Here is a 109,869-nt window from a genome sequence, read left to right as displayed (position 1 = left end):
CTCTGCAGGAAACCCTGTATAAGCTGCGTGGTTGTCTATGAATACTCTCAATATGCAAAATGTTATTTAAATGCCCTGCCCTAAGGGCTACCGAAGCCAGAAATGGAACCTGTGGGCATGTAAAAAATGTTTGGCGCATCGTTGCATGCTTTTGTAGGCAGTTTTTGGGCAGGCACCACTTTGCGTGCAAGTTTAGCTCGGCATCTACTATGTTTCACTTCTATAGGCCTTTTTGTTGCCTTTTGGTCATCGTTGAGCTATCACTCACAAGCTTTGTGGATGTGCTCTTAAAAGCTGGCCCTGACCTGTGTGCGTTTCACAAGTGTAGGCACCGGAGATATAGAGAGCAATATCATTTATTAGTCCCAAAGGAACTGAGGCACCAGTCCAGGCCCCATGGTAGGCACATGGGAAAAGAAATGTTCTTGCCGAAAGCTTTTGTTACAGCTGACACATCAAAGTTCCCTTGAAGAGTTCAAGGGGTAACTACTCTTAGTCTTTCCGCACAATATAAACACTGCATGAGTGCAGCTGTATTTGTATTTGGAGAATAAGTTCTCTTACAAGAGGCCTCCGCTTTGCAAAACAATATTTGTTGCAGCTCTATTTCTGTCTAGAAATTTACTGAGGAATTGAGCGCTGAAATGACGGGGCACAAAGAAGTCAAATGTACCCAAACTTCGCTTGTCGTCGTCACTGTACTCTATTTTTAAGTAATAAACTACCGTTACCTTTAACCATATATGGTATTCACATGAAAGATAAGCGCATTACGTGCGATTGTAGTCGCACAGTTAATTGCACTATCATTCATTATTCCTCGCAGAGAGCCACCAGCCACAGCACTTGCTTTTGTTTATTATAACCATAACAATTTTGATGCGAAAAGCATAAACAAAGTCAGATATGGTCTGTAAAATGGGCACAATGTCCATGTGAGTCAAAGGGCAGGAGATGGGATTTGCAATCCCTGGCGAAACGTACGACCAAAGTTTATTCCTTCATTACGCGGCAAACGACAATGTCCTTGTCCAAGCTTCACAAACTGGACAAACTCCGCAATAGTGAATTAGCTCGTATACTCAATTTGCGGACCTACCGTCTTTCAGCTAAACTCAAGCACTGCCTTGTCTGTGTTCCAGTCTCGGCGGCTGCCGATGCAAGTTTGTTTTATTGAGCTACATGTCAAAGAGCTGACTTTCTTCCGGCTACTTAGATGTATTTCTAAAATTATTGACTCGCATTCTCAATGACTTCGACTAGCCATGCGTGTTCCCAAGTGCGAAATCCTTTAAAATTGATCGAAAATTGTTGTTTAATGTGACCCTGGTGGACCTTTACGGAACGTGCCATGCGTTATCAAGCGGTTGCTGAAACAGAGTACCTATACCGCAACATTTGCTTGTAATTTCAGTGGAGCGTTGGCCTATGCACTATATGAACACTTGACCAAGAAATTGTTCTAAGGACCTGAGGTCGTCTCAAAATACATGGTCGCAACAGTTGTTCTTAAAACAAAAATCCGGCCAATCGGCCACGATTCATGCTTTGGTGAACAAGTTCCGTCTTCGGCAAGCCGGTGCATACTTTTTAAAGTGAGCCAAGCTATGCACAATGACGAGGTAGGTTTTTGTCTGCCGTCATACGTTTCCGAATGAAAGTGCAGCGTTGATCCGCCATAAGCTATAGCCAACGTCCCCTTTTCCCTCCTTAGTTCATACAATGTGGTTCTTGGCATTCACAATACATAGTATAAAATGACAAACATGACAAATCACCGAGGGAACACGTAAGGCTGCGTTCATGAAGCATTCCAAGTTCATTTATTTCATTGGCAGCAGTTCTTGTCGAGTGACATACAAACTTGTCTTGAGAGTGCCTCGGTATTCAAACAACTGTTCCCGAAGGAGACAGAAATATAGTTCTTTGATGAAAATATCAGGACAGTAGGCTCCATCTGCGCAGCAAACACAAGAAAAGTAAAACATAACCGTTTTCAGTCCTTCCACGCTACGCAAGGAAACCATGGATGGCATAATATTTGTATATGAAATATAATACCTTATACCAAGGGCATCAGGAATACTAAACAGGCACTGCTACTACTGTGTCGTTTTCCTTAGAATAATATTGAAGAAAAGAGAGCTGAACTCGGCCGCACAAGAAGGAAAACGGACACAAAGTTAGTGGGTCGCCGTCACACCTCTCTGTTATACAAGAATTATCTGCCAGACAGCCAACCTATCCACCAGTGTGCGTGTCATGTTGCCGTTCTCTAGTATATAATGTAAGATGAAATGTTTCCTTGATTACGACGAAGACGCTTAATAGCATTAAGGCGCAGTAGCGAACAAAATGGCACATAGGATGAAGAACGGCGCATTACCTTCTATAACCAGAGCCGGCATATGCGGCGATGTATGCAGGGTTATATAGGGTATGTGTCCAAGTCATTTTTACTGGTAAAGTTGGGTTCACTCGACGCCTGTTACGACTACCTTCTGTTAGCGAACGCTCAACTTTTAAGTAGCGTTATTTTTAAGCTAGCACACACTGTCAGTAGCTATTTATTTGGCACATACAAAAATAAGACCAACCTAGCTTTTCTGGGAGTAACCAACGTATCCGACGGTGTCCAGCCTCCGTCCATAGCTGAATCCGTACTGAGTTGCACCATAGGTGTAAGAGTAGCGACTAGGTTGGGGCTCGACACGGCGGCTATAGCGGGGCAAGTAAGTATAACCGGCCACGTGGACACCACCAGTCACCGCGACGGGAACTGTGGTGTGGACGCCGTGGACGGCCGCGGATGTGTAGCTAGACACACTTGCCACACTATGTGGAACTCCCGGTCGAGAAGTCTCGAAGCTGGTCACACGCGAGGCTTCGGAAACAGCCGGGGCCTGATGCACGGCGGTAGACACCACGGGTGCCACGTAAGGAGTATCAGCCACGGCGCCATCGTAGCGGTGGCTGTAGCGTGGCAAGTAGGTGTAACCAGGTACATGTACGGCACCAGTCACGGCAGTAGGAACCGAGGCGTGGACAGTCTGGAGGGAAGCGCGAGTGTAGCTGGAGACTGCGGCCACAGTGTGCGGGACCCCCGGCCGAGCAGTCTCAAAGCTGCTCACACGCGAGGCTTCGGACGCGGTAGGCGCCTGGTGCACTGCGGTAGATACCACAGGTCCCACGTAAGGAGTGGCTGCCACGGCGCCATCGTAGCGGTGGCTGTAGCGTGGCAAGTAGGTGTAGCCAGGTACATGTACGGCACCAGTCACGGCGGTAGGAACCGAGGCGTGGACAGTCTGGATGGCAGCAGGAGGGTAGCTGGAGACTGCGGCCACAGTGTGCGGGACCCCCGGCCGAGCACTCTCAAAGCTGGTCACACGCGAGGCTTCGGACATGGTAGGCGCCTGGTGCACGGCAGTAGATACCACAGGTCCCACGCAAGGAGTGGCTGCCACGGCGTCATCGTAGCGATGGCTGTAGCGTGGCAAGTAGGTGTAGCCAGGTACATGTACGGCACCAGTCACGGCGGTAGGAACCGAGGCGTGGACAGTCTGGATGGCAGCGGGTGTGTAGCTAGATACTCTCGCCACGGTGTGGGGTACTCCGGGTCGAGCAGCCTCGAAGCTGGTCAAACGCGAGGCTTCTGACAAGGTCGGGGCGTGGTGTACGGCAGTAGACACAATGGGTGCTACGTAAGGAGCGGCTGCCAGGCCGGTTACTGGCACGCCAATGGTGGTGACGCTGTGGCCAAAGGCCGCACTGGCCAGGGCAATGATGAAGAAGTACTGCAAAAATGAATGAGAAGTTTGGTTACCTGCAGAGAAAACATCATGAGGGGAGTGAAGCACTCATGTTGGACCTGAGTGGCGTCAGAACTACTCGGGCCCTATGGCATAGTGCTCCTTATTTGAAGTGCTTTCAGGGGGTGGCAGGACTTGCACCAACGGCTCGCTCAGAAATGGCAACTTTGTCACAACTCTTTCCGGCATTGTGAAACGAGCCATGGTAAACATTTATTGCCAGTAGCGCAATGGAAATTATGGGCCTTCAAGATGGCACAATCTCGCATGCTGTGGGAATTGTTCTGGCGAAAACCCACAATCTCATGACACCTCCTGGAGTCAACTAATATAAACAAACTCCTCTCCGGTACTCATCGCAGGTAATTTTTACTCACTGCTGCTGTTCGTCGAGAAACACGGTAGGGGCTTGATAGAAAGCATTCGTAGGCTTCGATCATAACAATTTAAAAATATATTTCATGGCCAATATATGTTCATAGCGGTATCAGTCGCAAATAATTCACTGGTTTTCTTTACTAAACATACCGATGCTAGATAAAAAGAAGTAACAAATATCAACGAACCTTACGGCTTTCATGGTCTAAGATGCTTTACTTGTAGACGCTCCTCCCACGTTGATCTGGTAGTGGGACCACCACAAATCTCCTTTTATAGAACTCAGCGAAACGTACTAACAAAAAAAATTAAAGGAAACTTTTGTACGTAGACGCTGAGCTCCTGAGGGTAAGGATGAGACAGGTATTTCGAAGTTAAAGGGTGTAGGTTGACCTGATCATCATGAGCGAAACACGTGGCAGTGTAAGTGCGAAAGAGGTCAATGGGATTGGGAATATTCAGTGCGACTTATATTTTGCGAATAAACTCTAAACGTTGTTGTTCATAGAATGAATAAAAGCAAAAGTTTTCAACTACGTTTACCTCTTTACTTCGTTTCAAACAGATTCCGCTTCGCCGTAGTTATGCATGAGACTTAATGTCAAGGACGCATTCACATTAGAGTTGATCCTATAACATTTAACGACAGACATACCGGAGCAGGCGTGAGGAAATGGAAGGTGCTCGAAGATAACATCTACAGTTTAGCCTTTCTAGCTTTAAATTTCGTTGCGCAGATAGCGCTGGTCTCGCATTCGGGTGATGCAGCAGATGTGTCCCAGATGTCACTGATAGCCTGCGGGGATTTTTCGTACGAAGTCGGCGTCTAATTGGACCTAAGTTTAGCGGCTGTCGGCAATATTTTCTCCTCTGTTTTACGCCTTTTCTTACGCGCATGCCTGGAAAGCAAGATGTATCGCGTCAACGGTTGTGGTAGACTTGGTGAAATGCGTAGCACCATTTGCTCTATGGGTTCGGAAGCATCTTTTGGGAAGATGCCTGATACTAGGCATGGTCTGATTCAACGACACTGCAGCTCCGAATGATTTCAGGACGGGGATGAAAACGCTGTAAAAATGAGAAAGTTTCACGAAAGCCCTTTGCACAGGCTATGCACTGTCACTCAAATGCAAATACCAAGCTCAACTGTACGGGTAGCCGGTACAAAAGTGTGTATGAATTCCACCCGCACGTGACCTTTGCTTGTGCCAACGACGAGTGAGACAGTTTTATCAATCATAATTTGTTTGTAGCAAATAGCATCAGTAGACTTGAGCCCACATTTAAAGTAGATCTATGCCGCGGGTATTTCTTGTCAACACAAACTACGAAGCTTTCTCCTTTCTCCGTGTGGCATGGTAAGGCTGCTTTTTAGGTGGATGAATAATGTGAAAGATGTCTTTTGTGAGTTATCAAGCTTTCAAAGTATTCCAAGAATGTCTTTCGCAGTGGTTGGATTTCTGTTCTGTACTTTGGCTGCATCATTGGTTAGGTTAGGTTATGATTTATACATGTCCCTTCTACCCATACGATGTCCAAATTAAGTATAGCTAACCACAGACCTCCCTGACTTTTACTGCGAAGCTGTCTATAGCTAGGATCCAGGATTTTATGAGGTCCGCGCTGGAATAACTCTCCCCGAAAATGGAAGTGAAAGAGCCAACAACAAAAGCAAACACATATCGCCGCTCGCGTTGAAGCTCGGTTCAACGGCCACCTTTGTCTTAAACGGCGCTCCGTCGCAGCTGTGTCTCTGTGAATGTATGACGTAGTGCGTGACGTAGTGTGCGTCTGATAAGGCGACAAAGAGAAATTTTACAGCGAAAGTGTATACGGCTCATGTCCGAGGTATAGTGGCGTATGCAAGCAGAAATTATCATTGTCAGTAATGTCTCGAGAGTCGTCAGCTTCTTGGTTGGCGACCCTTGGTGCAACCTCACGAACACGTGCCACTGGTCGTGCGTTGGTCATCGTCATATTCTTCCACAGCTAGCTGCGTTGTGCAAAAAACTATCATTATCACCAATGGCTCTTTCGAGTCATTGTCACAGCTCTATAGGTGAACGACGTAAATGATCTCAGTTTCCTTCCTCGGGTACAATTTTATGGCTTCATTGTGCAAAAAACTGCCATCATCAGCAATGCTTCGAGCGTCGTCGTCATCGTCTTCCACAGCTGGCTCCGTTGCCACTTCCCGTCGATCCTTGCGTGGGAGACGGCCACTGTGCGCTGACTAGCGTCCTGCAGGACCTTTATCAAAGTTTGTCCAATACAATAATTCCATTGTATAAGCTCACTTCTCTTTTGTCATCGTAATAGGGAGGCCGGGTTTACGGTGGTATGAGCTTATCGTATGAGTATGGTATGTTCAAGTGGGTATGAGCCAGAGCCATTCATTGTTTTACGTGAATTTCATAACAGAGGTGATACGCGAATGTGTCTTGCGTCACGATGACCCCAGATTAGGACAATAAGTTTGCAGCTTTGTTCGAAATTTTGTGCCTCCTCTGTGTTGTGCGCTAAACAGCTTTGTTGGTAATCCACCTTCACAGAGTGCAATGGCTCATGGACTTTATTATATCTGAAACAAGGTCCATATGAAACAGTTACCACGGTTCACACAAATTGTGATGATATTCAACAAGCTTCGATTAGACAATAATAAGCCACAGCCTTGTGAGCTAGTGATGCAAGGTCCAGTCATTGATGCCGTAATCTATCGATCCTATGATAATTCTCATGTGCACCATTTCCATGCCAATTTTTACTCACGTAACCACAGCGACCAGTTCCTAAACGCTGAGTTATTGACCAGCCGCTGTAGCCTCGTAACCTCAAAATGCTTCCAAGTAATCTGTTCCCGAACGTGAACGAACGCAAGTGACACTTAAAGAGACAAGTGGGACCGAATTCACGAAGCTTTTCATTCGCAAGTAGTGTGGCTGGCTGTCTTCTCTAAGACAATGGCCTGAATCAGGATTCCCTGAAATATGATCTAACGCAGAAATATAGCGTCAGAAGCTTTTGTGAATACAAGCACCGCTTATTTTCACCCTAATTTGTTTCTTTATTACTCTATCGCTTGTGCTTCCCCAGTCTTTCAAATTTAGCTATTTCCTACAAGCCGGCACATGTACGAACATTAAGATATGATTTTATTTATCAGCTGAAAGTTTACATGAAGTAATTAGGTCGGGTGACGTGAGCAGGAAACATGCCGAGTCACCGGTTCTAGCCACGGATGCGCAAGACCAAAGAGCCGAGAAGCTGAGAGGTCTCTTCTTGTAGACAGTGGAAGAGGCACAGGATTTAAGATCCCGTTGATCCATGGTACAAATCTAGACCGAACACACAGCAAAAAACATTGCCTCAGCAAAACTCTCTCTTTGTTCTCAAGTGTTTACTACAAGTTTCTTGTTTTTTATGTTCCTCTAACATTCTGATTCAGCATCACTTGTAGCCGTAATACTAGCAATTTGTCGCACATTTCATGTGCGACAATATGCAAATATTACGGCACAAAGAAGGAGCAGTAAACAGGCAGTGCAGACGAATGCGTGTACGGGCCGATCCCGTAAACAATCCGCGTTCGCATGCACAGTGCATATTAAATTCAAATGGTCTGAGGACAGCCAAATGAGTGTAACGCAATAATAATAGAAAAAAAGAAGTTATGGGGCTCTTTTTTTTATGTCAGACGAGATACAACGGCACCAGCCGAAAGGTGAACCCACGCTTCATCTGAAAAAGGCTTTGAGAGAAGCACCGCATGGCTAGTTCTTCCCATTTACAAGGTATTACTGCAATATCACGACGCTCATTCCTTGGCATTGCGTGTAACAAGTATATCAAGATTATGGTTCATCACATGAGGAATCCATAGTCGGTGACAACCTCTAAATTATAAACAAGGTCCTCCTGAAAAAACGAAGAATACCTATCCTTCATCTTTGAGAGCACGGAGCCAGCCACACTTATATACCACACTTATATACAATCCATACGTCCATCCACACTTATATACAATCAACAAGGTTCGTTTTTTTTTTCTCTAACACAAGGTGTATTACGTGTTTAAAACAGCATTTTTATTCGATACACATCTGTGTTTTTGTCACCGCTTATAGGGTGAAACATTAATGTCTAAAGCAAAGCATATGGTGGATCTTAACCTCTACCTAAGATAATGTTTTTGCTTGAAATAACGAGCTTTTATTTTCCACTTAGCAGAGCGCGTACATCCCAGCGACAAAATTTTGCGGGGCACGAGATTTCAGAAAAAGCTGAATATCTACGCAAACTCACAGCACAGTTCGGTATTTGCATTTCCCGCGTCGACTAGAATATGCTAACAATATTGTCGTATACAGTTTTACTGGTATCGCTACGGGTGGCTCGGGAATTGAACGTTTTCAGCGATCCCGCAGTCCGTGAACTTTTGTCTCCGGGTGTACATTAGCAGAGCAAAGTCATTCAACTGTGAGCAGGTTTCAGCTGCCTTGGCTCTCTTTCAGCGGTAAACAGCAGGTGCACTACATTTTTAGTGTTTCTGGCTTGTTTGTCACCGACTATAGCCACACAAACTGTCAGCATTTGTCAACTGTCAAAATCAGCATTTTTCTGCGTCGTACATAGCGTTCCCGCGCTTGAAGAAACCTGCTTCAATCATCCGCGATTGTATGCGCAAAGTAGCGTTTCTCAATGATTCTGCCTTTTACCGCTAGCTCATAACGTTCCGCGTCTGCTTCCCAGAGAGCCAAGTGGGAAGTAGGCTCCCGTAATTACTTCGCAACAACTGAACTACTGTAGTGTTCACGTTTGAGCAGGCTTAAACACTGCAATGGTGGACCGCCACAGAGATTCATAATTTTCCTCACTTCTACAAATTTCTCGCGGTGGTTACAGGTTTTGTGGCCTTTAGCAAACGAAGCGTTAATACAAGGAGAGAAAAGAAAGAAATTAGCTCAGTTATCTTTTTTTTCATGTTACTTGTTGATGCTGTACCAGCTTTAATGTTTCACATGTACACAAGTAGGGTACCGCATTGAATTAGTTTTTTTTTTTATCTTGCATGTGGTTTTGTTTTTGTTGGTAGTTTGAGGTTACTGGTTTTTGGGCGTTCACGGTGTTTGTGGGCAAATGGCTATAGTCAGTTTGTGGGTGTTTCATGCGAGGCCCATTGCCTGTGAAAAATGTTATGTTGCTCTGTGCACATATCTACAATGCTCATCCCATTTACTGTGTGTGCGTGTCTGTGTGTGTGTTTTTTTTTCAGTCGTTCTTCCGCTGCCTCCTCCCAAACTAGCAATGAGCCAGCATTACTAAATCAATGTTGGGCCTTCCAGAATCTGAGAAATCACATATCAAAGCAAAGCCTTCAAGGTTTCTCTGGCACCCACGTGAAGAAAGCCGATCGCTAAGGTTCGTCTAGGAATTTAAAAAATTTTATGGAAGAACTCGATCGAGCTCATGCGCTTTTGAGGGTCAGTATACGCCGTTCTTCCGGCGTGTGCAATTGCTTCTGGCAGGAGCGGTGCGGAAAGCATACGCTTTGTGGTTGGTTTCCGCTACTCTGAAAGAGCCCTCACCTGGGGAGCGTTCTGGACAGCATTTGCGATTGATTCAGTCGTCTCTGAGCGAGACTAGACAGTTTTAGTTTAGCGTTTGTAACCGAGCGTATTACGTACGCTAAGAAACAGCGTCGTCCTCACTGCTCATGCACGCAACGTTATTGGGTTTCTGCGGTTTACGTGCGCTATGATAACATACCTAATTTGGTGAGTTTAACGTTCGTAATGTTTACAGACGCTAAGAAATAGCGTTATCGAACATGGCGGCACTCATGGCTCCCGCTTCAGCAAGAATTCTACTTATGGCTTGCACTCTCACTCGCGTTGATAGCCAGTAACTATTCTAATGAGCTTTCATTTTATCTAAATTCACCTGAAAGGTTAGTTATTAGAATATAGCGCGTCCATTTTCTGACGTCGTTCAGCGATTCTGGCGCCATAGACCTCACGTGACGCGTCCACATAGCAACAGCAAGATGGTTGCTAATGGATCGTCTTGGCTTGGATACGTTTGGCACGAGGCGTCAGACGGTGCCATGTTTTATAACGTCTTTACGTTTGCGTTTCCGTACGGTAAACAAAAAGACTTGAAAGAACTCGAACCGTAACGCCTCGCAAAGGTGCTTACGCTTAACGTACGTAAGGCGACAAACGCTATTCTAAAGCTGTCTATTTCCGCCGAGGCAACCCCACTAGAGAGGGTGGGATTGTCAATGCGTTCCATGACTGCGTCTATTAACGTTTTACGTTTCTAAAGTTTGTATGCGCCAATGAAGATTTCAATTGATTCAAAGTGCAATATGTCATGAGCGAAGGGGTACATGGGCTGGCATTCAGCACTGGCCAATCCAGAGACCTATCCATACACCACTTCTGTGGCCAAAAAATTCTGTAGAACGAAGGCATTCAAGTGAAGTACGTTTGAGGTTGCTGAGGTGTAATGTAGGAAGCGTACGAGTCGACAGTATTTAGTAATCATTCTAGGGTACAATAGGAGAGAATTTGTCGCTACTTGTTGCTGGGCTAGTGGTTTCGTGCTTATTATGGTGCAGTTAGGCACGAAATAAGCTTAACTAAAGCCAGCGCCATCCAAGTAATATCGGCATGCTTGGCAGAATCACAGATGCATTGGTACGTTAGTTCTTGGAGACATGTCACATTAAAAATAAACACAACATTCGTATCAGTTATGCGTGTACGGCTCTGCGCTTATTGTATTGTGTGTTACAATAGGCAATTTCTGAATTTCCCTTTCGCAATTCGATCTCCGTGATCTGATTGCGATGTGCAAATGTACTTGCGCACGCTCGCACCTTTTCTACAGATATGAACCTTTTTATTACGACTGAACTTAGCTAAAAGTGACGCTCTTCTTTCCCTTGGTCTTACGTTACCTTGTTTCGCATCCTATAACACCGTAGTATTCTGGTGGGGTTCCTGTCTGGAGTGTCGGGCCGAAGCCAACAAGCACCCACCCACGCCATCCTAACAGACCCTAATCTAAGCGACATCTAACATGCTTCCTGACACTTGCATGCTTCGATCCTTAAAATTAAAAAATAAATATTATTGCATTACATCTTATCAAGTTGTCCAGGGGTCTTAGTCACAAAATTATCCTTACGCTAGAACTGACAGTCCTAATGCCGTACTTATTATTATTGAAGGCGGCCGGCCAATGGCAAATGGCACTTACGAAGGAAAAAAAAAAGCTTTGTAAATTGGTCCCCAGGCTCGCATGATCCGCATTCACGCAAAAGTGTTCACACTTGATTTGCTGACCACTTCAAATTTAAGAAAATGGAGATGACGGCCATACCGTTGGCGAAGACAACCAGCCAATGAAAAACAACACTTACAAACGAAAACTTTTCTTTATAGGTCCTAGGGGTCATATTCAGAAAAAAAGTTCTTATGACGAAACTTTTTCTAAAAGCCTGTTGCAGCCAATCGCGATGTTGGGCATGTTATTACTGAAGAATATTAACCTGTTGGGCTAGTTGGTTCGACATATCTTGCAAAGGAGAGCGCAGAAGGGGTTCGGGAAAACGAGACATGACAGGAAAGATGCTCACTTCCAACTGAGTTTATTTAGAGAAAATAAAAAAATTAAATTGTGGGGTTTTACGTGCCAAAACCAATTTCTGATTATGAGGCATGCTGTAGTGGAGGACTCCGGAAATTTTGACCACCTGGGGTTCTTTAACGTGCACCTAAATCTAAGTACACGGGTGTTTTCGCATCTCGCCCCCATCGAAATGCGGCCGCCGTGGCCGGGATTCGATCCCGTGACCTCGTGCTCAGCAGCCCAACACCATAGCCACTGAGCTACCACAGCGGGTATTTAGAGAAAATAGACGACCAGTACCGTTTTTTGCGCATGCACTGATATTCAGTTATATTGAACAAAATTAAAAATTTCACAGTGATCTTTGTTTACATTTTATTATGCGATCTTTCCAAAATTTTAAATTTTGTACAAACCAATTTGACGCCACCGCATGCGCACAGACACTTCTGGTGCCCTATTTTCACTGAGTAAACTGAGTTGGAATTAAGTAATACCCCTGTTACACGGGCGCTTGCAACGGCCGTTAACGCAAACGGCAGTTGAACGCCGTAACGGCAGTGGGAACGGAACGGTGGTGGCAGCGCTCACACGGCACTTTCCATGCTCAGTCGGTTCACTTCCGTTTCGACGATTGATCACGTGACTCTTGAACTTTTTACCTCAGCAACTCTAAAAAAATTTTGTTTCTCCAATTATTTTCTGCGCTACATGCTGTACAATGTGTTTGTTTAACTATTTGCAAAAGTTGTTTGCAAAAGTAGCGAAGAAGCTCAATTAGCCGATCCAATCCGATCCATGGCGTTGCAAAATGACTGCGTTTGTTGTGGTTTCAACGTGGTGAAGCATCCCATTTCACGTTTCATCGCTTGTACTAACTGCAGCTTCACTGCGCATATCCTTTTTTCTTTCGTACCGCGAGTGACCGTCTGCGTGATTCAGCAGGTGCAGTGTTGAACGTGGTACGACTTTGCGACGCGCACCCCAGAACAGCCGCGGAATGGCGGTTAGCCGGCCACCTTATGATTGCGACCGTGATTGTCCACCCGATTTGCTTCTCCTGATTGCGCACTACGAGGCCTTGTCGTCTGCAAAAAGGGCTGAACTGCAAGCTGTGCGCATTCAGAAAGCGTCAATCAAGAAGAAGCGGAAGGCGGCCGAGAGGCGATGTCGCAGCCTCGCTGCACTCGCTGTGGTGATGTCTGCTAGGCAAAGGAGTGTGTGGACGCTTTCCAGACCACCGTCTTGGTACGACACCACCGTGCCGACGTTGTCGGATCAAGATTTCAAGGCCAACTTTCGCGTGAGCCGTTCCACATTTGCGTACATCGTGAGCTCGTGTCCTTCACTAACACGGGAGGATACAAACATGCGAGCTTGCATACCCCTACACCAGCGCGTCGCCCTCTCGCTGTACAGACTCGCCACATCGGCAGAGGAAAGGACTGTGGCTCATCTCTTCGGTGTGAGTCGGCCATCCGTGAACCTGATCTTCCGAGAGTTTTGTGACGTTGTCGTAGATGTTCTCGAGCCCCAAGTTGTGCGGTTTCCGTCACTGAACAATGTTAGAGACCACGTGCGACAGTTCGAAGCCTGCACAGGCTTTCCGCAGGGCTTTGGCGCGCTGGACGGTTGCCATATAAAAGTCTCGCCACCCAAAGAAAATGCGCAGGACTATTACAACTATAAGGGCTGGTATAGCATAATTTTTCTTGCTGTTGTAGACCACAAATACAAGTTCATGTTTATTAATGTAGGGTCTCCAGGGCGCAATAATGATGCAGCAGTGTACAGAGGCTCGATATTACCGGACGTAGTAGGAACTGATCTGTTCACTTTACCAGGCCAGATTATTGACGGGATACCAATAGGAGCGGTCCTCCTCTGTGACCAGGCCTTTCCTTTGCAGCGTCACTTGATGAAGCCTTTCCCTCACATGAGTGCGAGCAACCCAACAGTGCAAATGTTCAATTACACACTCTCAAAAGCGAGGCGTGTCGTTGAGGATGCCTTTGGGAGATTGAAGGCTAGGTTCAGGATCTTGAAGGCAATTGAGTGCCAAATCGAAAATGTCAACAGCATTGTGCGAGCTTGTTGCATCCTTCGCAATGTATGCGAGCACATGCGTGATCAGTGCGACACACAGTGGAGTGCTGAAGCAGCAGCTGGGGAGCTTCCGCATCCTGTTTGTGTGAGCAACGCAGTGAGCTCGTCAGGTGAAAGTGTCCGACGTGCTTTGGCCAAGCACATCTTTTCATTGAAGCCATGACTACTTCGAAAAGCTTTGTTTTAGGCATGCAATCGTGAACAATGAACAGAACGTGAAAGACTGGGCAATTTTTGGTGCATGTGTGTACACAGGTCTTTATTCGGGGCTGTCTGGGCAGTCAGGTTGACGCTCCTGCCGGTTTTCGAAGTATTGGCGGATTATGGTGACCATTTCACGGTGTAGGTCATTGGCCTCTTCCTGGAGTCTCACCGTCTTTTTGGATAGCTTGTACTCCTTTTTTGCCATCTTTTCGGCATGGTTTTCCTGCCTTTCTAGAAGCAGCACAACTTTATCTATAGATGTCGGCTGTCCCCTTTTGCGTGTGTGACTTTTCTCGGATGATGCAGCAGGTGTTGAAGCCTGGCTTGTCGATGCTTCACTGGTCGAGGCAAGACTGGTCGACGCCTCGACATTTACGGTGTCTGGACTGCTCGGCGCTTCTGATGCCGGTCTTGAGGCAACAATCTCTGCACCCTCTGGCAGCCGCTCCACCATGTCCAGCTTAAGAAAAGAATAAGAACAGAAGATTACTGAATGTTGCTTCTAAGTGATTATTACAGCGTTGCATGATGAGTGGAAGTGGTACACATAACGTGCAGAAACACTTCAATATACTAGAATTTTATGCAATAGTTGCTGTTTTCTCTAAAAGAGTTTTGGTACACCCTAAAGCACATGGCCTACGCTGGTACCCTTTTTGTAACATAACCAGCCTTACCTATCTCACCCTATTTTCACAACTCCAAGAAAAGTAAGAAGTATTGTGTCTTCCGGATGTCGGAAATGTTAACCAATAATTTTGAAGCTACACAAACTGACGCTTATTGAAATTATCTGTGCATTTTAGTACTCTGGGACACAACAATGCCTCGTGTTCATGTCATGCGCTTTAGCAACATGAAATTCTCTTAACTTTACTGCCAACTGTCTCCAGCGACAAACCTGACCGGCAAAAAAAAATTCAGTGTGTCAGTCCATTTCTAGGGTTTGCATACAACCAAAATAAACAAATGTTGCACCTGAAAGCTCTCTTGAACCAGGCTTCTGTCATTCATGGGCAGGTTTCCCAAGAAGGTGTGAATCCGTTTGTAGAATGGGCACTCAGTTGCAGCAGACCCAGTGCCAGCAGTGCTTGCCTTTCTGAAATAAAAAGTACAGCTAAGAGTCACTTCTTTATGTCGTAAGGGATGAACACGATTTTTTTTCTGCACAAGTGCAAACTGCCAAGATCAATGAAACTCCTTGTGCTGAAAGTTAAAACTGCAGGCAAGGCGGTAAACAACAAGGAGGAAGCTGTTGAATTATCATGCGAGTTCAATAGGCTTCGATCAAAATCAGCTGATATCAAGATACAAGTTATTAGCCTGTAGACAATGTCAAGCCATAAGTTTGGGTGAGATTCTTGATTAGGATATGCATTCAGCGCTTTCTGCTCTATTCAAAACGTAAATTTCAATCACTTGGGCTGATGCCATATGCACGACATAGTGTGCTTTTTCCTGCATTTCTATATGCACGACTTCGTCAGATAACAACATTTCAAGTCTTTTAGCACACTGTGTTGACAGCTATCTAAAAGTAAGACCACACCCCAGCCTCTGAAAATAGTGTGTAACTATAATAAATTGAGTGGTTGCGTTGAAAAGGCAGGTTCTTGATTAGTACAGTGGTGTTTTGTGTCGAAAACGACCTAGAACGTGCCACTCCACTCCAACTAAAAAAGTAATGCATACAATTAATTTTATTAGTATAGTATTATTGTTTTGTGGCTAATGGAATTTGCAAATAAAACAAGAAAGCAGTACTGTTTGCATTTAGTGCGAACACTACTGCTTTCATAGTGTGACTTTAGCTATTGTTAGCTGCACTGCATCGCAAGCTCCAGGAAAGCTACTGCACATGTCAAGATCTTATTTCGAGTAGCTGATCGAACAGACTTCTCGGTGCAAATACATTCTGTCAGGCTACGCCGGCCATGCCTAGATTACGGCAAACGGCTACATATCAAAACGAATTGTACTACGCTAAGATGCTGCATGAGAGTTACAATGAGTCCATAAAGTCGAGAAAATCACGTTCGAGCCCACTTCAAGCAAAATTTGACGTTGCCTATGGCGTCGAAACACACGTCGGGCAGTGCGGGGCGCCAGATTTTATTGAACATGCCTGACAAGGCGTATACATGTCGGCTTAAAAATCACTAATAAATGCGTGGCAACTTACTTGTGGGCCTGGGCCAAGTTTTCCATCTTGTGTTTAATCTGCTTGACTGTGATGCACACAGCGTGCCCACATTCCTCGCTTGCGAGCTGGTTAAACAGCGCCGTCATCCTCGCGTACACGGGCGCATTGTGCTTTTGCGCTCGCAGTTCGGCCAGGTGATCTTGCCACAAGTTAATAAGCAAATGCGTGAGTGACACTGTCCAAGCAAAGCGCTTTTGCGCCGGCGCGCTCACCTGCAGCGTGGACACGTTGCTGCTAGGGGCTGCCATCTCGTCTATTGCACGACGAAACGGACGGAAGCGGCGGCGCAACGGAGACCGGCGAGCTCCGTTGATTTCAATCGCCGTTGGATTTCCAACGGCGCTCGCGCGGCCTAACGGCCGTTAAGGCCAACTGCCGTTTTCCTTAACGGCCGTTAAAGTGCCCGTGTAACAGGGGTATGAAACGTTTGAAGGGCCCTGTAATGGCTTTTACAAACAGCGCATTCAAGTTAGCGTTCCAGTCTCATACGATAGCCCACAGCGTTTGTCATACAACCTGCCAGCGCATTTCCTTCGTCCACGAAAAAAGATGAATAATGGTGATAAGGATGAATAAGCCACCCGTTTCGGCGCGCATGGCGCGCAGAGAGAGAGAGCGAAAAAAAAAATGTAGGAGGAAAAGGCGCTCACACTCCGAGCGCGCGCGCCCTCGCGCGCGGAGCTCCTGCGCACGCTCGGAGATCTTGCGCATGCGCGGCGGTGCGCCATCTCAACGAGTGCGCCGAGCACGTAAACGGTTGTGCCGGTGTGCGGTGTCCGCCTGAACGTTGGTGTCTGTGTATGCGTGTCATCTTTGTGGCATCACACGTCAACTACACTGAACGGTAAGCTTTAGCAAAGATGTTTTGCGTCAATAGCTCATGATTATGTGAGCGTATTTCGTAGCGCGAAGCGGCTGCATGTAGCGCAGGCGACTCGGGTATAGTGTCGGTTTGTCGTTGACAAGATTTCATAACGCGCTCTTGTTCTCGCTTCTACTATACGGAATGTTTTACGGCGAGCGATCGCTCGGGCTTGTTGATTTTCGCATAATAGTTTAGGTGCGTAAAGAAGGAAGCTACACCATGTTTTAACTTGGTATTGAGCTACCACTAAGCGGATTGTGTATGTTGGGCAGCCAGTGTGGTAGATCTCATTTCGTGGCGCTTGATCCGGCCGCGATGAATGCTGCGCCGCATGTGTAGTGAAATTCTCGTGACACGCTTTACGTATACATCTCGAAATTGTGTTAGCATCAAGAATGTTCTGACAGACACGTATAGTTAAATAACTGCTAACGTACTCGGATGAAAGGCCGTGTTTGCGGGGCATGCATCAGCAGTGTGTGCACTGCCGTTATCGCATTGTTTAAAAGTAGCAGTATTTTTAAGGTTTCTGGCAACCAATCTAAATAATTTTGGGAAGTTACCGCAAGCAAAACACGAGACTTGAAGAAATGTCAAGCGAAAATCTCTAGATTCACCCAATCTATTTATATGCAACCACAAACGCTTTTGGAGCATGAAACCTGCGATAAGCTCAGTCACTCGCAGCTTCGCAACTTAGCCGAAAAAATTGGAGCACAATAATTTAGTCGCTCCGGGAAGCACCTTTACACGTTTCAGACTGAAGGCATTGCGTTTGACGGTAGTTGGAAGATTTGTTTTTTGTCTCTTTTTTAAACAGTTTAGCAGCAGAAGTTATCTTTCGTGCTATATGAAAAGCGTTAAGCGCCTTTCGATGCTTCGGCGTTATGCAGTTTACGTGCTCTTAATCTCTAAGCAGCTGCTGGCGCAGATTCGCATTGCGCCAGTCGTGCACGGTATGAAGCCCTTGTCGTGCGCAATAAGTGTTCCGGTTTTCATTACTGTTGCATGTAGTGCCGTCGTCTTGGACAGACTGCATACTATATGCGCTGTACAAAAGAAAAAAGAGCAAGATTATCAATTTGGTGGCTTTTCTTAGTAGATAACGCACAGATTATTCAAATAATTCAGTGGACATTGCATTTGTTCTACCCTTATTAACACACCTAAGAGATCGTAACATGTTTTAGTTGATAAGTAACCTGATCAGTACGCCCCCATTCATGTGCATTCTACTGAAAGTGTGGCAAATGTATTCATCTCGAAGTATGAGAAAAGAGACAATGCAGACTGTTCTAAGCGGAAATAAATTGCAAATGTTAACGTGATTGTTCAAAACTGCAGTCAGTATGCTGAGCATGTTCGATCGGCACGGGCACATTGCATTAACACCTGAAAAATGTGCACAGTCCAGCAGGGTATCTTTGTTTCAACAATTATTATTATAGGAATCGTTTGGGATTCTCAGATTTCTTTTATTTTTGTAAGTACACTGTGTGTCACATGAACCTGTCTTGAAACGAAACGTGCCGTTGCTAACACCGGCGACCATTATGGTTGTCTAACTGCTTATCATACTGTAATATAACGAAACATCATAATGGTACTGATTAATATTGCCATGTAGTCTTTAGTCATAGGTAAACAAAGTTAACCAGAGGCATAAGTGGTGAGAGCAAATTATATAGAAAACTACTATTGAACCGTAAAAATAACTCATTGTATAGTTTTCACTCACATTGTTGCATTTGTTTTACGCGTGTCTCTGTGTCTTCCGTGCTGTACTCGTGTGGCCATCAATTACGAACTTGCCGAAGCCCTTGTCAGCTTTATTAAACAAGGGATTCAAGTCAGTTGCATCTAATACTACATGTTAAGTGACTGACGTGTTATTCGTTTTATCTAAATATTATGGACTGGCACTACTTGGCAAGCATTAAACCATAGTATTTTTTATTGCACTTAAGCTGAAGGCGTCATAGATTGCCAGAAAATTTTCATGAAAATAGCCAGGAAAGGCTTGGAAAAAGATCGGGAAACTTTAAATTGGCCACATAGGTATGCTGTCTTGTTACATGTCAAAGTTTCCAGAGAGTCTCTGTGTTAAATATATTTTTAAAACGTTTCACTTAATAAAAATTGAGGGAAATTGGTTCTATTTATTGAAAAAAAAAGAAAGTCAAGCAGACTGACAAGGCATTCCTTACTCAATAGGTTTTTTTTGCGTTAACTAAACGTCCTGAACCTCGATAGCCTAGAAAAAAATTTTCATCTTACAAAGCACCTTAAATAGTTTACTGTGATAGAATTCATTCGAACTATACTATCAGTTCTGTTTCCTAGGAGGTTCATATCTGTCGTGCCATGACACAAAGTGCTCGTGTGGTATTTCGGGTGCTCATGTGGTATACCTAACTTGGAAACCTGTTAGCATGCCCAAGAGGCCTCATTACCTGCAAGAAATTAAGGTACCATATCAATACAATCAACCCATCTGCCATCTGTTGAAGTTATGGCCAATGACCCATTCATTTAAAAGTATGAGAAATACATTTAAATGTGTACTAAGCAAAATAAATTACAATCTTAGGCATGATACTGGGAATATTTCAGTCACGTCTTCTGAAAACATCCCTCTGCACGGGCATACTTAACTACCAGCCAAAAAAACTGTACAGACAGCCCAACTGGGTAACATTTCCGCAATAAATATAGGGACCATTTGGGATAAGTACATTAATGCATCATATATGAACTTGTCATAAAAGGGAACATACTGTTGCTGACACGAGCAGCAGTTGTGACTGTTTAATTGTTCACCATACAATGCAATAGAACATTGCATAAAGGTACTGATTTGTATTGACAAGCACCCATTAGTCATAGTTAAACCGCATTAAGTATTGACTTAGATGGTTTGAGTAAATATATTAAGCTGCTTAATGAACATACAAAGAATACACATCTGTTATTTTTGCCTCATACTGCTGCATGTACTTATTTGCAGCATACACCTGCAGCACCTTTGGGACTAATGACACAAAGGTCAAGGCCAGCCTGGCGACCATGCTTGCCAAGGAGTAGTGTAAATATTTAATCTGTTTCCATAATAGCATAAGACAAGAATTTAAGGAATTCATGTATTATATCGAGCAATAAAAACGGTTAATGCATTGCCGGTGCATTTGTTTTATTTTTTGCACTGCATGATTCAGCACTATATAAATTCTTTCTGTTTATGCAACATATATGAAAGTACAGCTGGTTCAGGAGCTTTATTAATCTACTAACGGTAATGCATAAGTGCAGATGAAAAGGAACAGGTGCACATGCATAATATCTGCATTCCATGCATTTCATATCTATAAAATTAAATGAAATACATTCAAAACGTTTTGCTACCGCATGTAATGAAAAATGTAAACTAACTTGTAGATAGCCGCTATGGAGTTATGGCCTTATACACTCTTTGTAGACTTGTCTCTAAAATGTCTGTGTCTATAGAGCGTCTATAAAAAATGAAAATGCATGTTTGTTGGCAAGTGTATGCAGAATGTCATGGAAAAAAGTGTATTGGATTATAAAGTTCTGTTTTTGTAGACTGAAGTCTATAGAATGTCTATAGTATATATACATTTGTCTGTAGACATTCCATAGACTTCAGTCTACAAAAGTAGAACTGTAAGCCTATACACTTGCCCATAGACATTATGCAGACAACTGTCTACAAACATGAATTTTAATTAATCCATAGACACTCTAGACTCAGACTTTTTATAGACTAGTCCATAAAAAGTGTATGGCCATAAGTCTATAGACGGTCTATAGACAGTCTATAGACTCAGTCTTCTTATAGACTAGTCTATAAAAAGTGTATGGCCATAAGTCTATCGAAAGTCTGTAGACAATCTATAGACTCAGACTTTTTATAGACTAGTCTATAAAAAGTGTATGGCCATAAGTCTACAGACAGTCTATAGACAGTGTATAGACAGTCTATAGACTCAGACTTTTTATAGACTAGTCTATAAAAAGTGTGCGGCCATAAGTCTAGACTGTCTATCTAGTCTAAAGAAATGTCTATAGACAGTCTATAAACTCAGACTTTTTATAGACCAGTCTATAAACAGTGTATGGCCATAAATATATAGACTGTCTACAGACCAGTCTAAAGAAATGTCTATAGACAGTCTATAGACTTCATAGACAAATGTCTATGGACTGTCTATGGACTTTCTATAAAAATTTTTGTAAGGGTATACTCCGATTCGAAGTTTAATGTATATTTAACAAGCCAGCGATAATGACGCATGAGATTTTAATCAGAGGCGACAAATCAGGCCGTTTTCTAGGTGATTGGTAAGCGGGAACGTGTGCGGCGCCGTGATCACTGCAGTGGCCGCTTGGCAAATATCTTGGTTTATTCTGAACCTAGGCCTCCTTCAGGCCATTTCAGTTATTAACGTTCAGCTCTTTCGTCATAGTGCGATAAGAATCCCTTTCGGGGAAAAACGATTCTGTATCCATCAACAGCGATTCAGTGAGCAGTGCTTGATTTTCAGTTGTAGAAAACTATCTTGTGCTTCCGAATATAGTTTATGTCGCAAGAATGCAATATCTATGCTAATAAACAAATTATTGCGAAACCAACATTTTCGTAACAGTTAAAAAAAACTAAAGTAACACAAATTTGGAAAAAAATTTCAAGTTTTTGACAAATAAAGAAAGTTTGTCACAAAGGTTTGTTCTTGAATTTCTCGCGCGCCCGGTTGTTTGTGTACTAAGCAAAAATCGTTCATTTTTCAGGTGTTCGCACCATGCAGTATAGTTCCTCAACTTCACGTGAAAAGTGTTGGCAATGCACTTTAGACAACAAACGTTTCTTGTGTTTTTTTTTAGGCTTCGGTTTCCAAGCAGCGGAGAATGCAATTTCTTCTCTGCTACGTCATCTTATATAGGCTTCGTAGCTCTGCTACTCGTATTGGGAAGAAGAATCTATTCCCACTCTTGTCTGTTCGAGGAATGCAGTAGCTGCTGGAAGAGCTGGATAGCGAACGACTAGTCAAGGTTTGCGTTTGACATATGCTACAACTGATTTAAGAATTCTCAAGATATACCGTTCTGCATTTTAGAACTTCGGGAAAATTTTCAGTATGTTTGAGGAAAATAAAACAACTCAGCGACAAAGCCTATATATTTACTGGCAGGCAACTGCCTGCATTTTTTGTAAGTTATTGTCCTTCAGCGCTTTGAGATTGTAAATCTGACGACGCAATTTTGTTCTCTGATTTAATGCTGCTCCTCTTGTCCCAAAGGTTTGATGTTGACGGGCCGCAAACACGTGTTGCACGCTTTTAAAAATGACATAGCCCATGGGGCATATGAATTTGCGCCAAAACACGCTCGCCCTAGTTCACAAAAAACCGGCGTCAAGAAAAAAATATATCAATCAGAAATTGCTGATTTGCCGCAAAACGAATCCGCAATTGATCCTGAGATACCCTGTCGATATCGTTATAGTAGGACTCAAGTTTCAATGTTCTAAGTTTCGGGTTTGAAATCGACTGTGATCGATTTCAATATGGGGCACGAGAGATGTAATATCGGGTCAGCCTACTGCACAAAGCAGTCCGCCCTCATATGAGCAGTGTTAAGGCTAAGTACGATCTGATAACATTTGAAAAAAAAGGCACATTGTTCGCGATGCCACGTATTACGCAAGCCGATTTAATTGACCTTCTGCAACGCTGCTCCAGCCGTGGTGCTTCGACGCCTTCGACGAGAACATTCTACTAGGCATTGAAAGGACAACTTAATCTCTTCAAACACTGTCGGAAAAAAGAGTACCTAAACTGCAACAGCAGAAAAGGAAACGTGGCGATAATCCGCCCGAATAAATTGTGCAGCTTTGACGAAGGTACCCACACTGTAGACTTCAGCGAATGATTTTTTTTTTTTTGCTGTAGATACAGTTTTTAACACTTGTCGGGAGCAACTCCTCTCAACCAGACACTTTACATGACACTCAAAAAGTAAGTAAATGCCAAATAAAATGCAGCCACGCGTACAGTATCACGCAGTAGCAAATGATGAATTTCGTAGTTAAAATGAAAGGAATGCGTACTAAATTTATTGTATTTTTAGCCTTCTACTGGACTCCCAAATTGAACAGGAGGCAGGCCGTCACCTGGAGACAGCTCCAGACGAACACCTTCCCTAACCCATTCTGTGTGAACCGTATCTTTGCAGATAAGCATCAGGACGACATGTCCCAATTGTGCCAGGAAGGACCAGGAATACTCAAACACATGGTGTTTGAGTGCAATGTAATTATAGGAAGGATGGCTGTTGCTCCGGAGACCCTACTGTCGAGGTGGGCTACCCTTCTGCGAAGCTCAGACCTTGGCATCCAGACGTGGGCAGCCCAGCAAACCCGTGAGGCGGCGTTGAGGCCGGGCCTTGACGTTCCACCATGGGAGACCTAAGCCCTTGTCGCGTTAAACCTTGCCTGACGTTCAATAAAGTTGTATCCATCAATCCATGCATTCATGCTCCTGGAAGCTCATATTAAAGTTTAGAAAGTTCTACGCTGCCAGTTGAATGTGTATGGCATACCTGATTGTAGCATTCCATTTTTATCATTTATCTGGTCTCGGAAAGTTCTATGCGATCAACTGAATTCATATGTCACATTAATGTAGCCTTGCGTTATATGTCCGGTCTAGTATCTCAGAAAATAAGATAGCTGAAAACGGAGCTCTAACTTTTTAACCACTCCTTGGAAGGAAATAAGGTCTCCATAACTATTGGTTCAATCATTTTAACAGACCTCCAAATAATTGTCAAAACTAAGGAAAACCGATTAAATTTGAAAAAAAGAATTATTCCTCAGAAGCTGTATTGCGAAAAAAACACAAAACGCACCATTGCACAGCAAGAGAGCAGTACTACGGAAAAATAGCACTTTTTGTGTGACTCGATCTTACATAAATACCTGGTAACCTTCTTACCGAAGGATAGTAACATTTATCAGTATACCTGAATTATACTGATTGACACGCAAGATTGAAAGCCATGAGTGAGGATGCACACAGCGTATCCAGAGATAAGCTATATCTCGGAATTCAATTTTCGCAACCCCCCCCCCTCCCCTTCACACACACACAGTGAAACATACCTCAAATAATTTTGCTTGATATTTCAAACTTGCCCATTACTGAACTGCAAAACAACCGTTGTTTTCTCTACGGCAGCATAAATCAACTGAACACCAAAAGACAACCGAATCGCTCCTGAAGTTATTATGCACAAACCACAGAAATCCACAGCCAAGTAAGCGTGCAGATAAAATTGTTTATCTCGATACTAGCCGACGTAATATCTCAATTGCTTCCCTCAAATGTAAATCGTGTTTTTTTCGTGAGGGAAGACTTTGCGCATGGACGTGCTTTCATTTCTCATTTCGTAAAGTGCATTTACGCGTATCAATCGCTTACACGCACCAACAATATCTACTGAAAGATTAGCGCATCTAACCAGCATCTACAAATTGAAATGCGCATAAAATAAGCAGCCTTTCAGACGCGTAATAGTCACATGCATCGTATCGCACTGGTTGCAATAGTTTTTGCAATCTAGGGAGTGTATTGATGGATATTGTTTTTTGGTGCAAGGGCTATAAATGACAAAAGAGCGCCACGGCAATCTAGGGTGTGCCACCAAGAAATGTGTCATATCCGCGCGTGGTATAACGGAATGTACATCGCCAGCGTTCAGACGTGCGGATTGGAAAATGTTTTGCAGAACGCAAAGAATTCACCGCTCTACAAATGCTCAAGAGAGGACAAACCTCAATGATGGAACAACCGTGCATCTAAAACTTCTCAACGAGTTAGGACTGCTCGGAGAACTACTTCAAGATTAATTCTGTCACATGGTCATGTTGATTCATGGGCTAATGAGCGTTAATATGCAGCGTCGACTTATACTTCCCGTCTTCGAAATAGGCGCCCCAATCAGGCTTGAAATCTGCTGAAAATTGGCACAGGAACTACGATCAGATTCGAAATATTATGTGTCTTCCTTAACGTGAGGGGTCAGCACTCAAGTCATCTTTTATGGTGGTTTTTCTTATGTGCGTTAGACAAGGATGATTGCTTGTTTGAGGTGAAAACATCATTAATTAGTCGTAAGATAATGACAAATAAACGCGACTCTTAAACACGCCAGCCGCGAACGAGTTGTCGTAGCGGAGCCATCTTGTGCTGACGCTATCGATAGGTACTGTCGATGCATGCGGATTCTGTGGCGTATAATGTGATTGCTACTAAGCCTGGTGTTTGTAATGAGTATGTTCTCTTAATTATGTCACTCTAAGAATAATAGGGTGTTACGCAAAGTACGACAGGTTATCAATGCTGTTGCTTATATATGTGTTACCAATAAGACCATGTCGACGCATGTTTGGAAGCACGTTGTAACTATTTTAGTGTAAGTTTAAGTTGCCTAATCCCTTGCAAAAACTATGCATTCGGTTCCTTCTACGCGTTGAAGCCCATTCCGAGCTTCAGCATTAGCCAACATAAGGGCGAGGAAATGTTGCACTTTCGCTCATAATGCGAATCAATGAGACAATAGCTGGTACAGCATTATGCGCATTGTGTCTTTTACTGTTTCGTGGACTATTTATTCAAACAAACATTGGCAGAAGCGCAAGAAATCAGCATTCGAGAAACAGCAACTTCAGTCACTCCGGTTCGTTTCTCGTCTCTCTGCAGACTATTTCCCGTACTTCCAACTAACAATCTCGGCCCAGACTTTTCGATATAGTAACAATTCTGTCTTGATGCCGGTCGTTTGCGTAGAAGCCAATAATCAAATATGTTGTCGCGAACAGTTTTCTGTGCGATTGTAGAGGAAACTATGGGGAAGCAATTCTGTGTATGTGTTACTGCACCAAGTAGTCCGGCAGAGTTTGACAGTGGTCTGGTGTACCTTAACAGTTTTTATAGTTTATTAGATGACATACTGAATCAGTGCCCCATCCATAAGTGATGTTTTCGTAGTTGCCCAAAATCAGTATGAAAAACTGAAGACTGCGTCACATTCAACAATCCGTATTGTATTTTTTCGCAATGTGGTGGGGCGAATTAGGCATTTATGTGCACACATATCCAGCCTAAACAAATACGATTGCTAATGTGGAACACGTTTTAATGGGTGCCCCAGCGTTTTGCCTCTGTAGCTTTCCCTTCATTGCCCACCAAAAGTGCTCCACCACTTGTATATATAGCCGCGCTGAAAAAGGTCACTGAAGCGTCCGTGAGCTTACGCTACTAGGGGTGCCGAGTGTTCTGCTATAAACATTCTGTAATCAAAATTTTTCCTCGCCTGCTTTTGTTGGTCGTATTTTTTTCACAGCCAGCGTGGCCTATTTTGCTAGCCTTTGTGAATGATGATTTAAGGCCACTAAACCAATGCATTGAATCCTTGTCGTCTTCGTTTGTGTAGTGGCTGATCAGTTGTGGTGCCGTTGCGGAAAGATGCAGGTCTTTGAAGTCGCGTATTTTCGCTCCTCGCCAAAGTTTTCATTTCGAATAGCTATAAAGATTCACGCCTATTGCGAAATCAGAGCAACGTTCGGCTGTCTGGGAAACACCCACCAAGCTTCCGTTTCGTTATCCGTCTCCAAACTGGCAGAATGCTCGTTCTTCTCGCGCATTCCGAGCTGTCTCGTATCGTGCAATATTTTGCAGCTCACCAAACTGGATTCTGCTACAATCGGACGTGCAAGACTGCCTCGCCATGCCAAAGCGGACACTTCTCCCAGAGAGCCCTAACACCACTGTTAAGGTACCCACACGTGTTCATGTTCGTTCACTTGAATAAGCCTTTCGACAAATGCGCGATGAGGCAGATATTAAAGCGGCATGAGAAGCAAAGGTAGGCGTCCGTGCCGTGACGTTCGTTTCGGCTTTTCTGATGGATCGCACTTTCAGTCCGACTAACACAGGGTAATCTAAACAGAAGAGATGGCCCCAAAATTGGCATGCAAGGCATGCATCCCTAGTGGTGCAGTAGCCGAAACACACAGGCCCTTCCAGTCCGATGTATCCAGTTTCTTCTCACCAACATTATTTCAAATAGAAGCATTCAGTCATCATCATCCGCAGCCTATATTTATGTGCCCTGCAGGACGAAGGCCTCTCCCTTCCATGAACAATTACCCCTGTCGTACGCTAGCTCATTCCAACTTGCGCCTGCAAGCTTCCTAATCATATCACCGAACTTCATTTTCTGCCGTCGTCGACGGCACTTCCGTTCCCTTTGCACCCGTTCTGTACCACCAATGGTTCAGCGGTTATCTATACCACACGCATTGCATGGCCTGCCTAGCTTCATTGTTTTCTCTTAATGTCCCCTACATATATCGGCTATCCCCATTTGCTCTGTCATCCACAGCGCTATCTTCCTGTTTCTTAACGTTACACCTTACACCTAACATTATCAGACAGGAAAAGAGTGGTGTTGGCCATAGAACAAATGGGAGATTGCAAGCATTCAGTAGTCACGTCGATTTCTAAATGTTGGAAACCTTGAGACTGCTTTGAGAACACGCGCAAAATTTTACTCACATACACCATGTCAAAACTGGTAGAAGGATAGCTCCTCGCGCGTATTTCGTTCGTTCTCGAATGGCGAAATTTATTTTCCCCGCGTAAGCTAAATTCCGAGAGTGATAGCATACGCCCGAGTACCTCGCCATGCCGAAGAGGACACTACTCCGTGTTCGGCGCCGTTCAGGTGAAGAACGCTTTCGGCAGATGTCCGATGATGCAGACATCGAAGCCGCATAAGAAGTGAACGCAGGCAGATGTCCGTGCAGTTAATGCCATTCAGACTTCTCTTAGGGATCGCACTTTCACAGTTCGGGCTACAGGCCGGAATTTGAACAGGAGGCGTGCCCACAACATATGTGTGCCAAGGGCGTCGAGATTGTCTCCGATGTTGCTCAATCCAGCGATAGCTGGTTTCGCCCGGTGATTAAACAACATTGGTAACTTCATTTAACAATATGCATGAACGGTATTACTATCTTCACAAGGAAGGACGAGCTACGTACCAAGAAAATAAATTTCAGGTGCTGTCAATGCAATCGACGGTTTCCTAACAAAAATGTTATGCCGTTATGACGAGAGAACGCAATACATTACTTGCTACAGTTCACATTCGTACGAAACAACACTTCAGATAATAATATGGCAGGCAAGTTCTTAAGGATAGCCATGAAAACCCTGGGAATCTCCAAAGGCGCAACAGGATTGGGGAGCTTCCAAGCAAAACAAAGCACCGCGTTGTACAATTTATCAAGCAGCTATCATTCCGCTCCAGCTGGTCTCATGTACGCCTGGCCAAGCACCTGGTCTGGGCACTGCTGCGCTCCAGGGTTCTCACTGCAGGGTTCGCAAAACGAGCAGTGTGACAAGCTAAACGATGGACAATGGCACCAGCTGGAGGCACCACAACGAGCAGAATCCAACAGAATTCAAGGAAACGAAGCTAACATAATACGGCCTGCCAAGTACTACTCAAAATATTAAGCCAGCCTCTTACTAAACTGAAATAAATACGTCTTTGTTTATGGTAAACGCACGGCCAAAAGCATTAAAAAAGGAAGGGAGGCATTAAAGCGTGATTAACCTATGCAGTGCAAAGTTAAGTGAGATATCAATGCAGTGCAAAACGAAGCTAAAAATCAAAAAACGAGCGAATTGAAAACACGGTTATCAGAAACACGTCAGTAAAACTACGTCAAAAAATCACGAGTACATCCAGAAGTGACAGGAAGATACGGGTGAAATGCTTGTTCAACGATGAAGAGATAGCTTCACGGCGGAAAGTTCAAGGCAGCGTCAAGTCCTCGCACGGCCCGATCCTTCAATGAGCAAAGCATATACAAGGCTACGATGCACTGCGCAGACGACCATCTGAAATTTGTTTAACTTTATTTGTTCGTAGAGCTCATCCGCTTGCCCTCAGTGCTGAGAACCTTATTATAGATAAATGCACGTGGTACGACTTCACTGAGCTTTTACTCCGTAAACCTTCTCTCTTTTTCGGCCATAAATGTCGTTTCACTTAGATACCTGAATACAAAAAACTCTCATAGCAACCCAGCGTCTGACACCACGTATAGACTGTGCATATCCGAAGGCCACCATAAAACATTACTGCGTAATTTGCTAATTTGTTCATCAGAATATGCAGCTCAACCCACTCTCCTCCTACCATCTTGCTACCTTCGCACCCTAACTGCGAAAGCTAAATCGGCAGGCAGCCTAATTTTTTCTATTTTTTAAGACGCAGGTAAACTTTAGTTTTTGTTTTGCATGCCTGTCAACTGATAACATCGCAAAAAGAAAGGCTTGGGTAATAAATGCAACGCCTATTCATTCGTCAGTAGGTGTAAAAGCAGGTAGAGGATTTCTGTGCAGGAGTATCATTTCTTCCAAACACCTGCTGGTTCCCTGCAATCCGCTCAACCATGATCGCTGTACGTAGTCACACCTGAACTTCTTTTCAGTATAGCATGTTAAAATTGTAGCCTCAATGTAACAAAATTCAAGCTACTTCGCGTCCAGTGACGACTTTAATCGGCTAAACAGTCACCTTCGTGCTTTAGTGGATCATTCCGCTTGACTATCATGCCATCCCCCCAATATAATTCATAACTATATAAAGTGACCTGAAAGACAACCATCCCTTTTCGAGGTTTTGGTAACAACACTTTCAATTAAATCAGTAATAAGTGCAGAGTTCTTTAGCCGTGTGCAGCGGTAAGCTATGGTTTGCTCATCATGTCTACAGAAACGAGAGATACCGAAGACCAACACAGACAAACAGATGGAGGGCATGAAGCATTTCTTCGCCTTGTTGCGCTACCTAACTCTTCAATCCTACATTATTGTCGGTTTTTGCCTCGTGGTTCCTTGGTTGTGTATATTTAACTAAAATTTGTGCCACTTCAGGTCCTGTGCCTCCTAGCCGCTTTCCTTGGCAACGCCATGGCCGTCTACATCCCGTCGTACGGCGTGCCGGTGGCTGGCTACCCCGGCGTTTCTGTGACCGGCTACCCCGGCGTGCCAGCTGTCATGAGTGTGCATGCCGCCCCCGTTACCGCACTGCAGACCGTCCACCAGGCGGTGCCAGGGGCACCCACGGTCCACAACGTGGCTACCCCGTACGGCTACCGCACAACCGGCGTTAGCTACAGCCACAGAGTCGACGCCCGGCCAGTGCGCGCAGGCTACACGTACGGCCTCACGCCTTACGGCCTCGACTACGGATACGGACTTGGCGCCTATGGATACCCCACCGTGGTCAAGAAATGGTGAGTTGAGTCAACGATCGTCTTCTTGACTGCGCTGTATGTTTTCTGCTAGAAAGTTCGCAACGGTTCAGTTAAAGACAATCACGTTATATCTTACTCACATATCAGTTTGTTGAGAAGATGTTTGCGAATTAGCCTACGTTAGAGGTACTCATAAAAAAAAGCTAATGCATAATATTGTTGCCACTTATAAGGCCCAAATATGCAAGAGCTTGAAAACTGTACATGACAACCCAAAGAAATTCTTTTTAAAACCATATCGCACTATATGCTCACTAATATTTCTGCGGTGTATTCGTTTGCCATCGAATGTAATTTTCAAAAAAATTACGCTGAATAACAACTTGTACATCGGCTGTACAGCACATTGTGAGTTCCCCTAGGAGTGAAATTTTCATTTCGTTCCGATCAAATTAACCTAAATAGATAAATTGAAAGTCTGGCGGCAAGAGTTTATATATGAGTACTCATCTAGTTTTATCACATCAACATGGAAGATTCAAAATATTAGAATATGCTAGCAGTTAAGAAGTACATATAACCTTCTGTGACGGCCTACGCGATAGGCTCTGCCGCCCTCCGTCAAGCCAATTATGTTCACGATGCCAAAAGATTCACGTAACTACATCCTTAGGTATAGGGGAAAAATTCGGCTCCATTCAACATGTACGATCTATAATGTGACAAAACAAAAGAAGTTCTATATGTCATTTCTGTCCACAAGAAGCAATTTTCGTTTGATGTTTTTTTTTATCAATAGAACACATTCTTATACACAGTCATTGTAACATGCACCGAGAGGCCTCGTAATCAAACTGGAAGTGGGAACACCAACGTATACATGTCAATTTTTTTCACCACACGCTTATTCCACACTTATTTTCATGGAGCTTGTTTTGGGCGATGGTCATTTCAATCTTGTTGGTGTGTTTTTGTGTGCAAGGCGGTGCGCCCGGTTCTTTTATGTGAAAATTGGTTAAACATTGTCTTGAATTCAAACTCTTCGCACTCTTCTTGAAGCTACAGAAAACCTTACTTCCCTTCATTCTCTTATATGACATTTTTTGATCTTCCAGAGACAAGATAAAGCTTTGAAGTGTGTTTCTTCTTCAAAGTGTTCCGAAAAACGACTGCAGCGAGCCACCACGAGGAGTACGGTGCCTTGAGAAGTATGCCGCGTGACACTTTTCCACCCTGAAAAAGAAATAAACACATGCAACTAATCTTGTGTTTTTCTTGCCCTCTAACTTCCACTTTATTCAATTCATTTGTTATCATAGCGATGCTTTTCTGCGTGGGTAAATGACATTGGTGCCAGTTAATGAAAAGCAGGTGATGCTCCATAAAACCCTAAGTTCAGGGGTTAGCCAGGTAGCATTTAAACATTTTTAGAGCGCAGCTCTTACTGACTCGCTCCTTCATTGAGCGTCGGCGTGCTTCAGCGTCGTTCCTCGGTGTAACTGGGCAAACGAGTACAGCGAATGATGCGAGCAAATGGGGCGCGTATTGCGGGATGAAAGAATTCCCGCAGAAACTACTCCGTGAGTTCTCTAAATATGCATGAGCATTGTGCCCCTGGCTGATCTCTGCACAACCGGGTGTCAGTATCAACGTTAGGAAGCTTGATTCGGCTAGTACAAAAGACAGCGCTGATGTGACACGAATCAGTGCGGACAGCGCCACAAGGAACGTTGATGACGCAAGCAAACTATTGCAGGTGGCGGTGACAGGTGCGCTGATGACGTTCCGAACATCATAAGCCGTTATTGTTCTTGAGCGCCTTATCCTTATGATAAACAAGCAACCATTCCTCCGAGGGATAGAAAGAAAATGGCACGAATGGCGACTGCCGCAACAACCCCCCGAATCTAAGTTTCAATTGAAAGACACTTTCCTTCCAACTTTCAGCGAGAATCCCGTTGAGCGATGGCATCAGCAGTTCAACAGGTACGGACATTTTAATATTCACCACCGTAGATGCGCACTATTGCGCAGCACGGGGTCACTCGTAAAGCAGAATTCGTGTTTCTCTCGCTAATGTCCTTGTCCATTACCCACGTGGAACAAAACAACCAGCATGTAGTAAATTTTTGTGAAACGGCAGGAGTAGGAAGCACGCCGTCGCCGTCATACAAGTGTCGTAAGCATGGTCTTCCTGCCATCATTTTAAACATGCTGGCACCACACGCAAAACCAGTCGCCTTGCAGATACTACCTGCAAAATGCTTGGCATGACATTGATTCTCTCAATCGATGCGATATGAATATATATGCATATATATATTTATTTATTTATTCGGTATACCTACATCACCTGTACGGCATTATCGTAGGGGGGTTAAAATACAGGTGGTCAGAATGGAAACATATTCAGCAACATCAAAAGAATACATCAGTAAATACAACATAGTTTAAGCACTGAAATTCGCAAAAGCGGAATAGAAACTAACAAAGTACAAAACAAAGTGAGTGACAAAGTAACTAACAAAACAGAAAAAAGTAGCGTATGTGCAGAAATGAATAACAGAACAATCGAAGAATGTGGCTCTCAATAGCATTTTCAAAACTAGAAGCTGCCATCACTTCACTAGGGAGCTCATTCCAATCGCTAATCATGTTAGGAAAAAATGAATACTTAAACACATTGGTACGGCACTGATAAGCTCTAATTTTGTTAGCGTGGTCTCTCCTAGATGAAACGTAATGCGGCTCCTTGATGAACAGTGTTTTGTCGATACCAGTTTTACTTTTATATATATTACAAAGGAATTTCAATCTTAGGATTTTCCTGCGTGAAGAAAGAGTTTTCCAACCCAACCCTTCCCGTATTCTGGATCCTCTGGTAGTAAAATTATAATTTCCTGTTACGAAGCGTGCTGCTTGCTTTTGGACGCGTTCTATTTTTTCTGTGAGGTTTTTAGTGTATGGATCCCAGATAACGCATGCATATTCTAGAATAGGCCTGATGTTTGTTAAATACAAGGTTGCCTTCAGTGATGAAGGAGAATGCTTAAAATTTCGAAGCTTTCGCGCTAATTAGGTTAACATGATTAGTCCCGTCAAGCGTTTCAGAAAACGTAACTCCGAGGTACTGAACATCATTAGCGGTACTGAGTGCAATATTATTTACGCAATAGGAACTGGTGAATTTTTTCTTTTTCTTTGTAAACTGCACATGGTAGCATTTACCAGTATTCAGAGTCATCTGCCACTGCTTGCACCAAATAGATACTTTTTCAAGGTCGTCCCGTAAGACAGACATATCGGCGTAGCACTTCACTGCACGATACATGACGCAGTCGTCGGCATACAGTCTAACTGTTGATTTAAGGTCTACTACTAAATCATTAATATAAACTAGGAACAAAAGAGGCCCAAGCACAGAGCCTTGAGGCACTCCCGATAGCACGTGCATTGGAGCCGAGTTTACCCCATTAAGAAATATATATAAACACTGACACCAAGGAAAACATAGGGGAAATTACTTGTGCTTAATAAATGAAATAATGAAGCGACAAATTACTAGAAATTAAAGTGGACGAAAAAACAACTTGCCGCAGGTGGGAACCGAACCCACAAGCTTCGCATTTCGCGTTGGCTTCTTATGATATGTTGCCTTATGATATGTTCTTATGATATATATATATATATATATATATATATATATATATATATATATATATATATATATATATATATATATATATGTTTGCTACTGAAGAGGTTCGTTTAACGCACTGTACCAACATATCGCAAGTTTTCTGGAATGAGGCAAAAGATATTGGGCAGTAAATTATTCCCCACATTTTCTCACGGCGCCTTAGCCCTTTTTCTGGCTGATCAAGGATAGGTGTGGTGGCTAAAACAGGGCGTCCATTATATTTTACCATTCGACAATCACTTCGGGCTCGTGCAATTATCAAAAGCGTAGGCTTTGAGATCTGCTTCTCAGAGACAACTGCCGCTGGGAGTGGATTTCGACGTCACCAGTGGTTAGGCTAACAAACTATAACTTATATTGAAATAAGAACGCAAAATACGGCAACAATTTTACGCGGCACAAAGGGTAGTTTAATTGATGGAAATTACAAACATATTCTCAGTAAATAGTTGTCGAGGAGCCAGGGCTGGTATATTATACTGATTAAATGTCGCTTGATTCTTTTCTTACGATCCACTCTTACCAAACGGTAAAACCTGGTGTTATTGTATAGGCTCAGTGCCTATACATAGCGCGAAATGAAAAATGGTTGTTAATGTCATCTCAAAGGTAGTAGATATCGAAAGAAATTCAACGAGAGCGTAAACTCGGCTAAAACTGGCTACAGAAAATATGTCACGCTAGCGCTGATGACAGCCGTCATCTGAAGCGACGATCGGGATAAAAAGAATGTGAAATGAAATTAACAGCCATTTTATTTTGTTTTTAGTCTTTCCGGCTAAAATTTAAAGAAATAGTTTTGCCTATAAATAAACTTTCCATCTTATGTTTCTTACGTTACCTAGCGACCAGCCAATGACACGAAAGACGTGACGTGGAGTGGGCATGGCAGACCGAGCTTCGGCATGATGTCTAAGCCTGTCTTCTGTATCGCGCAGGCTTTTCTGCTGAGCTTAGCCGGAGCGTCAACGCCGCTTCATCATTTGTCTGGCCATTTCAAGATACCGCCGGATGAATCTTGCTCGTGGACAGCGGGAACAGCGACGCAGTGCCTCGTTTTCGAGGACATCATCTGCGACGCATCCTCAGCGCCACCTCGGGACCAAGTGACGTCATCATGCCTGACTATAAAGGAACAACTACAGCTCTGCGAGTTCAGTGGGCATGGCAGACCGAGCTTCGGCATGATGTCTAAGCCTTTCTTCTGTATCGCGCAGGCTTTTCTGGTGAGCTTAGCCGGAGCGTCAACGCCGCTTCATCATTTGTCTGGCCACTTCAAGATACCGCCGGATGAATCTTGCTCGTGGACAGCGGGAACAGCGACGCAGTGCCTCGTTTTCGAGGACATCATCTGCGACGCATCCTCAGCGCCACCTCGGGACCAAGTGACGTCATCATGCCTGACTATAAAGGAACAACTACAGCTCTGCGAGTTCAGTGGGCATGGCAGACCGAGCTTCGGCATGATGTCTAAGCCTTTCTTCTGTATCGCGCAGGCTTTTCTGGTGAGCTTAGCCGGAGCGTCAACGCCGCTTCATCATTTGTCTGGCCACTTCAAGATACCGCCGGATGAATCTTGCTCGTGGACAGCGGGAACAGCGACGCAGTGCCTCGTTTTCGAGGACATCATCTGCGACGCATCCTCAGCGCCACCTCGGGACCAAGTGACGTCATCATGCCTGACTATAAAGGAACAACTACAGCTCTGCGAGTTCAGTGGGCATGGCAGACCGAGCTTCGGCATGATGTCTAAGCCTTTCTTCTGTATCGCGCAGGTTAGTTCATATTTTACTACGCTTAGAAGTGATTGCCGCAGTATATTGGTCGTGCCATGCCCACAACAGTGCATTATCATAGCATACAATGTGTATTCTGTGTGTCGGCTTCTTCTTTGCGGGGATGTAGAATTGAACCCTGGTCCACAGACAGCAGAACTTCTGAAAGAACTGTTAGAAGGGCAACACAAACTTACCGCTGAAGTGGCAGCACTTAAGACTCAGCAAAGCACGATGGAAAAGTTAATGTCAGATATGGCGTTACGTTTCGACGAAATCAATAAACAAGGTGCTCGCGTTGCATCCCTTGAACAATCGGTGAATCTTCTGCATAAAAAAATCATTGACCTAGAGGACCGGAGCAGGTGGTCAAATTTGATTGTTTTCGGGGTACAAGAAGGCAGCGACGAAACTGTTACTGATTTGAAGCAAAAAGTCTTGAGGGACATCTTTTTACAGAAACCTAATGTTACCTGCAACTCGGTAGGGAGAATTCATCGGTTGGGCAAACCTAGCAAAAATAGGCCAGTTATAATATATTTTCAAGATTATAACGAGAAACAGGAAGTATTGAAAAACGCATACAAGCTTAAAGGATCGAGAACGTCAGTTCAAAGCGATTTTTCTCCGGACACGCGCAGAAAGCGGAAACTTTTGTGGGAGAGTGCAAAAAGCGAGAAAGAACTGGGCAAGAAAGTAAAACTTATCAATGATAAGCTACAAGTGGATGGACAATTGTTTATGTGGGACGAAAACACTAACTCCAGAATAGAATTAAATACTCGTCAAAGCTCATCCGCCCCTCAATGAATTAGTTCGACTACTAGGAATCTACGGGTTTTAAACATAAACGCGCGCAGCGTAGTGAACAAAAGTGCCCTGCTTGAGGCTACCCTTTTAAATTACGATCCACATGTTGTTGTGATTACTGAGACTTGGCTGCGCGATGACATTGATAGCACAAGCGTTTTTCCACCTTCTTATCAAGTATTTCGACGTGACAGGCCTTCCAGAGGAGGCGGTGTAGCTGTATTAGTCAAACATAGCATACCTGCTTTTCTACTTCGGCAGATTGAAAATTACGAAAGTATCAGCCTAAACTTTCGCTGTTGGGGACGATCCTTTTTACTATTCGCGGTTTATCGTGCACCTCAGTCACCTACGCAGTTCCTAAATGACCTTTATGCGCATATGTCGACTTTTTCTCAGGATAAAATACTTCGCGTTGGTGACTTCAATCTGCCTGGCGTTATCTGGGATTATTCTGCTTACAGTTACGATCAGAATGTCGATTACTTGATTGATATTATGCTAACTAATAACTGGCAACAGATTGTGACGCAGCCGACGCGCTTACAAGAAGATAGTGAAACTATGCTTGATCTCATTTTTATTAGTCGCTCTATTGAAAATTTTGTCCCCTCTGTAAAAAAGGTATTTCGGATCATGAACTTGTATACTTTTCGTGTCCCATGGACCGTTGCGATATTGCCCTTGATAAGACAGTGATTGGAAAGGATTTTTCCCGTGCCAGAGATGAAAGTGTTTTGGACTACTTAGATCACAGGCTGAGTGAATTTGATGGGAATGACGTCGTGGTGCTCTGGAATAAGTTCAAAGAAATGTGCCATTTCTGTCTCGATAACTTTATTCCAAGCAAAGTTAAAAAGAAGTCCAAACGTAATCCGTGGATTACACGAAAGGTACTGCAACTTAAGCGAAAACTAAAAAGGCTAAGGCAACGGCATGCACTTTGCACTGAGATCCAGAACATTCAAGAGGCCCTGAATCAGGCTGTATTCAAGGCTAAGCAACGGTATTTTCAATATACCCTGCCTAGCTTTATGCGCAGTGCACCGGGAAAATTCTGGAACCATCTAGCTAGCACAAAAAACCCATTGACTGCATTGTACACAATGGTGTAACGGTTACTGAGAAGCGATGCATAGCAGAACATTATAATCAATTTTTTCACAGCGTATTTTCAAGTGCCCCGAACCATGTACCCTTCAGCTGTACCCCTTGTTATATTGATCCTGCTGTTATATCGACGAGCGGTGTGGTTTCTATGCTGTTAAATTTAAAAACGAAATCATCACCAGGACCGTATAACATCCCAAATGCCTTTTTGTGCCGCTATGCAGAAATGGTTGCACGTTTTCTAGTGCGCATTTTTGGTGTATCTTTATCTTCAGCCGCCCTTCCCAAAGATTGGCGATCGGCTCGGGTTGTACCGGTGCTTAAGAACGGCGAAGCGACATTAATAACGAACTATCGACCGATTTCCCTTACTTCATCTTGCTGCAAACTATTGGAACATATTATAGCTAACCAGATAAAAGAATTCTTAAGTGACAACAGCATCCTCACACCGGTACAGCATGGCTTTAGGAAGGGGTTTTCCACCGTCACTCAGTTAGCTTCAGTCATCCACAGCTTTGCTAGCATTCTTGATAAACCTGGTCAGATTGATGTTGTATTTCTGGATTTCAGAAAAGCATTTGATCTTGTTTGTCACCATAAGCTAATTGAGAAGCTCCAAATAATAAAACTGCCGCCATACTTAATTAGCTGGATTTCTGCATACTTAACTAAGCGCACACAATTCGTCAGCATAAGCGACTGCTCTTCAGAAGTGCCAGTTACTTCCGGTGTTCCTCAAGGAAGCGTGCTTGGCCCTTTGTTATTTTTAATATATAATAATGATATTGTAGAAGTAATCGCTCAACCCGTTCAATTAAGATTGTTTGCTGATGATTGTGTTTTATTTAATGAAATTAAGTGCCACGAAGACCAAGTCCTCTTAAATTCTACCCTTCAGAGCATTAATTCCTGGTGCCAGCAGTGGAACATGGAGCTCAACATTAATAAAACAGTTTCTATGAGAAGTACTATAAAAAAGTACCCTTTACTGTTTACTTATGATCTTGCATCTCAACCCTTATCCGAAGTCGAGGAATATAGGTACCTGGGGGTTATCATAACGCACGATCTTTCCTGGAATAAACATATCTCTACTACATGTGCTTCAGCTTTAAGAAAACTTGGTCTGCTCAGGCATAAATTAAAAATGGCACCTCCGGAAACCAAGCTGTTGGCTTACAACACCATTATAAGGCCCACACTAGAATATGCGGCAATTGTTTGGGACCCGCACACGAAATGCAACATCGATGCATTAGAAAAAATTCTGCGAGAAGCTGTGCGCTTTATATTTTCTAAATACCGTTCAACACTCTCTCCCTCAAACTTAATGAAAATGAATAATATACAAACACTAAAATTGCGGAGGAAGATTGAAAGGATTAAGTTCCTCTATCTGCTTCAGAATAATCGGCTATCTCTTAATCCGCAGCAATACATACAACCACTAACAGGGCGATTAACAAGGCACCGGCACGCCAAGTCATTAACTCCGCATTTTGCCAGGACAAACACCTTTAAATATTCCTTGTTTCCTCGCACAATAACCGAATGGAATAACTTGCCCATATCGCTTCTTATTGACACTGACAGCATTGAATGCGTTGATAGCTGAACATGCGACAGTTGAAAAGCGTTGTTTGCTCCTTTTTATCTTGTTTTGTTGCAGTGTTTCTGAAATTGTTTAATTCTTTTTTTCCCTGCAATCATTCCAATGTAATTAATTGTTGCTCTTACTGTTTTGCTACTCATGTATTCTTGCATTTCCTTGTTGTTGTCTTTTTCTGTATTTCTGACCCTCCTGCAAGGGCCACTACAAGGCCTGCAGTATTTTCTAAATAAATAAATAACATGCATGCGCCATGCGCCAGACACGCCACAGAAGCGAGCTAGGCCGGCTGCGCATGTGAATGTTTGCCTTTTCGGCGACCCGTCTCTTTTTTTTTTATGTAGCCTGGTTTATTGGGCTCCGGGCGTATCCTTCCTTTCCTTCTGCACGTCGACACTTCAGCACTGTCCTGTTTGACTAGGGCAAGGTGACAAATTTTGTTTGGCAGTATACGTTACATTGCAAGCAATTTAGGCTAAAGTCACGGCGCACCGAGCGGTGTGACGCTGTTAGCGAAAAACAGCTCAGCCATTGTGGGCAGTTAGTTTGGCCTGTACTTAATCGTACTGAAGCATATTTGGGATGCTTTCTCTGACCCGCAACCTTATTGTAACTAATTTCAGACTTTTGCGCACGCTCGCCGCGCCTGGCGTTGTGACAAGAATAGTTTCGCGTGTACCGAATCTTACTGGGACAAGTTTGTGACGCTCTCTCTGACCCCCAACAGTATCGTAACAAATTCCGTATTTGTCGGGGCCCATTTCAGGCATGTTGGCCGCCCTCGCCGTTGGCAGCTCGGCCGGTGTGACGCAGTTCATTTTGCGTGTACTGAATCTTATGGGGCCTGGCTAGTTATGCTCTTGTGCACCCCCTTGCTCCCCGACAAGAACATATACCTGCTTTCGCTACTCGCACTAGTCGATAACGCGACGAGCGATTGCCAATAATGACAACTCGGGAGTTCGTTGCTTGCACCGGCAGAAGGTGCAAAGGATTGCGACGAAGTGATCGAAAACCAGCAACTTGTAAATCGGAAATTCAGTCTCCTAAACGTCTGAAAACAGGCTTTGCACTCACGCATTTGTCTAGAGTGCGAGTAGAAGGCACTCTGCGAGCATCTGGCATGGTCAGGCGCTGGGAGCCTTGTCTTGTGTCCAGCTCTGCGTACATGGCGTTCCATGGCATCTGCTGAGGCCTAGCTGTCCCTTCACTACTTTCATGCGTTTCACCTCTATGAGCTGCTTTCCCATAGGGCCTAAATACCAAAATGACCCATACTTGTAATTTACTTTTTTCAGCTGGTGCCGTCCAGAGGAACTTCGTAGAGGACTAATGCTGCTTACCTGGCGCCACAACATTGGATGAACGCACCAAAAGCACGGAACGAGCATTATATAAAGCGAAGTAAACATTTCTTCATTCTTCACGGCGTCTTACGTCTAGCTCACGTAATTGCACGTTGAACAGAGGAGAGATTTGAGGGAGGCTTGTAAAAATAGCTCTGAGTCTTTATTAAGACCCCTTACCACGACAACGCATGGTTGAGCAGTAGAAGAACAATGCCGTGCCGATTGGAACAGCCAGCCTGACGAGTGCCACCTAGAGTTCAAAAGGTGCGCGCTCAAAACCAAAACCGGAAGTGTGGTTCAGGTGTTAATGTCAGCGGCTTCGTGCGCTAGTCGATTCGTCCACTGTGCCTTATAAGAGTGTCCTTTCTTGTTGAATGCAATTCTGCAGAAGCAGAAGAATGTATACAGTGAATAGTTTTTTTTCTTTATTGGCGCACTTGACAGAACAAGCACGCGAAATGCATATGTAACATCTATTAGCAAGCATCACTGCAATCACATCAAAAGTATCTTAGTTTTGTGATGGCTTCTAACCTGGACAACCATTCTGGAAAGCATTCTTGCTCCTTTTGCACCTCCAGATAGGCGTTTATACTTTCTTGGAAGTACATTCGTGCCGGTCGTGCGCCTGCGTCCCAGTAGTACCCAGTCGTTCTGGCACACCAGAGGCTGTGAAGGCCTGTGGCACCCATCATCACCGTTTTTTAATCGCTAGTTACCTGATGCTGAGGGGATCTTGCGGGTGTTGTGATGTAAGTGCCCTTTCCAAAACATCCCAAGAGAACACTCCTCCCAGAAATGCAGAAAAACATAATCCATAGTCTCGGGATGTTTACAGATTAAAATGCAAGTTTCTCATGGTACGAAAAAAAACTTTTCTTCCACAACTATATTTAGGGGAATGTTCTTGATGAACTTTGAAAAAGATAGTTTCAACCTCTGGTGAAATTTGCATGCTGCTACCCTTTTTAGGACATTGTGGCCTTGGCTTCCACTGTAAAGGGATATCTATAAAGGCAGAGGAAATTCAATATCCCACATATCCCTATACAGCTTTTTTCCGTTGGACGAACTCAGACATTCTTTTAAGAAAAGTATGCTTAAGAGCACAGTGGAGACAACCTCCTGAAAAAAGCCCGTACGGGTTCAGGGAACGCAGTTTCTGGCAGCAATAAATCTCGCAGGGCTTTGCTCCCGCTCTTAAAGGTGAAGCTTACGCATCCTCGAAGCTTTTTTTTTAATTTGAATAAGCTTCGACGTGTTTAGGAAGTGTAGTGCATTAAGAATAAGTTTTTACAGCGAAGCAATGGTGATGGCCGGCGTCCGTAGGCATGGTCGGTGTCAAATCTCAATAAGAAAATTTTTGAGGACGCTTAAGCGCTGAGAATGAGAAACGAGGCGAAGCGTCGCGAAGGAAGAGGGTAGGCGGAGGCGGGCTTCGTTGGCCTCCTCTGGCAGTTGCTACAGGTTCTCTGTGCGCTATTGACGTACCGGATTCGTCTAGTGATCGAGAGGCCCAGCATCGAACGAGAAGGGCGGAGCAGTGACGCGAGTGGTGGCACTCGGAGCGAGAGTCGTCCGTCGCCGAAGTTGTCGCCAAGCGTCGGGCACCAGCTGAACAAGTCCGGCAAAAGGCATGGGCTAGGCGTGCCGGGGAGACTACCGAGAAACGGGCTAGGCGCCTTGGCACCATGCAAACGTTTAGCGCGCAATGCACAAAAATACAATACCACCCATAGGCTTGCGCGTAACCCGCATTCACAATGTCAAACCCCAGTGTAATTTTTTTTCGCTCTTAGCAATAGCGCTCGAGCAGCATTTCAGCCGTCGGTGCCACGGCCGCCATTGTCATGCACTTCCTGAAACCACGGCGCACGCACAACTCGCTCGCGCAAGTCAGGAGATGCGGAGTGCGTTTGGCTGCAAAAACAGTGAAACGGAATCGATGCATGGTCTGCACGGTCAAAGCACCGTTCAATCGTCTTCGTGGCACTTCCAGTATTAAGGGTGACCAGAACAGCACTCTGTCTTCCACTGCTGGCATGAGCGTTGTCGTTATCGCTCAGCGAGCCAACGGTTCAACCGTCCCAGCAGGCCAGCGTAGACGCCAGTGCGCATGTGCGGTACAGCATGTGCAGTGGCGTCTACGCTGGCCCGCTGGCTCGCAGAGCTATAGCTCTCAATTCATGGTGGTGCTGGAATGCTAGCACAGTTCTCGCGTTAAAGTGGAGCCCTTGTTCGAGGCAGCTTTCTTCGCCTTTTTGGTTATATGCATTTGACATGTCAGCAATACCTGTTCCTACTCGTCCAAATTAGAACAGCCTGAATTCACCATCCATCGGGCACTGGTAGCGTGCCCTCGCTCAAATCTTCTGGCGCCGATTTTAATAATACAGCACCATGGCGATACTGTGACTCATAGCACAAACTGCCGCGAGCTTGCTTGGATGGACTGAAAAGAAAAAAAATATGGGATCGAGCTTTTCTTAATGAGAGCAATCGGCTAGCCTCCATCAATAATGATGCGCTCGGTGAGACGACTAGCAGCCACCTGGTCTTATGAACCGTTTCTGGAATTTCTTTCCACATGGCCGACCATAGTACCGTATATATACACAAAACTGTTTGCCACATCCACAAAGCCAGCCGGAAAAGCAGCTTGCTTTTTTTGGAATATATTTTGCGTTTTGTGCAGTTTTCAGGTTTTCGCAGAAACAAGACCCATCATTTTGCAATACAGTCAACAGTTCAAAGATCTATACTTTTAATCTCGAGGTCTACGTATCAACGAGCCAGCGCATCTTTGCAAGGGCTAAACACGTTCAAGTGGTAGGACATGATAGTTTGTATTCTCAAGGAACATCTGAGCATGTTCCGAAAAGTGCATTTCGTGCTAGACTTGTCGAACACAGGAATGGCCTATAGACCATCCTTCACCCTTAGACTATCTTTCGTAGTCATCGTCAGCCGCATGCCTGACCAGAAACTACAAAGTCATCGTTTTTTCAACCTCAATGAACCTTTCCGTACCAGCTAGAATTTTGGAAGTATGAATTTATCATTGGCCCGCATTTCTTTCCCAAGGCCTATTTAAGAACACTCTTTATTCCCTATACGCTTTAAATCGCGCCGTGGTGTGTTGGTTTGATATAACTGTAACAAGAACAATATTTGAAGCGCATTCTTGGTTTCGTTACAGACACATGTAAGCAACACACACACACAAATGAACACACACACATAGTGGCACGCAACTTCGAGCTTTGCAGAGTAACATGAGGAAAGCAGCCGTCGCAAGTCATAGATCCAGCTTGTTAGGTGTCTTACTTACATTGAGAAAGGTCTATTTCCACAACTTCGATCACGTAGCATGTATTTGTGCATGTAATCGCTCTCTCTATGTGATGTATAAGGATGCGTGTCAGCTGGAATGGAATTACAGAAAAAAACTTGCCCTCGCGTAATCGAGAGCAGATGTAAGCATGAAATGGCAACCGGCAAAGCGGATTTATTGGAGATGATATTAGCCACATCTTAAACTCGGTGTTGTGCATGTTTGCAAGGGCACACCCTACCACATCATACCGCACCACACCATACCATGCACTGGCCATGACGGTGGCCAGGTAGAAGAAGGAAACCGGCTAAAGGCGTCACGACAGGCAGCAAACGACGCCAGAGAGACCAAGAGCACTACCCAGGTAGTAGAAGAAAAGCGCTTCAATTAGGTGCGAAGAAATGTCTCAGCAAAACCCGATTCTTGCTACGTAATCTATATACAAGAGGTCACATGTTCGGGCGCCACTGAGCAAAGAGCAGGTTTTCCGGAGCGTTCGCTTGCCAATGCTGGCTGCGTGACGCATTGCTATTTCCTAACTTTTTTCTTCCTCCATGAAGGCAAGCAGCGCATCAAATGCGTCCGGCTTATCATGAGCATGTCTCACTCTGTGTCTGCTAGTCTCCAATGAACCTATTTGATGCCAACTTGGGTTATTGTATATATGCCGTCAGGTCTGTGCCGCTCTTCAATGAACGTGTTTGACCAAGCGTGCGGCATACTCTTCGGCAGTCCGCTTCACCCGTCGAGTCCTCATAGCTTGAAGCTTGGCGTCTACACGACGTCGTTCCCGTTCGGGAGTTTCGCTAACCCGTGCGTTTGTCCTGGCCTCGAGCATCAACGTAGACATGGCGTTCCTTCTGTGCAGGCATAGAGGAGGCGTTGGTGCACGAGTTTCATTTGCGCGTTCATTTCCAATAGCGACGTTTGAACTACACACTTGATTGTCACCTTTTGGCGCTAAGACAAAGTTGCCGCCTGTGCGCATTTGAACGCCGGTGGTCCGTGAAGTCTGCGACGCGTCCGGCGCACCGACAGCGTCGAAGCCGGTAGCGTTTGGCGCACCGCGGATGGTTGCGTCACCGAGACGAGACTTGCAATGAGGTTCTGACTGTGACAGGAAACCATTGCGTCCATATAGACCAGTGCAGAGTATGGCGTGGTGCGGTGTACTCTGGCGGGGTGTGCCGTTGCGAACATGCTCAACACTCATTTTAACATTGTGGCTGGTATCATCTCCAACCAATCTACTTTGCCGGCAGCCTTTTCATGCTTACGTCTACTCTCGATTACGGGAGAGCCAGCATTTTTTATAGGTCCCTGCTTGCAACTTCTTTTCTCGTTAAGCTACAACGTCCGGATCAGTCGAAGCAAGGCTCCCGTTGTCGTTTCACTCTCAGTTGTACCTTCCGTCGAGCCCAGCGCTCCCTGCCATCCAACCGAGATGGACCCGCCGCTTCCATCCATGGGCCATCTAAGAATTGCGACGCGACTTGTTCTGACCTGCTGCTAACCTATCTCTGAGACGAAGAAAAGCACACGCTTTCTGATACGTCTTTGTGATCAGTCTTTCTGGTGCCGTTCCCTATAAACGAAAACGCTAAAGCAGTAAAATCATGCGAGACGAAATAAAAAGGAGAAAGAACTGCGGCCTAACGCATTCAAGCACATTTTATCATTTGCGCATGCAGAAAATAGTACTAATACCGCTCCAGCTAAATCAGATACCGACGGAAAGACAGTAGTCTAATTGGAAGTTTATTGCGAGATGGCAATCATAGCCGACAAATCACGCCGTCTACATGCTTATTGGTATGCGAGAACGTGCGCGATCACTGCTGTAGCCGTTCGTAAACTGTCTTCGTTTGGTTTGAAGTTCCATCCCCTAGCTCGTTAATACATATATATATATATATATATATATATATATATATATATATATATATATATATATATATATATAATGCAAGAAACAATCATTGATAAAATGCACATAAGTTTGCGAAGCTCACATTTTCGTATGAAATAAAAGATTTACGAAAATAGACAAGTTTTTCGAAAAGGTTCAATAAATGGCCAGAGTTAGTAAACTGTGCGTTGAAAAAATAAACCTTGTTAAAGAGATTTTTTTTTCGCTTCTGGCAGGGAACTTGTTGTTTCGGTAGAAAGTAAGCAATAGTTCATTTTTCAAGTACCCGTTACATGCAATGTAAGTCCTCGACTTCGTGAGGAAAAAAGTTGAAAATGCATTACAGACAAGAAGTGTTCGTTTGCTTGTTAGGCTTTGCTCTGCAGATAGCAGAGATTGGCCATTTATTCTCTGTTGCATATTATTGCATGGGTTTCGAAATCCTGTGACTGCTTCATGAAAAAAAAGATGTCTTCCCAATATTGACTTTCGCATCCTAATATCTGCTGCACAGAATAGAACAACTAGAGAAAGATGGCTCTACTCTTAAGCTTCAGCTTATGTAAGTATCGTGAAGACGTCTGTAGATCTGCATTTTGGACGTCCACAGAAATGATTGAGTGTGCTGGAGAACAACAGAACCTTGCAGAGCTAGAACTTGTGTATATAATGGCGGACAGCTGGCGATATTTCTATGTTATTATGCAGCAGAGCTGTGAGATCGCAAATCTGACAATGTAATGGTGTTCTCTCAATTACTGCTGCGGTTTTGTCCACCAATGCTTGATTCCGGTGAGTCATAATCACAAGCCGCAGGCTTTTCAAAAGTATTGAAGAAGGACACTCGAATTCGCCCAACTGCACGCCACCTCAGTTTACAAAAATATCTGCCTCAAGAACAGATAGTAATCAGAAATTACAGATTTGCTGCACAAAAAAAAAAAAGAGAAACTGATCCTGAAAGTCGTTTTCCTTAGCTAACCGCTCGACAGCGCTATATTTAAGACTCAAGTTTCCACTGTGATAAATTTGGTCCTTCAAATTTTCAGTCACCGGTGATCGATTTGAATAGGTGTCTTAACGAAAGAGGCAATATCAGGTGCGGCTGCCCCAGAAAGCGACGCAAGCTAATTTTAGCAGTGTTATGCATAAGCGCCAACTGATGACACTTTAAAAAATAATTTTCTCCAAGCCACGTATAAATTTAAAAAGGCTGGTCGAGTAGAGATTTTTCGAGGGCTTCGACGAGCACATTCTGATGATCATCTTTATTTCACCAAACTCTGTCGGGAGAAGTGTTTCCCAACTGCCTCGCGATCCCAGAGACAAGTACCGGCAGAAGGAAACGTGGCAATTATACAGCCTTATACATTGTGACCCTTCGAGAATGTGACCCGGCCACCAGTGCAAACTTCTGTAGATATAACTTTTTCTTGCTGCAGATGCAGCCTCCAACATTTGTTGTGACATACTGCTCTGGGCTAGAATACGGCACTCAGCGCAATAACTGAGAAATTAAATCTAGCCACGCGGACAGTGTCACGCAGTAGTCATGAGTCAGGCATTTCTTATTTAAATCAAGTTTATGCGTGACACAGTTGCTGCTTGTCTTTTTCCTTACTCCTGGGAGCTAACAATACACGGTTGAAAATTCTACACCGTCAATCGACTGTAGCTCGTACACGTGAACGTACCCTTTGATTAGTATTGTTTATCAAAGATCGAAGGCGACTCTATTTTTCATTGGTTTGCTTTTTTCGGAAATCCCTCGCTAAGTTAGTATTTAAAGGGACACTAAAGGTTACCAGAAACTCAAGTTAAAGTGGTAGAGCAATGTTCTAGAACGTCTAAGGCGTCGATTTAATCGCGAACAGAGCTTTAGTAACCGAGAAATTGAGGTAAATGCATGACACGATTTGAGACCCCCCAGCGACATTCCCGTACTAGCCCGATGACGAAAGGACTCCTCATAATTTGTGTTACTAATACTCAACTACTCATATTAAAAATATCACTTCATTCGATTATAAGACGGGAAAAAATGCTACTTGTCTGCGTCTATTCGATTCTAAGAAAAAATAACATTTTGACGTTACCCTTCAGTAATATGGGTGTTCGAAAGGTTTCGTTTTCGCTCGACTCTGCGCGCTCGACTCTGCGCCGCGCACGCTTTGGCGTTTCAGTACTTTCGTTATCGCGTCGTGCTGTGAGGGTTCTGCTGGCTCGAGAAACTTTCGTTTGGAACAAGCAGCGAGAATGCCACGTCCATGTGATGTCGTGGGAAGCCCTCGTTGCTTTTCCGCGCCGGAGAGCCGGTGTCGAGGCCGCCGTCGTAGTATGTAACGACGCCGGCAGTGCGAGCCCTCAGCAGCAGGTCGCGCTCGTCGGTGCTCAAATCGCTGAAGTTGAGCCCACCATCGCGAGCCAATCTGTCGGTGTCAGGGTCCATTGCGACGAGCGTCGAAGTTTGCGTCATAGAATGAAGTACCAGCTTATGGGCGTCTTGCGCTGGAGTTTGAGGTATAGTAGCGGCGCCTGGTGGCGGTGCGGGAAACGACACCTGGGTCGTGCCAGCTTGGGTCGTGTTGAGCCCTGGCTGTGGCGAAGCACGTTTCTAGGCCGAGTTTTGCGTCGATTCGCACTTTTTTATGCCCTGTTGCGAGTGCGAAAAGGCTCGTCACTTCTCACAGACCACGCCGACCACGCCGACCCCGCTGCGAGCTCGCCGCAGCCTATAGTTTAACGAAAACGAACTCTCCGTGTGCCGTGGGACGTAATGTGGGACGTAATTCGTTTCTCCTTCCGCTCTGCTCTTGAGGTGTAATGACCAGTTGGAATAAGAAGAATAAGAAGAAGCTCGCCAGAGGCGAGCAGGTGTGCGTGGCAGGCAGGGTGATCTCTCCGCTATCACCCTCCTCTGCCACCGCGTTATCATCATCATCCTACGCAGCTGCAGGCGCTGGGGCATCAAAGAAGCCTTCTTTTAAGAAGAGGCAACGACTCCCCCCACTGCCACGTAGCGACTTCAAAATCATCATTCGACCCAAGAAAGGCCTTCAGGTGAAGAGTTTCAGCAACCACCAAATATAGAAAGCCGTCTCGGCCGCCTGCGGAGGGAAAGTTGACGATTCGCATTTCATCGTGCGATTGAGACCCGGTTCCAACATAATTATTGTTAGTACCCCAGATCAGGAGGTCGCGGATATTGCGCGCAAGATCACGCAGATTGTGCTAGGCGGCAACCTTTACGAAGTCAACTCTTACGTTGCGGCACCGGACGGAGTGGCCCGGGGCGTCATTCATGGAATCGACCCGGATACCCCGCCCTAGGAGCTTATGACTCACCTAAGGGTTAGGACCCAAGGCGTGGAAATCGTGCAGGCCCGCATGCTGGGAAAGACCAAGACAGCCTTGATCACGTTAAACTCTCACGTAGTTCCACGATACGTCTACTACTACGGAGGGGAGACCGAGTGCCACACCTACAAGCCCACAAAACAAATCTGCTATGTGTGCCAGCGCATGGGACACCGATCGGACGTTTGTCCTACCCCGAACATCAAAATCTGTCTCGCTTGCGGGACGCGCGACCCGACGGACGGCCACGAGTGCTCGCTCAAGTGCGCCGTTTGCGGCGAAGCCCACGCCACGGGGTCTCGCGAGTGCAAGCAAAAGCTAAAAAACAAGAGCACTACCACCGAGAAGCATCCTCCACCCGGAAGGAGGAAGGAAGACGACGACAATGATGGAGGAAGGCCAAGGCGAAGCCGTTTACGGTGGTTCAGCTCGGAATCCTCGGCGAGCCGCTCGAGGTCCCGGGCCCAGTCCAGGTCAATGTCCCGGTCCCGGTCCCGATCCCGGTCCCGGTCCCAGTCCAGGTCCAGGTCCCGATTCCACTCGGAGTAGCCAACGCTAGGAGAGAAGCAAGGGCAGCGGCAGCCTTCTACCTCGACATCCACGTCTAAACAGAAGAACCAAGCCAACAACACCAAGGTGAGCCGGAATCAGTCTAGTACCTCCTCCGCTCAAAATACCAGTGAAATAAGTAAATGCTCCCCAGAATGTACGCGCATCAGGGAAGAAAATAAAAAACTCAAGTCTCAGGTTAACGACCTAAACCAACGCATGCAACGCTTAGAAGCGTTGCTAAGCAAAACCAGCAACAACACACAGGCAGGGTCGCAAAGCGGAACGATAGGCCACGAGCCCGCCATCTCCATTCCTCCCCCCTCAAGAACCATCACGCCCTCATCGCTCCCCGGTGCGGCCTCGGCAGCGGCAGTCTAGTCAAGTGTAGTCACCCTCGAAGGTATTTATGCTACGATACAACAGATGCTTCACCAGATGGGCGAATTAAACAATAAAGTCAAGGAGAACAGACTAAGCCATGAAGACCTTGAAAGAAGAATACGCAAGGTTGAGTTTGGCTCGCGCAAGCGGGTCGACGACGAGATCAGCAACCCACGCATCAAGGCGTACAGGCGCATAAATAACACGGGTGACGTCAGGGACGCCGACAACTGCGACGGTGGTGGCATGAACGTCAGCAATGGCTAACACCACACGCAGCGCGCCCGAACACCTCGAGATCTGGCAGTGGAATTGTCGCTCTTTCAACAAGAAGGCAAGTTCACTCCAACTCTTCATCCAAAATCACCTATACCCCCCCGACGTCATCTGCCTTCAGGAGGTCGGGAACCAGCCGATCAGGCTACGGGGTTACTACGTAATTAAACACGCGGGATCACCGAAAGTCGCGGTTTTAGTGCACAAAACGGTGACGGCCGTGGGACAACATTATCAACATCATGACATTAATCACGTGCTAGTGGAAGTCCTCCCGCAGAAGAGGGGTAGACGTAGCACTTTCATCCTGAATTTGTACACTCCGCCGAGGGCTCAGAAAGACGACTTCCGCAACATCATTTACGACAGCGTGAGAGCCGCTGGCTGCAACCAGCTGGTAGTTGTGGGAGACATGAACGCTAGACACACGACTTGGGGCTACCAACAAGACACGCAAAAGGGAAGGTCGCTCCTCGATGCGGTTGACCAAATGGACCTCGAATTGATAACCAACCTCTTCCAACCAACCCGAGTAGGCAACAGTGTAAGTCGAGACACGTTTCCGGACCTGTCATTTGTCAAAAACGTAAGAGAATACTCATGGGTGCACCTGGGCGAAACATTGGGCAGCGATCACTATATCCTCAGCATCTCGGTATCCACGCCGAAACTCAAGAGAACAATTGGCGAAATTAGGCTTACGGACTGGGAGGCATTCAGGCACTACCCCCCGCCCGAAAACGGTATAACAGACATAGCGGAATGGATGCAGCACCTTCGGGACGCCCACATCCAAACCACTAAAACCATCCAGCGCACGGTCGAGACGCCCGAAGTCGACCGCCGGCTCTTACACCTGTGGGAAGCCCGTGAGGGCCTCCTCAAACGGTGGAAGCGACAGCGGTTAAACCGGAAGCTACGTCTTCGAATCGAGAAAATAACAGACGAAGCCAGAAATTACGCAAACGAGCTGACGCAGCAAAATTGGGTACAGTTTTGCACCTCGCTCAAGGGTACCCTGAGTACGGCGCAGACGTGGGCCATCCTACGCTGCCTGATCGAGCCCGACAAGGCGAAATCGACAACTAGTCGGACGCTTCTAGAAATCGCTCACAAGTTCCCCGGAAACGACCAGGATTTGATTGACACCCTAAAAACCAGATACCTGGGTAGCGACCCCATACAACCCTGCCTCCTAAAATATGAAGGAGAACCAAGACCAGAACTGGACGCTCCCATCACGGAGGAAGAGGTGTATGCCGCGGCACGAGCCTCACAGCGCAACACAGCTCCCGGAGTTGACAAAATCACCAATGCCATGATTAGAAACCTGAGCCCGATGCACATCCAGGACTTGACCGAATACCTAAACGAGGAACTCTGGAGCAAGGGCCATGTACCGAACGAGTGGAAACACGCGGAAATCGTGACCATTCCCAAACCCGGCAAGAAGCCCGCGATCGACGCCCTGCGTCCCATCTCGCTGACTTCGTGCCTCGGCAAGCTGTACAAGAGGGTCATCGAAAACCGCCTCCAACATTACATGGAGGACGGTGACCTCTTCCGGCACACCATGCTTGGCTTCAGGCCGGGACTTTCGGCTCAAGATGCGTTCCTAATCCTAAGGGAAGAAGTTCTCAAGGGCATCCCGAAGGGAGGAGAACACCTCCTGCTCGCACTCGACCTAAAAGGGGCCTTCGATAACATCTCCCACGAGGCCATTCTCAAGGGACTGAACGACAGCAGCTGCGTGGAGCGCATCTTTAATTACGTTAAATCGTTCCTGACGGGCCGGACGGCAACCATCGGAATAGGCAAGACTCGATCGGATACGATCGACGTGCCGAACAAAGGAACACCGCAGGGGCTGATAATCTCCCCGATTCTCTTCAATGTCGCGATGCTAGCGCTGACCAAAGAGCTGCGGAAGATCCCCGACCTAGGTTACGCCCTGTACGCAGACGACATCACGCTCTGGGCCACCAAGGGCTCTCTAGCGCAAAAAGAGGCGACCCTTCAAGAGGCCGCGACGGCCGTGGAGAGATTTGCGGCAGCGAGCGGGATGCGTTGTGCGCCCGAAAAGTCCGATGTGATCCGGGTGCACGGAGGAGGAATCTACAAGTCTCCCGGCCCTATCGACGTCTATCTAGAGGGCCAGAAGATAACGGAAGGCAATAAGACTATGATTCTGGGTTTTTGGATCCAGAGGAACCTGAAAGCCTCCCACACCATCCAAACCCTAAGGTCGGCCACCAACCAGATCTCGCGGATTATAAAACGAATTACAAGAAGCCGCAAGGGCATGCGAGAAGAGGACACAATTCGCCTCGTCCAGGCTCTGGTAATCAGCAGAATAACGTATAGCATGCCGTATCACTATCACTCGCTGAACAAACGCGACCAAGAACAAGTCGATGCCATCATCAGAGGCGCGTACAAAACGGCCCTGGGTCTCCCTGTCACCACCTCAAACGAGAAGTTAGCGGCCCTCGGGATCCACAACACCTTCGCTGAGCTGTCGGACGCGGTTATGGCTTCGCAAAAGGCCAGACTACAGAACACGGCGGCGGGCAGAGCCATCCTCCACCGGACCGGAACGGCAACGGAGCTCCGTGCCCTCGATGGGCAACGATCACTCCCGCCTGAGGTCAGAGGCAAGATCAAGGCGAATCCGATACCGAAGCACATGAGTCATGAACTCTATAAAGGACGACGCAAGGCTCGCGTCGACAGAGAGGGCCGACAATTCAAGGGTGACCCGTACGTGACGTACGTGGACGTGGCGGCGTACCCTGTGGGGGGCCTCTTCGCGGTAGCCGCCGTGAACGGGAGAGACAACTCCTTGACTCTCGCGGCCTCCGTGAGGGCAGAGACCCCAGCTGCGGCTGAGACCATAGCCGCGGCGCTGGTAATAAAGCAAGAAGACAGGGTAGGCAGGGCAGTCCATGTCGTTACCGACTCGCAACAGGCCTGCCGTAACTTTACGAACGGACGAACACCGCTGCTGGCGGCTCAGATTCTAGGCCCGATGCTGCAAGAATACCATCAAATCACGTGGACGCCGGGTCACGCGGTTCTGGAGGGGAACGAAAGGGCGAACGCCCTAGCTCGAGCGTTAATCAACCGAGCGGGCCAAGACCAATCGCCTCATCAATCCCCACCCTTTACCTTCATGCCCCTGCCATCCAATTATTGCGACCGACTGGAGATCCAGCGACTCAACCGCAGGATTTATCCCCCGCCTCACAAAAAGCTGAGCACTGAAGATGCCGTAGCTCTCCGACATATACAGACCAACACATTTCCAAACCTACACAGATACAGTGAAATGTTCCCACATACATATCGCGGCATCTGCCCCTGGTGCGGCGACACACGCCCTACACTCTTTCACATCTCGTGGGGGTGCGAGGGCAAACCTCAACACTTAAAGACGCCTAGCACGTCATTTGAGCGGTGGGAGGTACAGCTGACCGGCGATACCCTGGCGGGACAAGAAGCTCTCGTCCAGCAAGTACGTCGAGCAGCCACGGCCAGTGGAGTCCTGGAATGAGGACCCCACCCACTCGACCTCAAGAGCAACCACCTCGGTGGTCCGAATAAATGTTTTTTTCTCTCTCTCTCTCTTCTCATTCCGCTAGCCACCATACTCCCGCTTTCGCTCTGCTGTCGGCTCTGTCTTGGCTCTGTTTCTGGCCGCGCGCTTGCGTTTTGCGCAGAAAAGCCGTAGCGCCGTCTGCGGACGCCGTTCTACTCACCGATGGCGTAACGTCACTATGAGACCATGATGTCAGTACTCCTCGATCGGAGGGCGGGCGATTTGAACTGCGCTAGAGGTACGCGAACGCTTCAGAACGCATTTTATCTTAAAATAAGTATCACCTTGGCACGAAACAAGCGTTTCGAGGTTTCTGTGATGGTATTTCAACAGTCCACGTTGACGTAATAGTAACCTTTAGTGTCCCTTTAAGCACCGCAGAAGTTCACCACTACGCAAACCTACCGATAGCATACCTAATATGGCTACTAGTCAGCAGGAAATCAAAAATGTTTTCCTGAAACCTAAATCATGTTTCTTCGTGAGTGTAGACTTAACAGCGACGCGCTTTAATTCGTTTTATTTTTGTAGAAACTGCCTTTGTGCCTATCGATCGCTTGCAGAAAATATGATTGCTCAGAGATCAGCGCTTTTCTCTAGTAGTTATCAATTGCCATGCGCCTAAAACACGTTGCCCTTTGAGACACCTAATAGTTACAAACGTCACATCGTGCTCGTTACAACAGTTTTTGCAATCTAGGATGTGCCAGCAAATAAGGAGTCAAATCCGCACGCGGAGTATCGGATACACCCAGCCAGGTGCTCAGACATATGGATCGCAAAATGTTTTCGACAGCGCAAAACTTCTTGCGCAATGACAATTTCAGCGCTCTATAAATGGTCGAGGGAGAAAATAATTCAACGATGGAACTGCAGTGCAGCCTAAATTTTTCAACCACTAAAAAACACGGCTCGTTTAACTACTTCGAGATGGTTTCTGTGCCACTTTCATGGTAATTTTTGAAGTAATGAGCGTCAAATCTTCGGCGTTGAAGTATACCATTCATATATAAAATGGATGTCTCAAATGGATGGCAGCTGCGATCAGGTTGGATTTGTAGCCTTCGCTCATCTTTACCAAAACCTTCCACAACGTGCCTGTCACTAGAGAAATTACCTTGAAAACTGATTTTTCTTCTGCGCCTTATCTGTGCGTGATTGCTTTTCTGAGGTGAAAACATTTTAACCAGCGTCAAAATAACGACAAAATATCCGGCTCTCCACTGTATCATACGTGAAACAATTATAATGACGGAGTCACTTTGCGCTGAAGCTGTCCGTTGATATCGGCAATAAATGCGGATTCTGTGACACATGAAGTCGACCCTACGAAGCCCAATGTGTGGAGTGAGTCAGGCTATATACGAAATGCACAAGAACGTATACATATTTGTTCATTTGAACGTGGTAAGTATTATATAGCGTTGCCCAAAGTGTGACAGGTAATGAAAGGTGTAGTCCTTTCATTAGACGACTTGGACGCACGTTTGGAGGCACGTTGTAAATAATTCCCGATCCGCACAATTTGTATATTAAAGGCACTTTCAAGGTACATGACTGTCTCATCTCGTCCACAAAGCATGCATTCCGTCCCTTCGGCACATTGAAGCCTTCCGCGAGCTAGAGAATTAGTGGAAATTAGCCGGGAAAGAAATTGCACTTTCTTTCATAGTTCAAAACAGTAACGCGATAGCTGGCACAATATTGTACCTAACGTGTCTTGTACTGTTTCGAGTGATATTGGTTGCTGTAGACATTGGCAAAATCAAAACGAACAATTCAAGAAGAGGAAAACTTCACTTACTGTGTGCCGGTTCTCCTCCCTCCGTAGCATATTCATTGTACTTCCATCTGGCAATTAAGACTTAAACTTATCAACATAAAACCTACTGTCCTATACTCCGCGTCAATTGCGGGCCAGGCACAGGTCTAGTACGCATTCACGAACAACTTTTGGTGGAAACGAAGAGAAAGCTGTATGGGCAAATTCGTCTCTTCTAACATATGTGCAGAATCTTAAGATTCTGCACATAGGTTAATGAAATAAGATCTTTGAGCCCGTGTCTTTCTCCCAGCGCAGTCTGTTAGCGAGACAAGCTGACATTGGAGAGCTGTTGTGTGAGCTTAAAAGTTGTGCTTAGGCACTATAAGTGTGTGTTTCAGCAAGCAACAAAGGCGGGTCTTCGTCATCTCCTTCAGCATGCTACGGAAAAGCACGACGCGTCAGCTTCACTAAAATTCTCACAGGAGTTTCCGAGGCTTTGTTCTGACGCGTGGGGTAAGTACACACTACGGAATGCTCGTAGAAGTGCAAGTTCCAATTTCGCGCCTATTTGCTCCAGTGCGCTGACTGGAGGCGCAGAGGTAGAAGGCGCACCAACGTGGCTGCATTTCCGGTTTCAAAAATCTGTCGTTAGGGTCTCTCATATTTTATTTATTTTCCTCGATGTCCATAAGAATACTTTCGATTTAATATAAGAGATGCTGAGTAAGCATACCTGTCACGTGTGACGGATTCGTGTTTGGCCAAACGTGCAGGCGCGAGTGTATTTTATCGTAATTTGGTGTTTTAAATAAAATGTTTCTCTTCTCCAGCTTAAACAGACCGGGATGAGAACGTCCGAAGTTTCAATGGGCGCTCTTATTCGTCCACGATTTACTTCGTAGCCTTCACGTCATTGGCACAGAGTGTTGTTCTCGGGCATAGCAGCTAAGCATCCATTCATGGAGGGGACCATAAGGTTACGCTGCGAGGGGTGCCCTATTGCGGTAGATCAAACTTTTTTAACGAACATATTGTTTTCTTGAGGGTGTGTTTCATTACATCCGGCGTGGCCAATCCCGCTCGTGTGTATATGAACCATAGTTTTAGGCCAGAACAACAACGCATATAAACCTAGTCATCTTTGTTTAGGTAACTGCCCTGGTTCCCTAGTAGTGCGGTAGCGGAAAGACGCAGGTCCTTCCAGTCAGTTGTATTTCGTTTCTTCCCACTGAATTTATTGCTAATCGAAGCATTTAGTATTCATTATCAGCAACAATCAATCTTTATTTACACTGCAGGACGGACGCCTCTCCCTGCAATCAACAATTACCCTTGTCTTACGCTAGCTGATTCCAACTTGCACATGCAAATTTTCTAATTCCATCACTCAACTTGATTTTCTGCCATCGCCGACAGCGCTTTTGTTCCCTTGGTACCAAATCTGTAACTCTAATGGTCCAGCGGTTATGCATACTCTACGCATTACATTACCTGCCCAGCTGCATTCGTTTCTCTTAATGCCTCCTAGAATACCGGCTATCCCTGTTTGCTTTCTCATCCACTCCGCTCTCTTCCTGTCTTCTAGCGTTACGGCTTACACCTGACACTAGGAAACAGGAAAAGAGCAGTGTTGTTCACAGAGCAAATAGGAGATTACTAGCATTTAGCAGTGACGTCTATTTCGAAATCCAGAAAACCTTCAGGCTGCTTAGTAAACACGCGTCAAGTTGCCCTTACATTGCCCATGTAAAAACTGGTAGAAGTATCGCTGCATGCATGTATTTCGCTTTGTCTGGAATCGCAAAATTCACTTTCCCTGCGCAAGGTGAATTCCACCCACGATTGCATACTCATAACCGCCTCGCCATGCTGAAAAGGATACTTGTTCAATACAGCACTAACACCACAATAACGGCACCTACGCGTGCTCGTGGCCGTTCACGTAAACAAGGCTTTGAACAGATGTGCGATGACGCAGGCATCTACGGCACAAGAAGCGATGGTAGGCAGGCGTCCGTGCACTTAATTTTATTCCAACTTGTCTTAGGGATCGCACTTTCACTGTTCGGGTAACAGAGTGCAGTCTACACCATTGGCATGGCAGAGAGATATGTGTGCCATGGGCGCCCACATTGAGTGCGAAGTTGCCCAGTCCACTGACAGCTGATCTCACTTATTGATTACGCAACATTAGTACCTACATTTCAGAATATGCATAGTTGGTATTACCCTGTCTACAAGGGAAGGCGATTAACGAACCAGGAATATATATTTCAGGTGCCATCAATGCCATAGACAGTTTTCTAACAAAAAGGCTATGCCGTCATGACGGGAGAAAATGCAATACATGCAATGCAATAAAATGCAATACGCAATACATTATTTTGTACAGTTCTCGTTCATGCAGAGCAACACTTCAGCCTTTAATATGGCCGGCATGTTCTCAAGGATAACCGTGGGAACCACCACAGATGCAACAGAATTCGGGAACCCCTAAGCAAGAGAAGGCACCGCGTTGCACACCTAATCAAGCAGCTATCATTCCGCTCCGACGGGCCTCAGGTAAGCGTGAACCAGGAGCTGGTCCCGGCACTGCTGCAATTCATGGTTATCAGTGCAGGGCTCCTAAACGCGAGCAGTGCTACAAGCTCAACAAAGGACAATAACACTGACTGGAGACACCGCAACGAGATCAATCAAACAGAATTGAAAAAAAACGAACCATACATTATACGGTCCCCCAAAACAACTTCTTGACACTGTAAGCGCCGCCATGAAATAGAGATTTCTTTATTTGTGGTGAACTCAGGGCCAAAAGCGATAAAGGAGGAAGAGGGGCATTTAAGCGAGGCTAACTAATGCATCGCGAAGTGTGGTATCAATGCAGTGCAGCAAGGAGCTAAAAACCACAAGACGACCGAAACGAAAGCGTGGTTATCAGAAATGCGTAGGTAAATCTACGCCAACAAATCACGACTACATCGACAAGTGACAGGAAGATACAGGTTAAATGCTTGTTCAAAGCAAAACCAGCGTCTATATTGAGACGATGAAGAGATAGCGTCACGCTGGAAAGTTCAAGCCAGCGGAAAGCCCTCCCCCGGCCCGAACTTTCAACGAGTAAAGCATACAGAAGCCGACAACGCACTGCACAAACGGCCATCAGAAAGATGTTTAACTTTATTTGTCGGTGGAGGTCATCCCCTTAAACTCAGTTCTGAGAAGCTCATTATAGAGAAATGCACGTGGTATGACCTCACCGAGCTTCGTATCAGTAAACCTTGTCTCTTTTTCGGTCATAAATGTCGTTTCACTTCAATACCTGAAAAATTGGAGGACGCTTAAGCTTCGCCTTCAAGAGTGGAACGCGATAGCGTTCCCGTCGACCCGCCAATGGGTGTAAGACAATGGGCTACAGGGCAGCCATCACTTACGAGGCGCCCCGCATCAGACGCGGTGAGCGTCGAGCCATATGGTCGAGCAACGCGGCGTTCGGCGCAGCAACGAAACGTGCGCCTGAGCAAGCGGAGCGAACCAAAAAACTCGGTATCCCGGAGGGGGAAATGATGCACGCCAGCCAAACGCCGTGATCGGCACGGGCAGAGAGATAGAGAGATAGTGATCTAAAGAAAGGAAGGACGCTTGATTCTACAGAGGGAGCAAGGCGAAGCGTTGTAAGGGGAGAGAGTCCGAGCCGCGACAGCTCCAATGCGCGCGTGGCGCGCCATCTGTCGGGGCAGCGCCGTACATGGAGAGGAGGGGGTCTTCTGTGTTTGCCGCAAGATGGCTCTCCGTGTGCGGAAAACGCAGAAGAAATTCAGCGAAACGCACTTCGCTACTCGTGTAATTGCGACTTCTGTAAGTTACATGTTCATAATTACCGATATACACCACAGTATAACTTTCCACGGCTCGTTTCGAAGGCAACACCGCATTCACTAGAGGCGCGTTTGTACCTTTTGGAAGCATCGAAATCGTGGCTGAGTGGTAGCGTCTCCGTCTCACACTCCGGAGACCCTGGTTCGATTCCCACCCAGCCCATCTTGGAAGTTGCTTTTTATTTATGGAGTTCCTTGCGTGATTTATCGCTCACGGTCAACGCCGCAAAACGCCGACACCGACACCGACGCCGACGACACCGGCTTTTCTGCGACACGAGCTCCTTAACGCTATCGCGTTAATATACAAAACACCCACAGCGACCCAGCGTCTAAGACCACGTTGAGACTGAGCAATCCCGAAGCCCGCCATAAAATATTGCCGCATAATTTGCAAAATTGTTTATCAGGAAATGGAGCTTAAGGCACTCTCCAGCCAGCATGTTGCGGCTTCGCAACCTAATTGCGATAGCTGAATCGGCATGCAGCCTAATTTATTCTTTTTATTTAATATGTAGGTATGCCTTAATCTTTCTTTTGCCTACCTATCAACTGACGACATCGCAGCAAAATAAGGCCTGAGAAATAAATACGACGCATCTTCTTTAGACAGTAGGTATAAAAGCAGGTAGAGGAGCTCTGTCCAGAGGTATCAATCCTTCCGAGCACCTGCCGGCTCCCTGAAATCCGCTCGACCATGATCGCCGTATGTAGTCCCAACTGACGTTGTTATCAGGATAGCATGTTAAAATTGTAGCGTCATTGTAACAGAATGCCAGCTACTTCGAGTCCAGTGACGAGTTTATGTGCTCAAGCAGTCTCCTTCGTTTGTTTAGCGGCTCATTCCACTTGAATATCATGCCATCCCTCCCGAATATAATTCATAACTCTCAAATGGGGGCATGGAAGACAACCATCATTTCTCGAGGTTGTCCTAACAATACTTTCTCATAAATCAGTACCAAGCGCATCTCTCTTTGGCAGTGTACAGCGTTAATGTATGGTTTGCTTCTCATGCATACTGAAAGTAAAGACACCGAAGACGAACAAAGGCAAGCAGATGGAGGGCTTGAAGCATTTCTCCGCCTTGTTGCACTGGCTAACTCTTCAATCCTACTTTCTTTTTGGTTTTTGCCTCCTGGCGCCTTGGTTGTGTGTATTTAACCATAATATGTGCCGCTTCAGGTCCTCTGCCTCCTTGCTGCTCTCCTTGGCAATGCCATGGCCGTGTACATCCCAACTTACGGCGTGCCTGCGGCTGGCTACCCCGGCGTACCTGTTGCCGGCTACCCCGGCGTGCCAGCGGTCACGAGTGTGCATGCCGCTCCCGTTGCCGCACTCCAGACCATCCACCAGGGCGTGCCAGTGAGTCCCACTGTCCACAACGTGGCTGCCCCATACGGCTACCGCACAACCGGCGTTAGCTACAGCCACAGAGTCGACGCCCACCCAGTGCGCGCTCGCTACGCGTACGGCCTCACGCCTTACGGCCTCGATTACGGATACGGGCTTGGCACCTACGGATACCCCACCGTGCTGAAGATATGGTGAGTGGAGCCAAAGATTGTCTTCATGACTACGCTTTATGTTTTGTGCTAGAAGTTTCGCAACCGTTCACATAATAACAACGAAGGTAAATCTTACTTGCTGATCATTTCGTGGATTCTATATTTGTTTCTTAAATAAATACTGGAAAAAGCTCTTTCCAAATATGTCTGTTATAGGTACTCATGAAAAAGCTCATGCATAATATTGTTGGCCCTTATAAAGCCGAAAATCTGCAATAGCTTAAAAACTATGCAACTTAACGAAATCGCTTTTAAAATTATATCCTCCTATAGCTTGACTAATAATTCTGTGGTGTATTGGCTTGCCATGCAATGTTAGTTTCAAATACTTACACTCCTGAATAAGGTGTATATCGGCTATACTGCACTTGGTACCACCTCACCGAGCTTCTTAACAGTAAACTTCTACTTTTCGGTCATAAATGTGACTGGCCCTAGCAGAGTACTTTTCATTTCTTTGTGATAAGATTCACCTGCGTCCTACGTTTATCAATAAATTGAAAGTCTGGCAGCAAGAGCTTATACGTAAGTTCTCATCTAAGCTTATCCGATTAACATGGAAGGTACAAAATATTTGAATATCCCAGCACTTCTGAAGTATATATCATGGTCTGTAAGGGCCTTTTCGATAGACTCCGCCGCAAAGAGACAAGCGTATTTGTTCATGATGCCAGAATACTCATTTAGATACTTTCTTCGGTTTGGGAAAAATTCGGCCGTCCTTAATATATCCGGCCTATAGTATGACAAAGCGAAAGCAGCTTTTGTGTCATTCCCATTCACAAGAAATTATTTTCGTTTTATGGTATTTTTATTAACAAAGTACATTCACGTTCATACACATTGTAACATACACCAAGAGCACCAAAAATAAAACTGCAAGTGGAACCACCAACGAATGCACATTAATATTTTTTTAACCATAGAGAAGTAGCTTCATGCTTATTTGTATGGTGCTTGTTTTCACACCAAGCTTGTTGGTGTGCTTTTATTTGCGGGACCGAGCACTCATGGTCTCTTAAGTGAAAGTTAAAGAGATTGTCTTGAATTCCAACTCTTCGGACTCTTCGTGAAGCTACAAAAAACCTTAATTCCTTTCATTTTCTTATATGTAATATTTCTTTTTATCTTTCAGAGGCAAGATAAAGCCTTCGAATGTGTTTCTTCTACAAAGTTATCTGACAAACAACTGCGGCGAGACACCTTGAGAAGTACAGGATTTTGAGAGATATGTCACATGACATTTTTCTACCCTGAAAAAGAAATAAAGCCAAGCAACCAATCTGGTGTTTTTCTTGCGCTCTAAATTGTGTGTCCTCTTTATTCAATTCATGCGCTAGCTTAGCGATGCTGTCTTGCGCGGTTAAATAATGTATCTCCCAGTCAAAGAAAAGCAGGTGTCGCTCAATAAAAGCCTAGATTCATTGTTTAGCCCTGTAGCACTGAAACATTTTCAAAGCGAAGCTCTTGGGCACACGCTCCTTCGTTGAGCGTCGGCGTGCCTCGGCGTCGCTTCTCGGCGTGACCGAGCGAACGAGCACAGCGAAAGATGAAAGCGAACGTGGCCCGCAGTGGCGGGATGAAAGAAATGAGGCAGAAACTGATCTGTGAGTTGTGCAAGTATGCATAAGCACTGTGTCACTTGCTCATCTCCACGTAGGGCGCTGTCATGAGCAATATGTTATGAAACTTGATCCTGCCTGTACACGAAGGACTGCGCTGAGGTGACACGGACTAGTGCGGACAGCACCGCAACGAGCCTTGGTAACCCAAGCAAAGTACTGCCGGTGGCGATGCAGGGTGCGCTCGTGACGTTCAGGTCATTATAAGCCGCTATCGCTCTTTAGCACCATATCCATCCGCGTCGAACCATTATGAACCGCGACCAAATGTACTCAGGCGGCGGCTTCGTGTGTCACAGCCGCGCAGACCGTACCGCGAAATCAATCTGCGATGCAGACAAAGAGTGCCGACTGCTGATGGCTTCACGCGCTGTGTTCTCGCCAGTTAGCGTGAAAGAGGGACGCGCGGGCCGGCGTCTTGAAAGTGATCTGCGGAAGTGGCATTTTGCGGCGTGCGCTGAGAGCTCCGTGAGCACTGTGTTATCGCCGCTTCACTGGCGTTGAAACGAGGCAGCACGGTTAATATACCCTTGCTGCTATGGGCGCTATCTAGAAAGTGGTCGTCTTACGGGACGGAGGGACAGGCGGATGGACGGACGGTTCTCTCGTTGGATGAGCATTAATAGAAATCGTTACGCACTTAAAAAGCGGTGAGAGAGAACAGGTGCGAGGAGGAAAGGGGAGAGGATGGTACGGTGATTAGGTGAGACGGATAGTGGATTGCCGGCGGTGACAAGGTATGCGGCGAGCACGGAAAGAAAGCGCTGGCGTGGGCCTCGGAGCCACTGCCCATATGCTACTTCGCCTGCGGCGCCGCCGACGCTAGAGAATGCACTCCGCCCAAGCGACGGGTTTCTGCTTCTTCTGACGCTGCTGCTAAACGAGCTGCCCCTGCAGAGGCTCAGCGGCGCCGCTGATAGCATCCTGTCATTGAGGATCCAATTCTTTGCCACAGTATATCGCTAATTCAAGAGACCTAAGAAGGGGCGCTAAGAAGTAAGGCTATTTCAAAACTTTCCCATTACAATTCTGCAATCAGCCCTTCATGATTGGTCGAAAGTCTTTTCCACCCATCTCCCATGCGCTTGTATCTCAAGCAACGTCACGAAATCCGCGTAAACGCCTCATATTATGTGATGCGTGAACACTCATTATGCACGATTAAACCGAACGTAAGAAAAATAATAATTCTTGATTCGGCGCCTTTTTCTCCATTAGAAGTAAAGGCGTCGTTTGACCCACTCCGCCTGTCTTTCACACGATGTCAAAGAACCGCGTCAACTGAGTGCGTCAAAGTGACGTGTACGCGTTAAAGGCGCATTCATATGCTAAACAAAACTGATATATATCTTTAATATCAGGAAACTGCCCCGTTCCGAAAGGAATGGAAGATGGCTGTGCGCCGATCACTGCGGCACTAACTACTCGGAGCTGCCGGGGAGCATGGATTTATTTGCGTATAATAAAAAAATTTGCGTGTTAGTATAATGTTATCGAGCCCTTTCGGCACGTATACGATATCAATCTGCCACCTCTTCTTTGCTGAGGATCCGCGTTAGCGGCATTTTTGAAGTTCCGTTGCATGCCGCTTCTATTTTCGACAAGTCAGCGCAAGCTAAGTAAGCGGAAGCAGAAGAATCGCAGAGCCCGGAGCCACCCTCCTCATCCGGTTATGAACTTTCACTGTGCTGGCTCGGCCTCATCGATACTTTCTCCACTAGAGCGTTCTCTTCACTTCTTCTAAGCCAATTAGGTAAGAAAAACCACTCAATGTAGGGAATGATATTCGCTTTGAAAGCAAAAGAAAAGAACATCCTACAAACGAGAAGTCTGTTTGATTGGATTTTCAAACAACGCTGCAGGTTACCGCCAGATGCTTGCATTGGTGGTTACGTAAATTTGACGTCAAGAAATAGGAATAAAGACAGATTGGAATAGTTTTACGTTAAAGGACCCAGGTGCACTCAAAATTCGCCTTAGGGAGTATTGTATTCATCAGTGAATTTTACCTTGTTAATTTTTCTATCTTTTTTCTCAGTTAAGTTTTCCCATGCAAACTTTAGCCTGATGACGTTACTCAATGCGAATTGCAGAGAAAAATGTAAGGTTTGCACCAAATTTTCATTCCCTTACAAGTTATGAACATCGTGTAAACGAAGTCTTAAATTAGAACATCAAAGTAGGGGCCAAATCAGTACACTATGTGAGAAGCCGACCAGAAAATCCAACTTTTTCTATCTGACTTTGTCTTCGAACAGCGGGAACGCTCAGCGCATGGCAACTGTCTTGACCCACAAGTAAAAAACTTTAAATGCTCAACCGTTGCTGGGCCGAACTGCGACGAGAACGGCGAGGCACTGTTATGATCAACCTGTCTAGTGTTAGAGATATTCAGGCGTACTTTTCCATGACAAAATGATTTGCCTTGTCCCAGGAAAGGCTGTTATGGTAAGCCTGGTCAAGTGTGAGAAGCGTTCAAGCGGGCGTCCCCATGTTGACATAATTGACCTATTCTCCGAAACAGCGTCCACATTGGCTAGCGGCTACCTTCTTCTTGAACTCCAAGATAAGAACCAACATGAGAAATTGCAGAATCTAGTGCAGTTGGAGATGTTCATATCACTGTGACACCGCACCACACTCTGAGCACCAGTCAAGGTGTAATTTCGGATGATGATTTGATGGAGCTAAGTCAGACTTAACTGCTAGAGAGTTGGAGTAACCAAAATGTCATCAATGTCAAAATAACTAAGATGAGGCATGAAGGAAAAGAAATTCTGACCAAGCATCTCATTGTAACCATCAGCTCAAGTGTAGTGCCAGAGACTACCGAGGCTGGTGACGTAAAGACCATAGCTGTTGAGGTCGGCTCACTTTCGCCAAGTGCGGCGCTTCTGAACACACGTCTGAATCTTGCAACAATACTCTGCATTGTGTAAGCTGTGCCGGGAGGCAGGCTGCCTACTCGATGTTCTGTCTATCCTGGAAAAAGAAAAAGGAGATCGTTGCAATCAAAGCGGAGGAGAATATATCGTTCAAAGAGGCGTGAAGGCGGGTATCGTACCTGCCAAACAGCAGCTTTGCCGAGGTGGGGCCTGAGGGGACAGCGCGACAGCGGTTTCAGGTGGCTGTCCGGCCAGCACATTATGAGCGGACGGCGATGCCATCCGCCTCGCCCACCCCTTATGGTTGCAGCCAGCGCTGCACTGTCGTCCCAGAAGGAGGCATCGACTTCCGGGTTCGGGGTTTCCAGGCTCTCATCTCCTTCAAATCCTTTAAGACGAACAGACCGCTCTAAAGAGCGAGTGTCCAGCGCTACGGAAAAGGCGATGGGCACGTCTACTAGCCAGATCGCGCGGCAAGTGCCTAAGCAGCGGCGGGAGTCTCTGTAACGCTCCAGAAAAGAGAACTTTCACATTACAGTGCCAAAAAAGGGCTCTGTAAGTTTCTCATCGATAGGCAGTTTGGATAACTATTCAGCATTCTTTCTCAAGCACAAAGGAACAGCAGAAGCTAGAACACTGAACTGAAAATGTAGTAAAATAAACAGTAAAGCTATGCTTTTATTCTTGCCGACTTCGTAGCTTCTTGGAATAGTTGTGAGAAGTCTGCTCCAGGAGCTGACAGAATCAGGTACGTAATGATAAAACACCTTCACCCTGACGCACACCAGCACTGCTCTCTCTATACAATAATATCTGGGCGGCAGGATACCTGCCATTAGCTTGGAAAGAGGCTGTTGTAGTCCCGTCTGGAAACAGGGAAAAGATCTATCCTTAGGGACAAGCTACCGTCCTCTTGCATTAACGAGTTGCATCTGTAAGCTATGAGAAAAGATTAAAAATCGCCGATTATTACACTTTCTTGAAAGAAACAAATTACTCGACTCGTATCAGTGTGGTTTCCAAGAAAGCACTTCCGCAACCGATGATACTGTAAGGACTGCGGCGAGCATTCATGACGCCTTCTATCACAAACAATTTTCCCTGTCCCTCTTCCTTAATATGGAAAAGGCATACGACACTACTTGGTGATTTAGAATTTTAAGAGTCCTCTCATAAATGGGTGTACGTGGCAATATGCTTTACGTAATAGAGAGTTACTTTTGAAAGCGCGTCTGGTTAACGTTCCTGCCTTTCCTCTCGTATATTTCTCTCTGTCCTTCTCTCTCTCTCTCTGTTATCACAGCGTACATTCCGGGTTACAGTTGTCAATACCTTGCCCAGGGCATTTATCCAGAAAACTGTGACACTGCAGTGCGAAGTACTTAGTTCGGCCATTTTTACTGTAAATATGAACTGTTTACGTTCAATCATTCCACCAAATATATTTTACTGTTTATGTGTAGATGACTTACAGTTGAAGTTCAGGTCGTGTGACCTTGCGATGTCTGAAAGACAAGAGCAGCTTGGTCTGAAAAAGGTGTCGAAGTGGGCCAACGAAAATGACTTTACGCTAAATCCCATGAGAAGCTCATGCATCCTTTTCTCAATTAAAAGAGGCATGATACCAGAGCCCGACATTGTGCAAGATGGGCACCACATAAATGTGAGGACAGAACACAACTTTTTACGCGTAAGTTCAGATGTAAAACTGACATTCATATCACACATAAAGCACATTAAGAGAAAATGATCGAAGAACTGTTAACGTTGTAAAAATATTGTCGCGCACAACATTACGTAGTGTTTGGAAGTGTGTAACAAGTCTCTACAAGAGCCTCATACACGCTTGCCTTACGGCGCCATAATGTACCAGTCTGCTACTCCAAGTGGTCTAAACATACTGGATCCTGTTTAACACTTCGAGATTCGACTGGCTACATGCGCCTACAGGACAAATCCTCTGGCAAGCGTCTATGCAGAGGCGAACGAGTGGTCCCTCTATCTGCAACTTTTATGCTTAAGCTTCATATAGTTTCTAAAAGTGAATGCAAACCCATAGCACCACTCTTATCCAACCGTAAACGACTTGACAACTGCGACGCTGTCTCATAATTAACTTGCAGCCAGTGGATGATTTTCTCTGCGCGTAAGAAAACTTTCTGAAGAAAGGGAACTTCCGATTATTGAGCAAAGTATGATTGTCCGCTGCGAAGCCATTGCTGGGTGCTAGTGGCAGCTCATAAAATGCAACACGGCGTTCCTGGAGGTTACAACGCATGCACCAGAGGCACATATTAGAACGCGCTTCCTTGAACTCCAGTCCAAATACCCGTGCACAGAATTTTACACTGATGCTTCGAAGTCGGATGCCGGCGTTTCTCATGCTGCAGTCGACCCATCCTTTACAGAATCGGGCTGTTTGCATCCGGAACCAATCATCTTTACGGAGGGGGCACACGCGCCCTTCTCGTCTGTACTGCACATCAGCTAAAGAAAACTAGAAAAGGGAATATTCACAGATTGATTGATCGTCGTCAAAACCTTAATCTCCCTACCAAATAATAACAATCCTGCCTTTACTGAACTTTATGCAATCCTCTGCGCTTTGAACGTATTGTATCATGCTGGCTATCTGGCCATACACTCTTGAGCAAAATTACACCCTTTTCCCACACAACGATAATTGTTTTCTGTCTTCTCCGCATTTCCTTTGGTTAACGCGGCGAGCCCGGTACTTCCATGTCACGAACAGCATACCCGTTATCAGCATGACAGAGCATTCTCGACAGGAAAGTAGCGAGCGCAGCGTTTTCAAGGAAGGAAACGCAAGCAAGACAGATGAAGAGTATTGTTGTGTGGCAAATATACACCCCAAAGAGTGTACATTTGTTTAAGAGTGCAGAGGCATCGAAGGCAATACGCTTGCCGACGGTATAGCCACGTAACCACAAAGCCAAATAGTTCATCTATAGCTGTCACTGTCATAGATTTAAAGCCCTTTCCACGCAAGAAACAGTGGGGCCATTGACAACGTACGTTGGGACACGGAAGCATTTAATGAACTTCACCTTATTAAGCCACATGCAGGAAACTGCCCACGAATGACAAACACGCTGCGGTTATTTTTTACCATCTTAGGATAGGTCACACGCATGGCACTCACTCGTGCTCATTAACCCGGTGATGGTCCTCCTGTGTGCGATAAGTGTGACAAGACGCTAACGGTCCTGTATGTCTTGTTAGAATGTCGGGAAGTGGAAACTCAAGGAAACAAAGTACTTTGTACCTGCATACAAGCAACATATTCTCCTCTACCCACCAAAGTTTCTCCGCATTGATCCACTGTTTGACACTAAGTTAGTTTTTACGTTTTTACGAGATATTGGTGCATTGAATGTTATCAGCCCAAGGTATACAGAGCACATCTCTCACTAGAGGCTGCTGCTGCAATTACATGTCTCTAAAGAACGTGTCTCCCACCCCATGCGTTCTAGGTCCCGCTCGTGAGGTACGAGTGCTGCTGTTAGTCGCACGTTCGATTCATATTCCCTGTTTAAAGAGCCCCTAGGCTCATAGTATGCACTGCTACTTAACTTTATTATTTTAACGCCTGTACATTCGTCGCACTTTACAGCGCATAATTTTTAGGCCTATCTATATCCAAGTTATATACGTCTGTCATTCCCTATCCAGATTCACAACTCTGACATTTTCACGTTTTACCATTCAGAATCTATTGATAGTTTTTTTGCGTGCCGCTTTCTGGCCATACCTGGCCCTTGCGCCAATAAAATCAGCAAATCGTCAACGCTATTTAGTCCTTGCAATCAGGTAAAGGTTAACTCGTTCGTCATTTCGCATTAATAAAGAAATTTAACGACGCAGTCTTTGACTCATATCTTTCCTTTATATTTTGAAAATGTTTTTTGATGTAACTCAGATTGCACCTAACAGATGTAAAAAAAAGCTCTATCGATTTTTACATGTCACGTTTCAGCGCAACATCGACTTTCTCGTGACGCAGCATTTTTTTTTCTCAGCCGCAACGCGAATTGCGCATTCTCTTGGCTTATATTTCCAACACGTTGAAAACAAAAATGCGAAGGCGTTTTTCAATTAACGAGGGAAGACAACGTGCACTCGGCTTGGCAGGAACCATGGTCGCAATACAGGCGGGGACGATTTTATGTCAACAAGAGTCACAGCTGCATCCCAAGGCGAAAGAAAAGATGTAGGTGTCTGTTCCCAGACGAGAAAGAGCGTCCGAGAATAAATTTCAAGTCAGCGTAATGGACTCGCCAGGTTTTTTCCCTTGAAGGAGTGAAGCAACGATGAGCTCAGTAGTCACTGTACGCCTGAAACTTGTTTTCACTTTATTTAGTGTAAGACGCCTTCCCCCGGAGTTGAGAAGCTCGCTATGTAGAAATGCGCTTCAAGACCACCTCTCGCCCAGTTAATCATTAAACCTTCTTTTTCGATTTGCTTTAAATGTCGTTTCGCTAAGTTCTCTCCAAATGCAAAACAAGACATAGCAACCGAGCGTCCCATACTGTGTTAGTGTCGGCGCTTGAATCACGTGATATTGCAAAGCCGCAGAATTTGCTAAATGTTTCATTGGGCAAAGCCAGCTCTACGCAATAGATTTCTGCCAACTTACTACATTAACATCCTGCATACAAAACTAGAATGAATATGTAAAACAGTACGCTGTACGCAGTTTACTTCTCGTTCTTTTTCACGCGCGTGCCAGATAACCACATCCTGAAAAGGAAGCCGCTCTCTTAGCCAGTGGGTATAAAAGTCAGTCGGGAATCTCTCCATGGGCACTGTTTCTTGTGAGTGCTGGCCAGCTTAACAAAACCTCCTCCATCATGCTCCCCGTAAGTATCGCGACAGTGTCTTCATATTCAGCAATACATGTTATAATTAAAGCGTCTTAGTTACATAGTTTCTTGTAGTGTCCAGTCACGTCTTCTGCATGCAGAAGTTATCCCTCCTGAGTTTCCCTTAATGCACCATTATCGTAATAGTATTTAGAGATGTGTGCTTTTCAAACTTAGACTAATGCTGATCCCGCTACATCTAGGTAGACGTAACCGCCTTATTGTGGCGATATTTATTTTCTGTTTAGTCTAAAAGTAACGCTAGCAATGTTTTAGTCGCAGGAGCAATATATAAATACATTTTTGGCTAGGCACAATGTTACACTGAGTAGTTACTTGTAATACAGCACTGGACTTCGTGTACGTGGAACCGGAACTGGAACTTCGTGCTCATGAAACTGGACTATCACGCGATCTGCCATCGCATACTTAATCCGCGAAGTTTACCCGCAATACAAGCACGAGCATCCGAAGTGTGACGACACACTTTGCTTATCACACTATCATGTCCATCAACCTTCAATAGTTCGCCACGTTACGTAATATTAGGTATTCCTTCCCCGCGCAAGTGCGAGTTAGCGCATAAGACGAACACAGATAGACAAAAAGATAGTAGCGTTTGTGGCGTTTCTCCGTAATCTAAGCATCATTTGCTCTCTGCACCGCTTGGGACCGCGACTTTCACGTATCTGCGTGCCTACTCAGGTCCTGTGCATCTTTGCTGCTCTCCTTGGCAACGCCATGGCCGTGTACTTCCCGCCGCAAGGGGTGGCCGTCTACCCCGACGTGCCAGCTGTCCCGACCGTGCAGGCCGCCCCCGTAGCCGTCCTGCAGACTGCCGCCCAGGCGGTGCCAGTGACTCCCACTGTCAAAAGTTCCGCCATTGTCCACAACGTGGCTACCCCGTATGGCTACCGCACAACCGGTGTCAGCTACAGCCACAGAGTCGACGCCCACCCAGTGCCCGTCCGCTATGACTACGGCCTCGTGCCATACGGCCTGAACTACGGCTACGGGCTGGACTCCTTCGGATACCCTGCCGTGCTGAAGAAGTGGTGAGTTAGGGCAAAAATTTGATTCAGTGACTACGCTTTACGTCTCCTGCTGGAACTTTCGCAATTATTCAGGTAATGACAATGAACTTACATTTTACGCGGAGTTCATTTTGTAGATTCTGTATATAAGTCTCTTAAGTTAAATAAATAGAGGAAGAAGCTGTGTGTGAATAAGCATACGTGGGAAACAAAATGCATATAATAATGCCTTTTATAAAGCCTTAAAACTGTTACAGCACGTGAACGCTGGAATAAAAGATAAAGTTAATTACTTTCAGGACCAAATCACAGTATCTGCAGGCTAATGTTATTGCGGCGTGTTGGAATGCTATCACAGTTATTGCAATGATGTTATTCTACTCCTGAGTGGCGCACCACACCGGTATAGAACAAATTAAGACTACCAGCTGGAAACACTGTATTTATTTCCGACAGGAGTTACCCATGTGTGTCTATAAAATGAAATTTTTCCTACAAGAGTTTCTTTCTAGATGGTAGTTTTCATCAGGGCAATCGTAAAGACGACATTTTGAGATATTTAGGCATTTGCGATATTCTGTGATTCTTAGCTCTACACGGTATATACACTCTATCTCACTCCGCCAATTATACTCAGGCAAATGTATTACCTTCAAGATGCAAAGCACAAGAACTGGTGCAGCTCCTCTCTTTGGCTTTTAAGAAAACATTAGCGCTCCTAAGCGCTACTGCTGCCTATTGCTTGACAAAAATGAAAAGCGAATTCTGGGTTCGCTTTCTCGTTTTATTTCGCTGCAGCTAATAATGTTTTATTTTATTGTTTGTTTACTGGGAAGCAACACCCAGATACATATGCACAGCAACATATGGACAGAGGTCCTAAAGTACAACTGAAAACATCTTCATAAGCAACACATCAAATTTTGTCCACATTAGAAAGGCAACTCCGGTTAAGCGTACGTCTCACTGGGCGACGAACATTGCAAACTTGTTTCTCCGATCTTGTGTACAGGGTCGGCTAAGGACGCCAGCTTTTTTATTTAAATTTGTTAAACAGGCAGTCTCCTGTTCCATCGCTTCGTACACTTTCAAAGCTGCACGAAACCTTAACCTGCTGCATTTTGCTACACACTTTTCAATCTTTCAGAGACAAGACCAAGCATTTAAGTGCCATTCTTCATCAAGGCCCTTTGACCAGCAACGAAAGCGAGACACTTTCATGGCTACAGTGCTTGAAGAGATTAGACAAGTTGAAATGAAATAAACGCATGCAACCAACGTGGCGTTTTGGTACTATTAACATTGTTTGGAAACCTCACACCGACTTCGGCATGCATCTAACCTCTTTCACATTCTCAGTGACACAATTGGTATACTCGCTCGGACCACTAGGTATCTGCTGGCGACTGACTGGCCAAACAGACTACATGCGACCCTGAATATGTGCACGAAATAAGTTGCCGATGGCTTCTCTCAGAGCTAGTAGGCCGCATGAGTCATTGAGTATGTGCCACTTGGTGTAAGACCGAATGGACAACTTCGGCACTACTCATGTTATATTGGTATGTGGCAATTCTTAGCCCATTCCCGGCAATGGATGTAACAAAGTGACGCAGGGGTATGAAGCCTTAAATATACCCGTTTAAAAGCGACAGTGCCCCATCCGCAACGGCAGCATTCACGTCAAGCACGTCCGCTTGATGAATTGTCATTGCAACGAAGTTGCAGTCAAGATAGGAGGGACAGTGAAAGTTGCCATGGAGTTTCAATTAAGGTGGGGTTCTTGTAATCACTCGCGTGTCTGCTGATGTGCCCATAAGGTTTCGTTAATCACGAATGGCATGGAGAATGACTGGGAAATACAATAATCATCAAAGTTACTAACAAAGCAAATGAACATATTACCACCAATTGCATTCGCGTCATGAGAAGGACTAACCGTATTAACCAGCTCTAAATGATGCTTCCTCTTCGCTAATACGCAAGCTTAGTATGTTACCTTGCGTGGGTAAATAATTTTGCCGCTAATAAACGAAACAATGCTGTTAATTGGAAACTATGGCTTATACAGTCAGTGCTGTGTTAAAACTCTATTTTTAAAGCGAAGCTGCATATTTCTAAATCAGCGGGAGGCGCCTGCATGGATACGGCATCCCATGTTTTTCTGCGGACTGACGCCACTCGGTGGTTACTGCAGGCTCCATATACGGGACCATTTCTTGTTTTAGACAGCAACACAAAAAAATTCATGATTGTCATCGGTGGTAAGCCAACAGTCGTTTCCGTTGACAGAATCAAACCTGCTTTCATCAGCAACACCACCACTCCCAGTTTTGACATTGCCCCGTTTTCTCTACTTCCTACTCCCTCGCCCTTACTTTCCCAGCCCCTTGACATTACAAGCGGATTCATTGGCAAGCAGATTCCGTGTGACCCCGGCAGTGAAGTCTGTCCACGAGCGTGGGGTGCCGGTAAAAGGAGAAGAGGTTAGAGAGGCACGAGCTCTGCGTTCTAATGGAAATTAAAATCAGTCTGAAGGGTAAGCCTTGCAAGAAGGTGGTGTCATAGGCATTTCCTGTTCTCGCGAGAAGGTCTTCCGGGAAATATTTGTTCGTTACAAATTGAACATGCCAAGTGTGTTTTCTCGAGATGGGAGGGTACTGTATGACAAGTACGTTAAATTTCCTCCTTTAGCCAAATTAGCGGGCAACTCCGAGCCTCTGCAGTAGACACGCGAGTGCAGAGATTCCCTACGTCAGAGCCCACGTCCTACGCACCTTTCGCGATGCTGTTGGTTGTGTGTTAGTTCCGAAAGGAACTAAGTTTGAGAAATTAAACTTGTGATATTCGACAGGAGCGCAAGATGCTAAAACGCAGATTCCGTATACGTATATATATACATACACATATATATATATATATATATATATATATATATATATATATATATATATATATATATATATATATATATACATATATATATATAAAGCCAAAATATCAGTAGGAAAAACTGCCTTCAGATCATTCCCGTATAGTTGCAGGCCTATGTTGTCGCTGACTCAACCTTGTTTTCCATACAATGCCACTGTAGACACTAAATTACGCCGACAGCAGCGCAATTAACTTACAACCACTAATTCTTTTGTGAAACCACGCGCTGGAGAACAGCATTTAGTAGAGTATGCAAACAATCGAAGCTCTGGCTCAAATTTTGTTCTATATACCCATATGAATGTAAATTGTATCGATCTGATTGCTTAGTAATCCTAGTTGATACGGCTAAGAACACATGCATTAGAGAGATAACTGCAGAACATAAGCGCTCTCTCCGCCTTCTGCCAGGTCTACTGCAGTAAGTAACATAGTTCATTCATCATCATCATCATCATCATCTTCAGCCTGGTTACGCCCTCTGCAGGGCAAAGGCCTCTCCCATACTTCTCCAACTACCCCGGTCATGTACTAATTGTGGCCATGTTGTCCCTGCAAACTTCTTAATCTCATCCGCCCACCTCACTGTCTGCCGCCCTCTGCTGCGCTTCCCTTCCCTTGGAATCCATTTCGTAACTCTTAATGACCATCGGTTATTTTCCCTTCTCATTACGTGTCCTGCCCATGCCCATTTCGTTTTCTTGATTTCAACTAAGATATCATTACCTCGCGTTTGTTCCCTCACCCAATCTGCTCTTTTCTTATCCCTTAGCGTTACACCTGTCATTCTTCTTTCCATAGCTCGTTGCGTCGTCCTCAATTTACTTCATTACACAAACATTACTTCATTAAAAACTTCATTACATACTTCATTAAAACTCCCTTAACCTCAGATAGCCGAGTCATTCGCGCCGAAACAACAATTCGGGCGTTGTCATCAAAAACCGGCATCGTAAAACACACCTGTGATTGTGTGCCTATTTTTCTTTAGTGTAAGGCTTAAGGTTTATCAAATGCCTAATGAAGGCAATTAAAATATTTTATTGACAGATGAAAGGATTTATTGATTTTCTTTTATTGCAGAAAGAAAGAAATTGGCCCCTGGCTTCGCTGCACAAGGAAAATTAGTAACGCCTCTTAGGTAGTCTTCTTGTGTGCACTCCTAACCTTTAGTACTTGTCTGAATTGTGTACTTCCTAAGTTTTCTTCGGCTTCTGTTTCCTCCTCTTTAACACCTTCACAAAAAAAAGAAACACTAACGTTCCCTATTTTTTATTTGCTTTACAGAACCCAGCATAAGGTGATGGAGAGCGACGTTGTGACGTGGTTATGACATGCGATGATCAACAGAAGTTAGCTACTTCGACGCGGCAACATCCTACACTTTTAATTCAGTTTATTCGCCACCATTTATGGCAGTTGACTAAAGAGCGCTGTGCTGTCATGGTAACGACGGTATACGGGCGCGCGAGCTTGTGTTGGCTGGTGTTGTACGAGGCTTCGTCCAAAACGTCAAAAACTGTTGCCTTGGTTGATCGCGGTTAAGCTTAGTTTGTTGAGCAATAGGATGGTTTATCTTTGCTTTGGGAAAGGACACAGACGCTGCTCGGCGCCGTCAGCAACTACCGCTTCTACGATTGGACCACAAGTCAGCACACTGATGCTGCACAGCGTGGCAGCAGCAGCGACCGAATTGACCTTTATGCGGCGTCTGGCTTCGACGCGAGCTAAGCGTCCCAGTTTGCTTTTGGCTTAGCTTGAAGATGTTCCTATGGGCGGGCAGCGCAACCCGTACGAAGGACGAGAGGAAGTACACAATAGGAGCGCAGACTAACAACAGTTTATTTTTTCAAACAATGGACAATATTATACAGAACATGTAAACATGTGTAAAGTGAATTAACAAGGGTGTTAGGCTGTCTTTCCATTTAAAAAAATGGCCAGGTTCTTTATACTCACGAAAGGGCGGAGTCTCACGGGCTTCCCGCCCCAACGTGGGTGCAGCCCCCGACCCCTGCCGACCACTAAACCAAGACTGGGTGGAGATTTAGAGATTTATTAAATTGGCTCGGTATAGTTTAGTGTCATTGCAAAGTTTGCCAGTTCTGCGGCCACTTAGCTCGCTGAGACAATCTACGCAATTTATTTCTACTCATTTCTAAAATCTGTCTCCCAATCCAGTACCATTCAATCTGCCACACTCTTGCCACCATTCGAGGAACAATCGATTCTGGGTGCCTAAAATCTAAAATGATTCTGGACTCATTCCATCAAGGGAGTTGTCACTCCCCAACTCTGGTCAGCACAGGCATGATAACTAGTCATACCCAAATAAATACTACTGATGTAAACACAGTATGCCTTTGCGTTTCGCTGTTCGATATTCTATTTGATATTCCATACTTACTCTTCGTATTCGTAAAATCGTATTCTAAAATGTTGATATTCAACCACCTCTACTGAGAAGCATATTGAGTGCGGTCGCATTTCTCCTGCCGGTGAAATTTTCTTTTTCACACGTGACCATACCATGTAGGCGCGAGATTAGAGTTATTCAGAAGCCTTGCTATGTTTACGTGTTCCCACGGCCATTCTGAATTCGATGGGACCGAGATGCAAAAACACCCGTGTAATTAGATTTAGCCGCACTTTAAAGAAACCCAGCTGGTCAAAATTTCCCGAGTCCCCCCCCCCCCCTCCATGAGGCGTGCCTCATAATCAGATCGTGGTTGTGGCTCGTAAAACCCCATTATTTAATTTCATTCTGTTAGAAAGTTCACAATCACTAGAGTGAGCTCACATGAGTTCAGCGCTGGCTGCGCATACGGCAATCACATTAGCGGCATACAAAGTATAAATCACCGGGGTGCATTTCTGAGCAAGCCGGTTGGTAACGCACGTTTCGCTGAAAGTGTGTCGACACTGCCTCCGACAGTCGCATACTACGGCTGCAGAAAGGCAGAGGCCACCAAGCATCCGGCGACAACTGTGCACGTGATGGAGGAGATAGTGGACCCACCCGAACCAAAGTTCAAGGCGAGACGCCGCTTGATGCTACTACCGGAGCGTGAACGAACGCTGCAAGTTTTCGAGCGAGGAACTCAATGTTTCCAGTTTTATCGCTCCCTACCACGAGTGTATATATTTAGACAAAATGCTCGGAAAGGACACTTAGGCCATCTGGAAACATGCCTGTTTCCTTGCCCCTGACCAAAAACACTAGGTGCGAGAGTGAAGGAGCAATGTGCAATGCATGCTTACCTTTTAAGATGAGCGCGAAGTCGCGACTTCCGATTCGCTAATAAAAGCGAGAAGGTTCTCTGTTGATAAGGATGCCGAAGTAGACGCTTTAAAGTACGGATAAGCCGAATGAGGATGGAAGAAAATTAGAGTCTTCCCCTTCTCCACAAAATCATGTGACTGAGAGAAAGAAACAAATAAATGTGAAAGAACTATAGCTTCCAGCATCCCGAGCAGTGAGTATAAAAAGGGGCCAAGCATCCGACTTCAGGCATCACTTCTTCGAGCTCATAACAGCAACGTAGGAACGAATCGACCATGAACGCCGTGAGTATTTGGCCGTTGCTCGATTTCCTCGCGTCGTGAAAACTCAGCGTAGGGTATCTTAACGTTCTGAGTGGGCTCGTCATTACTCGTTGCAGCTTACTGTTTATTCTCGCGCTGAACAACTTCCTTGCTTGGAAAAAAATATGCGCAGTTGGGTCAACTATTGATACGAAACTCTGCTATAAGTGCTTGTCTTCTTGTATCATGCCGAGCGTAAGACAATGACTTTGGTGTTCCATGTAGCACGCAGTCTTTTATTTATACAAATAGCATTGCAGCCAAACCTTCCTACGCTTAGTACTCAGCGAATGATTCCCTTACACTCTCCCTGGAAAGCAACGGTAACTGCTAAACCATTTCTACCAATAGACTAGGCCTAAAGCTCATCATAAAAGTGCGTATTGGTCTTGATAAGTCTGGACAGACATAGTGGCTTTGGTAGGAGGAGGAAAAGTTAGCTCTTTTCGAACTCGCTTGTCTACTGCTTCATATCTACCTGCTGAAGTTCCGTAACTTAGCGCATTTCCTGCTCGCACCAAAACCAGGAGACTCTGTAAACTGTGCTAAGTGCCCAAGTTTCGCTGCTATGCCATATCTTCACCATCTACTGTTGTGCTGTGGAAGACGTAATTAGGGGTAAATATGATCATAGCTCACCTCCTGGTTTGACCAATACCCTCAATTGATTTTATTGCATGCCACCCTACATTAGCAACTACGCTTATGGTGGCAGGGACAACATCCACTAAACAACGCATTTCCTTTTCAGACCGCCTTACACTAGACATATGTAAGAATTACAGCTATTTGTTTGCACACTGTTTTATAACACACATTCAAGATGACAGCAGTGCTTACACTTTTTTGCTGCTTCTTTCAGTTATAGCAAGAAACACTGCAAGGTACACACAGATAGAGGGACAACACATGCTACCACAGATTGCAGAAGCGCGACTATTTCCAAATGCCCTACTCCTAATCTTTAAACCACTTATCTTCAAGCAGCTCCATCTTGCTGTTAACGAATGTGTCTGTTGCATATTACAATACGTTTTTATTCCGAATGAACCATGACGAGGCAGTTACCGCTTTATGGTGTTTCAATAAAGGTGCGTTCTCTCAGCAGCCTGCTAGCTAGCTCGTAAACAAAGGCTCCTGAATGAGACGTGTTTCTTTATCAACATCATTATTGAGCCAATCAAGCTAAGTGGATTTCTTCACAAACTATTACATTGTACAACAGTTCGTTTATTAGCCGTCACATACCGCATCTTGGCGGTGCGAGCACTTCCTCGAAACACTATATTCCCTCCCTGCCACTCATCCTGCTACCCTTCCGCACCAAAGAGCTGTGGGAAGATACCCTCTGCGACGGACCTCCCATTGTCCGGGCTATATATATTTCAATTGGCCTGTGCTGTCACTGATATCGTTCTAGGGACCGTGCACTAGGGCTCCTTAAAACAACCTTAATACGATTGTTTAAAGAAAATGTTTACTCTCTGTTTATCTAAACACTAGCAAGGATAAAAGAGCAGCTGCCCTCTGTGGGTTTTGAAACAGTTCACAACGCGAGTGTTCTGTTGTGTGCGGCAGACAAGAAAATGATGGGAGCTCAACCAAGTGACGCCTGGTCGGCTACCCTGCAGTTTAGAAAGGGGAAATGGGGAAAGGAAAAGTAAGGAACAAGGAGAGTCAGTGCGGACTCACCCTACGATTTCTTGATGAACAGCCAACGAACCAAGTTTAATGTTCAGTAATCTGATGTGAAAATGTGAATAGTGCAAATGTATGTACGCACTTCAATACTTAAAGCGACATGATTCCGTGCAAGTCCTGTGCCTCTTCGCCGCTCTGCTGGGCAGTGCCCTAGCCGTGTACGTCCCCACATATGGCGTGTCGGTGAGTGCTGGATACCCCTACGTTCCTGCTGTCACGACGACGGTGCACGGTGCCCCCGTAGCCGCCATGCATGGTGCTGTCCACCGCGTGGTGCCTGTCACTCCCACCGTCCACAACGTCGCCACCCCGTTCGGCTACCGCACCACCGGCGTCAGCTACAGCCACAGAGTCGACGCCCACCCGTTGAAACTGCGCTACGTGTACGGAGTCGCGCCGTACGGCCTGAGCTACGGCTATGGCCTGAGCCCATACGGCTATGGCGTGAGCTCCTATGGCTACGCTCCTATCCTGAAAAAGTGGTAAGCACAGCTAACTTACGCCCACTGAGCCCTCCTTTTGCCCTCATAAATCCGAGTACATATTTCATGACCATGTTTATAATATAGGAAACAGCGCAAGCTTAAAAACTGGAGAAAGGTTATTGAACATAAAGTGAAGTCGATAGGTTTGAACGTGCTTACCATGGCATCAAAAGTCAATCCATTAGTTGTATGACAGGCACTATTCTGTTCATTTTGTTACATGAGTCGACGCTTAATCCTCTGCAAGATTGTTTAAATAGACCTTTTCGTGCAGACGGGAACCAATGAATTGCCTTTATACTATGATGTGTGCCCAGACATAAAAGCAGCAACTTAATGCCTTGCGGTTGCGTTTAGGAGCGAGTGCACATTCTTCTGGGGAAAATATATAGGGTAGTTTCGCGGCTCCTTCGTAATGGCTCCCCATGCGAAATAAAGCTAATTCGCTTTTATCTGACGCAGAGCCGCTGTGTACAGAGACCTGAACTACACTATGTTTTAGCGTCTTCCAAGCTAGCAATACGATTCACCACTGTCAACGACTCCTGCTCATTGTGCAACGCTTTTTCTTTATGCAGAAGAAATCCCATCTGACGGAAGAGTAACCAGCCCCACTTCCGTAATGACACATACAAGCCCAAGCCAAAACAAAGTACTTTCGTTCCTGTCGCGATTGTTTTTGCATGGCAAAGCGACTGAAGAAATAAAAGCACAAGCACAACCAAAATACGGTCCTCTTGCCTTTTTTTTGTGCAAAATATTGGCCTCCCGCTGCCTTGGGTGTCCGAATTCCACCGCATCTGAGCCTGTATTCACAAAAGGCTGCTTGCGCTAGAATTGTTCGCAAGAAAGAATTCAAGCCGATCTAGATGCTGGGCATATTATTACCGAACGCTGCCAACCAATTTGCCAAGAGCACTTATAAAAACATTGTTGATTTGGCCCCATGTTATTGCTCATTTTGAATATTGCATTTCCTGAAACAGTGGCGTATCCTCGTCACAACAGGTAAACTAATATTCACGCTCAGTGACACACGTTCTCTATACCTGATCACGAAACACTTTAGAGTGTATAGTAGCACAACAGCCGGTACATCGTCATGAATATCCGGAGCAATGAATTTACGTGGATTGAAACCGTCATCCCGTTAGTCGAGAACATGTTCGTTCGAGAGCATAGGCGCTACTCGGACTATTGGAGCAAGCTAACCTCATGATATCGTGAAGGTGTGGCCTCAAATGTCATTAACATCACACTTTCACGAGGCGTACCTCCATTACTTACAGTAAATTCGGAGAAATATATTTCTGCCGGCGCACCTTTTCTCAAACAGTAGATGACTGATGGGAAAGAGAGGACGGTATAAGCAAGACAAGCATAAGCTCCGGTGGGAACATCTGGAGCTAGTGGATGCTGCTACCACATACACTTGCATAGTATCACAAACGTACCTCGATTCTAATGTGCTTCTGATTTTCTTCGGCCCCGCTGTACGTAAAACAGCAGAGCTCCTCAAATACAGCATACACGGCGCCTAAGGAGTGGTCCACGGTTATTCGTGCGGTGAGTATCAAAAGCAAAGTTTTACTTTGCGAACCTCGCCAAGTTTCACGACCATGGCTGCGCCCTGGCTGATCCCTTCCCAAATAGGCCAACCCATCACAGGGAAGCAGGCCCTGCGCGCACGCCGCTGGGTTCCTTGCAGCACGACCACATGCAGCTCGCCTCAGCGGCAGCGGCAACCACAGCCGTGCGGGGGAAAGCAAGAGATTTAACCAGAGAGCTCTCCTTCACACATCCGCGGCTGCACTGTAACGGGCAAGTAAACGCTTCTTGAGAATAGAAAAGATTAGAATTCCGCTACGTACATATGCACATACTTTCTCTGAAACGACGATGCGTTCAAAACTCCGCTTAGGAAAAGACTCGGTATAATTTGTTATCGCCTGCGCTTGTGTGTTCGTATGTGTGTGCGCGCGCGCATCAACTAATTTCGACTCTTTATGCACTCACACAAAGCTTCGCTGCGTATAGATTTCAACTTGTTGGGTATGCTGCAATTATTTTGCTTGAAAACACCCCTTCCACTCTTGGTGCTTACATTTATTAGCCGAGTTAAATGACAAATATCTGGAACAGTGGTAGATGCACCTACTTAACCCTTCGATGCAGCTGCAGCACCTGTTCGAACTGCTCACGCGAGATGCATTGACATAAGCTAGAGGTAACTATTAGAGTTCACGAAATCATATGTAGCAACAGTTGATAGCGCTACACGCGATGTGTTACCTAGGTTTTAGCTCAGCAGTTGACGAAGGCCTTTAATTGCTATTGGGTAGAACTCCATTGCACGGTTTGCACTATACTGCACATCTTAAATTCCAGCTTTTAAATATACGGAAGTCAGCGTTCAAAAATGAATCACGTGGGCAGATCGCATTCCAAACATTTTTTTAGTAGAAAGACGATAGATTTTCTAATATTTTTTTTTGTTAAAGTTAACGTTAACAGCACGTCAACACAGGAGGCATGCGATCAGACTCCACCGACCGTTGTTGAGGTACCACTACTCATCCGAATGGCACGTGCAAGTTGTTCTGGCAACTTTGCCTATCGCACAGGGCCTCGGCAAAGGATGCTTCCCAGCACGGAGGTTCAACAAAATAAACTAAGTTTAGCGCAGTGAGAAGGAACTGGCAATCGTTTTTTTATATTATCTTCATCTTATAATCGCAATGGTAGTACTAGATGAAAGAGCAGATGCCTACGACATAATTTCATGCTGAATATACCCATTAGCAGGAAACATTTAGATCCACATCGTCATGAGAAAAATTTTCAAAAAATTTCGTTGTCGTTTTGCAACAGATTGTTAGTTTTTACGCTGAAACTACCATCCTTCAAATAGCTTGCACTAGTTTATAAAGCATGCTTTGCTCTCATGGCCGGTCTGGAACGCGCATCTGGTGTCTGCTCAAGGCCGGCCGTAGTTCAGCAGACCTCCGACTTTTTTCTGCGCCCTTGTCGCGTCGTCACCTTTGACAGTGGCACTGATTTGAACGCATTGCGTTTCGCTCACGTCTACTTCTTCTCTTTGCATGGCTCACTGGACTTTTTTAGAAGACTCTATGCATCGTAGCTTCGTAGCAGCCAATTCTGTGGTGTGCTTTGTCCCAGTGACACGCTCACCGCATTCTTTCTTGTCCCATAGATTTCTCGGCATGCTGCAATGACTTGCATTACAGAAGCGCACTACAACGCAGAAGGGGCCTATATTAGGCACATTCTTTCTTGTCCCATAGATTTCTCGGCATGCTGCAATGACTTGCATTACAGAAGCGCAGTACAACGCAGAAGGGGCCTATATTAGGCACATGGGCATACCCGGCACCTCCCGACATGGTACCTGGCTGACACCGTATCAGAGATAGCGCTTCTTCTCACTATTAACGCGATAGCGTTAAGGAGCTCGTGTCGCAGAAAAGCCGGTGTCGTCGGCGTCGGGTGTCGGCGTCGGCGGCGTTGACCGTGAGCGATAAATCACGGCAGGCGCTTCATAAATAAAAAGCAACTTCCAAGATTGGCCCGGTGGGAATCGAACCCAGGTCTCCGGAGTGTGAGACGGAGACGCTACCACTCAGCCACGAGTTCGATGCTTCCAAGCGGTGCAAACGCGCCTCTAGTGAATGCGGTGTTGCCTTCGAAACGAGCCGTGGAAAGTTATACTGCGGTGTATATCGGTAATTATGAACATGTAACGTACAGAAGTCACAATTACACGAGTTGCGAAGTGCGTTTCCGCTGCATTTCTTCTGCGCTTTCCGCACACGCAGAGCCATCTTGCGGCAAACACAGAAGACCCCCTCCTCTCAATGTACGGCGCTGCCCCGACAGGAGGCGCGCCGCGCGCGCATTGGGACCGCTGCCAGGCGCGTCGCGGGACTCCCTCTCCCCTGACGACGCTTCGCCGTGCTTCCGGTTTAGATTACTATCTATCTCTCTGCCCGTGCCGATCACGACGTTTGGCTGGCGTAGATCGTTTCCCCTCCGAGACACCGAGTTCTTTGGTTCGTTTCGTTCGCTCAGGCGCACGTTTCGTTGCCGCGCCCAACGCTGCGTTGCTCGACGCTCACCGCGTGATAGGTGGGCGCTAAGTCCGATGCGGGGCGCATCGTAAGTGATTGCTGTGCCGTAGCGCATTGTCTTATACCCCTTGGCGGGTCGACGGGAACGCTGTCGCGTCCCACTCTTGAAGGCGAAGCTTAAGCGTCCTCCAATTTTTTGGCAATCGGCATTCAATTTAGGCACTGAGCGGGCGCCTTCCTTCACATTTCTTTACAGGCCCTCAACTCTCAGAACTAGGAACGTTGCTTACTACCACATAAATGATTCTACTGTTGTATAAAAGTTATATAAACAGGGGCAAGGTGCCTCAGAGAGGCTGGCCAACGTTTCGATGAGAGGATCTATCTAGCAACACTGAATACACTGAATGCTATACAATAGATGCCCTCTGTGCGGCCATCGCAAGGGCTACATCGACTCGGCTACTTACCTGAAATGAGCAATCAGCGAGGGAATACGATGTGAAATATTCGCATTGTAGGCGGTATCTACAGCCGAAGCCAATGACGTCACAACGCAACGATAACGAAGATTCGCATTGAGTGATCGCGCGTTGTGAAAGGTAGTGAAAAAAGCAACAATCTTATGACGGAGTACGAAGAACGAGTGCTAAACTAGCAATATTTATTCACCGGCATCGACCGTTAAGTGTTCCGAATATACATGAAGCAAAAAGAACGGTGCCTATACATGCGCGTAAAGAAAACCTTTCTGTCCATTGTACCGATTGACAGACCACGTGCGCTCGCCCGGGCCACTGTATCTTGAAAGTCAGCTGCCACGGTATAATCTGTCTGCCACGCGCTGTATTTTCGCTTCGTTCGCTTTGATGCGTGCGGCAGCACGAAAGTCAATTCGCTCGCTGCTGCTGACACGCTTACCAATTCCAGTGTTTTGACAGCGAGTTTCCTTTGTCATCGAGTGATATGTGTTCATGTTCGCTCATGTGCGCGTGCTACCATGCTTGTTAATTTAGTTAGTATGCCTATGTTTACAACATTACACGGCCAATAAGGCTACTATCTTTCCACTAACTACGTCCACTAACTTGCTATCGCAACCGATGGTTCGCGTTTCCTGTGAAGCTGCGACTTTTTTACCATCAACGTCGGCGTCGTCGGGATGTTCCGTATAAAGTCTAAGGGCGAAAGCCCTTTCGACGCGCGTCTGATGTTGTATGTGCGAGTAAAAGTACGCGAGGGAAGCGGACGATCGCGGCTCAAACTGGCACGCGTGAACGAGGCACTCGGAGAGCAGTGCGCCGTTCTCCGTCGCGCGAAGGGCCGTGAGGTATGGCAGGGAAATAGGAACTGCGCATTCCGCGACTGAGCGTGAGCAGAACCGGCTCAATCTAGCGCGCCATATGTGGAGGCAAGCAGCGAGGCCTCGCGAGAGAGAGGGAGGGTGGCTTCGACTCTGTCAACAAAGTGCGTACTTTGTACGCCCCCGCGTGGTCGCACGTGCCGTATCTCGAAAGTGATGTGCTGACGGCTCATACCTTTGTACGCGCTGTGTTGAAGCGATAGACCGCAACGAAGGTCACTTCGCTCGCTCTTGCTGAAGCGCTTGTTCACACCAGTGTTTCGACAGCGAGTGTCCGCGCTGATCGAGTGTGATGTGTTTATGTGTGCTCGTGCGCGCTGACACCGTGATTGTTAATTTTGTCAGTAAGCAAAAGTTTCTAAGTCTGTACGGACGATAAGACTACTGTGCTTACTTCGTATAGCTGTGTGCTAATTTTCTGTCGCAATCGGTGCTTCGCCTTGCAGGCGAAACTGTGTTTTAATTTTTAATGTGAGATCATCACATGGCACAAGGCGCGACCTTGCCACCATGAGTAAGTCATGGCAGAAAAACGGCACACAAGTTAGGTCATCTTCATCTGACTAAAAAGTGGCTGCCATGATTTGATCCGCTGCCCCACCGCCACTGCTAACGATCTGTAGGGGCACGTGCTAACCTCTGCGCCGCAGTCACATCGTTTTACTGTTTCAACATGCGACAGTGATGAATATCTTCGAGGCCGTGTACCTGGTTGGGCTCTGCTTGGCGGACGATTCACTCAGTGATCGACGGCAGGTGTGGCGCCCATGTCGGCGCTATGGAGCCTTTTCGTCTAAATTTGAATCGCTCCCGTCTACAATGCACTTTTCCCCTTGGACCGCGGGGGAAGGTACATCGCCCAGTCGAGTAAGTGTGTGAATGACAGGCTTAGGGAGCACAAGGCAGACACGTGAACTGATCGAAGCATATGAGATCCATCGTCATAAATATAATTCCGCAAGCACGCCTTCAGTGACTCATTGAAAACTTCTTTGTGAACTCTGGTGCGTGCCCCTTCAGTAAGAAAAAATCAGCATATTAGAATCTTCATCATAATTCATATTCATCAATACACCAGTCGATTAGTTCTGTTTCTCTTTCCCCTGAGTTAGAATGGTACCCAATCAAAAATCCATTAGCAACTCTAAACTTATTAGTGCAACATGACTACCCTCCACATGTCGCTCGCTGGAAACTAGCCTCGGTTGAATATAAATGTATTAAGGAAGGCCCCCTACTTCTCCGGAGATGTGATAAGTACTTTTAGTATAGACCATGATGCATCACATTTCACCGCGTTCATTATAGACGCACCAGTAAACTTCATCCGTCAAACAAAACGTCGTTCAAGTGAAAGACGAGTACCCTGGTGAAACAGTGACTGCAGACAAGCTTGAAAGAAACAAAACAAAGGATGGGGCATTCTGCGTCGACACCGAACTGCAGAAAGTTTTGTTGAATTCATACAGTGTTAATCACAGGAAAGGCGCACGGGACCGCAGCCTAGCAGAGCAAGCTGGGAAAGTACATTTCAGAAATCGATTCGTATACCCCCCCCCCCCCAAAAAAAAAATAGAAAAGTGTGGAATGCGCTCGTAAGGTTAAAAGGGTAGCAGCCGCATCCGGTACCCTTGGTGAATAATCAACGAAACAGGTTGGAAGACCAGGCAGACGCTCTTCGTAAACACATTGAGTACCTATCTTACTCCGCGCACTATTCGCAAACATTCCATAAATGCAAAAAAAGAAAGACAAACCCAAGACACTGGCCCACAAATGCAGAGGAAACGATCGGTATAACCATACAGTCAACGTTGCCGAGCCTGGAGAAACATTGAGTGTCTGCAAAAGACGTGCGCCGGGAGCAGACAGGACCATGTATGACATGATCAAGAACATGCGCACTGCGACACAAATTACATTGATCGTACTAATAACACTCAGGCAGCCGGACACCCTGCAGTTGCATGGAGGGAAGCTATATTGTTGTCCCAATTTTGAATCAGGGCAAGGACACGCCGTTGGTAACAAGCTACCGCCCGATTGCGCTTAGAAGCTGCCTATGTAAGCTTTCCGAAAAAAAAAGATCATAAATTGCTATCTTTTGTGTTTCCTAGAATCAAACAGCATAATCGATCCCTACCAATGTGGTTTTGGAAAAGGCTGGTCGACAACCGAATATAGTGCACATTGAGGGCCAAACGATGAAATGTTCCTTACCCCAGTAAGGAAGCCTTCATTGCGGTGAGGCCGCCTTATGCGACTATGAAAGCTTCCTTACTGAGGGATCCTCGGGGAAAGCTTCCTTGGTGCTTCCTCAGTGTAAGGTAGCTCCGAAGCTACCTCCACGCGTCCTTACGCTGCTCCTGGCCCTGAACGAGCGCTTCACGTCACATATAGCCACAGGAAGTTTGCTTGTGCATGCGCGCTGTCACCCACCTGCAGACAAGCGCGAGCACGGTGCGTCTGGCCAGGCATCTTCGTTTAATAGACGTGTGCGGCATGAAAGCGTTCCTAAGCGTTGCTAGGCGTTGCAGGACGCGGGCGTGCCAGCGTTGCTGGAGCACATCAACTTTTGCACTGTAATGTGTTACTTTTTTGCGTTCAGTAAACAAAACTAGAAGAAAGCGTCCACGCATGTCTATATTAGCTCTTCAATTTAAAAATTGTGCGACAATACAACATTTCTTTATTGAATAGTGGTGTTCGCGTAAAGCTTTTATGAGATCGTCTCGAACCCAGGCATGCGGCAATCGCTCCTTACGTGAGGACGGGCGAAGGGAGCTTTCAGAGTACGCTTGCTTCCTCCATCGGTCCTTCGCTGTAAGGAGGCCTCACGTAAGGTTAGGAAGCGCTTGAGCGAAAGGAACGTTTCATTGTTTGGGCCTGAGGTAAAGATTTGCGGTGCATTTGTGCATAAACAATACTCCCTAGTTGTTCTAGATATGGAAAAGGCCTATTACCCCCTGGCGCTATACGGCATTAACAGAGACCTATCGGAAATGGGTATGTGTGGCAACGTGCTTAGCATAACAGAAAGTTATCTCTCACACAGTACTTCCCGTGTTAGAATTGTTCATGCTCGGTCTAGGCCATTTACACGGGAAATTGAGGTACCGCAGGGTGGCATATTTAGGTGTACCCATTTTATTCATAAAATTAACTATTTACGGTCATGTATTCCGCAAAGTATGTTTTTTTTAAGCATATGTCGATCATATGCAGATTGGCTCGTGTAACATCGCAGTCTGCGAACGACACGTTTAATTTGAGCTGAACGAAGTCTCAACATAGTCAAATCATAACGGCTTCAAGCTGATCGCCACGAAAAGCTCCTGCGTCCTCTTAAAAATAATAGGGATGTTGTCCCGGAGCCGAGTGACCAGCTCTGTGGTCAGCGTTTACCTTTGAATACACAGCCCGGATTTCTTGGTGTCATACTTGGCTTTAAACTTACATTCATTTCTCTTATGAAGTATCTAAAAGCCAAATCTTTAAAAACCATGTACATTCTTAACATTCTTCCGCACACGACATGGAGCATATACAGGGGCTACATCATGAACCTCTACAGGAGCCTCATCCAGCCGCGTGTAGATTATGGTTCCGCGGTGCATCACTCTGCCGCGCCAAGTGCATTGAAGATGTTGCATCCTGTTCGACATTTAGATATTCGCCTGGCCACAGGCGCCTTCAGAACAAGTGCTACAGAAAGTTTATACGTAGAATCCAATAAGCGATAACTTCACCTGCAAAGAACATATATAAGCTTCCCATATTTCTTCAAAGTGCACTCTAATCCTGAACACCCGAGTTATAAAAGCGTTAACGATATCACGCCTGTCATACTATTTGAAAACCGACCTTCAATCAGAAAGACTTTCTCACTACCTGTGAAAAATCTGAGCGAAGAAATGAATGTCCCACTACACGTGCATCCACTGATGGCTTAAGCAAGGTTGTTGCCACCGTGGCAGTGGTAATTGATAGAATGCGGCACGTCATTAGTCGAAATTACAAAGTATGCTCCAGAGATGCACATTCGTATGCGCTTTCTAAAACTCCAGTTGAAGTACTCGTGTCCAGAATTTCATACCGACGCATCAAAGCTACCTAATGGCGTATCCTACGTGGCAGTCGGGTCACCCTTCTGGAAATACAATGTGCTACATGCAGAGACGAGCATCTTTACGGCAGAAGCTTTTGCATTACTCTCGGCTGTAAAACACAGCCGACAGGGATGCATTAAACTGTAAAAAACTGTCACATTTGCAGGCTATTTAAGTGCAGAATGAGCTTCAGTCTCTCTATGGAAACAAGAATCCAGTAGTCAATTACCTCTCATCTCTGTGAACTATGTATGCATCTAACCAATATATAGCCATGTGTTTGGTGTATGGGAACAGAGGCATAGTAGGCAATATGCTTGCTGTGATGAACTTGCTACATCGATAACAATGAGAGCTGTAACTGTACCCTAGTTATCGCTCCCACAAACTTGAAACCTTTCTTGCCCAAAAAGCTGGCGAACTTTTGGCAGCCCATCTGGAATCGTGAAACCTCTAATAAACATGATTCGATTAAGCCGCACCTACGAAATTGGCCTTCGGAAACAAAATCGCGACAAACAGATGTCAACATATCCCTAAAAATAGCAGATGCATGCGGTACTCATTCTTACCTACTGTCTAGTGGTGAACCTCCCCTCTGTGGTAGGTGTGGTGAGATTCTAACCGTTCTCTATGCTTTGGTGGGATGTCAGGAAGCAGAGGCCGAACTAAAAGAGCACTGTACTCTAGCCCACCGATGCCGCACTACCCTTCATCCGGCATTGTTTCGTGGTGCAGAACCAATTACAGTCAAGCTTTCTTTGCCTCTTCCTTCAACTTTCCAACTGCTGCTGCTGCTGCTGCTGCTCCTTCAGCTGCTACTGATTCCACCGCCGCCGCTGCAGTCACTGCAGCTGCTGCTGCCGCTGCTGCTTCTGTCTGGCACACCGCATCCGGGGGTGGTTCAGAGCGTGTACGCACATGGAAGGAACGTGGCAGACAACAGACGCGTGAAACTCTTTTGGACCGCACCGCACAGAATGTGCACATTGCCTTCTGGGGCTCCCTGGGTGTCGCCACATTAGCCTCTTCATAGCTGTAATTATCCTTGTCTCCTCGAGAGCGCTTACCTTTCTACTAACGTGCAAGTACAGATGTAGAGAGAGAGAGAGAGAGAGAAAACATTTATTTGTCGTGAGATTTGGTGACTTCCTCGTAGGGTGGAGCCCTTAGTTCAGGGCCGCATTGGCTCGCGCCACGCCGCGTGCCCGCCGGATCAGCCGCCGCTGCTCTTGCGGGTCTGAGCTGGTCAGAGCAGTCTCTGAGGAGGAAGGTGAAGGTGAAGGAATAGGGGAGTAACCCAGAAGGTCTGGGCACTCCCAGGCGAAATTATATACTGTGGGCTTTGCTCCACAAATGGGACAGTATGAGGGATATTGTGTGGAGTGGAAGCAAAGGACCAGGCAGGATTCCGTAAAGGCTACTCAACCATAGACCATATTCACACTATCAATCTGGTGTTAGAGAAATGTGCGGAATATAACCAACCCTTATATATAGCTTTCATTGATTACGAGAAAGCGTTTTATTCTGTCGAAACCTCAGCAGTCATGGAGGCATTGCGGAATCAGGGTGTAGACGAGGCGTACGTAAAAAATACTGAAAGATATCTATAGCGGCTCCACAGCCACCGTAGTCCTCCATAAAGAAAGGAACAAAATCCCAATAAAGAAAGGCATCAGGCAGGGAGATACGATCTCTCCAATGCTATTCACAGCCTGTTTACAGGTGGTATTCAGAGACCTGGATTGGGAAGAATTGGGGATAAAAGTTAATGGACAATACCTTAATAACTTGCGATTCGCTGATGATATTGCCTTGCTTAGTAACTCAGGAGACCAATTGCAATGCATGCTCACTGACCTGGAGAGGCAAAGCTGAAGAGTGGGTCTAAAAATTATTCTGCAGAAAACTAAAGTAATGTTTAACATTCTCCGAAGAGAAAATCAATTTACAATAGGTAGCGAGGCACTGGAAGTGGCAAGGGAATACATCTACTTAGGGCAGGTAGTGACGGCGGATCCGGATCATGAGACGGAAATAATCAGAAGGATAAGAATGGGCTGTGGTGCGTTTGGCAGGCATTCTCAGATCATGAACAGCAGGTTGCCATTATCCCTCAAGAGAAAAGTGTATAGTAGCTGTGTCTTACCAGTACTCACCTACGGGGCAGAAACCTGGAGGCTTACGAAAAGGGTTCTACTCAAATTGAGGGCGACGCAACGAGCTATGGAAAGAAGAATGATAGGTGTAATGTTAAGGGATAAGAAAAGAGCAGATTGGGTGAGGGAACAAACGCGAGTTATTGACATCTTAGTTGAAATCAAGAAAAAGAAATGGGCATGGGCAGGACATGTAATGAGGAGGGAAGATAACCGATGGGCATTAAGGGTTACGGACTGGATTCCAAGGGAAGGAAAGCGTAGCAGGGGGCGGCAGAAAGTTAGGTGGGCGGATGAGATCAAGAAGTTTGCAGGGACGGCATGGCCACAATTAGTACATGAAGTATGGGAGAGGCCTTTGCCCTGCAGTGGGCGTAACCAGGCTGATGATGATGATGATGATGATGATGATGATGATGATGATGATGATGATGATGTCGTCACACAACGGCATCTTCTCGATTAAGGGAATTATGCGGTGGAGGGAGGTGTCTCCTGTACCTCTGTAATATTGTAGCTTTAGCGTAGTTCAGTGGTTCTGTCGGTGCGTCGTCTGGGTTCGACAGCTCTTCCAATGGCGCCCGGTTAGCGAGCTCTCGGGCTACCGAATTAGAGCGTTCATTACCATGGAGAGAGACGTGTCCAGTGGCCAGACTATACGCACCCTGTCTAATGCTGAGGGGTGTAATGATGTCAAGATGCGGTGTGTGTAGGCTGTCACCCTCCCTTGTGCCAAAGTCCTGCAGGTGGTCGGTGAGTCAGTGACCACTGTGATTGGTCCATCCGGTGCCGGCATGTTTGAAGCGTGTACTATGTGTACTATGGCAGAGGGAAGCTAGATATAATGGAAGAGAGCAGAGGGGAGAGGAGGCGGAAAATAGGTAGAACCGACGCAGTCGCGTAATGAGTAAATAACAGCCTTGCCACTCTTTGCTTGCAGTCCTCATACAAATAAAAGAGGCGAGGAGGTGATAGGAAAAATGTGACGAGACCCAAGGCAAGGAAACGCTACTACTATAGACACGACAGCGGTTTCGGGGAAACTTGATAAACTTAAGTTCAAATTACGCAGCGGTCCGTTTCGTCTATTTCTAAAAATGAAACTCTGCAAATATGTCTAGCGGACAGCTTACGCAAGGCATGCTGAATCAGAGAGGCATTAATTAAAACACACCGCAGGGTCTAGGCAATACATCGGAGCAGTCAAACGTCAAATCAACGCTCTTTTATCCGCCGCGGTCGCTTTGCGGCTGTGGCATTGCTCGAGGTTGCGGATTCGATCCTGACTGCGGCAGCCGTATTTCCACAGGGGCTAAATAAAAAAAAACGCCTGTGCACTTAGATTTATGGACAGGTTAAAGAACACCATAGCGTAAAAATTAATCAGGAGTGTGCCACTACGGGCTGCTTCATAATCCGGTTGTGATTTTGACATGTACATCCCCATATTCCAATTCAAGTTTAATGCTTCCGCCACGATGCTATGTGCCATGTAAGGCAATGACAATGCTCTACCCTCTCACAGGTTATAAAATATGGCGCACAAGAATGCCTCAAGCAAGCACTTCTACCATTGTGTTTTGTGTATTACACGGACAAACCGCAGTGGTGCACGCAAGGTAACGTTTAACATCAACTCACCACTCTCGTGTTGGACTAAACGTTGAAGAAATTAACCTTTAACCTTTTATATGACCGCCAATTATCGTTAATGAAAGCAAGAAGCACAGAAAGATTCGCTTACACCGATTCCCACAGCGCGTGGGATCCGCGAGCTTTTTTGACCATAAATCAGTTTTGACTTTTTACAAGGTCTCGATTTATTGATCCTTATAAGCCCACGAGATTCGTAGCATATTCTCTCACCAGATGCCTCGGCTTCGATAGTAGCGACCTGTGTGTCCCATGGCTACAGGCCTTTGGGCTTAAGGGCCCTGATGAGGCACTAGAGCTATTTGTACCGATGTATTTCCCTAAATGAGTTCTTCGTAATACATCATTTCTGCATAGCACACGTTACGTATCATTGTCTAGTTTTAATGCGTATATATTTACGCACATTCATACGAATATATTTTAGGCCTCCATACAGCTGTGTTTCACCCACGTCTCGATATCCGTTATTCATAAACAAATGGCAGCCTAATATCAGGGCCTTAGCGCTCTTTCGCCACATCTGATTCTTCCGATAATAGACTTCAGTAATCATCGCCATCACCATTACCATGTTGCCGCTTGGAAAAGAACCATCATCGCTCGAAAAAGGAGTTTCATTGTACTTTTCGGCACAATGAAACCCAATGTGCAATAAACACTCATTTAATGAGAACTCCGTGAATACACCTCCACTGAGAGATCCCAATATGGCCGGTTTGTCGTCTTGCTTTGTTGTTACCTCATAGGCAAGCAACATTACTCTAGGAAAGATAACGTAGCAGCACTAAAATCAGCAGCACTTTGCCGCAACACTAAACTCACCAACATCATCACAATGCACTCCGCGGCAAGCAACGCTGTCGCTATTCAGAACACAGTATTTGTTTAGGCGCCCCGTAGTCTTTTTTAAAAAGTGAAAGTGATTAAATTTCGAGCATTATTTATGCAGGGATATCTGAATAGCCTTCAGGGCTCAAAGTTCCACTATGCAGCTTGACCAAATCCCCTAAGATCACTCACATCGGCAGCATGCAAGGATCACGCAAGCTATACAGGCGAGAATGTTAAAATAACAGGCCATACATAGAATCATCAGCGTATGAAGTCGAAAGTATGATGGAAGCACGTCTGGTCGGGATGAAGCATACTTACAAAGAAGAGGTCCGGACACCGAACAAAATGGTTTAAAATAGATATTTATGTTTACTTTTTTCTCATAGTGAACAAGGCTTCCGTTGGAGAGCCGAAATTTAAATATCTACTTTAAACCATATTGGTCGGTGTCCGGACCTCTTCCTTTTAAGTATGCAACAGTGTACAAACAAACTTACAATATATATTACAGGGAATAATTAACAGAGCCCAGAAAATCGCGTCATTCTAATCTATGCGCAGTAAATACACAGAATATATAAGCAGTCAGGTAGCATTCACAATGCATAATTCAACATTTGCATGTACAAAGGATACACAATAACCACACATGGCTCAAGAGGTGACCTGTCAAGAAAAAAAAAATTATGCAAATCTCACGCAGTGTGGGAATCGATGTAAGCGAAGGTTTCTGTACTGTTTTCTTTGACTGACGATAATGTGCGGCGATGTTTACGGCGAAAGCTTAAATTCTTCAGCGTTTAGTCTAATACAAGAGCGGTGCGTTGATGTTAAACGCTATTTTGAGTGCACCACTGCTGTTTGCCTGCGTAGTACACAGAGCACACAGGGAGATGTGTTTGCTTGAGGCGTTGTTGTGCGCCATATTTCATAACCTTTGAGAGGGTTGAGCATATTCATTGCCTAACACAGCACATCGCATCGTGGCAGAAGTATTAAACTTGAATTGGATTATGTAGCTGCACGTGCCAAAACCACAATCAGATTATCAGGCACGCCATAGAGGCGGATTCCGGATTAGTTCTGACACCGCGGTGTTCATTAACGTGTCCCTAAATTTAAGTTCACGTACGTCTTCTATTTTGCCTGACGAAATGCCTATGCCATGGTCGGAAACAAATCCGCGACTCGAGCTACCGCGGCGAGCACATAAGTGTTGATTTGACGTGCGACCATTTCCGCAGAGTCGCTTGGACCTTGCGTGTGCGCTTTAATTAAGCCGGCTCTGCTTCTGCGTGCCCTGCATAAGTTGTGCACTTAACCTATTTGCATGGATGTTTATTTTCAAAAATAGCGGAAACGCACTGTACCTTACCTTGAACTTAAGTTTATCCAGTTTCCCCGCAACCGCTGTCGTGTTATAGTAGCAGAGTTTCCTTGCCTTCACAACTCGCCTTTTCCCTATCCTCTCCTCCCCCCTCCTTGTATGTGAACTGCCTGTTCTCCCCCATCCTTTTTACATATCTATCTACATCCCCTCTGAAGTCGCACGTTTGAAGAAAGGCAAGCGCTGCAGTTGATGTAATGCTTTTGAAGGAGTCATGCATATTTACAGCTGTCAAGAGGCTGATGTGGCAACGCCAGGGAGCTCCAGAGGGCATTGTGTACATTCGACGCGGTGGGGTCCAAACGAGTATCTCGCGTCGTCTTTCCTCTCTGCCTCGCCCTTGTCATGTATACAAACACTTTGAACCACCCCCCGACGCGGTGTGCCAGACAGCAGCAGCAAGAGCAGCAGCAGTAGCAGCAATAGGAAAGTCGAAGGAAGAGGCAAAGATAGCTTCCCTTTAAAAAAACAAGTCAGTTCAGTGTGCAAAAGGCATAAGTGTGTCATTCCAATCACTGTAACTTGAGAGCTATTGTTCACGACACATATGCGTCAACAATTCATTTCTTCTTCTACAGTGGGCCCTGATTTTTGTGTGTCTGTGTCATCTCCTGAAGCGCCTTGTCCTGTCGTCTTTGTTGTGTCCGTCGTTTTGGGCTAAACAAAGTAATTATGGATTCGCACCAACTAGCCCGCCAACGCATTGTGCTGAGCAATTCCTTTAGCAACTTATACAATAGACAGAAACCTTTCCTTGACGCGAACGTGTATTGATCATTGTGGTAACCGAAGTTTTGCGCATGTGGCCTTTATTTAAAGCACATCCTACATCTTTAGAGATCCTTGCAGGTGCGTAAATAATCTGCGTTAAGCGCTTGTTCTTCCTGCCCTCCCACGTGATTGTGGGTTTTATGCATCACCTTCTGTTACCATAGTAGGCAACGAAAAAGTTTGGCTTAAGGTCATACACTTCTTGGACCAACTTGAGCTTACTCAGACTAAACTTTTACAGGTTGTTCTAAGTCTACATGAGTGAACTCACGAGTGAATTTGTCTACCTATCATCACCATTATCTACAAAAGCTGCGTAGCTGTAAAATTATATCTTGTAACACTTTATCGTCTCCCATCTAGTGGCCATTCAAATTTGGCCGCGCACAAAAATAATAGGCAGACGTGGTGGGCAAAAGAAAGCCAGCAAGCAAGAGTTCAAAACGACGCTGCCACGAGGTATGGAAAATACTGAAGAGGAATGCGGCAAAACGTGAGCAACTTACGAGCAGCTCACGCTACAAAATAGGATTCTGGGATCAAGCAACATGTCCATAACAACAAGCACAAAGCTCGGTCCTGAGGGAATGCGGCACGTGAAGGTGTGCCAACACCTATTTCGGCGACAGCTATGGGCAACAGGGAGATGGCAATGAGATACAGGGACGAACTGGGTACGCCGACTGACCAAGACCACGAGGAGATTAACAGATAGAGCCTCAATATAAAGTTCAAGGCAACGAGTAACACGGCATTGCAAGGGAAGGGATGCAGGAATATCTGCAGTTTAACTCTGCTTACTCATTGGATGCACGAGCTTCATGAAAAAAAATTAATTTTTCTTTTCTTCTGTTTTTCTCTCTCTCTCTTTAGCTGTTCCGACCCTGCCTGTGGATAGCGCTGCAAGCCACAACGATAACATGTTTCGTACTATGTTTATCACTTGGTCAGGAGAGAGTGAATGCAAGCGGCTGACGCAACAAAAAGCCGGCTCCACATTTTCCACTGGCCAACACCAGCGACACCAGCTGCTGCAAAAAAAAACGAGATATGGCGCCGTTTTCACAACCTTCGCAGGCACGTGCCACATATAGACACTACTAACACTAAAACCTTTAGCTATTTGCATAGACAGTGTCCAGTATCTTTCTAGGAGTATTCCTGTAAGAAAGATTAATCATGCGTGGCTTGCAATGTAACTTAGAGGGAGTATAAAAGGCCCCTACCGTCCTTCTACAAAGTCATAGCTTCTTATAGCACCGTGCAGCTGTGAAATATCAAGCCAACCATGATTGCTGTGAGTAAAAACAACTCAATTTGCATTTTTCTGCATGAAATGTGAACTTGTCCTTGCTCCATCGCAACTGATGCTCACCGCGCTTCAAATTTATCAGGACATTTCGCACTGCAGTTAACCCAATTGTTGTACTCATTTTCAAGGTAGCGGTCATTCCAACCATTTATCCAGTACGAGAAAATATTTTAGCCAACGGAACTCTAGTAGGGGTCTCCATGAAGGCCATTAACGGCCTTCTTTTATTATGCAGAAACTTTAGAGGCTGCATAAAGGCACAAATATTCCGAAACCAGGCCATCAACGGCTGTCATAGCGAAGCCGCTGGACTTCGTCGCCTTAGATACAGTAGCAACGGAGGTAGTAGCCTACATCTTTTCGACTTCGGTGGTACATTTTAGCCATGAACGCGGCTTTCCGCAAGTTTCGAGCTACCATTTTCCATTCGATAGGCGCTTTTATCGTATACACCACTCTTCTGAAGAAATAAATAGTGGGTAGCCAGAGAGGACGGCACATGCAGCTTCCACATCACTCTACGTTTAATACATGCTGGGTCACCACTTTCAGTATTTTATCTACAACAGCGGTATTCATTGGGACGCAGATGGACGAAAGAACTCAAGAAACAAACGTCAATCTTGTGTGTCATCTGCTATTATGGAAAGTTCTAGCGTGGGAAACTTTATGTGAATACATGCCCAGACGTGTGATACGTCTTTCGGCAGATCCGTCTTAGCCTAAAGATATTTCAGCCTTGTATTTCTTACTCTTCAACCTGAACTGTGACACTTCCACTATTTCAACAGTTCAAAACCTTTTCTGTTCATTTGAAATATAAAATGAAAATGTGTCTCGTATAATGCCTTGCATGACATCTACCATACAGGTCCTGTGCCTCTTCGCCGCTCTGCTGAGCAACGCCGTCGCGGTGTACGTCCCTACGTACGGCCTACCCTTGGCCGGCTACCCTGCCACTCTGCCAGCTGTGACGACGGTGCACGCAGCCCCACTAACATCAGTGCAAACTGTCCACCATGCGGTGCCTATCACTCCCACGGTACACAACGTGGCTACCCCGTACGGCTACCGCACCACTGGAGTCAGCTACAGCCACAGGGTCGATGCCCACCCGGTGCGTGTGCGCTACGTGCAGGGACTTGCTCCGTACGGCCTCAACTACGGCTATGGGCTGGACGCCTTCGGATACACAACTCTTCTGAAGAAATAAATGGTAAGTAGCCAGAGAGGACTGTACAAGCAACTTGCACATCACTCTACGTCGAATACATGTAGAGTCACCACTTTGAGTATGTTATCTACAACGGCGGTATTTATTGGGACGCAGATGGACGAAAGAACTCAAGGAAGAAAGTGCTCATTTTCAACTAATGGTTTATTCGTTTCACTGCGCAATTTTGGTAGCTGCCAGGCTAACGCACGTCACATGTATGTCGCCATACAGTAAATGCGCAACAGAAAATAAAACAAAAAAACGTGGAAAGCACCAACACCTTTAAATCGGCAGTTGAAATTCAACGACTTATTCCTGTCATTCAGCGCCTATTTCCATCTCTGTTTATGACGTTGGAGTAAATAATGAATCATTATCAACTTGCGTAGTTTCCTTTTTACCTATAGCAACATGCATTCTGATTTGCCACGCCAAGATCTTCTGAACGGGTGACAAGGCGCCTGTTTGTGATTCAAGAAATATTTTACACTAATATAACCTAATAGTAATCAGCTGCATCTTCAGTATGGATACCTACGTGGTGGCCCTCGTCCTGACATGGAACCCTGTTTTTATTATGACTAAACAGCAAGCTAGATACAATATATTGAGTGCTCATCTATCGAATCGACTTTTTATAAGTTCATTTATCAAAGTGCAGTGCAACCACAGTATGCATGACAACAGGTACCACAAAACGCTGTTTGAATTCATGCACAACACAGGCCTTACAGCACACACATAACACACACCAAACGTGGTGCCTTCAGACCCCAATTTATTGCGCTATAAAAATAACAACCTTACCAAAACAGCGAGTGGATACCATGGCGTTGCTTCATTTTGTAATGAAGCTTTTGGAGATCCAAGCGCCTTCAGCTTTGTTTACCTGAATGAGTCATTCCCTTGGTCCTCGCAAGAGTGATAATTGCAATGAGCCGAAATATCCTTTTGCGCATTTCGCTTTATAATCAGGACAATATATCTTCATAATACGAATCTTGGGAGCACTGAACACAAGTACACAGTACATTCGTCGTAAGGTCTCGGCATTTATTCTATGTTTTTCTGTCGTGATTGCTGCAGGACATCAAGGCCAAGCGACGAAGCAGTGCCTGACTTTGAGAATGATCCACAGGAAGCAACAATACTACAAGATACCGCTGGCCATGGCTGCGGCTTTTGTTTTAGGTTCACGAGTCTGAGAGGAGAAAACAGAAATGAAGATGTGATAAGCATCTGTTAAGTTTTTAAATATATTCGATCGAATAAAAACATGTTATCCACTTACAGGGTACTTGATCTTTTTATTTTATTTCACATCTTTTTGAGGATCGCGTCCTTTTTGTAACAAAAGTCAGTCACGCATAATAATTACCCATGAGCTCAAACAGTGCTTTCTCCTACAGTTTCCTGCGGAACCGAATGTCAGCGCGCCACAAGGACCATCCATAATAAATACAAATGTCCTAAATTAGGCCTTGTAACTACCTAACAAACCACTGCGAACGTTATCAATCGAAACTATGCTGCTTCTATTGAATTCGACTTGAAGTCGATGTTTATTCCCGTCAGTCGATTCAGCTGTCAGAAACTACAGCTACCCAACACATTTAAGCTTGCCTTGCTACTACGAGTGTTGTCTCAGGTGTCGGCCAACTTAACTGACGTAGGCAAGTGTTTATCAACAGCGTGTATTCGAAACGTCAAGCGTAATTTGTGCGAAATTGCACGAGTGAAGCAAGGATTCCACTCACCAGGAGCAATACTGCGACCATAGCTAGGCACTATATGCTTATACTCCACCCCTCACCAATCATTTTGCACTCTGTGTAAACATTCATACTCACGTTCACTACCATTCGTCGGCACTCACTAACCAGCATTCACCTGCCTAAACAGTCAGTTCCATTCACACTTACCGGCGTGCACTCACTCCCATACTCTCTTCAACTCACACTCGCCGGTACTCCCTACCATGAGTGAGCATGTCAACTATAAAGCACCGTCACTGGCAATCGTTCCTGCTCACTTTAGGCGGTACTTACCCTCTGTGCAAACTCGCCCGCGCAAACTGACCTGCACTTCCTTCCGCCAGCAAAATTGCAAAATGAGTGTTCAGCGAGTATGGGTCACTTTATTCGTAACAATGCCGACCTATACCTCAAAGGCAGCTTCGCTATCTGGCACGCAACGTTAGCCCATTGCAATACCGCAAATATGAGGCGCACTACAGGCACGAAGTCGACCCTTCGCCCCAACCCCGACCTCCACTCAAAGTACAGCGGCGTCAGGTTTCTCTTTTGTGTAGATAGTGTGTGAAAATCCTACATACCTAACTAGTTTCTCTTCTGTATAGATCGTGGTTAGAAGATGCCCCCAGGAAACTTTACACAATGCTCATTTTAATGGTTGACACTACTGCATGCGTCGTCTGCGTCGTCGAAGTAAACAATGCTCACGTATTGTTCCACTTTTCACATTTTTATTTATAAGGCCAATCGACGTACGATGCACTGGGATGACTAGATGCCCGTCCGCTGTTAGTGCTGATGCTGTCTTGAACAACGAATCGCTACTTATCAGCCCAGTAAGAAGTGAAGGTACATTTGTGCTTTTCGTCAAACAATTACTTGTGCGAGTCCAGTTCGCTCCGTGCGTGCTTCGTGCGTGGTCGTCCCGCAATGCTGTCCACAATGCTTGTTTTTTCACTGGAGTACTGCTATTCCCCAGAACACGCACGCAATAAAAAGAAATATTTGCATTATTCTGCAATGTTATTACCGTTTCTTGAATTTTTGACCAAACACCAACTGTGCTTCACTATGTGTAGCCCCCGTACACACCACCGAAGCACGTTGGTATTCGCGTATGCGTCAATACCGTTAGAAATAAGATTCTGATAACATTTAGTTTAGCAACATGCGTAAATACAAAGCTGGCCTTATGGATCCATTCTTCGGTTGATGGAGCTGCGTCGCCCCTTTAGCCGTTCCCAGAAACTTAAAGTTTCTGGGAACCGTTCCTTATCTCATAACTAGTCCACGGCAAGCGCACACCTATGGTAAACGAGCACGCATTGTTATAAACATGAAGCTCTGTCTGTCGGGATCGAACATGATAGAACTACTATACGGGAAAAATGTATATCCATTAACTACTAGGGCCCGCCTCAAATTTTTTGTGGTAGCTTTACTACATGTACATTAACAAAATTCTCCTAAAATAGCCTATGCATTAGGCACTTCCAAATTTTTCGTTGTTCGGTGGGGGAGGGGGGTGAAAGCAGAGGGGCATTTTACACTCGGCTGTGTTACCTTTATAGTCAATGCCTTTATTTATTTTACAACAAAACACACCTGTGAATTATTTCCAAAGGCGAAGGACCAGTCACCAAAACTACGGGCACAAAGCGAGCTGGAAACTGGAGCTGGTTTCCTTTTTTTTTCCTATTTTCTACAGCGACTCTTACACAAAATAAAGCAAGGACCAACGACGACACTTCGATGCATATTGTTGTTGACTCTGTTATTTGCAGTGCTTTATTTTTGTCCACAAATTTTTTAATTACAACTGTTCTCTATATTTTGGCTCTTTATATCTTCTTTCCTTGCCACGAGCTGAATACTAGACGCACTATAGTATTGCTGCACGGGTATTCATACAGATTTACACCCGCCATGGTTGCTCAGTGGCTATGGTGTTAGGCTGCTGAGCACGAGGTCGCGAGATTGAATCCCGGCCACGGCGGCCGCATTTCGATGGGGGCGAAATGCGAAAACACCCGTGTATTTATATTTAGGTGCACGTTAAAGAACCCCAGGTGGTCAAAATTTCCGGAGTCCCCCACTACGGCGTGCCTCATAATCAGAAAGTGGTTTTGGCACGTAAAACCACATATATTATTATTATTATCCAGATTTACTAACGGCTCGTGGTAGCAAGTCATTCATAGGCGTTACATGCACATCCTACGGTACTATACGCATTCGTAAATTAAAAACATATAAAATATGCTATGCAGCCAGAAAAAGTGACACTGATTTGTAGGCAGTACCTGCAAGGAAATAAAACTAAGCGAACACCGCACTGCAAATTGTTGCGGCATGCACAAAGTGCCTTCTGCAGACGAAAAAAACGAGGCGTTGCTAAAATGCTTCCAATCTGCGTTGAAATATTGCCAGCAGTCCAGCAACACAATGGCGCACCGTATCTGGCATCGCGGAATTGAGGAGTGGACACAGAATATTTCAAGCAAGCTCGGCCGAGAACGAAACCAACATTTTTTTTATTTAGTGCTGTGCATTCTCTAGGGTTCCTACAAAAATTTTCTACTGCAAACTGGGACCAGTGCCTGCAAATGCTGCAAGTGTGGCAGTTCAGCCACCACGTGAACAATAAGTAGTGCATGCATTCGCCTGATCTCAGTCCTTGGGACATCGAATGGCTTGGTGACTTTGCAAATAGACCACTTTGAACAACACATTGCGCTAGAAGCTCAAATATTTGCTGCAGATACGCACGTGCGTGGATAATCATTTCCTTTCTGTGTTTTCAAAACGATCATTGCTCGGAAATTAAGAACATAAAGCGTATTGACTAATCTCACAAGAACGCCTGCAGCCACAAGTACGAGGATTAGAGAAATCAATGTGCTAACCATAATTCCCGTGATAACTGAACGATCGAACCTCCTAAGTGCCGTTATGGTAATTTTTGTAATACGGTCTAAGGGGAACTGAATTCCCGGAGATTCCATTGACACACGGGAAACTTAAACAAGTGATGTACATTACGCACGACGAAAAGAATGGAAATGGCAACACGCAAGTCTCTGCCGAAATAAAAAAACAACTGAAAGCAATCGCGAACTACGCATACAGGTTTGGGGGTACCGTGCGTGCATTCTGTGACCACAGTTCATTTCTGGTCACTCTTGAACAGAGATGAAAGCATAGGAAATGTCAAGAATAGAGCGTAGATTTTTTTTTTTCGGCGCTAAAGGCGCCGCGCGCGATGTGCACGCTGCGAAAAACTTGCGGATAATTATAACAGCGATGTAAGTTGCACTGCGATGAAAGCTAGAGAGAGAGATAGCAAAGACAGGAAAGGCAGGCAGGTCAACCAGTTGAGCGTCTGGCTTGCTACTCTACACTGGGGGAAGGGAAAGGAGAAGATAAAGAGGAAAGGGGGATAGAGGAAACTCTGTCGTGCACGCAGCAAAGTGCTTGGAAATCAGTCAAGTCACAGCAAGTGCTCCGTCGATACGTTAGGCTGGCGTCAATCTTGGTGGTTCATAGATGGTGATGCACGTTGAAGTTACTAGTGAAGACTAAGGATCTTGTGGGCGTCAGCAGCACGTTGCAGTACGTGGCAGTATATTTAAGCTAAACCTTAGCCGTTCTGACTTCAGTGTGAATATAATGATACGGGTGAGCCATGATGCTTACTCAAGAGTTGCAAGTACTGAATTGAGAGCATCCAGCACTTGCATTGCACTTCGCGCTGACGGAGTGCGCAGGTTATTTAAGAGCATTCGAAGTGTATTCATCAGAGACCGGAGCATCGTAACGACTTGCCGGCCTTCTTCGGGCAATTTTTCAGGAACCCGCGCTGTTCGCCCTACAGCCTTGCGCAGCTGTATCACTTGACGTGGCTCCGGCTACGGCAGTGGCATCAGCTACGGCATCGCCTCCGGTTGTGGCATCGGCTGCGGTATCGCCTCTGGCTGTGGCATCTCCTCCGCCTGTGGCATCGGCTGTACCACCGACTGTGGCATCGGCTGCGGCATCAGCTGTGGCTTCGGTTGTGATTTCCACTGTTGTTCTGGCTGTGGATGTTGTTTTAGCAGTGAGGACCAAGTTGTATTGTTCTCCGCCATGGCCTTGTCAGATTTAGACTGAATTGCTACCGGGCCTAGGGGGCAGAGGAGGAGGTGTTGTCGGATGGGGCGCACTCTTCATAGAGGTATCAGCGTTCTTTGAAATGCGGCGGCGTCGGGAGCGTCGCTTTCTAACGGCAGCAACAGCTTCCTGACGAGACGAATGGTCTCTCGCCATCTGCTTCAAGATCGCCTTTTCCTTCTTCATTTTGGGGCAGTCCTTCGAGGAAGCATGATGGGACCCAATGCAATTGGCGCATTTGAGAACCCTGGCTGCGCAAGAGTCTGCAGCATGGGGCTGACTGCAGCGTGAGCAAACTCTCGTGTTATCGCACACGGCATTCACGTGTCGCAGCTTCATATAATTCCGGCATTGCAGTGGCCTTGGGATGAATAGTCGCACAGGATGTCTAAAGTGGCCCACTTTGACGTGCGAAGGGAGAGTCTCGCCCTTGAATATAATTTTCACACAGCGGGATGTGCCGAGGAAATACACAAGTGATATGGCGACGCCATCAACGGCAGGCTTCACTAGAATCGGCAAGTCGGCGCTGGAGATGGAGACGTCCACGTCGTAGATGACACCAGTATAGTTGAACCACTGTTCTGGGGGATGTACGAGTGGAGCTTAACACCACCTAGTTCTGTAAATTTAGTCGAATTTCTCAACGTAGTCTCATGTGTGACGTCGATAGCCAACCGATTTTTTCGTGTGTTGACTCTAACATCTTCTATCTGATTTGGTGCCACCGATTAAAGTTGTACCGATACAGACTGTCTGTTGAGTCCCCTCAGGTTGTCGGTAGCGAGTTCTGGTACAAATAGAATCGTACTGACTGCGGTATTCTGAGTTGGTCCTACTGTTGACGTGCTCGAAGGCATGGATGCCCTGGTGGTGTGTCTTCGTTTCGGCTTTCGGCTCCGCACAAGCTCAAAGGCGTCATCGGAGATGTCCAAACTGCTGACCGAGTAGACACTGGTGTCATCGCCGTCGGTGTCGCTCTGGAGGCCGTTTCCTAGACGCAGCCGCCACTGAAGTCGCCTTTCCCGGCAGAGGCACGGGGACGTCAACTTGCATCCGCGCCATGAACCATGCCGGCTCTCCAAAGATGTACGCAGAAATAAGGAAAATACAGCTGAGCTAGAGAAACAGCGTTCTGGCTCGCAGACACTTCGTGTTCGTGAAAGAGTTTTACGGAAATATATATATGCTGCAGTGTAAGGTTTCTGCGAAGTATAACTAAACTTATATGGTTAACATTCTAATTTGGTTTCGGGAATTCCATCTCTCTACCTACGTCGATATCGCGCAACAAGAAACGTTAATGTGAACCCATTCACCCTGCTGCACCCTCTATTAAACTTAATTTGTTTGTTTAAGGTTCTACTATATATATTTACGTGCTATCTTTATTTCTCGTGCTTGGGTCAATTTAGCGCTGTAATAAATATGAGTTATAAAGAATATACCTATCGTTCCTGTCTTCTCAGCTAGCGTGGATGTTTTCGTCGTATAGAAAATACGGTCATCATTCTTAATTTTCCCATGAACGTGACAAGCCTACCTGTTACGTAACAAATGACTCATTCGTAAAGCTAACGAGCTGAAAGAAAACAATTGCTGCCTTTCCCGTAATCGAGAGCACAAGTAAACATGAAATGGCAACCGGCAAAGCTGATTGGTTGGAGGTGGTACTAGCCACAATCTTAAAATAGGTGTAGTGCGTGTTCGCAATGGCACACACCACCAAATCACGCCACACCGTGCCGCACCACACCGCACCACGCCATACTCTGTGCTGGCTCATATGGACGCTGCTGAGCTAGAAAAAGGAAACCGACTGAAGGCCGCATAACTGGCAGCGGAATACGCCAGGGAGAGATAGCGCACTGTCCAGCTAGAAGAAGAACGAATTGAATTCTCGTGTTTTACGTGTTCAAACACGATTTGATAACGAGGCAAGCCGTAGTGGGGGACTCCAGATTAATTTTGACCACCGCGGGATCTTTAACGTGCCCGCAATACATGAAACATGGGCGTTTTTTTCCATTTCGCCTCCATCGAAACGCGGCCGCCACGGCGGGGATTTCACCCACGATCTCGTGCTTAGTACATTTGTATAGTCCCTTCCGCGGTAGCTTAGTGGCTATAGCGCAGTGTTGTTGAGCCCGACGCCACGGGTTTAATCCCAACTACTGCTGCCGCATTCCGACGGGGACAGAATGCAAAGATGCTCGTGTGATGCGCATGAAGTGCACGTTAAAGAACCCTGGTGGTTCAAATTAAACTGGAGTCCCGCACTACGGCGATTTTCACAATCAGATCATATTTTTGCAAGAGAAAGCCGAAAATTTCATTTTTTTTTACGCGTTTGGAATTCATTATGCGCGTACGTGTCGGGACTCAATACAGTGTGTGGTGCAGCCTGTCTTCGACTTAGGTTTTTATGTGATGCACTTGGTCTATAACTATATTGGGAATTTGTGTACTCTTTTACCTAACTCCACTCTATACTTTTCGTACCGGTGCCTTAATTTCTTAGTAGTAGTAGTAGTAGTAGTAGTAGTAGTAGTAGTTATTGTTGTTGTTGTTGTTGCTTGAAAACGAGTAGCCGTCACCACTGTGCGTGAATATATATATCTCTTTCCTTTAGTTTTCATTTAATCAAAATAAGACATTCGTAGCGGTGCAAAATTCAGCAGTGACCTCCAGCCACTGCAAGTTAAAAGAATGTACCACTGCACACAGGAAGCTTGAGTGGCCGAAAAAACTACCTGTTTTGCTCGGCATATTTCAATTCCTTTCTTTTTTTCGCAGACCGAACACGTCGACTTTTACTCCTCGCGCTTATTGTGTATGCAAAATGATGCTCTTTACGACACATCTTTCTTACTTTAGCGCCACTTTAATCGCTTACGACACTGAAGGTCACCGATGTTACAATCAGCCGCGCCAAGCAAGTACATGACTGTTCAGCTGAATCGAGAAAATAAAACTGGTATCTTTCATCGCGTCGAGCCAACGCGACTTCTTACGCAGCTTCATTCCGTGGTTGTGCGAGCGCTGGTGAAAGCCAGTAACGAGCGAATATAGACGCAGTACTTAGGAACACGTAAACAGCTGAAAAATGTAATGAAACGACAATTGACTGCTAAGCTTGAGGCGCCTCCTAAAGAAAAATTACGTTTCTGAGCAGTTTCAGCACCGGAAGTCTGTGCACCGCTGTCCGTGTATCGTCGGTATAGGGTTCAGGAAGCCTGTAAGACTGTGACTGAGCATGTGTGCCCGTGGCACATGGAAAATAAAATATTAATTATTTGTTTCAACAGGCTTGTTCAAAGCAGTCACAGGCAGACAGAAGCGGACGGCTCGATCACTTCCCATCGCAATCGCACCTTCATGCTACGTCGCCCTGCTACGTCACGTGGTTTTCCCACCACGAGCCGCACTTCCTCGTGGCACTTGGGTAATGAGGCGAATTCAACAACTCATTTGGCTCTAGTTGTCTTCATTTACATGACCATCTTGAAATGCAGGAACAGAGAACTAGACTTTTATGACGATGTCCTAGAACTCAATATAAACTTGTGCCGTTTAGTTTGTGATTACGTAGTTACTTTGTCACCCCGCCGTGGTTGCCCAGTGGCTATGGTGTTAGGCTGCTGAGCACAGGGTCGCGGGATCGAATCCCGGCCACGGCGGCCGCATTTCGATGGGGGCGAAATGCGAACACACCCGTGTACTTAGATTTAGGTGTGCGTTAAAGAACCCCAGGTGGTCGAAATTTCCGGAGCCCTCCACTACGGCGTGCCTCATAATCAGAAAGTGGTTTCGGCACGTAAAACCCCATAATTTAATTTAGGTACTTGGTTTCAATAAATGAACTTGTACGGTTTGTGGTATATACTATTTGAACCCTCCCCCCCCCCCCACTGTTATGCCACACTGGCACTGTCGGTTCTGTCATACATAAATAAATCAATACAAAAATAACTAGCTCAGATTTTTTTTACATATTGTTTGCTTTGGGTGCGGCTCATCGGTACTAAAGTAGGTTTAAAACTCTGTGAGCTTATTTTTTCTTTTGCTTCTTTTTGTGCTTGCGATAAAACAAAATACTATCAAATATCCGACTTCGCTGCCCACTTGCGCGCCGCAGCACTCGTGCTCTCAAACATGCAGCAAACCAACCTATTTTGTGCGTGTAACGGGTCGTCTTAGTAGCAGATATGACGTGTCATCTTTCTTGTGTATGTGTGCGTGCGTGCGTGCCTGTGTGTGTGTGTGTGTGTGTGTGTGTGTGTGTGTGTGTGTGTGTGTGTGTGTGTGTGTGTGTGTGTGTGTGTGTGTGTGTGTGTGTGTGTGTGTGTGTGTGTGTATGTCTGTGTGTGTTCAGAACCAGAATCAGAATCAGAATTTATTGTTAGAA

The 109,869-nt window shown here is 45.7% G+C and overlaps 4 protein-coding genes across 8 annotated transcripts; 3 read left to right on the top strand and 1 right to left on the bottom strand.

Moving 5' to 3' along the window:
- Positions 1 to 2,597: 2,597 nt before the first annotated feature.
- On the bottom strand, positions 2,598 to 16,586 carry LOC139055768 (adhesive plaque matrix protein-like). Its single transcript, XM_070533302.1, has 3 exons — positions 16,551 to 16,586; positions 14,305 to 14,595; positions 2,598 to 3,794 (listed from the first exon to the last, which is right to left on the bottom strand). Exons 1-3 carry the CDS (start codon positions 16,584 to 16,586, stop codon positions 2,598 to 2,600), a joined length of 1,524 nt encoding a protein of 507 aa, XP_070389403.1.
- A 517-nt stretch (positions 16,587 to 17,103) lies between these two features.
- LOC135910932 (shematrin-like protein 1) lies at positions 17,104 to 31,804 on the top strand. Its single transcript, XM_065443004.2, has 5 exons — positions 17,104 to 17,182; positions 23,453 to 23,576; positions 26,959 to 27,055; positions 30,232 to 30,593; positions 31,670 to 31,804. Coding segments are annotated over exons 2-5 (567 nt in total). The 5' UTR covers positions 17,104 to 17,182; positions 23,453 to 23,469; the 3' UTR covers positions 31,671 to 31,804.
- A 3,396-nt stretch (positions 31,805 to 35,200) lies between these two features.
- LOC135910933 (shematrin-like protein 1) lies at positions 35,201 to 62,820 on the top strand. 3 transcript variants are annotated; one of them, XR_011511827.1, is made up of 5 exons: positions 35,201 to 35,407; positions 35,472 to 36,029; positions 40,860 to 40,965; positions 61,149 to 61,510; positions 62,667 to 62,820. XR_011511827.1 is itself a non-coding variant. In XM_070533026.1 (3 exons), coding segments are annotated over exons 1-3 (372 nt in total). In that variant the 5' UTR covers positions 60,628 to 60,660; the 3' UTR covers positions 62,668 to 62,820. The 3 variants fall into 3 exon arrangements, 1 of the variants encoding a protein (XP_070389127.1); XR_011511828.1 differs by lacking the exons at positions 35,201 to 35,407; positions 35,472 to 36,029; positions 40,860 to 40,965 and adding an exon at positions 54,537 to 54,558; XM_070533026.1 differs by lacking the exons at positions 35,201 to 35,407; positions 35,472 to 36,029; positions 40,860 to 40,965 and adding an exon at positions 60,628 to 60,669.
- A 1,277-nt stretch (positions 62,821 to 64,097) lies between these two features.
- On the top strand, positions 64,098 to 73,230 carry LOC135910934 (uncharacterized). Of its 3 annotated transcripts, none has more exons than XM_070533023.1 (3): positions 64,098 to 64,149; positions 71,627 to 71,976; positions 73,103 to 73,230. In XM_070533023.1, coding segments are annotated over exons 2-3 (315 nt in total). In that variant the 5' UTR covers positions 64,098 to 64,149; positions 71,627 to 71,662; the 3' UTR covers positions 73,104 to 73,230. The 3 variants fall into 3 exon arrangements, with proteins under 3 accessions (XP_070389124.1, XP_070389126.1, XP_065299078.1); XM_070533025.1 differs by lacking the exon at positions 64,098 to 64,149 and adding an exon at positions 64,812 to 64,906; XM_065443006.1 differs by lacking the exon at positions 64,098 to 64,149 and adding an exon at positions 70,881 to 70,918.
- The last annotated feature ends 36,639 nt before the right edge of the window (positions 73,231 to 109,869 follow it).

This window comes from Dermacentor albipictus, chromosome 2 (genome assembly GCF_038994185.2).
Source record: "Dermacentor albipictus isolate Rhodes 1998 colony chromosome 2, USDA_Dalb.pri_finalv2, whole genome shotgun sequence".
In the NCBI taxonomy this organism is placed as follows: domain Eukaryota; kingdom Metazoa; phylum Arthropoda; class Arachnida; order Ixodida; family Ixodidae; genus Dermacentor; species Dermacentor albipictus.
This window is presented reverse-complemented; position numbering and strand designations above follow the sequence as displayed.

Excerpts from the sequence above, each read along its gene's own strand:
- LOC139055768 (XM_070533302.1), bottom strand. The coding sequence starts at position 16,586 with ATGGCAGCCCCTAGCAGCAACGTGTCCACGCTGCAG. Across the intron at positions 14,596-16,550 it reads GCAACGTGTCCACGCTGCAG|CTGGACATGGTGGAGCGGCT; the intron begins GTGAGCGCGCCG and ends TCTTTTCTTAAG. Across the intron at positions 3,795-14,304 it reads ACAAGCTATCCAAAAAGACG|TACTTCTTCATCATTGCCCT; the intron begins GTGAGACTCCAG and ends TCATTTTTGCAG.
- LOC135910932 (XM_065443004.2), top strand. The coding sequence starts at position 23,470 with ATGTCCCAATTGTGCCAGGAAGGACCAGGAATACTCAAACACATGGTG. Across the intron at positions 23,577-26,958 it reads CCGGAGACCCTACTGTCGAG|CTCACCAAACTGGATTCTGC; the intron begins GTGGGCTACCCT and ends AATATTTTGCAG. Across the intron at positions 27,056-30,231 it reads GCCCTAACACCACTGTTAAG|GTCCTGTGCCTCCTAGCCGC; the intron begins GTACCCACACGT and ends GTGCCACTTCAG.